Source organism: Pistacia vera, unplaced genomic scaffold, assembly GCF_008641045.1.
Source record: "Pistacia vera cultivar Batoury unplaced genomic scaffold, PisVer_v2 Contig144, whole genome shotgun sequence".
NCBI lineage: Eukaryota > Viridiplantae > Streptophyta > Magnoliopsida > Sapindales > Anacardiaceae > Pistacia > Pistacia vera.
Window position 1 is genome coordinate 18875 of NW_022195510.1, and position 124039 is coordinate 142913.

At 35.7% G+C, this 124039-nt stretch overlaps 8 protein-coding genes and 2 pseudogenes across 12 annotated transcripts; 5 read left to right on the forward strand and 5 right to left on the reverse strand.

The window, feature by feature from the left end:
* Nucleotides 1-2049: 2049 nt before the first annotated feature.
* LOC116123655 lies at nt 2050-5012 on the reverse strand (annotated as a pseudogene).
* Nucleotides 5013-22272: 17260 nt separating this feature from the next.
* Nucleotides 22273-24682, reverse strand: LOC116123649 (protein DETOXIFICATION 14-like). Its single transcript, XM_031409400.1, has 7 exons — nt 24365-24682; nt 23575-24119; nt 23389-23475; nt 23138-23194; nt 22816-23054; nt 22503-22708; nt 22273-22403 (listed from the first exon to the last, which is right to left on the reverse strand). Exons 1-7 carry the CDS (start codon nt 24617-24619, stop codon nt 22332-22334), a joined length of 1461 nt encoding a protein of 486 aa, XP_031265260.1. The 5' UTR covers nt 24620-24682; the 3' UTR covers nt 22273-22331.
* Nucleotides 24683-34228: 9546 nt separating this feature from the next.
* On the reverse strand, nt 34229-48661 carry LOC116123656 (protein DETOXIFICATION 14-like). The gene is made up of 9 exons (XM_031409411.1): nt 48392-48661; nt 48090-48146; nt 46613-46639; nt 35551-36008; nt 35365-35451; nt 35114-35170; nt 34792-35030; nt 34479-34684; nt 34229-34394 (listed from the first exon to the last, which is right to left on the reverse strand). The coding sequence occupies exons 1-9, from the start codon at nt 48659-48661 to the stop codon at nt 34323-34325; spliced, it is 1473 nt and encodes a 490-aa protein (XP_031265271.1). The 3' UTR covers nt 34229-34322.
* Nucleotides 48662-51871: 3210 nt separating this feature from the next.
* On the forward strand, nt 51872-53154 carry LOC116123630 (annotated as a pseudogene).
* A 3986-nt stretch (nt 53155-57140) lies between these two features.
* LOC116123657 (zinc finger BED domain-containing protein RICESLEEPER 3-like) lies at nt 57141-59478 on the forward strand. The gene is made up of 6 exons (XM_031409412.1): nt 57141-57144; nt 57304-57389; nt 58366-58694; nt 58830-59079; nt 59182-59299; nt 59420-59478. Exons 1-6 carry the CDS (start codon nt 57141-57143, stop codon nt 59476-59478), a joined length of 846 nt encoding a protein of 281 aa, XP_031265272.1.
* Nucleotides 59479-66429: 6951 nt separating this feature from the next.
* LOC116123658 lies at nt 66430-67888 on the forward strand. Its single transcript, XM_031409413.1, has 5 exons — nt 66430-66579; nt 66778-67106; nt 67242-67491; nt 67594-67708; nt 67830-67888. The coding sequence occupies exons 1-5, from the start codon at nt 66430-66432 to the stop codon at nt 67886-67888; spliced, it is 903 nt and encodes a 300-aa protein (XP_031265273.1).
* A 5629-nt stretch (nt 67889-73517) lies between these two features.
* LOC116123695 (protein DETOXIFICATION 12-like) lies at nt 73518-76923 on the reverse strand. Of its 2 annotated transcripts, none has more exons than XM_031409438.1 (7): nt 76547-76923; nt 75277-75791; nt 75055-75141; nt 74795-74851; nt 74460-74698; nt 73872-74077; nt 73518-73793 (listed from the first exon to the last, which is right to left on the reverse strand). In XM_031409438.1, exons 1-7 carry the CDS (start codon nt 76781-76783, stop codon nt 73725-73727), a joined length of 1410 nt encoding a protein of 469 aa, XP_031265298.1. In that variant the 5' UTR covers nt 76784-76923; the 3' UTR covers nt 73518-73724. The 2 variants fall into 2 exon arrangements, with proteins under 2 accessions (XP_031265298.1, XP_031265297.1); XM_031409437.1 differs by having other exon boundaries at nt 75247-75791; nt 76547-76922.
* Nucleotides 76924-90461: 13538 nt separating this feature from the next.
* LOC116123708 (protein DETOXIFICATION 16-like) lies at nt 90462-93422 on the forward strand. Of its 4 annotated transcripts, none has more exons than XM_031409459.1 (8): nt 90462-90771; nt 91519-92063; nt 92139-92225; nt 92297-92353; nt 92451-92689; nt 92798-92916; nt 93036-93122; nt 93200-93422. In XM_031409459.1, exons 1-8 carry the CDS (start codon nt 90478-90480, stop codon nt 93302-93304), a joined length of 1533 nt encoding a protein of 510 aa, XP_031265319.1. In that variant the 5' UTR covers nt 90462-90477; the 3' UTR covers nt 93305-93422. The 4 variants fall into 4 exon arrangements, with proteins under 4 accessions (XP_031265319.1, XP_031265321.1, XP_031265320.1 ...); XM_031409461.1 differs by having other exon boundaries at nt 92511-92689; XM_031409460.1 differs by having other exon boundaries at nt 93196-93352.
* Nucleotides 93423-97713: 4291 nt separating this feature from the next.
* Nucleotides 97714-100217, forward strand: LOC116123659 (protein DETOXIFICATION 16-like). The gene is made up of 8 exons (XM_031409414.1): nt 97714-98007; nt 98489-99033; nt 99111-99197; nt 99269-99325; nt 99418-99656; nt 99765-99883; nt 99973-100059; nt 100158-100217. The coding sequence occupies exons 1-8, from the start codon at nt 97714-97716 to the stop codon at nt 100215-100217; spliced, it is 1488 nt and encodes a 495-aa protein (XP_031265274.1).
* Nucleotides 100218-100758: 541 nt separating this feature from the next.
* LOC116123660 (histone chaperone ASF1B-like) lies at nt 100759-103947 on the reverse strand. Its single transcript, XM_031409415.1, has 3 exons — nt 103830-103947; nt 101241-101356; nt 100759-101148 (listed from the first exon to the last, which is right to left on the reverse strand). Exons 1-3 carry the CDS (start codon nt 103936-103938, stop codon nt 100759-100761), a joined length of 615 nt encoding a protein of 204 aa, XP_031265275.1. The 5' UTR covers nt 103939-103947.
* Between the last annotated feature and the right edge of the window lie 20092 nt (nt 103948-124039).

The following is a 124039-nucleotide window of genomic DNA, read 5'->3' on the forward strand; positions in this document are numbered from 1 at the left end:
GCTTAGAAGGAACGTATCCAAAAGGCCAGAACCTCAAATTTTGTTTGATAAGCGACTACAGAATCTGCTTGAGTAAGTTTCGCCAACTGCCCTTGGTAATCCACAAACTCTGAAGGCCCAAAACGAACATCTAAATCCTGCAAGAAAGAATGCAAGGAATGGATTTGCCCATTGGAATGCATCTAGCGATACTAGGAAAGAGCTGGCCCATCCATGTGGAAGGAAGAGATTGTCAACCGTTGCTCGGTAGGGGTACTATGGTAATCAAAGAATTGCTCAGCTTTAAACCTCCAACCATGCATATCCGTACCATCAAAGTGGGGCACCTCCAATCGAAAAGGCTTAAAAGGTGGCGCAGACCCAGAAGAACACGAACTCAAGTCGGGCAGGGGAGTGCCATTGTCACTCGCATCATTGTCTACCAGGGGCTCCTTTAGTCATCGTCCTTATTCTAGCTTGGTGTCAATGTCAATCAGTTTTAGTGTAATAGCCTTCAAAAGACCCTATAAGGAGTCAAGTTTGGCCTCTTGAGCATCCAGTTTGGCCCCTTGAGCGTCTAGTTTGGCCCCATGTTGAGAGACAAGTTCTTCTAGAGCCTTTAGGCGAGAAGGGTCAGCCATGGAAAGGGAACGAGAGCACCAATGATAGGGTTTGAGATAAGATCTGTTTATATGAGGAACAGAGACCTCCAAGAACAAGAGATAGAAAGATTAATTGACAAAATTCTTTATTGATAACCATAATCTAAATTTAGGCTATATATTATATAGTCTTACACTTGACTTCAAATGACTCCCAAAAGGACTCTAATGCCTAATTCAAATATTCTATCATAATTATAAAAGGACAATAAGATAATCCTAATTCTATCCTAATACACAATTATAAAAGATAACTATAAAAGACTTAACATAATTATAAAAGATAATAATAAAAGACTTAACATAATTATAAAAGATAATAATAAAAGACTTAACATAATTATTCTAATTCTAAAATAATCCTAACATGTACAAATACAAATTACTGATTTTTAGGAGTGATCTATGTGATTGCCAATTAATGTTTTGATTTGTTTGATTGAGGAGAGCTTGAACTTGGCTGTGAATAAGTTTCTTGCTTAATAGGTTTGAGATTGTATTATGAGAAGTAGTTTATAATAACAGAAATACAAGCGTAGTTATAATATTCAGTTGTTTGCTTAGTTGCCTTTCTCTCCCAAGCTTCTAGTTCTTTCTTTCTCTGATCTCTATTTTGCTTCCACTGCATATTCATTTATTGAATCAACCTATTTTTATGGCCTGATAGAGGTTAATACTAAACTGGAGAATCATTGCACTCTATAATATTTGGGAAGTTGCAAGCATTAATGAGAGGATTCAAACCTCATACCTTGTAGGTGTTGGAGTTGTCGACTACTTCAGCATTAGGGCAAGGGCCTCGCTCCCCAGCGAACTGAAGGGACTGCTGAGGCAGCGCCTCCAAGTCCATAGACAGTTTGGACTTTTTCCTTGTATAACCGTTGAAAGATTTTTTTAAATTATTAATTCCTTATTGGATTTGAGTTTAAGAATATGAATCCTTGTAATACTAGATTTTAGTCTCTTAAACTTAGTATATAAGCACAATTTTTTCTCTTGTAACGAGTGATATCAATCATAGGGCAAATTACTTTATTGTAAACAAGAGAAGTGAGACAATATTGCAATAATATTGATTTTATTGGATGTAACCTGTTAATTGAGTAAACCAAGATAAAATCGCACTACTTCTTCTTTCTTTTACTGTTTGTAAGGTTTTGTATCATATCCCTGTTTCATTCAATAGGAACAAACACAGGTCTAACTATTCCATTAACCCCCCATAAGTCGTAAATCTGAATTAAACCAATATTTTTTCTCGAAAGAGACGGTCTTGCTGCAGGGGCCAGGGAGAACTCTTGTGAAAGTTGTAAGTAGATTTGAAGAATGGATTCATATTCTTCTGGTATTTTCATGAAGTTTCATGCTTTTCTTTGCTAGATAGAAATTATATTACAAAATAAGGATTCTAATCATTATCAGCAGAAGATCTTCCCTCAAATATCCTCTCTCTTGCTTTAACGGCCTGCATGATCAAACGCCAATAAAAATATAATATTCTAAAATCAGAATAATGTCAAAGGATTAGAGAAGAACTGAACATTGGAGCGGCTGACCTGTTTCTCCCAATTTTGACAGCTTGTTAAGATAGCGAGTAAAATACTTTGCACAAAAGCTCCAACTTGAATGCCAATCCAGAGTCCTTGCCCTCTCAATTGTAACCAGAAGCCTAAAATTGCAGCAACTGGGATCCCACAAAGATAGTATGCAATGAGGTTGACATAAGCCCCCAAGTCCTGCCACCCGCAGCCCCAAGCAATGCCTGAACATTTGAACAACCGTGCCATCAAGTTACTGAAGGAGTCGGATATAATTCAAGAATCTGCACGTGAATGGTAGCAGAAGGGAAATCAAGAGCAAGAACTGACCGGAAAGAACTGCTTGGAAGCCGTTTAACATAACACAGAGACATATCAGAGGAGCCATTGTTGTGACATAATCCACAACTTCCTTCTCATTGCTGAAAAGGTAACCAAAAGCATGCCGACTAGCATACAGAATCGAGCTCACTATGACTGTCTCTAAGACAGTAAGAAATACCGCGGCGCTCACAGCAACGCGAGCTGCTTGTGGATTTCCAGCTCCTAATGCATTTGAAACTCTAGTGCTGCACAAGAACAAGAAGTTCATCTTCAGAATTATGAAGATTTGTATAGTGCTGATATGCACAATGTACATGTTAAACCTGACCTTCCTTCGATACCGAGTCCATCTGGTATTGTAAAAAGTGTTGTGATTGTTGCTAAACTGTTTAAGAAGGGAAAAAGAAAATCTCATCAATGCACATAAATAGAAATTCAGACTTTGAAATTGCGAATGGCCCGTTAAATCAGTTATGGTTTGTTTGACGGTACTGCTACTCATTTTAATCTTAGTAATCCTAGAACTAATACCTGTACCAAATCCCAACTTCTGGAAGGGATGCATTTATTAGATAAAAGGTCAACTCAGGCTTTGCGAGTTACTCCGATGATTCATGATAACTCAACAGATTCGTGACGCATCATTCAAATTTTTTAAATTCAAATTTTCTTTTGATGAACAAAATTGTTCTGAATATAGTACACTGACAGAGAACATACCACACTGATAATACTGAAGTTTCAAGCTTTGGATTTGGTAAAAGTCCAGACAGCAAGGTGAGAAACTTAAAAGACCACCATTCAAGGCTGCAGAAACCAGCATTACAATAGAAGGAATCAAATCAAAATATAGATTTGCATCTGGAAATTACACTACAAATTATGAAAATGGGCAAGGAGAAGTTACCAAACCATAAAAGCAGAAGGAATGGCGAGGCGAAAGAACTCTTCTACTCCTCGGAATAGCTCCATCGATACCGGCACACGGGTTTTCTCACAGCTTGAAGAGTACATCATGTACAATCCAAGTTACAGCACATTCAACCAATATGACATACCAATTGCTAGAGCTGCCCCAATATTGTTCAGCTCAAACTCTAAAATCAGAGCCCAAGAGATAAAAATGTGGAAGCAAATGGTGACACAAGAGCTCATGAGCAAGGGAGTGATCAAACTTCGCACTTGAAAATATCTAACAAGTGGCTGAAGAGCTGTATATCCAAAAAGTGCAGACACAAGCCACACTGTGAATTTACCCGATTCAGTTGAAATTAAAGGGTCTTGCCCATCAAAATCAGAAGTTTCCCCATGTTAATCCACAATAAAGACAGAGGAAAACAAACCAGAATTAAAGAAAACATTGCAGTGTGCGTTTGTATTTCTAGTTTTCTATATTGCTGAGCTCCAAAACCTTGCCCACATAGAGTTTCCATTGCGGTTGACATTCCAAACTGTTTGCCATTTCCACACATCACGAAATTCCATTAATTTTCAGACTCCATTACATAGTACAAATAAACTGTAAGATCCCAAACTCACTTTCTCTGGTGGGGCTCAGAGCGCGTCTCCTTGATTCGAATACAGGACTTCATCCTTAAAAATGAATCAAGCATACCAATTGAGCTAGTCCAGAGGAAGTGGGTAATGGGATATCACATCATTCTCAGGAAAGGTAAATTAAAGAGACTAGACTTACAAGGAGGCTGAAGCCGGTGACAGCACAGAAGGAGATGGCTACGGCGGTGCTGGAGAGAGAGAGCTCACCGAGGTGCCCCACCATCATCACTGAAATGACCTGCAGAAAGTGCTGTGACAAGTTCACGGCCACCATGGGTCCAGCTATGCAGCTAAGCCTCTTCACTTCCTCTACGTATTCGCCAGCTCCAATATTTCTGCCATTTCCAACACTTGAAATTTCTTCTCCCTTTTTATCCAACAAAGTCATATTTTTTCTGCACAAGGTTTGGCTAAGGAGAAACTCTATTTATACAAGAGTTTTCTTAGAAATTTTATGAAACATATCATATTTTTATCGGCCATTAGGACATGTTAGGGACAACACGTCAGCATAATTATTTGGAAATTAAGCACATATCAATATGGATACGATTCTCCCTCTCTTTGGACAAGTTCTTCGAAAACTATCCGATTTGACAAATGGTTTATGATTGATGTGATAAAGGATATGATTTGTTCGTATAAAATATGTTATAACAAAGGTTACTGTATTCTTAATTAATTATTTGAATATTGATAATCGGACGAGAAAACCATGAAACACGACTTTGCAGGTGTAATATTATTGAAATCTTTACCATTTAGAAATTTTTATGGTTCAGATCAAGAGTCTTTTAACTGTGGTCAGGGAGGAACAATCACTCATTCTTAAAACTAACAATTTTGAGTTCTGCGTTCCCCTGTAACTGAATCCTCTTAAATCACATAAATCCTTACTTAAAACAGGGTTCCAACTCAACACCCTATGAGATTTTGAGAGAGTTGGTGAAAGTTATAAGTTATGTAGGAGAGTTATTGTAGGACCGTACCAATGGATTGTTGCATTAGTCTCTGATACGATTTAAAGAGTAATACGAAATCAAACAAGTAAACACAAACAAATATCAAACTAGTAAAGAAAAAGAAAACACACGCGATTTAACCTAATTCACCAAATTAATAGGTTATATCTAGTAGAATCAATATATTTTTATATATCTCCTCGCCTCTCTCGTAACAATGAACATATTTATTCTATGATTTGTTATCACACTCATACAAGAGAAAAATAAGTTTATATACATAGTAGGTTTACAAAGGAAAACATAATATTACAAAGATCTTTTTCCTAAGTCAAAACCCAATTAGGAATTTAATTACTTAGAGAAATCCTACATCAGCTTTTTATGGAATAGGCCCAAACCGCCTACGAGCCCTGGGGCACTGCCCCCTCGACCCTCCCCTATGGGACCCCCAAATGCATTTGCCTCACCCCTTATTGTTGAAGTGGTCAACAACTCTTACATTCTCCTCCGAGAATTAGTTGAGATACGTGTAAGCTGATCTGGATACCTTGGTTAATAAAAAAAAGAAAAAAAAAAGGAGTTATTGTTGACAAAATACAAGACTCTCTTGATAAAATATTTCAAAAAGCGTTTGTTTCCCTGTTTTTGCCCTATCGTATTCTATTATTTTCAAAATATACATTTGTTTCCCCATTCTGAAAATATTATTATATTTTATTTAATTATTTTTAAACCCCCTAAGTTTGTTAATTTAACTAAACACCACCCAAAAAAAGTTTAGAAATTGAAAAAAATGCCCTCATCGACCCACATTTGCCAAATTTCGACCACCACTGCCAGAAGGTGGCTGGAATTTGGTATAATGGTACACTACCGGCTGGATCTAGTCGGTAGTGCATTGATCTAACCTTTTTCGGCTAGATCCACTGTGAATTTGGCCGTTGATGACCAGATCTTTGACCAAGATATGACAGTCATTGACAACCAAACGCAGCCAGATATGGCCGGATCTAGCCGTAGATCTGGCATTTTTCGACCAAATTCACGGTGGATCTGACTGGAAAAGGTCATATCCACAGCTAGATCCAATCGGTCTTGTGTCGATACGGTGACTCTGGCCACCCTCCGGCGGTGGTAGCCGGTATTTAATGGGTGGTTGGGGGTGTTTTTGTTAATTTTTAATATTTTATTACATGGTGTTTAGTAAATTAACAAACCTAGGGGGTGTTTTTGTTAATTTTTTAAATCCTACCTCGTAATAACCATCTAACTTTTACTTTTTCAAAAATACTATCTAAAATACTAAAACAAACGCACCCATATTATTGGCTCTTGATCAATACATTAAACACCAATGACTCTTGATAAATATATTGAAAATTTAATAACGTCTATACTAAGAAAGTTGGCGAAAATCTCCAAGTTATCTTTCTACAGCATTAATCTTATTATGCTAACGTGTTCTTAACATGAATCTTGATCCTTGAAGGCACATGTGCTGAGCAAATTTAGTTTCTGCATGTGGCAACACATTTGAGAAGAAACTAGTAGCGATTTGTTCTCAAGGAAAAGGATAAAAATCTGTGACAGATTTCCACAATCAGTGGTACAAAAAAAGAGATTTCTTTATTCAGGAAAGTCCAAAGTAATGTCCACAATTCTATAATGGGAGTTGTCATTCAGCATTGAAAGAGAGAGTCTCATTTTCCTCTTTTTTCTTCTTGAAAACAATCTCTCAACCTCAAATTCCTCAAACGTTAATTTCGATACACTTTATTTACAAGATAACGAAAAAAACGTTTTCTTTAATTCTTTGTTATTATTGTGTTTTTATTTTTTTTATATAATGACATTAGAGCACACGTTAAGAACTTAAGATAACCCAGAATTTGATTTATTAATAGATTTTTTAATCACCTTAATTTTAAGATATTTCTCTTTCACAACTTGAAGAGAATACAAATAATTTATATTTATTGTTCTTGTTTGTTTTTATAATAATACAATAACAACTCTTTACAGTCATAATGGTTGGATAAATTTATTTTGATTACTATGACGAGGTTATAACTTAATAGATGTGTAATTACAAAAATTATTATTTTGATTTAATTATTTTATAATTCAGGTTTTAGTGGTATGTATTAGGATTTCAATTAATTGTTTTAGTAGACATTGCTACAATTAGACAATAAAAGAAAGGAAATAATCCTGAGGATGATAATACGGATTCGTGCCAAGAAACTCTAAAAACATGTATGAAAAATTATAAATATTTTGGCTTCAACAAGAAGGTATTTATACTAACGAGTTATTATGCTGCAAGTTAAAAGATGTGTTAACAACTTAGATAAATATCATCTTAACCCTTTACAGTAACATATCATATATTTTTTTTGCAATATACATATAATTATTACTATGAGATAAGAATTAGAAAAATTATAATACAGTATCACTATAGAAAGGTTTTTTTGTATTTGTTAATTTAATAAGAAATCTTTTGTTTGAATTTATTTTGGAGATTTTTATTTATTTATTTTTTATTATTTTCTTTTGGTAATTGAGGTGTCTGGATTAGCTTACACACGCTTCGACTAATCTTCAAGGAAAGCTATTTCACAACAATCCATTATGGTGTTTTTGAGATTCATAAATAGGTTTGCAAAATCCTAATTAAGGATCATGATAAGAACAATTTGATGGAGATAAAGTCAAGCAACATCCAAATAATAACCAATAATATTATACTTATAAATAAACCTTACAAAGATTTCTATATAAAGTGAGGTGACAAAAAATGAATGAAAGAGTGAAACAAAAAGTCAAACTCATTAAATTCACTTTTTTATTCATATTTTGTCACACCACTTTACATAAAATCTTTATAAAATTTCTTTATAAGTATAGTATTACTCAATAATAACAAATAGATATTTATTTTGTATTTTTAAATTAAAACTCCACTTTCATAAATTTATTATAATCCTATTTGCAAATTAAATAAATAACTATTAAATTGAATCAGTATGAAATGGGCCGCAAACTCCAAGGCCAATGAGCCCAGGTCCAATTCATAGTTTCTTTAAAACCTCACGGTCCTCACCCACCCAAACCCTAGCATTTCCTTATTTATCTTTTTAATATTAATTTGGTGCTTGACTTGTTCACTTTTATACTTCGGTTTCAGAGCTTGCTTGCAGTTATGTTTGCCTGATCCTCCATGATGATCACTGTATCCTTACTCCACATTTCATGTGGTGTGTTTTCGATTTAATATTTCAATATTTGTTTTCTTCCATTAAGGTTCTGTGGTTCTTAAGTTTCTAATTAAGACGCAAGTCGGCATATGTTAAGACCATAAAAAATATATATACATATATTTTAGAATATATTCTATTGTTAGGGTTTCAACTTTCTCATATGATTTTTGTTAATAATAAAAGACAAAATTTTGATTCCATTAAGATCATACAAATTTAATATTCTAAATGTATCTTATAATAAGGGTTTTGTTTTTTCGAGTTTTTGTCACATTCTCTAAGATCAAACAAACCTATAATTAAGGTTATGTGAATTTTATATTTTGAAATGTATTCATTATATATATATATATATATATAGTCGTAATGTTGAGACCAACTAAATTTATTACTATGAGGAGGTTATAACTTAATAGAGGTGTAGTTACAATAATTATTATTTTTTATTCAAAAAAATTTCTTATTTTATAATTTATGTTTTAGTAGTATTAGGATTTTTATTCATGTTTTATATTAGGATTTCAATTCATTGTTTTAGTAGCATTAGGATAGTACAAAAATAAATATCAAAGAGTTATTATAGAATTGAGCGATCAGATTCGACAACTTCACTAAACTAATCAAATAGATGTTAATGTGTTTCTCAATCATCCAACTGAATAACAAGTCATGTATACTTTAACTGAAGAAAAAAACATTACTAGAATTAGACAAGAAGTGGAAGGAGATAATCTTGAGGATGATAGTACGGAAATATCAAAAGATTATGTTAATAAACTCTAAACATTTTATTTTATTTTTTATTATTTTTTTTTTTTTATAACAGAAGCTCTAAACATATTTGAGAAGCTAGAAATATTTTGGCTTCAATAAGAAGGTGTTTATGTTAGCAACTTATATGAACCCGTAGGATAAAAGATGTGATAACAACTCTATAGTATAAAACATTGTCAAACAACTTTAGATAAATATTTTATTTCATCTTAAACCTTTAATATAATATAACATATATTTTTTGTAATATACATATAATTATTACTATGTAGAGGCAAATTCCTTAAGATGAGACCTAAAAAACTTATAACTTATTATAATATGAAATTTATTCTTATTTATAACTGACCCAAGTTGGGACTATAATTTTTTATGACTATATAGAGGTTATTCCTATATAGAGTATCACTATAGAGAGGTTCTATTGTATATTTTATTTTATTAATATATAAAAAAACATGTTGATTTTTGTTTTTGTTTTGGTTTTTCTTAATATATAGTTTTCAACAGTAGAGAAAAAGCAGCCAGGGTTGAATCATACTGGCCTCCTTGTTTGCTTCACTAGCTGGGAAGCGAAACCTCAATGACATTATTTTGAATGTGGGAGCTGGTGGTGGTGGTGTGGATCACTGCTGTTTCTACCCCGGTTGCAGGTGCCAATGCTACAGTCGATACCCCTCCAGCCGAGGAGAAAAAGAAGGTAATGAAATCAAACACCTTTAGTCATATTCTTATACGTATAAAGATTAGCACCACGATAAAAATAAACTTGTCATTCTGAAAGTCCTCCCAAAGTTGTGGTTTTTTTTTCTGATTTCTCTTCTATTTAATTTTTCATTTTTCATTTGGTTTTTGATCTTATTAAATGCTTTTTATTTTTGATAACGTTGATGTTGGATTTTGACACCAACAACTCACACATGCAAAATGCTAAACGAGTTTAGAAGTTACATGTGATATGGAAATATGTAGCAGGAGAGTAAATAAAATATAGTTTTAAAGTGGTTCGGATGCTCAAAAGCGATTTATATGTCCACTGTAGTTGTATTAATATGTGGTTATAGTCAAGTCGCATGTAACGGGTTGAGTTACAATCTACAAAGAATATATATATATATATATATATATAGAGAGAGAGAGAGAGAGAGAGAGAGAGAGAGAGAGATGTATGCTGTTAAGACTAAAGATAAGCCAATATCGTAAATGAGAGAGGAGCCCTCTATTTATAGTGGGAGGATTCAAGGTAATAATCATGAATCTGCAGCCAAGCAGGTCTGGTACAATTCCTAACCTGCTTCCTATTAGTTGTCTGCACGAGAGATATCCTTAAATTGCATAGGGCTTGGGCAGGTGGATGATTCCTAGCCACTTGCAAGCCTGACACTTACCTACTGCATTGACGAAAACCATACCTCTTCCATCATTGCGTGACGTGGCAGCTTCTAGACAGCACAAAGCCTCCCTGAATTCTGATTGGCTCTTGCTGATGAGAGTCTACTTCAGTCCTGACTTTTTAGGCATAACAGAAGCCCCCCAATTTTTAAGGTTTAAGGATTGAACCTTAAGAACTTCATGATTATGCTACGACTTGACTTGTCCCGAATGGCGCTTGATCGAGCTGTAAGGAGGTCGCATCATAAGACTCTAAGAATAGCACAAGCGACTTGAGGCGACCATCTCCCACAAGTTCAACGACCTGGGTCAGACCCTACTTAGTGTCATACCAACATGCTTTGAATCTTATCCACAGCTCGCGACTTGAGAATGCTTAGCACATTTTTACCGAAAGCAAGGAATCACATCGTCTCGAAACCGATACATGGCGAAGAGTGTTTTATTCGAACGACCTCTTTAGATGTTATCCGTTGTGCTTGACAGCTAGTCTAATCAATAAAATAATCTTTATTCTAACAGCCGTGTCTATTGCGTAATAAATGCCAGCCATGCGCATTAAATGCAAGCCATGCTAAAAATACATTTCCTTTCAGAGCACTAAATGTGGATGAGGGCGCATTTAATGTGGAGAAGATAACCGCGTTGACGCTTGGTTGCTCCAATGGAGGGAAGCATCAATGGCATTCAGGAAGTGTGGAGGTTACTTTTTCTCATGGATTAATGACACATGGTCGCAATCAATGGCGAGAAATATATCCCGCCTAAGCGTCGCTCACCTAGGGAAACCAATTGTCGTTTTTCCCCCTATAAAACCTCGGGCTCATTTCAAGTTTTGTCACAGAACTCATGTTTTCAGAGAAGAAACATAACTCTCACGAAATTAGCAAGCCCTTTTTCTAGTTGATGCGCACTCTCTGTTATGACAGGAAGTTCATTCCCAACAGCCAAGAGGTAATGAGGATTTCTCCTTTGTCTTCTTTTATTATTTTGCTGATTGCTTGACTTTTGCAATAATGGTGGGTACGAACTATCTGACAATCTTTTATGGTACGTATTTCAAGACAGTGGTGAGAAAAGGACTTTTTCCTTCATAAAGAGTGAGAACTTAAGGCACAAAAACTTGGGGATTCATCCCTAAGGGTTTTTAGGGTTTTTCTAAGGGTTAAAGAAGACACATTAGGGTTTCTTTTGGTCTTCCACATCATCGTATAGAACACTATACGGAGACTGAATTATCTTTGCATGTCGCTCATTTTTCAGACTTTAGGAGCAATGGATACCTCTATGACCAGGGTAGCCGAGGGGACCAGCTCATAGGCGCCAGACGCCCCAGCAAATCCTGTGCAAGAGACCTTATCATTGGCCACCCGGGATGAGATACAAAAGCAGTGGACTAGTACGCACTTAGTGTGGATATCTACCAGCATAGGACATATACAGCTTAGAATCCCCCAGAGGGAATGGCCATGATCTCTGAGGTGATCTTTAAATGTGGCGCATTCATACCTTTTCACCCCTTCATTATATCGATCCTCGACCACTTTGAGGTTATGCCATTGCAATTGGCACCTAATGCGTATATGATAGTTGTTGCTATGTATATCGCATGTGGCGAAAATGGCATTAACGAGGTGACAACGCTGGAGCCATGGCTATTAGTATCTTACGATACGCGATAAGTATCATACGATATGATTCGATACGGGTCACCAAAGATACGTATCAGAGAGTGTATCTTAAACTTTCAATATAATGATATGAATCCTGCAATACGATATGTATACTTAAAAATATCGATACAAATTGATATGACTTTATTAATTTGGGCCAAAGGCCTAAACAAATTTTGGGTCGAATTCAGGTCACCCAACCTGGTTCACTAAAACTTGCCCAAATTTACCAATTTTGTAAGGAGAAAGTGAAAAGGAACATGTGTTGCCCATTTTGCATGATAATAATAATATAAGTGGAGATATAAATATTGACATTGATCTTGGAAATGATATGAATGGTTGAGAGGAAATGATATAGATTCTTATTTTTGTGATTAATTTTGATTACGTAATACGATAATTTAAAACCATTAATATCACAAAATTCTTTAATTAATCTTTGGAATGATATTAATTTTTAGAAAATTTTTATTATTATTATTTTTTAAAAAAGGCGTATCCTACGATATAATACGATACACAATTCAAAAAAAATGAGATTTTCGATACACGATACGATACGTGATTTGACAACCATGGCTGGAGCTCACATGCGCTTACTATTTGAAGAAGAGCAAGGATAAAGATTCTTTTTACCTTTTGAAACTATCTACGATCGAGGGATGAATATTTGGTTAACGCAGTAACGTCGGGACTTATGAAACCAAATTTTTCTTTTTTGAGTATGATGGCGTCTGCCAGTTTAGGGAACCGAGTAGGTTTTCCTTTCCTTCAGTTTGTGAATTGTTCCTTTTTTCTTCAGTTCTTGTTTTTAACGAACTTTTTTGTCTCTTTGCAGGAAATAAGATGACCAGATTGATGGCTCTAATAGATTTTAACCGAATTATAGCATTTGGTAATCTACCCAAGCAAAATCGCGACGCGAGACTACTTGTGACTACTGCCAACTTAAGAAAATACGGTTTTTTCAATCCTGAAGCATCTCTGGAACCATCCTTAGTCTGTAAGTATCCTCACACTTAGAACCTCTTTCTTCTGTTTGTAATGACCTTTTCGCTAACATACTTTCATGGCATGTAGCGACAATGCCACCCAGGGTTCCAAGGCTGACAACGAGGACCAGGGGGTTCGTATTTCCCCGGGTCACCCCGACTGAGCCAGCCAAGGCGATCCCTAGTGATATCCCTATAGGAGGGATACAGATTGGTATGCGAATACCCACAGAGCAACATGGGGAAGCTTCTTGGACCGCGGCTACTTGCGCCGCTAAGCAAAAAACCATGGATCAGAAAACTAAGAAAGGAAAGCAGCTGCAAGTTAAGGAAGAATCGGAGTCCAAGCCAGAGGGCTTAGGGGTGCAGCCTAGGGGATCGCAGCCTTACCAGGCTTTCCACTTGGGGGTGCCCCTAAGGCATGCACATGACATTTTGGTGGTACTCGAGAGCTCACGTAGAGGAGAGGGGGAGGTCGCGGTTGCTCGAAGGAAAGCGGGCAAACAACGGGTTGACGAGATGCTAGTTCCTCCGAGGGCAGACACACCTATGCTAGATTCCACGGGGCAACTCCCAAAACACCTGCAGCCGGTGGTGTATACCTTGATGGAGTGCCAACTGGCTATGGCCTTCGATCCTGTTCGTGGCTTCCCGACCCACGGACCTAATGGCTACTGCGCTACAGTTGCAAAGCAGGGTAAAATAGCTCGTTCTTGTCGAAGATTTCCCATATCAGTTGGTTTTCTAACCTTTTATGATTTTTAGGAAAATGGAGGTTAACTCTTGTTTCTTTTCTCATGCAGTCCTTGCTCGTTTTGCATATGGCCTAATAGAAGATCAACTTGGACTTTGCTGGAGGGCTCCACGAGGTGAAGGAGGAGAATGCCAAGATGAAATAGGATTTTGCGGCTTTGGATGTAGAGGCAAAAGCGTTTCATATCCAGGTGAATCAGTACTTGATAGAGAGAAATTCTACCTTTCGCACAGTGGAATTCCAGAAGGCTAAGCTCGAGAAGAGAGGTGAGAAGAACAAAGAGCTCCGAAGGGCAGCGGTTAGACTCACCAAAGAGTGTGGAGAGAAAGAGAAAGAGTTGAAGGTAAACTCTGAGTGTGCCATGAAAGTGGAGGAAGACAGAGTTCGATTGTGGGAAAATTCTGAGAAGCAGAAAAGGGCTCTAGAAATGGACCTCGAGTTGTCCCAAGGGAAAGTTGCTTCATTAACTGATCAGATGAAGTAGCAAAATCTTGAACTCAAGAGGAAGGTCGCTGACTGGGCAATATATGCCATCTACAGCTTATGACCAAGGAATCTGGGGATGGACCCCTTCAACCACCTAAATGAATATGAGGACATCACTGCTTCCATGGCCCAAGCTGATGATACCAAGGAGGAAGAAGAGCCTCCTCCAGAGGATTACCAGCCTGAGGCCTACGTCTCTGAGGACCCAACAGTTGATCGGATGGTCGGCGACAAATCGGGGGATATAGAGATTGCACCCGCAGAGCCTGGAGGTGGAGACCAGTGATTGTTTCTTTTGCTTCTGCACAACTTTTCTTTTAACTCTTTCTTTTTTATTACTTATCTCTTTTTTGGCTGCCCACTGTACTTATTCGAATTACATATATATAAAAGAAGTATTTTTAGCCATTTGTGATAGCATTTCTATAATTCGAGCACTTCACAAGACTAATGTTACATATCCGAACAGGAAACTTGTAAAATGTTGTAACGACCTAGATCATACAAGATAAATTTGTTCAAGACAAAGAAGAACGATCTTATTCATAAAGGTTACAAGGAAAAGAAATGGAAAATTAAGAGCGATTTCGGAATTATTGGTAATAGGGGTAAAAATGCTCAACATTCCAAGCTCGAGGTACTTCGGAACCATTAAACCTCTTGAGGTGATACGTTATATGTCGTATTACCTTAGCGATGCGATATGGACATTCCTAGTTAGGTCCCAGTACCCCTGCACTCGGTTCCTTTGTACTGAGAAGGACTTCTTTCAAAACCAAGTCGCCAACCTGAAAGTCTCTTCTCCTGACCTTAGAGTCGAAGAACCTTTTTACACGTTGCTGGTAGGATGATATCCTTAACCAAGCCTTGTCGCGGTGTTCTTCAACTAGGTCCAGACTTGCACATAGAAGTGCTTCATTATCTGTTTCATTGAATAGGTCTCTCCTGAGCGAACAGTCCTTACTTCCACTAGGATCATAGCCTGGCAGCCATATGCTAGTGAGAATAGCGTTTTTGAAGTAGAGGTTCTCGGAGTTGTTCTATATGCCCATAGAACTTCTAGGAGGTCATCGACCCAATTACCCTTGGCAGTGCCAAGCTTGGCCTTCAGAGTGTGCTTGATAGTTTTGTTGACAGCTTCAACCTGACCATTGGCTTGTGGTCTTGCGATTGAGGTGAACTTTTTATGGATCTCCAGCTTATCACAAAACTACTTGAATTCCTTATTGTTGAACAGCTTCCCATTATCAAAGATGAGTATATGAGGAATCCCGTAACGACACACTATATTCTTGAAGACAAAGTCTTTGAGCTTCTTGGTAGTAATCGTGGCCAAGGGATCAGCCTTAGCTCATTTGGTGAAGTAATCTACTACAACCATAGCATGTTTGATGCCCCCCTTTCCGGCTGGCCTGGGCCCAATAAGATCAATTCCCCACATGGAGAATGGCCAAGGGCTAGTCATTGTCATTAGCTAGTGGGAAGGAGCTCGCGGGATGTTTGTGAACCGTTGAAACTGGTCACACTTTTTCACAAAATTGAAAGTGTCTTCTTGAAGTAGAGGCCAATAGTATCTTTGGTGGACAATTTTATTGGCGAGGGATCGTGCGGCATTGTGATTACCGCAAATCCCTTCATGTATCTCCCTCATAATATAGTCTTCTTCTTCGTCGGTTACACATCAAAAGAGAGGGGCGCTAAACCCTCGCTTGTATAATTGATCTTCGATGAACGTGTAACGAGCAACTCTAGTGCATAGGAATTTTGCCTCGGTCTTGTCACTGGGCAGAGTCCCATCTTAGAGATACTAAATGATTGGAGTCATCCAGGAAATTGATTTTGTTGTAGCTACGATCTGCTCAGGTGAGCTGATACTAGAAATCTCTATGTATCGAACTGGAATACTTTCTAGCACATCTGAGTCTAGCGACGAGGTTATTCTTGCCAAGGCGTCCATGACAGAGTTACTGTCTCTTGTAATTTGCTTGATTGTGAAGTGCTTGAAAGACTCGAGTATGGTCGTAGCCTTCTTTAGATAGCTGATCATGTTATCTTCCTTGGCTTGATATTCTCCCAAGATCTGATTAACAACCAGTTGGGAGTCGTTGTGAATACTGATCATGCTTGATCCCATTTCTCTCGTTAATCGCAGACTAGCGAGCAACACTTCGTATTCGACCTCGTTGTTCGTCGCTTGGAACCTAAATAAAAAAATTCCATGGATGTGAGTCCTCTTGGGACTAAGGAGAAGATCTGTCGCGACTTTTTTCCTGTTTGAGAAACCATCGACATAGAGGCTCCAAGTGATAAGTTCTGAATGGTTTTCTGGATGACTTCGCTAGCTTGCTGCTTAGATTCCTGATTCGACTAGTACGAAATTCCGAAATGAAATCGGCAACAGCCTACCCTTTGATGGTTGCTTTTGATCTGTAATGCAGATCGAACTGAGTCTGACTCAGTTCCATTGCCTATTTGAGTAACTTACCCGAAGCTTCTGGCTTCTGAAGAACTTGCCTGAGTGGATAGTTGGTCAGAACATGGATTGTGTGGGCATGAAAATAGGGTTGTAGCTTCCTAGAGCCGATCAGCAGGGCATAAGCTAATCACTCCATTTGTGGATATCACATCTCAGAGTCCAGCAGTCGCTTGCTTGTGTAATACACTAGCTATTGAACTCTGCCCTCTTCCCGAATGAGAGCTGTATGACCACATGCTGAGAAAAGGACAGGTACAGGAGTAGAATTTCCTTAGGAAGAGGCTTGGACAGGAGAGGTGGCTTTCCAAGGTGTTCTTTTATACTGCTCGCACTCTAGAGTCCACTTGAACTTCTTTTTGGCTCTGAGTATATTAAAAAACGGCAAGTAATGATCTATAGCTCTTGATATGAAGCCACTGAGAGCCAATATTCTCCCATTTAGGCTCTAAACCTGTTTTCGGTTGGTCGGGCTTTTCATATCAATGAGAGTCTGGATCTTCTTGGGGTTGATTTCGATTCCCCTCTGGTTAACCATATACCTCATAAACTTTCCTAAAGATACTCCGAATGAGCATTTAAGAGGATTGAGCTTCATTCTATACCCTCAAAGTATGTCGAACATCTCAGCGAGATATGTTATGTGATCTGAAAGGACATGCGACTTGACCAGCATGTCATCACCATAAACTTTCATCGACTTTTTGATCTATTTAGAAAACATACGGTTAACCAACCGCTGATAAGTTTCCTGAACATTTTTTAGGCCGAAGGGCATGACCTTGTAACAATATAGTCCCCGATCTATAACGAACGAGGTATGCTCTTCATCCGATGTGTATATCAGGATCTGATTATATCCTGAGTAGGCATCCATAAAACTAAGCAGCTCATGCTCGGAGTTGGCATCGACTAGCTAATCGATCCTTGGCAAGTGAAAACTGTCATTCGGACATGCTTTGTTAAGGCCGGTGAAGTCGACACAGGTTTTCCACTTGCCATTGGGCTTCTTTACCAAGACCGGATCGGCAACCCATCTTGGGTAAAGAGCATCTTGGATGGACCCATTCAAAAGGAGCTTATCTACCTTAGTTTTCAAGGCAACATAGCATTTAGGGTCCATAGCTCTTATCTACTGGTGAACCGGCTTGATTGCATATCAATGTTGAGGGCATGACATATGACATTCGGGCTGATCTCGATCATGTCAACATGAGTCCATACAAAAACATCGGCATTCTCTTTGAGGAAGCTTGTCAGGTTTTTGGCGAGCTAAGGTTTGAGATTACTCCCAATTCTCAACACTCGGGTCGACTCATTTTGATTGACTGACACCTCAGATAAGTCCTCAACTAGCCCACTGTGAGGGCACTCTTGGATGCGAGGATCCATGTTGTCCTCTACTAGGTTGGGCTATGGCTCGATGTTGTTGATCGCTATAGCCTACTCGAGGATGCTTATTAGCCTTCCTTTTCCCTTGCACGCCATCTGTACTACTCTTATGTAGTAGTTGTGAGATTCGGATTGAGATCTTTATACTTCCTTGATCCTCGTTGGGGTTGGGAACTTCATTTTCAAATAGGAAATGGAGGTGATTGCCTTGAAATTTTGCAATAGAGGTCATCCCAGAATGCCATTGAAGGCGGACAGACTGTCCATCACAAAAAAAATCCATCATTTTGGTCATTTCGTTGGTTTCACCCAACGTGACCGAGAGCGAAATCGTTCCTCTAGGAATCAAATAATCCCCAGTAAAACCATAAAGAAGGATAGAGGCAGGCTTCAGGTCTACCTCGTCCAATTGCATTTTCTCGAAAGCTCACTAAAACAGGATATTCATAGGACTTCCATTGTCCACCAACATTCTGTGGACTTTGCACCGACCTATTTCAGGCGCAATGATGAGTGCATCCTTATAGGGATGATGCAATCTCACCATGTCTTTCTTAGAGAAAGTGTCTCCTCTTCCTTACGAACCTTAGCGGGTCACGATACCGTGCTCATTACACTCACAGGGTCATGACGAGCTTCTCGAGCATACCTCTCCTAGGCACCTCGAGAATTCCTTGCGAGGTGCGATCCTTCAAAGATGATCCTTACACAGTAGAGACCCTTGCGACCACGACGCTTCTTTCCTTGTTCCTCTTGATCTTTTTCCCGAACAGGAGTTTGACTATTAACATACTCTTTGAAGTTGCCCTGCTTGATAAGGTCTTTGATTACTTGCTTGAGAGCCCGACACTCATTGGTGTGATGTCCATTATCCTGATGATAGCGGCAGTACTTTTTGTTGTTCCTAGTTGAGAGGGGATTCTTCATAGGCTCTGGCTTTCTGAGTAGGCTGGTCTCCTCTGACTTATCTAGAATAGCCGACATTGAGGCATTCAAAGGAGTGTATTGACTTTTGTTGCAATCATGACGAGGAACTACGGCATAAGATTTTTGGGCTCAAATCGCTGCTTCTTTCCTTTTCGTTAATCGTCATTAGCCCATCTGCGATCAGCCCTTCTACTATTCTCCCCCCGGTCAGGAGCATTAGTCGAGGGATCGGGGTCTCCGCAGTTAAGAGCGGCCCCAAAGTTTTTGATTCGGAGATATTTCTCAGTGAGGTTATAAAAGCGAGTGAGGGAAACATCGTCCTCGGATTGCAGTTCCTTCCACAAGTCAGTCTGTGGGTGAACCCCTACGATAATGAGAGTTCAAATGGATTCCTTGGAAGTATGAGCCACTTTGTGGAGTTTCCTGTGGAATTTGTCTTTGTAAGATTAGAGGGTTTCATCCCTCTCCTACCGTATGTTGCTCAGGTAGCTCAACGGCATCAAGAACTTCCTGTTTGTTTGGAAGTGTCTTAGGAATGATGAGCTCATTTGATGCCATGAGCTAATTGATCTCGCGGGAAGCGACCTGAACCAGCGTTTGGCATGGGCAGATAGGGTTACTACTAAGCAGCGACATTTGGCCAAGTTGGAGACTTGGTGGAGTTTCATGAGGTCATTGAACTCATAAAGGTGATCCTGCAGATCTGAATTCCTATCGAATGCCCGCATGTCGGGTATTTTGAATCTCGATGGGAGAGGAACAACTAAAACTGTTGGAGAAAATGGAGATGCCTCTGTGACCGTCCTATACTCATTCTGCTGAGCCTTAAGCTAATCCAAAGCTCGCTATAGTTCCTCAATCTGAGGTAACGGAGCTGCCTGGGGATCACTTTGTGCAATGTGGGTTCGACCCTCATGGTTGCGGTTGAGGAAAGACCTCAAATTAAGCTCTTCCTCAACTCGGCTGGAAGCTTCGATGAACCTTGACACATGTTGGCTAGGGCCATGTGAAGGCATTGAATGGCTTGGGGAGTTTTCCCGATCTCCGCGGTGGTTCGAACCTACTTGCGGACAATGGGGGTTTCCTGCATGATGACGGTCAAGGTCATCATTTCGACATTGGGAATCTTCCTGGCTTGCACTTTTGTGGGAGTGCCTATGCGATGTGGCGTGGGACGGCTCATGCCGCGACATGTCATTGGGTCGCAATGCCACGGGTGTTCTGCCCGTTCCACGACTGATGTTCGTTAGTCCCCCGGAGCCTTTCGGTCCACTACTCGCCACTTGCTTTCCCTTAATTTTGCACACTGCAGTGCACACAGTACGAGCTTTTTCCCTTTTCCGAGCTTTCGTGTGACCTCTAGGCATCTTTGGCAGTGACACCACTTCATTGGTCTCTAGCGGCACGACCCAATCCAAACGGTCTAGCCTTTGGCTAATCATTTGGAGAGTATTATTGAACCTCTCCAAATAACTCATCATGGCTGGGTTGAGTTGTGAGCTTGAAGGAATATCTGCCATGATACTCTGTTGGACTAGAGACACTTAAGGAGAAGTGTCATCTTGTACCCGGGGGATTTCCTCATTGTCAAAGTCGGTTCACTCAGTTTTGAAACCGCAAACCATCTGCTGATGGGTAGGACCGATTGGTTAGAGGTTTTTGATGAAGAGCATATACTAAATCAGGCCCTCCTTCTAGCGCCAAACTGTTGATGCTGGATTTTGACACCAATGACTCACACGTGCAAAATGCTAAGTCAGCTTAGAACTTACATGTGATATGGAAATATGAAGCAGGAGAGTAAATAAAAGACGGTTTTTAAAGTGGTTCGGATGCTCAAAAGCAATTCCTACGTCCACTGTAGTTGCATTAATAAGTGGTTATAGTCAGGTCGCATGGTAACGAGCTCAGTTACAACCAAGAGAGAGAGAGAGAGAGAGAGAGAGAGAGAGAGAGAGTGTGTGTATGTTGTTTAAGACTAAAGATAAGCCAATCCCTTGAATAAGAGAGGATCCCTCTATTTATAGTGGGAGGATTCAAGGGATTCAAGGTAATAATCATGAATCTGCAACCAAGTAGGTGTGGTACGATTCCTAACCCACTTCCCATTAGTTGTCTGCACAAGAGATATCCTTAAATTGCATAGGGCTTGGGCAGGTGGACGATTCCTAGCCACTCGCAAGCCTGGCACCTCACCTACTGCACTGACGAGAACCATATCTCTTCCGTCATTGCGTGACGTGACAAAGCCTTCCTAAATTCTGATTAGCTCTTGCTGACGAGACTCCACGTCAGCCCTGACTTTTTAGGCATAATAGCTAAAATGCAGGAAGAGCCCCAAGAAGAGAGCAATGATAATATGGGGTTTAGCTTATATGATTAGGAAGTTGTTTTCAGTATGCTTCCTACTTAGTTTATTACCTAATAAGGGTAGTTCACTTTTGCAACATCAATGTAATTTTCAATAAGTTCTCTTTTCTTAATTTTCAATTTTGTAATTATGTGAATAATGAATACAAATCTTCCTAATTTCTTCAATATGTATAATAGAAATAGAACACAGAGAGGAATTTAAAACCTTGATCTCCTACTTCAAAATTATCAATTTTTACTACTTTTTTCTTCTTGTTTGGGTGAGAAGAAAATGAATTATAGAAAATATGAATAAAGTAATTTAATTCTTTTATATGAAGGTGTATATATGTGGTTGGGTTTTTTGGGATAGTGTAGAGAGTTTGCAATTTTTCTCTTCTAAAAATTGCACATTTGTAAACTTTTACTTAATGGATTGTTTTAGTAGACAGTGAACGTAGACTAAATTGATTGGGCTGAACCACTTTAAAATTCTTGTGTTTTGGTTTTCTTTATTTTTAGTTGTTTGTTTTAATTTTGCATTTGAGTTGTCAAGATTTTTTTCCCAACAAAATCAACCAATTTTTATGGCTTGATAGGGGTTAATACTGAACTGGAGAATCATTGCACTCTATAATATTTGGGAAGTTGCAGGCATTAACGAGAGGATTCAAACCTCATACGCTGTAGTAACAAACCACAAGTCTGACCATTCCATTAACCCCTCAGGAGTCGTAAATCTGAATTAAACCAATAATTTTTCAGTAAGGATTCTAATCTTATTACTTAAGTAACTTTCTCTTGCAAATCAATGTTAATTTTCTGCTAATTCACAGAAAATTGTTCATTATCAGCTGAAGATCTTCCCTCAAATATCCTCTCTCTTGCTTTAACGGCCTGCATGATCAAACGCCAATAAAACAATAAAAATTTATTATTCTAAAATCAGAATACTATCAAAGGATTAGAGAAGAATTGAACATTGGAGCGGCTGACCTGTTTCTCCCAATTTTGACAGCTCGTTAAGATAGCGAGTAAAACACTTTGCACAAAAGCTCCAACTTGAATGCCAATCCAGAGTCCTTGCCCTCTCAATTGTAACCAGAAGCCTAAAATTGCAGCAACTGGGATCCCACAAAGATAGTATGCAACGAGGTTGACATAAGCCCCCAAGTCCTGCCACCCGCAGGCCCGAGCAATGCCTGAACATTTGAACAACCGTGCCATCAAATTACCGAAGGATTCGGATATAATTCAAGAATATGTATGTGAATGGGTAGCAGAAGGGGAATCAAGAGCCAGAACTGACCGGAAAGAACTGCTTGGAAGCCGTTTAACATAACACAGAGACATATCAGAGGAGCCATCTTTGTGACATAATCCACAACTTCCTTGTCATTGCTGAAAAGGTAAACAAAAACATGCCGGCTAGCATACAGAATTGAGCTTACTATGACTGTCTCTAAAACAGTAAGAAATACCGCGGTGCGGACAGCTACGCGAGCTGCTTGTGGATTTCCAGCTCCTAATGCATTTGAAACTCTAGTGCTGCACAAGAACAAGAAAATCTTTTTCAGAATTATGAAGATTTGTACAGTGCTGTTATGCACGATGTACACGTTAAACCAAACCTTCCTGCGATACCGAACCCGTCTGATACTGTAAAAAGTGTTGTGATTGTTGTTAAACTGTTTAAGAAGGGAAAAAGAAAATCTCATCAATGTACATAAATAGAAATTCAGACCTTGAAATTGGGAATGGCTCGTTAAATCAGTTATGGTTTTTTGACGGAACTGCTTCTCATTTTAATCGTAGTAATCCTAGAGCTAATACGTGTACCAAATCCCAACTTCTAAATATAGTACACTGACAGAGAACATACCACACTGATAAAACTGAAGTTTCAAGCTTCGGATTTGGTAAAAGTCCAGACAGCAAGGTGAGAAACTCAAAAGCCCACCATTCAAGGCTGCAGTCATCAGCATTACAATAAAAGGAATCAAATCAAAATACAAATTGCATCTTGAAATTACACTACAAATTATGAAAATGGGCAAGGAGAAGTTACCAAACCATAAAAGCAGAAGGAATGGCGAGGCGAAAGAACTCTCCTATTCCTCGGAATAGCTCCATCGATACCGGCACTCGGGTTTTCTCACAGCTTGAAGAGTACATCATGTACAATCCAAGTAACAGCACATTCAACCAATATGACATACCAATTGCTAGAGCTGCTCCAATATTGTTCAGCTCAAACTCTAAAATCAGAGCCCAAGAGATAAAAATGTGGAAGCAAATGGTGACACAAGAGCTCATGAGCAAGGGAGTGATCAAACTTTGCACTTGAAAATATCTAACAAGTGGCTGAAGAGCTGCATATCCAAAAAGTGCAGGCACAAGCCACACTGTGAATTTACCAGATTCAGTTGAAATTAAAGGGTCTTGCCCCATCAAAATCAGAAGTTTCCCCATGTTAATCCACAATATAGACACAGGGAAACAAACCAGAATTAGAGAAAACATAGCAGTGTGTGTTTGTATTCCTAGTTTTCTATATTGCTGAGCTCCAGAACCTTGCCCACATAGAGTTTCCATTGCAGTTGACATTCCAAACTGTTTGCCATTTCCACACATCACAAGATTCCATTAATTTTCAGACTCCACTACATAGTAAAAATAATCTGTAACATCCCAAACTCACTTTCTCTTGTGGGGCTCAGAGCGCGTCTCCTTGATTCGAATCCAGGACTTCATCCTTAAAAATGAATCAAGAATACCTATTGAGCTAGTCCAGAGGAAGTAGGTAATGGGATATCACATCATTCTCAGGAAAGGTAAATGGAAGAGACTAGACTTACAAGGAGGCTGAAGCCAGTGACAGCACAGAAGGAGATGGCTACGGCGGTGCTGGAGAGAGAGAGCTCACCGAGATGCCCAACCATCATCACTGAAATGACCTGCAGAAAGTACTGTGACAAGTTCACAGCCACCATGGGTCCAGCTATGCAGCTAAGCCTCTTCACTTCTTCTACATATTCGCCAGCTCCAATATGTCTTCCATTTCCAACACTTGAAACTTCTTCTCCCTTTTTATCCAACAAACCCTTGTCCATATTTTTTCTGTACAAGGTTTGGCCATGGAGAAACTCTATTTATAGAAGAGTTCTCTTAGAAATTTTATGAAACATATCGTATTTTTATTGGCCATTAGGACATGTTAGAGACAGCACATCAACTTTATTTTTTTGTCTGTCATACATAATAATTTGGAAATTGAGCGCATATTAATGTCGGATACGACTCTCCCTCTCCGAAGACTAGTTCTTCGAAAACTATCTGCTTTGACAAATGGTTTATAAAATATGTTATCACGAAAGGTTACTTTATTCTTAATTAATTATTTGAAAATTAATAGTCGGACCAGAAAACCTGGTTATATGAATCGTAGGTGTAATATTATTGAAATCATTACCATTTAGAAATTTTTATCGTACAGATAAAGAGTCTTTTAACCATGGTCGGATAGGAACGATCACTCATTCGTAAAATATTTGAGTTCTGCGTCCCATATAACTGAATCCTCTGAAATCACAAAAATCTTTACTTAAAATAGGATTCCAACTAAACACCCTCTGAGATTTTGAGAAAAGTTAGTGAAAGTTATAAGCTATGTAGAAGAGTTATTCTGGGCCATGACCCATGACAATAGATTATTGTGCTAATTTCTTTCAAAAAAATAATTAAAATACGTGTAAATTAGTCTAAATATTTTAATTAAAAAAAAAAGAATTATTGTTGACAAAATACAAAACTCCCCTGGTCAAATATTTCAAAAAATCTATATTACTAGCTCTTGATAAATATATTGTAAATTTTATGACGTCTATACTAAGAAAGTTGGTGAAGATCTCCGAGTTATCTTTCTCCAGCATTAATCTTATTATGTTAACGTGTTCTTAACATGAATCTTGATCCGTGAAGGCATGTGGCAGCACTTTTGAGAAGAAACTAGTTGCAATTTGTTCTTAAGGAAAAGGATAAAAGTCTGTGTCAGATTTCCACAATGAGTGGTACAAAAAAAGGGATTTCATTATTGAGGAAGTCCAAAGTAATGTCCACAATTCTAAGGCTACGTTTGTTATACTTTTGAGAACGATTAGTATTAGTATAATTGATTTATTCTCAAAATATTATCCTATGTTATTTAATTTTTTTAAATTCTTTTAAATTTATTAATTTAATCAAATATTTTTAAATATTTTTTTAAAAAATTACAAAAATACCCTAACAACCCTCTGACTATGGTGGCCGATTGTCTATATTTAATGAATAGGTTGAGGGTGTTTTTATTAATTTTTAATATTTTATTATAAGGGTGTTTAGTAAATAAATAAACATAAGAGATATTTTTATTAATTTTCAAATCATATATTGTAATATTTGCCTAATTTAATTTTTTTTAAATATTATTTTAAAAAGTATCAAAATAATGAACCAAATGAATCCTAAATATTTTGTTGTCAATATATAATGGGAGTTGTCCTTCAGCATAAAAAGAGAGAGTCCCATTTTCCTTTTTTTTCTTTTGACTTTTTTCTTCTTGAAAACAATAAAAAAAACCAACCTATTCGTTAATTTCGGTACACTTTATTTATTAGATAACGAAAAAAACGTTTTCTTTAATACATTGTTATTATCGTATTTTTATTTTTTTATATAATGACATTAGAGCACACGTTAAGAACTTAAGATAACCCAAAATTTGATTTATTAGTCGATTTTTTAATCACCTTAATTTTAAGATATTTCTCTTTCACAACTTGAAGAAAATACAAAGAAAATACAAATAATTTATATTTCTTGTTCTTGCTTGTTTTTATCATAATACAATAAAATCTCTTTATACTCATAATGGTGGGACAAATTAATTTTATTACTATGAGGAGTTTATAACTTAATAGAGGTGTAATTACAAAAATTATTGTTTTGATTTAATTATTTTATAATTCACGTTTTAGTAGTATGTATTAGAATTTCAATTAATTATTTTAGTAGACATTGCTACAATTACACAAGAAAAGAAAGGAAATAATCCTGAGGATGATAGTACGGAAATATAAAATGTTTCATGCCAAGAAGCTCTAAAAACATGTTTGAAAAATAATAGGGTGCGTTTGGTTTATTATTTTGTATAGGATTTTGGGAATCATATTGGGTAGTTGAATAGGGGAGTATTACGAGGTAAAATTTAAAAATTTCTAAAAAATCCCTTAGGTTTGCTAATTTAATTAAACACCCCAATATATAAAAATTGTGTAAAATGATAAAAACATCCCCATCACCCGCAATGCCAGATTTTGGCCACCATCGCCGAAATCTGGTTGGAAAATTGCTTTACAACACAGACCAGACGGATCTGTGTTGTAACGCATCGATATGGCCTTTTTCGGTCAGATCCACCACGGATCTGGTCGGAAAAGGCCAGATCTACGGCTAGATGTGGTCATCGACTACCGCAAAGATCCATCTTTGGCCGTCATTGTCGGTTAACGATGACCAAGATTTAGCCGTCAGATTGATGAATAACCGGCCATTTTCGGTCTTGGTGTAAGCCGTTGTGACAAATTCTGGTTACCACCGACGGTGGTTGCCGGAATCTGGAAAATATGGGTGGGTGGGGGTGTTTTTGCTAATTTTTAAACTTTTTTTAGGGGTATTTAATGAAATTAACAAACTTAAGGAGTCTAAAAGTAATTAAAAAATACACTAATATTTCTCAAATAATGTGCCAAACAATATTTGGGGAATAGAATTGGGAATATGGGTAGAAATATTGAATCAAATGCACCCATAAATTTTTTGGTTTCAACAGAAAGGTGTTCATACTAATGAGTTATTGTGCCACAAGTTAAAAAGATGTAGTAATAACTCTAAAGTATAAATTATTATTTCAAACAACTTTAGATAAATATCATCCTAAACCTTTACAGTAACATAGATGTTTTTTTTTTTTTTTTTTTTGCAATATACAGATAATTATTACTATGAGACGAAAATTAGAAAATTATAATAGAGTATCACTATATAGAGGTTATTGTATTTGTTAATAATAAGAAATCTTTTGTTTGAATTTATTTTGGAGATTTTTTTTTTTTTTTTTGGTTAACTAAGGTGTTTAGATCAGCTTACACACACTTTGACTAAATCTTAAGGAAAGCTATCCCACGACAATCCACTATGGTGTTTTTGAGATTTTTAATATAAATAAGTTCTCTTTCTTAATTTTCAATTTTGTAATTATGTGAATAATGAATGCAAATCTCCTAATTTCTTCAATGTGTATAATCGGTGTTATAACCTAAGCCTAAAACCAATTCGCAACACAAACAAACATAAACAAGATTCAAGATCAAAGAACCAAACACACACAAAATCAAGGCACGAATTTACTGTGGTTCGTCTATCCAATCTTGGATAGACTACATCCACGTTGAGCTCCGAAATACGGATACTCACAGCACTAAAAGAATATCCAACGATTACAAGAAGACAACCATACAAATCTGCCAAAACGGATCAACCCTCAACCTAGGCCTATTTGCTCAAGAATCTCTCAAGAATCTGCAAGAAACAGAGGACAAAAACCAGCCTCAAGAAGGAAACGCAACCCTCTTCAAATCTACCCAGATTATACCCAGAAAGACCCAGCAAATACTCAACCCTAGTTTCTCTCTATTTTTCCCCTCTCACAAACCCTAATTTCTGATTAACAAAAAATGCGTTCATCATTCACATCACTGTTGCTTTCTTTATATATGCCCATATCAGTAAATATCAGCCCTTGGATCTATCTTGATCTGACGGCTAGAATTCCACCAATGAACTTAAATGAAATGACCCCATTTTGGCTTCACATTATTTTCAGTCTCCACCTTGAAGCCAACTTTCTTCCTTCCATTTATTTCCTTTCTTCTTTTCAATTTCTGGACTCCTTTTTAGTGCAGTAAGCTATCACATATTTCTTCTCAGCTCTAAAGGAAAGTGTTTATCTGATGTGAAGCAAGTTCAAGCAGTGCTTGAACTTGGCTGTGGTCACCACTTTGGTTCCCATGTCCGTTGGATCATCTTTAGTAGGCATCTTCAAAAGATTAATTTCTCCCTTTGCAATCAGGTCTCTGACGAAGTGATGCCTGACAACCACATGTTTTGTTCGTTCGTGATACACTGGGTTCTTACTCAAATGAATGGCACTTTGACTGTCAGAGTAAACTGTTGCTATGCCATTCAATAGATCAGCTTCTTTTAGAATCCCTTGAAACCATGTTGCTTCCTTGAATGCATCTGAAACTGCTACGTACTCTGCTTTAGTAGTGGATAGTGTAACCAGAGGTTGCAACTGTGCTTTCCAACTAACACAGTTACCTCCCAATGTAAAGTAATAAGCAGTTGTGGACTTCCTAGAGTCTCCATCACCTATAAAATTTGCATCTACATACCCAACCAGATCAAGTGATGCATATCTTTTACAGAAAATTAAACCAATTTTAACAGCGCCATTAATGTATCTTGTCAACCATTTTAAAGCATTCCAATGTTTATTTCCAGGATTTGACATGAACCTGCTTAATAGTGATATTGCATATGCTAAATCAGGTCTGGTGGATATCATGGAATACATTACAAAACCTATGCCATTAGAATAAGGGACATTCTCCATTTTCAGTCTATCTGAGTTTGTTTTTGGGGATTGTGACTTACTAAGTATGAAATGGTTTGCTAAGGGCATTGTCACTGCTTTGGATTCATTCATACCAAATTTTAAGACCAGTTTCTGTAAGTATGAGGATTGATGGAGTTTAAGAGTATTTGCACTTCTATCTCTATCAATCATCATTCCTAGTATTTTCTTTGCCTTCCCTAAGTCCTTCATATCAAATTCAGTACTCAATTTGGCCTTTAAAGCATTAATTTGAGACATGGACTTGCTAGTTATTAACATGTCATCTACATATAGCAAGAGATAGATTGGCATGTTATTCATACAGGCAAAATAGAAACAGTTATCATACATGCTTCTTGTGAATCCATTTCCTATTGTGAATGCATCAAACCCCTTGTACCATTGTCTAGGGGACTGTTTAAGTCCATACAGGGATTTATTCAGTAAGCATATATAATCAGGCAATTTTTTATCCTTAAAACCTATAGGTTGACTCATGAATATTTTCTCATCCAATTCACCATGCAAGAAAGCAGTTTTAACATCCAATTGTTCTATCTCTAAGTCATATTGAACAACAATTGCTAGCATGATTCTAATAGTTTTAAACTTAACTACTGGAAAAAATATTTCAGTGAAATCAATACTTGCCCTTTGAGTGTAGCCCTTAGCCACTAACCTTGCTTTGAATCTTGGTGGGTCAGATTCATTTATCCCTTCTTTCAGTTTGTACAACCATCTTCATTCCTCCAACTTCTGATTCTTTGGCTTTGGAACTAGTGTCCAGGTTTTGTTTGAGTGCAATGACTCCATCTCTTCCTCCATAGCAGCCACCCATTCTTTTCTATCCCTTGAACTCATTGCCTCATCATAAGTATTGGGTTTCTAATCGATGTATGTCTGAGCCAGTTAGGAGTGCTGTATAGATCAGGTCAGCATAGATGTACCTTGCAAGAGGTCTGATCTCCCTCCTGACTCTGTCCCTGGCTAACTGATATTGGGCCAGATTACCATGCTGATCCACTTCAGCATTGTCAGTAGGGTGATCTTTACCCTCCTGCTCTTGATTATGTTGTGGTTGATCTTCAAATGGATCAGTCTCATCTGTTTGGATGTATTGATCAGGGTTAGTTTCAGGCTCCACCTTAAACTAAGTTGTCCCAGTTTGTCTAGAAGTTTCAGACTCTTCTTGTGAGCCACCTGCATTATTAGTACTGGATTTGCAAGGAAAAACTGTTTCATTGAAAATCACATCCCTACTAACAATTATCCTAACTCATGGGGTAGCCCTCTCCTACAGCCTATAACCCTTAGTTCCCTCTTGATATCCTAAAAAAACACACTTAAGAGATCTTGGCTCTAACTTTCCATCTCTAGTATGTGCATATGCAGCACATCCAAAGACTCTTAGGTGTTCAAGAGATGGCCTCCTTTCATACCACTTTTCTTTAGGGCACTTAAAGTCTATTGAGCTAGAAAGGCTCCTATTTATAAGATAGGTTGTTGTACCTAGTGCTTCCCCCCAAAATGTTTTTGGTAGACTAGCTGTGAATAAGAGACATCTAACCCTCTCTATAAGGGTTCTATTCATTCTCTCAGCAACCCCATTCTACTGAGGGATTCCCTTAACTGTCCTACGCCTCAAAATTCTCTCTTCTACACAGTAAGAGTCAAACTCCTGATTACAGAATTCCAAGCCATTGTCTGTCCTAAAGGTTTTCACCTTCCTGTTAACTTGGTTTTCAACCAGGTTTTTCCAACCTTTAAACTTGGTTAAGGCTTCATCTTTGGACCTAAGCAGGTACACCCATACCTTTCTGCTATAATCATCCACAATGGAGAGGAAATAGCAATTCCCTCCATGTATTCTAACCCTTTTAGGACCCCAAAGATCTGCATGTACATAATCCAACCCTTTTTCAACCAGATGAGTTCCCTTTTGGAAACTCATTATGTGCTGTTTTCCCAACACACACACTTCACAGAAAGTTAATTCAGATATGGATTCCATACCAAAATAGCCTTGTTGGCTTAACACTGTAATACCTTTTTGGCCTATGTGGCCAAGTCTCAAATGCCATTTCTCTACAGCAGTCAGATTAGTAGGTGATAAAGCAGAATTTATAGTGAATGCGCAATGTTGACCACACAGAATGTACAGCCCATTTTGTTCGACCCCTTCAAGCAAAATTTCATTATTCTTATACACAACTATAGACCCTTTTTCTACCTTATAACTACATCCAGTTTCATCCAAAGTTTCTAAGGAAATCAGGTTTCTTTTAAGGTCAGGTATATACCTTACTCTGGTTAACATTATGACTTTACCATTATTTAACCTAATGGTTATGTTTCTTATGCCTTGAACCTTACAAGAGTGATTATTGCCCATAAAGACAGTTTCTAACTCTCCCTTCCTAAAGTTCTGGAACCATTGGATGTTTGGACTCATATGGAAAGTGCATCCCGAATCTAGAACCCATTCCTTACTGCTAGCTTGGTTTGAGACAGTGAGGGCTTCTGAAATTTCAATGCCAGTACTAGTGCTAGCTAAATTACTCTCTGTATTGTGCTATTTTTATTTCTTTATCCAATCATAGCAGTTCTTCTTAAGGTGGTCTGGTTTATTACAGTGAAAACACTTCCTAGTTTCTCCCTTAGACTTGTTATTCTTCCCTTTTTTCTTAGTCTTAGGGTTCATATGTTGCTGGAAATTCTTATTACTATCCCTTCCTAATTGTCCAAGATCTACCCTACTTTTGACAAACAAATTATTCCCATTCATTTTCTGTATTTTCAACTCCAATTCCCTAGATTTCAGGCCAGCTATAATCAGGTCAACACTGGAAACTGTCCCAGTGTATTGTAAAGCATTTTTCACCACTAAGAACTCATCAGGCAATGAATTTAACAGTATCATCGCCAAACTAGAATCTCCTAACTCCTGATCTGTACCTTTCAACACTAATGTCATCTTAAGAATCTCATCAAGGTTTTCTTCTACAGACTTAGTAACATCCATTTTATAAGAGAATAAAGCTCCTTTAAGAAATGATAAGTTTGGTGTAGACTGTAAGGAATAAAGGGATTCGAGTTTACCCCAAAGTGTGAGCGGTGTTTCCATGCTATCTACCTTTCGCAGGACTGCATCGGACAGATTCATTATGATTAGATTGTAGGCTTCGTCATCCACTTCAGCCTTTTTTTTCAGTTTCTCTTCAGACCACTTGGTGGTATCTTTTTCCAGAGCAAGCCCTACCTTATTATGTGAAAGAAGGGCTTTCATCTTCTTTTTCCATGTATTAAAATCGATCTTCCCATCGTATTGGGAGATCTCCATACGAGTAGTGCTCATTGTATTGTAATAACTGGGCAGAACAATCTAAGGAGTACATGGCGTTGTTATACCAGAAGTTGTCAAGTATTGCCAGGAAGATTTTAAAGTAGTTACTGGTGTTCTAGCCTAAATACCCTTAAATTGTATTAGACAAGGCTAGACACAAACAAAACGAAAGTGACAAGACTACTATAGCCCTTAGACAATACCAAGATTTCTCCCCTGACTCATGTTTATGACTCAGACTAACCAATTCGACCAGATTCAAGGACGATTCGAAACCCTAAAGCTCTATAAGCCTTTAATCCGAAAAACCCCCAAATCCTAACAAAACCCTAATTTTGATTTTGCACGAATTTCGTTGATCCCTCGTGTTTGTAACCTAATCTCACGAATTAATCCCAAGACTCAGCAAGATCCGAAGTCCTAATGATCTAGGAACCTTGAAATCGAAAAAACCCCCAAACTGACAAACCCAAATTTTCGAATTCGTAAAAAACAAACGATTTTTAAACCTAAATCCCCCCCTAGAACTTTAGCTCTGATACCACTGTTATAACCTAAGCCTAATAAACTAATTCGCAACACAAACAAACATAAACAAGATTCAAGATCAAAGAACCATATACACACAAAATCAAGGCACGAATTTACCGTGGTTCGTCTATCCAATCTTGGATAGACTACATCCACGTTGAGCTCCGAAATACGGATACTCACAGCACTAAAAGAATATCCAACGATTACAAGAAGACAACCATACAAATATGCCAAAACAGATCAACCCTCAACCTAGGCCTATTTGCTCAAGAATCTCTCAAGAATCTGCAAGAAACAGAGGACAAAAACCAACCTCAAGAAGGAAACGCAACCCTATTCAAATCTACCCAGATTATACCCAGAAAGACCCAGAAAATACTCAACCCTAGTTTCTCTCTATTTTTCCCCTCTCACGAACCCTAATTTCTGATTAACAAAAAACGCGTTCATCATTCACTTCACTGTTGCTTTCTTTATATATGTCCATATCAGTAAATATCAGCCCTTGGATCTGTCTTGATCTGACGGCTAGAATTCCACCAATGAACTTAAATGAAACAACCCCGTTTTGGCTTCACATTATTTTCAATCGGAATAGAACACAAAGAGGAATTTAAAACCTTGATCTCTTACTTCAAAATTATCAGTTTTTACTACATTTTTCTTCTTGTTTGGGTGAGAAGAAAATGAATGATAGAAAATATGAATAAAGTAATTTAATTCTTTTATATGAAAGTGTATATATGTGGTTGGGTTTTTTGGGATAGTATAAAGAGTTTGTAATTTTTCTCTTCTAAAAATTGCACAGTTATAAACTTTTATTTAATGGATTATTTCAATGGACAGTGAACGTAGATTAAATTGATTGGGCTGAATCACTTTAAAATTCTTACGTTTTTGTTTTCTTTATTTTTAATTACTTGCTTTAATTTTGCATGAGTTGTCGGGATTTTTTTTTCCCGACAAAATCAACCAATTTTTATGGCTTGATAGAGGTTAATACTGAACTGGAGAATCATTGCACTCTATAATATCTGGGAAGTTGCAGGCATTAACGAGAGGATTCAAACCTCATAGGTTGTAGCAATAAACCACAAGTCTGACCATTCCATTAACCCCTCAGGAGTCGTAAATCTGAATTAAACCAATAATTTTTCAGTAAGGATTCTAATCTTATTACTTAAGTAACTTTCTCTTGCAAATCAATGTTAATTTTCTGCTAATTCACAGAAAATTGTTCATTATCAGCTGAAGATCTTCCCTCAAATATCCTCTCTCTTGCTTTAACGGCCTGCATGATCAAACGCCAATAAAACTATAAAAAAAACTTAATATTCTAAAATCAGAATAATGTCAAAGGATTAGAGAGACTGACCTGTTTCTCCCAATTTTGACAGCTCGTTAAGATAGCGAGTAAAACACTTTGCACAAAAGCTCCAACTTGAATGCCAATCCAGAGTCTTTGCCCTCTCAATTGTAACCAGAAGCCTAAAATTGCAGCAACTGGGATCCCACAAAGATAGTATGCAACGAGGTTGACATAAGCCCCCAAGTCCTGCCACCCGCAGGCCCGAGCAATGCCTGAACATTTGAACAACCGTGCCATCAAATTACCGAAGGATTCGGATATAATTCAAGAATATGTATGTGAATGGGTAGCAGAAGGGGAATCAAGAGCCAGAACTGACCGGAAAGAACTGCTTGGAAGCCGTTTAACATAACACAGAGACATATCAGAGGAGCCATTTTTGTGACATAATCCACAACTTCCTTGTCATTGCTGAAAAGGTAACCAAAAACATGCCTGCTAGCATACAGAATTGAGCTTACTATGACTGTCTCTAAGACAGTAAGAAATACCGCGGTGCGGACAGCTACGCGAGCTGCTTGTGGATTTCCAGCTCCTAATGCATTTGAAACTCTAGTGCTGCACAAGAACAAGAAGTTCTTTTTCAGAATTATGAAGATTTGTACAGTGCTGATATGCACGATGTACACGTTAAACCAAACCTTCCTGCGATACCGAACCCGTCTGATACTGTAAAAAGTGTTGTGATTGTTGTTAAACTGTTTAAGAAGGGAAAAGGAAAATCTCATCAATGTACATAAATAGAAATTCAGACCTTCAAATTGGAAATGGCTCGTTAAATCAGTTATGGTTTTTTGACAGCACTGCTACTCATTTTAATCGTAGCAATTCTAGAGCTAATACGTGTACCAAATCCTAACTTCTAAACATAGTACACTGACAGAGAACATACCACACTGATAAAACTGAAGTTTCAAGCTTCGGATTTGGTAAAAGTCCAGACAGCAAGGTGAGAAACTCAAAAGCCCACCATTCAAGGCTGCAGTCATCAGCATTACAATAGAAGGAATCAAATCAAAATACAAATTGCATCTTGAAATTACACTATAAATTATGAAAATGGGCAAGGAGAAGTTACCAAACCATAAAAGCAGAAGGAATGGCGAGGCGAAAGAACTCTCCTAATCCTCGGAATAGCTCCATCGATACCGGCACACGGGTTTTCTCACAGCTTGAAGAGTACATCATGTACAATCCAAGTAACAACACATTCAACCAAAATGACATACCAATTGCTAGAGCTGCCCCAATGTTGTTCAGCTCAAACTCTAAAATCAGAGCCCAAGAGATAAAAATGTGGAAGCAAATGGTGACACAAGAGCTCATGAGCAAGGGAGTGATCAAACTTTGCACTTGAAAATATCTAACCAGTGGCTGAAGAGCTGCATATCCAAAAAGTGCAGGCACAAGCCACACTGTGAATTTACCAGATTCAGTTGAAATTAAAGGGTCTTGCCCCATCAAAATCAGAAGTTTCCCCATGTTAATCCACAATAAAGACACAGGGAAACAAACCAGAATTAAAGAAAACATATCGTATTTTTATCGGCCATTAGAACATGTTAGAGACAACACATCAACTTTATTTTTTGTCTATCATACATAAAAATTTGGAAATTAAGCATATATCAATGTTGGATACGACTCTCCCTCTCTTTGGACAAGTTCTTCGAAAACTATTTGTTTTGACAAATGGTTTATAACTGATGTGATAATCTCCTCCGAAAATTAGTCAAGATGTGCAGGACCAGGGGCAGAGGGAGGGGGGTCAAGGATGGTCAGTCGACCCTCATTGACTTTGCAAAATGATTATTTATATGAGATTAACTTTTAAATTCATCAAATATATCAAATTAAATTCTTAGTTTTTACCAAAAAAAAAATCTCACAAATACATTTAATAAATTATATAATGAATTATATAAATATATTATTTAATTGTACAAAGAACAAGATGAAAAAAGTTTGTATATCTTTTCATATATTTTATCAAATAAGTATCATTTCTAAAAAAAAATTTGTCAAATTAAACTACTATCAATTGTTTTGTGTTGCAATATATATAAGGGCTAGCTTACAACCCACCATCATAGCCCTTCACTTAAATTATGGATGCTCAGATGGAGAATTGAACCTGAAACTGTATGTTTATCCACACTATCCTCAATTCGTTATAACCATTTAGACTACCTGCAAGTTGGTCATATCAAAATATTGAAGTTAGGAAAAAAAGATAAATATAAAAAATATGTATTTTGATGCCTTATTTTAAGGGGTCTAAACATAAAAGTGAAATTAAAATAAAAGTTATAATATTTTATTATAAAAGCTAGATAAATCTTTGAATATTTTATTAGTATAAATTTTTATTGTAGTTTAATGTGGAGGTGTTGTTATTTGTGTTGGCTTAGTAACTTGTTCATAGTAAATTTTCTTGGTTTTGTTTTATATTCATTAAAGTATTATAAAAACACAATCATAAATATATTAATTATGAAGAGCATATAGATAAATACTCATATTTTTGTATAATTTATACTCAATATATTATTTATCATAAGTTTATTTACAATTGTATTATTAAGTTTAACTAACATCTTGACCCCTCTAGAATGAGTCTCTGGTTACGCCCATGGTAGGGTCGTGGGTAAAAATGAAATATAAGGAAAAGTTGGAAAAATAATACAGTTTTAATTTAAAATAAGCATAAGTTTTGTATTTATAAGATTCTTATTAACCAATACATTAAAAATTGTCCTTGACGAGATTTCATCTTTGAAAGTATTATATAATAACTTCATTATCAATACTATCAAATACATCTTTCTTTATATACACAACTAAACTATCATTCAGACATTGATCACTCATTCTATTTCGCAAATGATTCTTTACAAAATTTATCGTTGAAAATGCTCTCTCTACATCCAAAACAAAAATAATAAGAAAAATGGTATGATTGATAATAAGATATACAATAAGAAAGAATAATAAAAAAAAAAAATAATAAGTGATGGAATAAGCAAAGCCTGTATAAAGAAATAGAATCATAAAATTGGACCTCTGAAATGTAGAAAAAATTTAGGAGTGGTACTTATGCTAATAAAAACATGAAATTCACGAGGAGCAAGAGAGTCTGGGGTCGAAATTTATACGTCAAATCAATGGTTCATAAATGTTGCCATCGTCATTTTCATAATCCTATAAATAAATAAACATAACATCAAATCAAAATCAAATAACAAGTGGTTGGAATGTTAAATTTGAACGGTAATGATTAAAAATTGATATCCAAATCAACGGCCAACTTGGGGATGAGAAATAACCAGGTGTCTTAGAAGCACAAATACTATAGAATATAGATTCTAAAAATGGGGTTTTCCTTGCCTTCAATCTCATTCTTATGTAAGACTAAACGTAGGATAAGCATATCTAATATGTTATCACGAAAGGTTACTTTATTCTTAATTAATTTTTGAATAATTATGTCGGACCGAAAACCTGGTTATATGGATCGTAGGTGTAATATTATGAAATCATTACCATTTAGAAATTTTTATCGTACAGATAAAGAGTCTTTAACCATGGTCGGATAGGAACGATCACTCATTCGTAAAATATTTGAGTTCTGCGTCCCATTAACTGAATCCTCGAAATCACAAAAATCTTTACTTAAAATAGGATTCCAACTAAACACCTCTGAGATTTTGAGAAAAGTTAGTGAAAGTTATAAGCTATGTAGAAGAGTTATTCTGGGCCATGACCATGACAATAGATTATTGTGTAATTTCTTTCAAAAAAATAATTAAAATACGTGTAAATAGCTAAATATTTTAATTAAAAAAAAAAGATTATTGTTGACAAAATACAAAACTCCCCTGGTCAAATATTTCAAAAAATCTATATTACTAGCTCTTGATAATATATTGTAATTTATGACGTCTATATATAGAAAGTTGGTGAAGATCTCCGAGTTATCTTCTCCAGCATTAATCTTATTATGTTAACGTTCTTAACATGAATCTTGATCCGTGAAGGCATGGGAGCACTTTTGAGAAGAAACTAGTTGCAATTTGTTCTTAGAAAAGGATAAAAGTCTGTGTCAGATTTCCACAATGAGTGGTACAAAAAAAAGATTCATTATTGAGGAAGTCCAAAGTAATGTCCACAATTCTAAGGCTACGTTGTTATACTTTTGAGAACGATTAGTATTAGTATAATTGATTTATTCTCAAAAATATATCCTATGTTATTTAATTTTTTTAAATTCTTTTAAATTTATTAATTTAATCAAATATTTTTAAATATTTTTTAAAAAATTACAAAAAACCCTAACAACCCTTGACTATGGTGGCCGATTGTCTATATTTAATGAATAGGTTGAGGGTTTTTATTAATTTTAATATTATTATAAGGGTGGTTTAGTAAATAAATAAACATAAGAGATATTTTATAAATTTCAAATCATATATTGTAATATTGCCTAATTTAATTTTTTTAAATATTATTTTAAAAAGTATCAATAATGAACAAATGAATCCTAAATATTTTGTTGTCAATATATAATGGGAGTGTGCCTTCAGCATAAAAAGAGAGAGTCCCATTTTCCTTTTTTTTTTGACTTTTTTCTTCTTGAAAACAATAAAAAAAACCAAACTATTCGTTAATTTCGGTACACTTATTATTAGATAACGAAAAAAACGTTTTCTTTAATACATTGTATTATCGTATTTTTATTTTTTTTATAATGACATTAGAGCACAGTTAAGAACTTAAGATAACCCAAAATTGATTTATTAGTCGATTTTTTAATCACCTTAATTTAAGATATTCTCTTTCACAACTTGAAGAAAATACAAAGAAAATACAAATAATTTATATTTCTTGTTCTTGCTTGTTTATCATAATACAATAAAATCTCTTTATACTCATAATGGTGGGACAAATTAATTTTATTACTATGAGGAGTTATAACTTATAGAGGTGAATTACAAAAAAATATTGTTTGATTTAATTATTTTATATTCACGTTTTAGTAAGTATTAGATTTCAATTAATTATTTTAGTAGACATTGTACAATTACACACAGAAAAGAAAGGAAATAATCCTGAGGAGATAGTACGGAAATATAAAATGTTTCTGCCAAAAAGCTCTAAAAACATGTTTGAAAAATATAGGGTGCGTTTGGTTTATTATTTTGTATAGGATTTGGGAATCATATTGGGTAGTTGAATAGGGGAGTTATACGAGTAAAATTTAAAAATTTCTAAAAAATCCCTTAGGTTTGCTAATTTAATTAAACACCCCAATATATAAAAATTGTGTAAAATGATAAAAAATCATCAACCGCAATGCCAGATTTTGGCCACCATCGCCGAAATCTGGTTGGAAAATTGCTTTAAACACAGACCGACGGATCTGTGTTGTAACGCATGATATGGCCTTTTCGGTCAGATCCACCACGGATCTGGTCGGAAAAGGCCAGATCTACGGCTAGATGTGGTCATCGACTACCGCAAAGATCCATCTTTGGCCGTCATTGTCGGTTAACGATGACCAAGATTAGCCGTCAGATTGATGAATAACCGGCCATTTCGGTCTTGGTGTAAGCCGTTGTGACAAATTCTGGTTACCAACGACGGTGGTTGCGGAATCTGGAAAATATGGGGGGTGGGGGTGTTTTTGCTAATTTTTAAACTTTTTTTAGGGGTATTTAATGAAATTAACAAACTTAAGGAGTCTAAAAGTAATTAAAAAATACACTAATATTTCTCAAATAATGTGCCAAACAATATTTGGGGAATAGAATTGGGATATGGGTAGAAATATTGAATCAAATGCACCCAATTTTTTGGTTTCAACAGAAAGGTGTTCATACTAATGAGTTATTGTGCCACAAGTTAAAAAGATGTAGTAATAACCTAAAGTATAATTATTATTTCAAACAACTTAGATAAATATCATCCTAAACCTTTACAGTAACATAGGATTTTTTTTTTTTTTTTTTGCAATATACAGATAATTATTACTATGAGACGAAAATTAGAAAAATATAATAGAGTATCACTATATAGAGGTTTTATTGTTTGTGATTTAATAAGAAATCTTTTGTTGAATTTATTTTGGAGATTTTTTTTTTTTTTTGGTTAACTAAGGTGTTTAGATCAGCTTACACACACTTGACTAAATCTTAAGGAAAGCTATCCCACGACAATCCACTATGGTGTTTTGAGATTTTTAATATAATAAGTTCTCTTTCTTAATTTTCAATTTGTAATTATGTGAATAATGAATGCAAATCTTCCTAATTTCTTCCATGTGTATAATCGGTGTTATAACCTAAGCCTAATAAAACCAATTCGCAACACAAACAAACATAAACAAGATTCAAGATCAAAGAACCAAACACACAAAATCAAGGCACGAATTACTGTGGTTGTCTACCAATCTTGGATAGACTACATCCACGTTGAGCTCCGAAATACGGATACTCACAGCACTAAAAGATACCACGATTACAAGAAGACAACCATACAAATCTGCCAAACGGATAACCCTCAACCTAGGCCTATTTGCTCAAGAATCTCTCAGAATCTGCAAGAAACAGAGGACAAAAACCAGCCTCAAGAAGGAAACGCACACCCTCTTCAAATCTACCCAGATTATACCCAGAAAGACACAGCAAATACTCAACCCTAGTTTTCTCTATTTTTCCCTCTCACAAACCCTAATTTCTGATTAACAAAAAATGCGTTCATCATTCACATCACTGTTGCTTTCTTTATATGCCCATATCACGTAAATATCAGCCCTGGATCTATCTTGATCTGACGGCTAGAATTCCCCAATGAACTAAATGAAATGACCCCATTTTGGCTTCACATTATTTTCAGTCTCCACCTTGAAGGCAACTTTCTTCCTTCCATTTATTTCTTTCTTCTTTTCAATTTCTGGACATCCTTTTTAGTGCAGTAAGCTATCACATATTCTTCTCAGCTCTAAAGGAAAGTGTTTATCTGATGTGAAGCAAGTTAAGCAGTGCTTGAACTTGGCTGTGGTCACCACTTTGGTTCATGTCCGTTGGATCATCTTTAGTAGGCATCTTCAAAAGATTAATTTCTCCCTTTGCAATCAGGTCTCTGACGAAGTGATGCTGACAACCACATGTTTTGTTCGTTCGTGATACACTGGGTTCTTACTCAAATGAATGGCACTTTGACTGTCAGAGTAAACTGTTGCTATGCCATTCAATAGATCAGCTTCTTTTAGAATCCCTTGAAACCATGTTGCTTCCTTGAATGCATCTGAAACTGCTACGTACTCTGCTTAGTGTGGATAGTGTAACCAGAGGTTGCAACTGTGCTTTCCAACTAACACAGTTACCTCCCAATGTAAGTAATAAGCAGTTGTGGACTTCCTAGAGTTCACACACTATAAAAAATTGCATCTACATACCCAAACAGATCAAGTGATGCATATCTTTTACAGAAAATTAAAACACATTTAACAGCGCCATTAATGTATCTTGTCAACCATTTTAAAGCATTCCAATGTTTATTTCCAGGATTTGACATGAACCTGCTTAATAGTGATATTGCATATGCTAAATCAGGTCTGGTGGATATCATGGAATACATTACAAAAACTATGCCATGAATAAGGGACATTCTCATTTCAGTCTATCTGAGTTTGTTTTTGGGGATGTGACTTACTAAGTATGAAATGGTTTGCTAAGGGCATTGTCACTGCTTGGTGTCATTCATACCAAATTTTAAGACCAGTTTCTGTAAGTATGAGGATTGATGGAGTTTAAGAGTATTTGCACTTCTATCTCTATCATCATCATTCCTAGTATTTCTTTGCCTTCCCTAAGTCCTTCATATCAAATTCAGTACTCAATTTGGCCTTAAAGCATTAATTTGAGACATGGACTTGCTAGTTATAAAATGTCATCTACATATAGCAAGAGATAGATGGCATGTATTCATACAGGCAAAATAGAAACAGTTATCATACATGCTTCTTGTGAATCCTTTCCTATTGTGAATGCATCAAACCCTGTACCATTGTCTAGGGGACTGTTTAAGTCCCTACAGGGATATCAGTAGCATATATAATCAGGCAATTTTTTATCCTTAAAACCTATAGGTTGACTCATGAATATTTTCTCATCCAATTCACCATGCAAGAAGCAGTTTTAACATCCAATTGTTCTATCTCTAAGTCATATTGAACAACAATTGCTAGCATGATTCTAATAGGTTAAACTTAACTACTGGAAAAAATTTCAGTGAAATCAATACTTGCCCTTTGAGTGTAGCCTTAGCCACTACCTTGCTTTGAATCTTGGTGGGTCAGATTCATTTATCCCTTCTTTCAGTTGTACAACCATCTACACTCCGCCAACTTCTGATTCTTGGCTTTGGAACTAGTGTCCGTTTTTTTGAGTGCATGACTCCATCTCTTCCTCCATAGCAGCCACCATTTTTTATCCTTGAACTCATTGCCTCATCATAAGTATTGGGTTTCTAATCGATGTATGTCTGAGCCAGTTAGGAGTGTGTATAGATCAGGTCAGCATAGATTACCTTGCAAGAGGTCTGATCCCCTCCTGACTCTGCCTGGCTAACTGATATGGGCCAGATTACCATGCTGTCCACTTCCGCATTGTCAGTAGGGTGATCTTTACCCTCTGCTCTTGATTATGTTGTGGTTGATTTCAAATGGATCAGTCTCATCTGTTTGGATGTATTGATCAGGGTTAGTTTCAGGCTCCACTTAAACTAAGTTGTCCCAGGTTGTCTAGAAGTTCGACTCTTCTTGTGAGCCACCTGCATTATTAGTACTGGATTGCAAGGAAAACTGTTTCATTGAAATCACATCCCTACTAACAATTATCTAACTCATGGGGTAGCCTCTCTACAGCTATAACCCTAGTTCTCCTTGATATCCTAAAAAAACACACTTAAGAGATCTTGGCTAACTTTCCATCTCTGTATGTGCATATGCAGCACATCCAAAGACTCTTAGGTGTTCAAGGATGGCCTCCTTTCATACCACTTTTCTTTAGGGCACTTAAAGTTTGAGCTAGAAAGTCCTTTATAAGATAGGTTGTTGTACCTAGTGCTTCCCCCCAAAATGTTTTGGTAGACATAGCTGGATGAAGAGACATCTAACCCTCTCTATAAGGGTCTATCATTCTCTCAGCAACCCCATTCTACTGAGGGATCCCTTAACTGTCCTACGCCTCAAAATTCTCTCTTCTACACAGTAAGAGTCAAACTCCTGATTACAGAATTCCAAGCCATTGTGTCCTAAAGGTTTCACCTTCCTGTTAACTTGGTTTTCAACCAGGTTTTTCCAACCTTTAAACTTGGTTAAGGCTTCATCTTGGACCTAAGCAGGTACACCATACCTTTCTGCTATATCATCCACAATGGAGAGGAAATAGCAATTCCCTCCATGTATTCTAACCCTTTGGACCCCAAAGATCGCATGTACATAATCCAACCCTTTTTCAACCAGATGAGTTCCCTTTTGGAAACTCATTATGTGCTGTTTTCCCAACACACACACTTCACGAAAGTTAATTCAGATATGGATTCCATACCAAAATAGCCTTGTTGGCTAACACTGTAATCCTTTTTGGCCTATGTGGCCAAGTCTCAAGCATTTCTCTACAGCAGTCAGATTAGTAGGTGAAAAGCAGAATTTATAGTGAATGCGCAATGTTGACACACAGAATGTACAGCCCATTTTGTTCGAACCCTTCAAGCAAAATTTCATTATTCTTATACAACTATGACCCTTTTTCTACCATAACACATCCAGTTTCATCCAAAGTTTCTAAGGAAATCAGGTTTCTTTTAAGGTAGGTATATACCTACTCTGGTTAACATTATGACTTTACCATTATTTAACCTAATGGTTATGTTTCTTAGCCTTGAACCTCAAGAGTGATATTGCCCATAAAGACAGTTTCTAACTCTCCCTTCCTAAAGTTCTGGAACCATGGATGTTTGGACTCATATGGAAAGTGCATCCCGAATCTAGAACCCATTCCTTACTGCTAGCTTGGTTTGAGACAGTGAGGGCTTCTGAAATTTCAATGCCAGTACTAGTGCTAGCTAAATTACTCTTGTATTGTGCTATTTTATTCTTTATCCAACATAGCAGTTCTTCTTAAGGTGGTCTGGTTATTACAGTGAAAACACTTCCTAGTTTTCCCTTAGACTTGTTATTTCCCTTTTTTCTTAGTCTTAGGGTTCATATGTTGCTGGAAATCTTTATTACTATCCCTTCCTAATGTCCAAGATTACCCTACTTTTGACAAACAAATTATTCCCATTCATTTTCTGTATTTTCAAACTCCAATTCAGATTTCAGGCCAGCTATAATCAGGTCAACACTGGAAACTGTCCCAGTGTTGTAAAGCATTTTTCACCACTAAGAACTCATCAGGCAATGAATTAACAGTATCATCGCCAAACTAGAATTTCCTAACTCCTGATCTGTACCTTTCAACACTAATGTCATCTTAAGAATCTATCAAGGTTTTCTTACACGACTAGTAAACATCCCTTTATAAGAGAATAAGCTCCTTTAAGAAATGATAAGTTTGGTGGAGACTGTAAGGAATAAAGGGATTCGAGTTTACCCCAAAGTGTGAGCGGTGTTTCCATGCTATTACCTTTCGCAGGACTGCATCGGACGATTCATATGATAGATTGTAGGCGTCATCCTTCAGCCTTTTTTCAGTTTCTTTCAGACCACGGTGGTATCTTTTTCCAGAGCAAGCCCTACCTTATTAGTGAAAGAAGGGCTTTCATTTCTTTTCCATGTATTAAAATCGATCTTTCCATCGTATTGGGAGATCTCCATACGAGTAGTGCTCATTGTATTGTATAACTGGGCAGAACAATCTAAGGAGTACATGGCGTTGTATTACCAGAAGTGTCAAGTATTGCCAGGAAGATTAGTAGTTACTGGTGTCTAGCCTAAATACCCTTAAATTGTATTAGACAAGGCTAGACACAAACAAAACGAAAGTGACAAGACTACTATAGCCCTTAGACAATACCAAGATTTCTCCCCTGACTCAGTTTATGACTCAGACTAACCAATTCGACCAGATTCAAGGACGATTCGAAACCTAAAGCTCTATAAGCCTTTAATCCGAAAAACCCCCCAATCCTAACAAAACCCTAATTTGATTTTGCACGAATTTCGTTGATCCCTCGTGTTTGTAACCAATCTCACGAATTAATCCCAAGACTCAGCAAGATCCGAAGTCCTAAGATCTAGGAACCTTGAAATCAAACCCCCAACTGACAAACCCAAATTTCGAATTGTAAAAAACAAACGTTTTTAAACCTAAATCCCCCCCTAGAACTTTAGCTCTGATTCCACTGTTATAACCTAAGCCTAATAAACTAATTCGCAACACAAACAAACATAAACAAGATTCAAGATCAAAGAACCATATACACACAAAATCAAGGCACGAATTTACCGTGGTTCGTCTATCCAATCTGGATAGACTACATCACGTTGAGCTCCGAAATACGGATAATCACAGCACTAAAAGAATATCCCACGATTACAAGAAGACAACCATACAATATGCCAAAAACAGATCACCTCAACTAGGCCTATTTGCTCAAGAATCTCTCAAGAATCTGCAAGAAACAGGGACAAAAACCAACCTCAAGAAGGAAACGCAACCCTATTCAATCTACCAGATATATACCAGAAAGACCCAAAATACTCAACACTAGTTTCTTCTATTTTTCCCCTCTCACGAACCTAATTTCTGATTAACAAAAAACGCGTTCATCATTCACTCACTGTTGCTTCTTTATTATGTCCATCAGTAAATATCAGCCCTTGGATCTGTCTTGATCTGACGGCTAGATTCCACCAATGAACTTAAATGAAACAACCCGTTTTGGCTTCACATATTTTTCATCGGAATAGACACACAAGAGGATTTAAAACCTTGATCTCTTACTTCAAAATTATCAGTTTTTACTACATTTTCTTCTTGTTTGGGTGAGAAGAAAATGAATGATAGAAAATATGAATAAAGTAATTTAATTCTTTATATGAAAGTGTATATATGTGGTTGGGTTTTTGGGATAGTATAAAGAGTTTGTATTTTTCTCTTCTAAAAATTGCACAGTTATAAACTTTTATTTAATGGATTATTTCAAGGACAGTGAACGTAGATAAATTGATTGGGCTGAATCACTTTAAAATTCTTACGTTTTGTTTTCTTATTTTTAATTACTGCTTTAATTTTGCATGAGTTGTCGGGATTTTTTTTTCCCGACAAAATCAACCAATTTTTATGGCTTGTAGAGGTTAATACTGACTGGAGAATCATTGCACTCTATAATATCTGGGAAGTTGCAGGCATTAACGAGAGGATTCAAACCTCATAGGTTGTAGCAAAACACAAGTCTGACCATTCATTAACCCCTCAGGAGTCGTAAATTGAATTAACCCTAATTTTCAGTAAGGATTCTAATCTTATTACTTAAGTAACTTTCTCTTGCAAATCAATGTTAATTTTCTGTAATTCACAGAAAATTGTTCATTATCAGCTGAAGATCTTCCCTCAAATATCCTCTCTCTTGCTTTAACGGCCTGCATGATCAAACGCCAATAAAACTATAAAAAAAACTTAATATTCTAAAATCAGAATAATGTCAAAGGATTAGAGAGACTGACCTGTTTCTCCCAATTTTGACAGCTCGTTAAGATAGTGAGTAAAACACTTTGCACAAAAGCTCCAACTTGAATGCCAATCCAGAGTCTTTGCCCTCTCAATTGTAACCAGAAGCCTAAAATTGCAGCAACTGGGATCCCACAAGATATATTGCAACGAGGTTGACATAAGCCCCCAAGTCCTGCCACCCGCAGGCCCGAGCAATGCCTGAACATTTGAACAACCGTGCCATCAAATTACCGAAGGATTCGGAATAATTCAAGTATGTATGTGAATGGGTAGCAGAAGGGGATCAAGAGCCAGAACTGACCGGAAAGAACTGCTGGAAGCTGTTAACAACACAGGACATATCAGGGAGCACTTTGTGACATAATCCACAACTTCGTTCATTGCTGAAAAGGTAAACAAAAAAAATGCCGGCTAGCAACAGAATTGAGCTTACTATGACGTCCTAAACAGTAAGAAATACCGCGGTGCGGACAGCTACGCGAGCTGCTTGTGGATTTCCAGCTCCTAATGCATTTGAAACTCTAGTGCTGCACAAGAACAAGAAGTTCTTCAGAATTATGAAGATTTGTACAGTGCTGATATGCACGATGTACACGTTAAACCAAACTCCTGCGATACCGAACCCGTCTGATACTGTAAAAAGTGTTGTGATTGTGTTAAACTGTTTAAGAAGGGAAAAGGAAAATCTCATCAATGTACATAAATAGAAATTCAGACCTTCAAATTGGAAATGGCTCGTTAAATCAGTTATGGTTTTTTGACAGCACTGCTACTCATTTTAATGTAGCAATTCTAGAGCTAATACGTGTTCCAAATCCTACTTCTAAACAAGTACACTGACAGAGAACATACCACATGATAAAACTGAGTTTCAAGCTTCGGATTGGTTAAAAAGTTGCCCACATAGAGTTTCCATTGCAGTTGACATTCCAAACTGTTTGCCATTTCCACACATCACAAGATTCCATTAATTTTCAGACTCCACTACATAGTACAAATAAACTGTAAGATCCCAAACTCACTTTCTCTGGTGGGGCTCAGAGCGCGTTTCCTTGATTCGAATCCAGGACTTCATCCTTAAAAATGAATCAAGCATACCAATTGAGCTAGTCCAGAGGAAGTGAGTAATGGGATATCACATCATTCTCAGGAAAGGTAAATTAAAGAGACTAGACTTACAAGGAGGCTGAAGCCAGTGACAGCACAGAAGGAGATGGCTACGGCGGTGCTGGAGAGAGAGAGCTTACCGAGATGCCCCACCATCACCACTGAAATGACTTGCAGAAAGTCCTGTGACAAGTACACAGCCACCATGGGTCCAGCTATGCAGCTAAGCCTCTTCACTTCTTCTACATATTCACCAGCTCCCATATTTCTTCCATTTCCAACACTTGAAACTTCTTCTCTTCTCTCTTCTTCTCCCTTTTCATCCAACAAACCCTTGTCCATATTTTTTCTGTACAGGGTTTGGCTATGGAGAAACTCTATTTATACAAGAGTTTTCTTAGAAATTTTATGAAAAATATCGTATTTTTATCGGCCATTAGGACATGTTAGAGACAACACATCAACTTTATTTTTTGTCTATCATACATAATAATTTGGAAATTAAGCACATATCAATGTTGGATACGACTCTCCCTCTTTTTGGACAAGTTCTTCGAAAACTATTTGTTTTGACAAATGGTTTATAATTGATGTGATAATCTCCTCCGAAAATTAGTCGAGATGTGCAGGACCAAGGGCAGAGGGAGGGGGAGGGGGGTCAAAGATGGTCAGTCGACCCTCCTTGACTTTGCAAAATGATTAGTTATATGAAATTAACTTTTAAATTCATCAAATATATCAAATTAAATTCTTAGTTTTTACAAAAAAAAATCTCACAAATACATTTAATAAATTATATAATGAATTATATAAATATATTATTTAATTGTACAAAGAACAAGATGAAAAAAGTTTGTAAATCTTTTCATATATTTTATAAAATAAGTATCATTTCTAAAAAAAAATTTTGTCAAATTAAACTACTATCAATTGTTTTGTGTTTCAATATATATAAGGGCTAGCTTACAACCCACCGCCATAGCCCTTCACTTAAATTGCGGATGCTCAGATGAAGAATTGAACCTGAAACTGTATGTTTATCCACACTATCCTCAATTCGTTATAACCATCTAGACTACCTGCAAGTTGGTCATGTCAAAATATTGAAGTTAGGAAAAAAAGATAAATATAAAAAATATGTATTTTGATGCCTTATTTTAAGGGGTCGAAACATAAAAGTGAAATTACAATAAAAGTTATAATATTTTATTATAAAAGCTAGATAAATCTTTGAATATTTTATTAGTATAAATTTTTATTGTAGTTTAATTTGGAGGTATTGTTATTTGTATTGGCTTAGTAACTTGTTCATAGTAAATTTTCTTGGTTTTGTTTTATATTCATTAAAGTATTATAAAAACACAATCATAAATATATTAATTATGAAGAGCATTATAGATAAATACTCATATTTTTGTATAATTTATACTCAATATATTTTTTATTAGAAGTTTATTTAAAATTGTATTGTTAAGTTTAACTAACATCTTGACCCCCCTAGAACGAGTCTCTGGTTACGCCCATGGTAAGGACGTGGGCAGAAATGAAATATAAGGAAAAGTTGGAAAAATAATACAATTTTAATTTAAAATAAGCACAAGTTTTGTATTTATAAGATTTTTATTAACCAATACATTAAAAATTATCCTCGATGAGATTGCATCTTTGAAAGTATTGTATAATGACTTCATTATCAGTACTATCAAATACATCTTTTTTTATATACACAATTAAGCTATCATTCAGACATTGATTACTCATTCTATTTCGCAAATGATTCTTTACAAAATTCATCGTTGAAATGCTCTCTCTACATCCAAAACAAAAATAATAAGAAAAATGGTATGATTGATAATAAGATATACAATAAGAAAGAATAATAAAAAAAAAAAAAAAAGTGATGGAATAAGCAAAGCCTGTATAAAGAAATTGGTTCATAAATGTTGTCATCGCCATTTTCATAATCCTATAAATAAATAAACATAACATCAAATCAAAATCAAATAACAAGTGGTTGGAATGTTAAATTTGAACGGTAATGATTAAAAATTGATATCCAAATCAACGGCCAACTTGGGGATGAGAAATAACCAGGTGTCTTAAAAGCACAAATACTATAGAATATAGATTCTAAAAATGGGGTTTTCCTTGCCTTCAATCTCATTCTTATGTAAGACTAAACGTAGGATAAGCATATCTACAACCTGTCATTCAACTTATAACTACGCGGAAGATATTTGTTACAAAATGACAAAATATGCTTTCGATTTTGATTTTTTTTTTTTTAAAAAAGAAGTTATTGTGGACAAAATACAAAACTCCCTTGGTAAAATATTTCAAAAAATCTATATTACTGGCTCTTGATGAATACATTAAACACCAATGACTCTCGATAAATTTATGGAAAATTTTATAACATCTATACTAAGAAAGTTGGTGAAAATCTCCAAGTTATCTTTCTCCAGCATTCTTATTATGTTCATGTGTTCTTAACATGAATCTTGATCCTTGAAGGCATGCTTGAGCAAATTTAGTTTCTGCATGTGGCAACACATTTGAGAAGAAACTAGTTGCCATTTTTTCTTAAGGAAAAGGATAAAAATCTGTGACAGATTTCCACAAAGAGTGGTTAAAAAAGAGATTTCATCGAGGAAAGTCCAAAGTAATGTCCACAATTCTAAATATTTTGTTGCCAATATATAATGGGAGCTGTCCTTCAGCATTGAAAGAGAGAGTCCATTTTCCTTTTTTCCTTTTGATTTTTTTCTTCTTGAAAACAATCTCTCAACCTCAAATTCCTCAAACATGTACCTTAAACCATTTCGTTAATTTCATACACTTTACTTAAAATATAACGAAGAAACATTTTCTTTAATACATTGTTATCATCGTATTTTTGTTTTTTTATATAATGACATTAGAGGACACGTTAAGATAACCCAAAATTGATTTATTAATCGATTTTTTTCATCACCTTAATTTAAGATATTTTTCTTTCACAACTTGAAGAAAATACAAATAATTTCTATTTATAGTTCTTGTTTGTTTCTATGATAATATTTGTTAATTTAATAAAAAATCTTTCATTGAATTTTTTTTGAAGAATTTTTTTTTTGGTTAATTGAGGTGTCCGGACCAGCTTATGCGCACCTCTACTAATCCTCAAGAGAAATGATCCCACAACAATCCATTATGGTGTTTTTGAGATTCATAAATAGGTTTGCAAAATCCTAATTAAGGATCATGATAAGAACAATTTGATGAAGATAAAAGTCAGGCAACAGCCAAATAGTAACAATTAGATATTTATTTTGTATTTTTAAATTAAAACTCCTCTTTCATAAAATTATTATAGTCCTATTTCCAAAAATAAATATATAATTTATTAAATTGAATTATTATGAAATGGGCCGAAAACTCTTATCCCAATGAGCGCATGCCCAATTCATAGTTTCTTTAAAACCTCACTCACCTAAACCCTAGGATTCCCTTATTTATCATATTAATATTAGTTTGGTGCTTGTTCACTCTTATACCATTATTGCCAAAACAATGTCGGTTTCAGAGCTTGCTTGCAGTTATGCTTGCCTGATCCTCCGTGACGATGGCATCCCCATCACTGTATCCTTACTCCACATTTCATGTGGTGTTTTTTCGATTTAACATTTCTTGTGGTGTGTTTTCGATTTAATATTTCAATATTTGTTTTCTTCCATTAGGGTTCTGTGTTTCTCGAGTTTCTAATTAAGACGCAAGTCTGCATATGTTAAGATCACAAAAAAATTTAATATTCTAGGATGTATTCTATTGTTAGGGTTTTGAGTTTCTCACACGATTTTTGTTAATAATAAAAAACAAAATTTCAATTCTGTTAAGATCATACAAATTTAATACTCTAAATGTATCTTATAATAAGGGTTTTGTTTTTTCGAGTTTTTTTCACATATTCTAAGATCAAACAAACCTATAGATAGGGTTATGTTTTTTGTTACATCAAGTATATATATGTTAGTACCATAAGAATTTTATATTTTGAAATGTGTTCATAATATACTTTAAAATATATGTATGTATTATTTTATATTATATTATATTATATTAATATATAGAAAAACGTGTTGTAAATTTTTTATATATTAATATATAGAAAAACGTGTTATAAATTTTGTTTTGGTTTTTTCTTAACAGTTTTCAAAGCTAGAAAATATTGCACAACTGGTGAAAGTAGCCAACGTTGAGGTTGAATAACACTGGCCTTCTCTGTTTGCTTCACTAGCTGGGAAGCGAAACCTCAATGACATTATTTTGAAAGTGGGAGCTGGTGGTGGTGGTGGTGGTGCTGCGGCCGCTGCTGTTTGTGCCCCGGCTGCAGGTGCCAGTACTGCGGCCGACGCCCCTCCAGCCGAAGAGAAGAGGAAGGTAATGAAATCAAACACACCATCTAGTCATATTCTTATTATCCAAACGAATGTTATGGCTGTCGAGTGTGTAAAGTGTAGTCAAAATTTGTGTTACTGAACTTTCTTTTATAGATGTTTGATAGATAGTCATTCTTAATCAATCTTCGTTACGAGCATTTGGATAAACAAGCAGAACCCTCACTGGTCCCTTCGTAGGTTCCCTCCATGTAGATAAATACGTATAAACATTAGCAGCACGATAAAAAAACCTGTAATTTCGAAAGTCCTCCCAAAGTTGTGGTTATTTTTTCTGATTTCTCTTCTATTTAGTTTTGAATATTTCATTTGGTTTTTGATCTTATTAAATGCTTTTGATTTTTGATAAAATTGCAGGAAGAGAGCGATGATGATATGGGATTTAGCTTATTTGATTAGGAAGCAGTTTTCAGTATGTTTCCTGCCTTAATTTATTACCTAATAAGGGTAGTTTAATTTTGCGTCACCAATGTATTTATTTTGGTTTTCCAATATTTAATTTGTTCTTGAGATTCTGAATATAAATAGGTTCTCTTTTCTTAATTCTGAATTTTGTAATTATGTGAATAATGAATGCAAATCTTCCTAATTTCTTCAATATGTATTATCGAAATAGAACAAAGAGAAAGGAATTTAAAACCTTCATCTCTTATTTCAAAATTATCAGTTTTTACTACTGGTTTCTTCTTGTTTGGGAGACACGAAAATGAATGACAGAAAATATGAATAAACTAAATTAATTCTTTTATATAAATGTTATATAATTAAAGAACTCTAGCCAACAACACACACACACACACACAATCAAGCAAGAATAGAAAGAACATGGCAATATACTGTGGTTCACTTATCCTTTATAGGATAAGCTAAATCCACGTTGAGCTCCGGAAAGGGAAGAGCTCACTGCACTAGTTATTAACCCAAGAATCACAGTTACAGACTCACAATGATTTCAAGCTAAAGAACAACCCCTTGATACAAGATATCCCCCAACCAACCCTTAGAGAATCTCACAAAGATACTCTAAACTGAGAGAACTAACCCTCCCAAGAATGATTACAACCTTAATCACTCAAGTCTACCCAATTGCAGCAACATTGATCAAGACTTTCTCACAAACCCTATATGAGAATTCTATCGCTCAATTGAATGAAGGAGAAGGAAAAAGTGTTCTTTGAATTGGGGAAAAAACTTAGTTTATATACCATTGACTTGGAGGCTGAATGTTGGCCGTTGGATCAGATGAAGATTGATGGTCAGGATTCACACAACACTTCCTTAAAATGACGTCGTCCAACTTAACCCAATACTACACCATTTTCAAGCTTCCACTTCAACAATCTCCACCTTGGAAGCATTGAAAATAGTCCATTAGTGCAGTTTGCACAGTCCTGTTCCCTTATAGCTCTAGTCACTCCAACTTATTTTATGAATAGCAAATTCAAGTAGTGCTTGAATTTTGCTGGATTAACTATTTTGGTGCCCATGTCTGCTAGGTTCTCTTCTGTAGCAATCTTCCTCAGCTTAATAACTCCTCTGGTGATCAGGTCTCTCATAGAGTGATAGCGGACATCCACGTGTTTAGTTCTTTTGTGGTACACGGGGTTCTTACTCAGATGTATAGCACTCTGGCTATCTAAGTAAATTGTTACCTTCCCACTGATTATGTTGGCTTCAGTCAGAATTCCCTTTAGCCACAGAGCCTCTTTAAACACATCAACCACTGCAATATAATTGGATTCTGTTGAGGAAAGGGCCACAAATATTGACTGCAATTGAGACTTCCAACTTATGCAGTTTCCACCGAATGTGAAAAAGTATGTTGTGGTTGATCTTTGTCCCCTACAGAGTTAGCATCTACAAAACCAACAAGATCAAGTGAAGAAGTTCTTTTACAGTATTCAAGACCAACACACAGTGAACTGTTTATGTATTTTAACACCCATTTAAAGGTTGTCCAGTGTTCCATACCTGAGTTAGACATGAACCTACTCAACATGGAAATGGCAAATGCTAAATTTGACCTAGTACTAATCATTGCATACATCAAGGACCCAACAACATTTGCATAAGGGACATATTCCATTTTTAATAAATTTGCTTCAGTCTTGGGGCTTTGGGATTTATTGAGTACACAGTAATTGGCCAGGGGAATTGAGACCAGTTTGGCACCAGCCATGCCAAACTTTGTAACTAACTTGAGTAAGTATGATTGTTGGTGCAACCTTAGCTTACACTTCTTTCTATCCCTATTTATCACCATACCTAGGATTTTCTTGGCACACCTTAAGTTTTTCATGCTAAACTCAAAACTGAGTTTCTTCTTTCGGTCACTAATTAGGGATTTAGACTTACTTATTAGCAACATATCATCAATGTATAACAGTAAGTATATAGGCATGTCATTACTCATTGTGAAGTAGAAGCAACTATCATATCTACTTCTAGTGAACTCTATACTCACTATGAAGGTGTCAAACCTCTTGTACCACTGCTTAGGGGACTGCTTTAAGCCATATAGAGATTTTTTAAGGAGGCAGACATGGTTAGAAGCATTAGGGTCTATAAAACCCATTAGCTGGCTCATATAAATTTGTTCCTCTAAGTTTTCATGCAAAAAAAAAAAAAAAAAAAAAACAAAAAAAAAAAAAAAAAAAAAAACAGTGGTAACACTAACGTTCAATGTCAGTTCCAGATCTGGTGGGCCACTATTGAAACATCATTCTAATTGTCTTATATTTAACCAAGGGAGAAGACTTCATTGAAGTCTATACCCCTCCTTTGGTATACCTTTTGCAACAAGTCTGCTTTATACCTAGGTGGATTAGCTATGAGATGCCATCTTTTTTTTAAAAGCCACTTACATTGAATCAGCTTATGGCCTCTTGGTTTGGAACCAAGGACCAGGTGTTATTTACCTTTAGAGCATTCATTCCTCCCATGGCTGCTCTTCATTTGTCCCTATCTTTGGACTCATGGCTTCTTGGTAAGTCTCAGTTCAGACCTCACATCTGTACCTGCAAGTAAAGCAGTATAATCAATTCAACATATGAATATCTTAAGGTGGTCTTACCCTTTCCTTGTTCTTTCTGGCCAGTTGATAATCTATCAGTTCATCCTGTTGTGGTTCCAGGAACTCTTCAGCTTCATCATCTACTACTGTCAGTCAGGTTCTCCTTTCTTCCAGGTGGCTGTGTGCTCCCATTGAGGTGGATTAGGTTGTTGAGTGTAGGGTCCACCTCAATTGAGTAACACAGGTTGAATAGCTTGTATTTTGTACTCTTAGATGTACCTGCATCAAAGTTAGTTTCTTTGCATGCCTGCTCACTATGATCCTAACTACCTAGGACTCTCTATCCATAACTTATACCCTTTTGTGCCTTCTTGATATCCTAAGAACACACACTTAGTGGATCTAGGTTCTAGCTTGCCTCCCTGTGTATGTCTATAGGCTGCACACCCAAACCCTCAGTGACCTAACCGGACTTATCGGGTACCTGGTAGTTCCATGTTCGACTGGTTGTCCGTTCTACCGAAACTGGTTGCCACATGGTCGGTTCCAGTTCCAAAAAATGGAATCGACATTGTGCGGTTCGGTTCTGTAAGGAGGAACGGGAACCGGTACTTAATGAAATTGTGTTAAAATGTGGGGAATTTTATGATTTTATGTTAATAAAAAAACAAAAAAATGTGATTATTGATTTAGGGTTGTCATAGTTAACAAAACTTAAAAATTGAGCAGCCCGCCTCATTGATTTTCTTCGGCTAATAATGACTTCTAGGAATCTAATCTCCATCTTCCATCCTCTGCATCTCTAAGCTTTTTCCTTATCACTTTGTAGATCGACTTCACAAAGACCTTCCCTGCCCCAAAAAAGCCACATGTAAGTGTAAATTATATTACATGTCAGTTTTTTCTTTCATGAAGCAAATATTTTGGATTATTGTGTTGTACTGGTATATTATTTGATTTGATTTGTATATATATATATATATCTAACTCATCAGTTCTAATTTGTCTTGCTTGATTGAGGCTTTGATTCTTGGAAAGTTTTATGAAGATTAAATTTAGTGTTCAGAGGTGGGTTTTGTTTTGTTTTGGTATCGGTTGATTATCATGAATTGAAAGTACTGGGTTATTATAAGTTTTTTTATTGGTATCTTGATCCTTTATGGTGATTTTTTTGCTTGGTATCTTTTTTATGCTGAATTGGAGCTATTAGATTCTCATATTTACATTTATCACTATTTTTTATGCATAAGAGTTAATTAATTTTATTGAATAATAACAATCTGTTAAACAAGTTAGGTGTGGTTAAATTTAGGTAGTTTTATCAAGCTATTGCTAAGGTTCCAAAGAACTGATCCCATGTCTGACCTATAAAATGGGTACGTGGATTCTTGAAGTAGGTTTGATTTGTTCTTGGACTAGTAATTGGTTAAATTATATATATTCATTGTTCATACATATTTTCATTGTAGACATTTTATTTAGTTAATGTTAATTATACATATTTTCATTGTATGATTGTGCTTGAATGTTTGTAGGAACAATGTCATCAATTAGAGAAAACATTGAAATTGAGGATACGCCTATATGGAGAGTCAATATCAATAGAAATACACATGGACAAGTAACAATCGAGTGGGACCATTTTGAGAAGATTTATAATGAGAGAACCAACAAAGTAGACCAGACAAAGTGTTTCTATTGTGAGAAGTTGTTGGCTACAATGTGAGTAATGAATTGACTCTCTTATGCGTAAGCATTTATCAAGTTGTAAGAAATACCCCCACATGTAGATAAAGCCAAACAATTCTCTCATCTTTTAGAAGCACAAAAAAGAAGATAAGTACAGTTACCACTTGAGATTTAATCAAGAGGTCTCTAGACAATTTCTGCTGAGATGATAATTGTTGATGAAGAACCTTTACAAAAGTGGAGCGGCCAAGTTTAGGAAATAGTAAGTTCATTTCAACCTTTATGGAAGACATTTCACGTTATACACGTGGCTAGGGATTGTTTGAAGATTTACAATTTAGAGAATATTTCATTAAAAAACATTTGGGTTCTCTGAAGTCTATGATTGCTCTAACGACTGATATATGGACTTCCATTCAGAAGTAGTCTATTTATGCTCACTGCTCATTATTGATCAGAACTAGGAGTTACATAAGATGATTTGAGTTTTGTGACCATTAAGTCACAAGGGTAGGAGATAGGGAAAATGGTAGAGAAATGCATTCTTGATGGGGTATTGTCCACTTATTGGATATGCTAGTGCTAATGATGTGGCAATCAATTACTTGAAGGATAGATTGGTGGATAGGAATGCCTTAATTATGGATAGTCATTATTTCAATGAGATGCATTGCTCATAGTTATGATTTGATTTGAGGGATGGTCTTAGTGAGGTAAAGGATAGTATTAGCCTAGCCGTATCGTAGTTTAGTTAAGTATGTAGGGAGTTCTCCTGGTAGCCTTAGCATTGAAAGATGTGGAAGAGGAAAGAATAACTTATAAATGGTGTGTTGTCAATGTGGCCACTAGATGGAACTCCACTTTATCTCAGGCTATATACCGCAATTAAATTCAGGAAAGCTTTTTAGAGTTTGGAAGATGAGGACCCCAACTTTGCTATTGATTTGTCACATGAAACTCCTTCAGCTGATGATTGGGAAAAAGCAATTGTGTTTGCCAAATTCTTGGAAACGTTTTACGAAGCTACTAAAAGGATGTCAGGGATGAAATATGTGGCTTTTAACAATTATTTTGATGAGATAGTTTCCATTGTCTTTACTTTGAAAGATTGGGAAAACGACCCTAATCCTTGTCTTCACAACATATCTAAGAAAATGAGAGAGAAGTTTGACAAGTATTATGGGAGTCTTGACAAAACCAATGTGATGGTGTTGATTGCAACAGTATTAGATCATCAGTATAAGATGATATATGTGAACTAGTGCTATAGAAAGATTTATGCCAATGACTTGGCAAAAGTTGAAATGATGACTGCAAACTTGAGAGATGTATTATAACTACTATTTGGAGTTTATGACCTACTTGTCTCAAGTGTGGAACAAGGTCAAACTTCTAGTTCCTTTCCACCAAAGGGAACTAATCAATCTTCAAATGGTGTTGTTACTTCTAATGCTACTATCAAGTATCACCCATTCAAGGACGCATTTTTGGAGGAGATGGATGTAGGGCTAGTTGATGTTAACAAATCAGAGTTAGAGCAGTACCTTAAGGAGAAACATGAACCCATGAAGTGTGAGTTGAGTATCTTGGATTGGTGGAAAGCAAATAAAGGGAAGTATAAGGTTCTCTAGCCTATGGCAAGAAATGTCTTTGCAATTCTGGTGTCAACAGTTGCTTCTGAGTCAGCTTTCAGTACATCAGATCATGTACTTGATCAATTTCAGAGTTCTTTATCTCTGAGTGTTGTACAAGCGTTAGTTTGTTCACAAGATTGGTTAAGATGTGCACCCTCACCTACTCCTTCTAAAGATTATTTTGTGGATGCAGAGACTTATGATTTAGGTAACTTATTAATATGAATGTCTTATATTTTCATTTAGTTAATGTAGTTTTATTCAATTTTTTAATGTACTAAATTACTAATTGATTGATTGACTTCCTTTTTTGTTTTCTTTTTTGTAGTACTGAAAGCAATTGATGAAGAAAGTATTACCACTGCAGATTTTGGGGATGAAACTTGATATGTTATCATTTTGTTGTGCTTGTGTTATTTAAAATGTTATTTAACTTTAATGTTGGGAGTTTGAACATTGATATGTTATTCACTTATTATGAGATGTCATCGAATGTCCTGCATCAAGTTAGTTTCTTTGCATGCCTGCTCACTATGATCCTAACTCCTAGGAACTCTCTATCCAATAACTTATACCCTTTTGTGCCTTCTTGATATCCTAAGAACACACACTTGTGGATCTAGGTTCTAGCTTGCCTCCCTGTGTATGTCTATAGGCTGCACACCACAAACCCCCAGGTGACCTAACCATTGGGTACCCTAGTTTGGTTCCGGTTCCTACCCGAAACTGGTTGCCACATGGTCGGTTCCAGTTCCAAAAAATTGGAATCGACATTGTGCGGTTCTGGTTCCTGTAAGGAGGAACTGGAACGGTACTTAATGAAATTGTGTTAAAATGTGGGGAATTTTCTGATATTTTTTATGTAATATAAAAAACAAAAAAATGTGATTATTGATTTAGGGTTCGTATAGTTAACAAAACTTAAAAATTGAGCAGCCCCTCATTGATTTCTTCGGCTAAGTAGACTTCATAGGAATCTATCTCCAATCTTCCATCCTCTACGCATCTCTTAAGCTTTTTCCTTATCACTTTGGTAGATCTGACTTCACAAATGACCTTCCCTGCCCCAAAAAAGCCACATGTAAGTGTAAATTATAATTACATGTCAGTTTATTCTTTCATGAAGCAAATTATTTTGGATTATTGTGTTGTACTGTGGTAATTTGATTTGATTTGTAATATATATATATATACACAGTTGTCAATAATTTTCTTGGCTTGATTGAGGCTTTGATTCTTGGAAAGTTTTATGAAGATTAATTTAGTGTTTCAGAGTGGGTTTTGTTTTGTTTTGGTATCGGTTGATTATCATGAATTGAAAGTACTGGGTTATTATAGTTTTTTTTGGTATCTTGATCCTTTATGGTGATTTTTTTGCTTGGTATCATCTTTTTATGCTGAATTGGAGCTATTAGTTCTCATATTTACATTTATTCACATATTTTTTATGCATAAGAGTTAATTAATTTTATTGAATAACTTAATCTGTTAAACAAGTTAAGGTGAATGGTTAAATTTAGGTAGTTTTATCCAAAGCTATTGCTAAGGTTCCAAAGAACTAGATCCCAGTGTGCTAACAATGACCTATAAAATGGGTACGTGGATTCTTGAAGTAGGTTTGATTTGTTCTTGGACTAGTAATTGGTTAAATTATAAATATATTCATTGTTCATACATATTTTCATTGTAGACATTTTTATTTAGTTAAATGTTAATTATACATATTTTCATTGTATGTTGATTGCTTGAAGTTTTGTAGGAACAATGTCATCAATTAGAGAAAAACATTGAAATTGAGGATACGCCTAATATGGGAGAGTCAATTCAAATAGAAATACACATGGACAGGTAAGCAATCCGGAGTGTGGGACCATTTTGAGAAGATTTATAATGAGAAACCAACAAAGTAACCAGACAAAGTGTTTCTATTGTGAGAAGTTGTTGCGTACAATGTGAGTAATGGAACTTCCTCTATGCGTAAGCATTTATCAAGTTGTAAGAAATACCCCCACATGTAGATAAAAGCCAAACAATTCTCTCATCTTTAGAAAGCACAAACAAAGAAGATAAGTACAGTTACCACTTGGAGATTTCACAGGGTCTCTAGACAATTGCTTGCTGAGATGATAATTGTTGATGAAGAACCATTTACAAAAGTGGAGCGGCCAAGTTTTAGGAAATAGTAAGTTCATTTCAACCTTTTGGAAGCACATTTCACGTTATACAGTGGCTAGGGATGTTTGAAGATTTACAATTGTTAGAAGATTTCATTGAAAACATTTGAGTTCTCTGAAGTCTATGATTGCTCTAACGACTGATATATGGACTTCATTCAGAATTGTAGCTATTTATGGCTCACTGCTAACTTTATTGATCAGAACTAGGAGTTACATAAGATGATTAGAGTTTTGTGACCATTACTAGTCACAAGGGTAGGGAGATAGGGAAAATGGTAGAAATGCATTCTTGAATGGGGTATTGTCCACTTTATAATGGATAATGCTAGTGCTAATGATGTGCAATCAATTACTTGAAGGATAGATTGGTGGATAGGAATGCCTAATTATGGATAGTCAGTATTTTCATATGAGATGCATTGCTCTAGTATGAATTTGATTATGAGGGATGGTCTTAGTGAGGTAAAGGATAGTATTAGCCGTATCCGTAGTTTAGTTAAGTATTGAGGAGTTCTCCTGTAGAGCCTTAGCATTTGAAAGATGTGTGAAAGAGGAAAGAATAACTTATAAAGGTGTGTGTGTCCAAATGTGGCCACTAGATGAAACCTCCAGTTATATTTTTCCTTCATGGTAAGTATGATGAGAATAAGAGAGAACCATGATTGTTCTTCATGGTAATTAAGAATAAGAGAAAGAAAGAAATAAGAGTAGAACAGAGTTAAAGGAGAAGAACAGTATTAGAAAGAAATATGAACAGGGAGAAATAGAAATAGAAGAATAGTAGAGTAAGGAGAGAACCAAAGAGTGAGTTGCAGGGACAGGTAGTAGAGGATTTACTTACTGAGCATTGTTGTGCTCACCCCGTTATTCTTCTCTATTTTGCAGGATTCAGGAGTAGCGATCGGATGGACGTTGAGGAGCGAAGAGTATTGGCACTACTGTCCACCAGCTATGATATTTTGTATTAATTAGAAAGTTTTTAATACATGGTATTTTGTATTTGTAAAGAAGTATATTTTTATGAGTAAAGAAAAATTTGAGCCCACTATCTTTCATATTATATACATATCTATATTTTACATAGTACGTATTATAAGAATAGTACTAAAGAGGAGTTGTTACAATACTACACCATTTTCAAGCTTCCACATCAACAATCTCCACCTTGGAAGCATTGAAAATAGTCCATTAGTGCAGTTTGCACAGTCCATTCCCCTATAGCTCTAGTCACTCCAACTTATTTTATGAATAGCAAATTCAAGTAGTGCTTGAATTTTGCTGGAGTAACTATTTTGGTGCCCATGTCTGCTAGGTTCTCTTCTGTAGCAATCTTCCTCAGCTCAATAACTCCTCTGGTGATTAGTCTCTCACAGAGTGATAGCGGACATCCACGTGTTTAGTTCTTTCGTGGTATACAGGGTTCTTACTCAGATGTATAGCACTCTGGCTATCTAAGTAAATTGTTACCTCCCACTTATTATGTTGGCTTCAGTCAGAATTCCCTTTAGCCACAGAGCCTTTTTAAACACATCAACCACTGCAATACATTGGATTCTGTTGAGGAAAGGGCCACAAATATTGACTGTAATTGAGACTTCCAACTTATGTAGTTTCCACCGAATGTGAAGAAGTATGTTGTGGTTGATTTTCTAGTGTCTTTGTCCCCTACAAAGTTAGCATCTACAAAACCAACAAGATCAAGTGAAGAAGTTCTTTTACAGTATTCAAGACCAACACACAATGAACTGTGTATGTATTTTAACACCCATTTAAAGGTTGTCCAATGTTCCATACCTGAGTTAGACATGAACCTACTCAACATGGAAATGGCAAATGCTAAATTTGACCTAGTACTAATCATTGCATACATCAAGGACCCAACAACATTTGCATAAGGGACATATTCCATTTTTAATAAATCTGCTTCAGTCTTGGGGCTTTGGGATTTACTGAGTACAAAGTAATTGGTCAGGGGCATTGAGACCAGTTTGGCACCAACCATGCCAAACTTTGTAACTAACTTGAGTAAGTATGATTGTTGGTGCAACCTTAGCTTATACTTCTTTCTATCCCTATTTATCACCATACCTAGGATTTTCTTGGCACACCCTAAGTTTTTCATGCTAAACTCAAAACTGAGTTTCTTCTTTCGGTCACTAATTAGGGATTTAGATTTACTTATTAGCAACATATCATTAATGTATAACAGTAAGTATATAGGCATGTCATTACTCATTGTGAAGTAGAAGCAACTATCATATATACTTCTAGTGAACTCTATACTCACTACGAAGGTGTCAAACCTCTTGTACCACTATCTAGGGGACTGCTTTAAGCCATATAAAGATTTTTTAAGGAGGCAGACATGGTTAGAAGCATTAGGGTCTATAAAACCCATTAGCTAGCTCATATAAATTTGTTCCTCTAAGTTTCCATGCAAAAAAAAAAAAAAAAAAAAAACAGTGGTAACATCTAACTGTTCAAGTTCCAGATCGTGGTGGGCCACTATTGATAACATCATTCTAATTGTCTTATATTTAACCACAGGGGAGAAGACTTCATTGAAGTCTATACCCTCCCTTTGGATATACCCTTTTGCAACAAGTCTCGCTTTATACCTAGGTGGATTAGCTATAGAGATGCCATCTTTTATTTTAAATAGCCACTTACATTGAATCAGCTTATGGCCTCTTGGTTTTGGAACCAAGGACCATGTGTTATTTACCTTTAGAGACTGCATTTCCTCCTCCATGGCTGCTCTTCATTTGTCCCTATCTTTGGACTCTATGGCTTCTTGGTAAGTCTCAAGTTCAGACCTCAACACATCTGTACCTGCAAGTAAAGCAGTATAAATCAATTCAACATATGAATATCTTAAAGGTGGTCTTACTCCTTTCCTTGTTCTGTCTCTGGCCAGTTGATAATCTACTAGTTCATCCTGTTGTGGTTCCAGGAACTCTTCAGCTTCATCATCTACTACTTGATCAGGTTCACCGGGTTCTGTTTCTTCTCCAGGTGGCTGGTGTGCTCCCATTTGAGGTGGATTAGGTTGTTGAGTTGTAGGGTCCACCTTAATTTGAGTAACACTAGGTTGAATAGCTGTTGATTTTGTACTCTTAGATGTACCTGTATCAAAGTTAGTTTCTTTGCATGCCTGCTCACTATGATCCTAACTCCTAGGAACTCTCTATCCAATAACTTATACCCTTTTGTGCCTTCTTGATATCCTAAGAACACACACTTAGTGGATCTAGGTTCTAGCTTGCCTCCCTGTGTATGTCTATAGGCTGCACACCCAAACCCCTCAGGTGACCTAACCATTGGGTACCCTAGTTTTGGTTCCGGTTCCTACCCGAAACTGGTTGCCACATGGTCGGTTCCAGTTCCAAAAAATTGGAATCGACATTGTGCGGTTCTGGTTCCTGTAAGGAGGAACTGGGAACCGGTACTTAAATGAAATTGTGTTAAAATGTGGGGAATTTTCTGATATTTTATGTTTAATATAAAAAACAAAAAAATGCTATTATTGATTTAGGGTTCGTATAGTTAACAAAACTTAAAAATTGAGCAGCCGCCTCATTGATTTTCTTCGGCTATATATGACTTCATAGGAATCTAATCTCCAATCTTCCATCCTCTACGCATCTCTTAAGCTTTTTCCTTATCACTTTGGTAGATCTGACTTCACAAATGACCTTCCCTGCCCCAAAAAAGCCACATGTAAGTGTAAATTATAATTACATGTCAGTTTATTCTTTCATGAAGCAAATTATTTTGGATTATTGTGTTGTACTGTGGTAATTTGATTTGATTTGTAATATATATATATATATACCACAGTTGTCAATAATTTTCTTGGCTTGATTGAGGCTTTGATTCTTGGAAAGTTTTATGAAGATTAAATTTAGTGTTTCAGAGGTGGGTTTTGTTTTGTTTTGGTATCGGTTGATTATCATGAATTGAAAGTACTGGGTTATTATAAGTTTTTTTATTGGTATCTTGATCCTTTATGGTGATTTTTTTGCTTGGTATCATCTTTTTTATGCTGAATTGGAGCTATTAGATTCTCATATTTACATTTATTCACGTATTTTTTATGCATAAGAGTTAATTAATTTTATTGAATAACTTAATCTGTTAAACAAGTTAAGGTGAATGGTTAAATTTAGGTAGTTTTATCTGAAGCTATTGCTAAGGTTCCAAAGAACTAGATCCCATGTGTGCTAACAAATGACCTATAAAATGGGTACGTGGATTCTTGAAGTAGGTTTGATTTGTTCTTGGACTAGTAATTGGTTAAATTATAAATATATTCATTGTTCATACATATTTTCATTGTAGACATTTTTATTTAGTTAAATGTTAATTATACATATTTTCATTGTATGTTGATTGCTTGAATGTTTGTAGGAACAATGTCATCAATTAGAGAAAACATTGAAATTGAGGATACGCCTAATATGGGAGAGTCAATATCAAATAGAAATACACATGGACAAGGTAAGCAATCTGGAGTGTGGGACCATTTTGAGAAGATTTATAATGAGAGAACCAACAAAGTAGACCAGACAAAGTGTTTCTATTGTGAGAAGTTGTTGGCGTACAATGTGAGTAATGGAACTTCCTCTATGCGTAAGCATTTATCAAGTTGTAAGAAATACCCCCACAATGTAGATAAAAGCCAAACAATTCTCTCATCTTTTAGAAGCACAAACAAAGAAGATAAGTACAGTTACCACTTGGAGATTTAATCAAGAGGTCTCTAGACAATTGCTTGCTGAGATGATAATTGTTGATGAAGAACCATTTACAAAAGTGGAGCGGCCAAGTTTTAGGAAATATGTAAGTTCATTTCAACCTTTATGGAAGCACATTTCACGTTATACAGTGGCTAGGGATTGTTTGAAGATTTACAATTGTTAGAAGATTTCATTGAAAAAACATTTGAGTTCTCTGAAGTCTATGATTGCTCTAACGACTGATATATGGACTTCCATTCAGAATTGTAGCTATTTATGGCTCACTGCTAACTTTATTGATCAGAACTAGGAGTTACATAAGATGATTATGAGTTTTGTGACCATTACTAGTCACAAGGGTAGGGAGATAGGGAAAATGGTAGAGAAATGCATTCTTGAATGGGGTATTGTCCACTTTAATAATGGATAATGCTAGTGCTAATGATGTGGCAATCAATTACTTGAAGGATAGATTGGTGGATAGGAATGCCTTAATTATGGATAGTCAGTATTTTCATATGAGATGCATTGCTCATAGTATGAATTTGATTATGAGGGATGGTCTTAGTGAGGTAAAGGATAGTATTAGCCGTATCCGTAGTTTAGTTAAGTATGTGAGGAGTTCTCCTGGTAGAGCCTTAGCATTTGAAAGATGTGTGAAAGAGGAAAGAATAACTTATAAAGGTGGTGTGTGTCCAAATGTGGCCACTAGATGGAACTCCATTTATCCCATGCTAGATACTGCAATTAAATTCAGGAAATCTTTTTAGAGTTTGGAAGATGAGGACCCCAACTTTGCTATTGATTTGTCACATGAAACTCCTTTAACTGATGATTGGGAAAAAGCAATTGTGTTTGCCAAATTCTTGGAAACGTTTTACGAAGCTACTAAAAGGATGTCAGGGATGAAATATGTGGCTTTTAACAATTATTTTGATGAGATAGTTTCCATTGTCTTTACTTTGAAAGATTGGGAAAACGACCCTTATCCTTGTCTTCACAGCATATCTAAGAAAATGAGAGAGAAGTTTGACAAGTATTATGGGAGTCTTGACAAAGCCAATGTGATGGTGTTGATTGCAACGGTATTAGATCATCAGTATAAGATGATATATGTGAACTAGTGCTATAAAAAGATTTATGCCAATGACTTGGCAAAAGTTGAAATGATGACTACAAACTTGAGAGATGTATTATAACTACTGTTTGGAGTTTATGACCTACTTGTCTCAAGTGTGGAACAAGGTCCAACTTCTAGTTCCTTTCCACCAAAGGGAACTAATCAATCTTCAAATGGTGTTGTTACTTCTAATGCTACTATCAAGTATCACCCATTCAAGGACGCATTTTTGGAGGAGATGGATGTAGGGGTAGTTGATGTTAACAAATCAGAGTTAGAGCAGTACCTTAAGGAGAAACATGAACCCGTGAAGTGTGAGTTGGGTATCTTGGATTGGTGGAAAGCAAATAAAGGGAAGTATAAGGTTCTCTAGCATATGGCAAGAAATGTCTTTGCAATTCTGGTGTCAACAGTTGCTTCCGAGTCAGCTTTCAGTACATCAGGTTGTGTACTTGATCAATTTCAGAGTTCTTTATCTCCGAGTGTTGTACAATCGTTAATTTGTACACAAGATTGGTTAAGATGTGCACCCTCACCTACTCCTGAAGATTACTTGGTGGATGCAGAGACATATGATTTAGGTAACTTATTAATATGAATGTGTTATATTTTCATTTAGTTAATGTAGTTTTATTCAATTTTTTTAACATACTAAATTACTAATTGATTAATTGACTTCCTTTTTTGTTTTCTTTTTTGTAGTACTAAAAGCAATTGATGAAGAAACTATTACCACTGCAGATTTTAGGGATGAAACTTGATACGTTATCATTTTTTTGTACTTGTGTTATTTAAAATGTTATTTAACTTTAATGTTAGGAGTTTGAACATTGATATGTTATTCACTTATTATGTGATGTCATTGTGTTCTTTAATGTGTTATGTAATTTTAATTTTGGGAGGAAGAAACTTGATGGTTGATATGTTATTATGTTGTACTTGTGTTATTTAAGTTATAAAGTGCTATGTAATTTTAATTTTGTGAGGTTGAAATGGATATTGAAATAGTGTTAATTTTTGTAAAGTCTGCAGGATGTATTTGTCATTTCAGAAAGCTAATAGGGGTGTAATTATAATTTTTAAGGGTTTATTTGTTTTTTTTTTTAATTAGGGGGGTAACGGATATTTGATAGGGTACCCAGAACCGTCGGTTCTGGTTTTCGTTCCAAATTAAAGGAACCGGTTGGTTCCGGTTCCTTCAAAAAAGGGCGAGTACTTGGACCCGCCCACCCTCACCTACGGCTGTAGAGGGGCTCCTATTTACTTGGTAAGCAGCTATAGTGAGGGCTTCTCCCAAAAGGTTTTTGGAAAGTTTGAGGTAATCAACAAGCACCTAACCTTTTCTAATAGTGTCCTATTCATTCTCTTAGCAACCCTATTTTGCTGAGGGGTGTTTCTTACTATTCTATGCCTCAAGATCCCTTATTCACTATAGAAACTATCATACTCCAGGTTAGAAAACTCAAGCCCATTGTCAGTCCTCAAAGCTTTAACCCTTCTACCTACCTGATTTTCTACTAACACTTTCCAATCTTTAAACCTAGCAAAGGCTTGATCCTTTGACTTTAGTAGGTAAACCCACACTTTCCTACTGTAATCATCTACAATAGAGAGGAAATAAATGTTTTCTCCATGTGATTTTACCTTTTCAGGCCCCTATAAATTAGAGTGTAAGTAATCAAGCCAATTTGTAGTTAAGTGGGTTCCCTTAGAGAAGCTATTTCTATGCTGTTTACCTAGAACACAATTCTCACAAAATTCTAAGGTAGTAACAGAGTCTTTCCCAAACTGCCCTTAACTATTCAGAACATCCATCCCCTTTTGACTCATATGACCCAACTTCAAATGCTACTTTTCAGTCACAAATAAATTTGAAGAAATAAGAGCAGTATTATTGCAATCATAATAGAAACATCCATAGAGAATAAAAAGACCCTTTTTCTGTTCTCCTGTTAAGACTAACTTTCCATTCCTATAGACATTAACCAGCCATTGTCAGCCCTATAGCAGCATCCTGCTTCATCTAGAGTCCCTAAGGAAATGAGGTTTCTTTTAAAATCAGGGATGTATCTAACTTTGATTAGTTTGATTAGTTTCCCCCCCACTTAGCCTTAGTGTTATGATGCCTATTCCCTTAACTCTACAAGCATGATTATTTCCCATGAATACTGTGTCATGATCAGAGGTTTCAAATTCTTGAAACAAGCTCCTATTTGGGCTCATATGAAAAGTACAACCTGAGTCTAACGCCTATTCCTTAGCAATGTCAGATGTTGACACTGTAAGTACTTTTGGTTCATCTATCAGGTTCTTAGTGGTGGCCAAATTATTCCAAGTGTTTCCTAGTTTCTGTTTCTTAATCCAGTCAAAGCAGTTTTTCTTCAAGTGACCTGTTTTATTACAGTAGAAGCACTTTCTTGTTTCTGCCTTAGCCTTATTATTCCCTTTTCATTTCTTCTTATTCTTAGCCCCATGATTAGATTGGTTTCCTTTACTAAATTGACCAGATTCAACCCTACCCTTTACAAACAAATTACTATTGTTTCTCTTAAGGGTTTTAAGCTCTAACACTCTAGCCATAAGTCCAGCAATGATCAGGTCTAAACGAGGTACAATACTCAAGTATTGTAGGACAATCTTGACTACTTGGTAGTCTTCAGTCAGTGAGTTCAACAAGATCATGGCAAAGCTAGTATCCCCCAACTCTTCATTTGTGCCTTTCAAGATCAAAGTCATTTTTAAAAACTCATCCAAATTATCCTCAATTGATTTAGAGTTATCCATTTTGTAAGAAAATAATGCACCCTTCAAAAATGCAAGATTCAATGCAGATTGTAAAGCATATAATGAGTCAAGCTTACCCCACAATCCAAGAGGAGTTTCGAGTCCATCTACCTTTTGAAGTACACTGTCCGAGAGGTTCATCACTATTAGGTTGTAGGCCTCTTCGTCGATCTCCTCCTTCTTCCTTAATTTCTCCTCTAGCCACTTCTTATGATCCTTTCCAGTGCAATTGTGACCTTGTTGTGTGAAAGAAGGGTCTTCATCTTCTTCTTCCAGATTTTAAGTGATCTTCCCATCATATTGGGTGATCTCCAATCGAATGGTGGTTGTAGTGGTCATTGTAATGGTGTTTTAGAGTTAATTTTGGAAAGCCCCAATCTGAAACCCTAGATCTTTTGCCCTAAATATTCTCACAATTCTGGAACCGTAGATTTTCCTCAAGATTTTGTCAAGATTGACAAATTCCACTCAAATCCTAAATCCCTAACCCTATAGGAAGACTCAGAACATTTGAATTTGAGAAACCCCTAAATTTTTGAAACCCTAGATTTCAAGAATCGACTTCAATCGAGACTTAGGAATGCAAGATTCTAATCTAGACTCCAAATATAGCTCTGATAACACTGTTATGTAATTAAAGAACTCTATCCAACACCACACACACACAAAAGCAAGCAAGAACAAAAAGAACATGGCGATATACCGTGGTTCACTTATCCTTTATAGGATAAGCTACATCCACATTGAGCTCCGGAAAGGGAGGAGTTCACTACACTAATTATTAACCCAAGAATCACAGTTACAAACTCACAATGATTTCAAGCTAAAGAACAAACCCTTGATATAAGATATCTTGTAACCAACCCTTAAAGAATCTCACAAAGACACTTTAAATTGAGAGAACTAACCCTCCCAAGAATGATTACAACCCTAATCACTCAAGTCTACCCGATTACAACAACCTTGATCAAGACTTTCTGACAAACCCTAAATGAGAATTTTGTTGCTCAATCGAATGAAAAAGAAGCAAAAAGTGTTCTTCGAATTGGGGAAAAAACAGAGTTTATATACCGTTGACCTATAGGTTGAATGTTGGCCGTTGGATCAGATGAAGATTGATGGTCAGGATTCACACAACACTTCCTTAAAACGAAGCTATCCAACTTAACCCAATACTACACCGTTTTCAAGCTTCCACTTCAACAATAAATGTGTTAGAAATTGTATTTGTCCTACATCTACCAATTTGGTAAACTCTCCTCCCTGATGTTGGTGAGAGTGAATTCTACTCAAGCTCGTTTATCAAAAAGAAAAAGAAAAGAAAGTAAANAGCAAAACGTTCGTCGACAAATTTGGAGGAGCCTTCAACGTGCGTTTGTTTCTCTTAACTCATGTTGTATATTTATGCAGATTTTATTTAATATAAATTGTAAAATCATACCCTTGATCTTGGCTCATGTAAACGATCCTGATATTATAATTTTTGTTTCCGCTGCGTATACGGGACCGTTTACTAACACCCTTAACTCTACAGGCATGATTATTTCCCATGAATACTATCTCATGATCAGCGGTTTCAAATTCTTGAAACGAGCTCCTATTTGGGCTCATATGAAAAGTGCAACCTAAGTCTAACACTCATTCCTTAGCAGTGTCAGATGTTGACACTATAAGTACTTCTGGTTCATCTATCAGGTTCTTAGTGGTGGCCCAATTATTCTCAGTGTTTCCTAGTTTTTGTTTCTTAATCCAGTCAAAGCAGTTTTTCTTCAAGTGACCTATTTTATCATAGTAGAAGCACTTTCTTGTTTTTGCCTTAGCCTTATTATTCCCTTTCCATTTCTTCTTATTCTTAGCCCCGTGATTAGATTGGTTCCCTTTACTAGATTGACCAGATTCGACCCTACCCTTTACAAACAAATTACTATTGTTTCTCTTAAGGGTTTTAAGCTCTAACTCTCTTGTTATAAGTCCAAAAATGATGAGGTCTAAACTAGGTACAGTACCCGAGTACTGTAGGGCATTCTTGACTACTTGATAGTCTTCAGTCAGTGAGTTCAACAGGATCATGGCAAGGCTCGTATCTCCTAACTTTTGATCTGTGCCTTTCAAGATTAGAGTCATTTTTAAAAACTCATCCAAATTATCCTCAATTGATTTAGAGTTATCCATTTTATAAGAAAATAATGCACCCTTAAAAAATGCAAGATTCGGTGCAAATTGTAAATCATATAATGATTCAAGCTTACCCCACAATCCAAGAGGAGTTTCGAGTCCATCTACCTTTTGAAGTACACTATCCGAGAGGTTCATCACAATCAGGTTATAGGCCTCTTTGTCGATCTCCTCTTTCTTCTTTAATTTCTCCTCTGGCCACTTCTTAGGATCCTTTTCCAGTGCAATCACGACCTTGTTGTGTGAAAGAAGAGCCGTCATCTTCTTCTTCCAACTTCCAAAGTCGATCTTCCCATCATATTAAGTGATCTCCAACTGAGTGGTGGTTGTAGTGGTCATTGTAATGGTGTTTTAGAGTTAATTTTGGAAAGCCCCAATCTGAAACCCTAGATCGTTTGCCCTAAAGATTCTCACAATTCTGGAACCCTAGATTTTGTCAAGATTGACAAATTCCACTCAAATATTGAATCCCTAACCCTATAGGAAGACTCAGAACATTCAAATTTGAGAAACCCCCAAATTTTCGAAACCGGCCTAGATTTCAAGAATCGACTTCAGCCGGGACTTAGGAACGCAAGATTCAAATCTAGACTCCAAATATAGCTCTAATACCACTGTTATGTAATTAAAGAACTCTATCCAACACCACACACACACACAATCAAGCAAAAACAGAAAGAACACGGCGATATACCGTGGTTCACTTATCCTTTATAAGATAAGCTACATCCACATTGAGCTCCAGAAAGGGAGGAGCTCACTGCACTAATTATTAAACCAAGAATCACAGTTACAAACTCACAATGATTTAAGCTAAAGAACAACCCCTTGATACAAGATATCCTGTAACCAACCCTTAGAGAATCTCACCAAGACACTCTAAACCGAGAGAACTAACCCTCATAAGAATGATTACAACCCTAATCAGTCAAGTCTACCCGATTACAACAACCTTGATCAAGACTTTCTCACAAACCCTAGATGAGAATTTTGTCACTCAATCGAATGAAGGAGAAGCAAAAAGTGTTCTTCGAGTTGGGGAAAAAATTGAGTTTATATACCGTCGACCTGGAGGTTGAATGTTGGCCGTTGGATCAGATGAAGATTGATGGTCAAGATTCATACAACACTTCCTTAAAACGAAGCTATCCAACTTAACCCAATACTACACCGTTTTCAAGCTTCCACTTCAACAATAAATGTGTTAGAAGTTGTATTTGTCCTACATCTACCAATTGGTAAACCCTCCTCCCTTATGCTGGTGAGATTGAATTCTACCCAAGCTCGTTTATCAAAAAGAAAAAAGAAAAGAAAGTAAAGGAGCAAGCTCGTTTATCAGAACGAGAAAAAGAAAAAAGAAAAGAAAGTAAAGGAGAAAGCTAGTTTATCATAATAAAAGAAGAAAAAGGAAAGTAAAGGAGCTGGTGTGAATTCTACCCAAACTCATTTATCAGAACGAAAAAAGAAAAGAAAGTAAACAATGTAAAGAGCAGAAAATTAAATTTGGAAACTGAAAAAAAAAAAAAAAATCAATCTCCAGTCTATTATCATCATCATATACTTGTTTACACTTCGATATATTCGTAGAATAATGCCATGATTTAAAAGCAATATTTCTCTTCTTCTTAATTTGCATACTCAGATTGCTCCATCCCCATTATCTACCAAAGATCTTCCCTCAAACACTCTTTCCCTGGCTTTACTTGCCTGCAAATATATCATTGTAGAATATATTAAGGTTTAATTTAAAGGGCGTAATTAATAAAGAGGGTTAATTAAACAAACCTGTTTTTCCCAATTTGTATAACTTGTTATGATAAAAAGCAGAACTGTTTGAGTAAAGGCACCAGCTTGCACTCCAATCCACAGTCCCACTCCTCTGAATTTCAACCAGAAACCCAATGTGGCAGCCATTGGAATTCCACACAAATAAAAAGCTCCAAGGTTTACAAAAGCTCCTATATGCTGCCACCCACATCCTCTTGCAACACCTAAAACAAACATTTAAAAAAAAAAAAAAAATCATAAATATGTAACAGGATAGTTCGTCTCTTTTACAAACGTCCTGATTTTTCTAAAATTTTGACTTAAACTCTCTCAAACAAAAGTAAATTTTTTTATGCATACGAGAGTTTTTTTCTACGGCAATTAATGAACTCTTGACCATGTGTTACAAAAGGAAAGGAGGCTGAATCATGAGAGGATTTGATTGAAATCCGTATCTGTGAATTTTTGTTCAAAAAAATCTCTTGGTTGAAACATCCATGAGAAAGATTCAGAATGAAAATCAGATACAAGGTAGTCCAATATGAATCAAAACACCAAAACTCAAACATGTATAAAGGGAAGAAGGAGAAGAAGTTAATTACTAACCTGAAAGGACTCCTTGTAAGGAGTCCATGATGACAGATAAGCAAACCAGAGGAGCCATGGTGGTGACATAATCCGCAACTTCTTTCTCATTGCTGAAAACATATCCGAAAACATGGCGACTTGCAAAGAGAATTGCACTCACTATAATCGTCTCTGTGACTGCTAAAAATACTACTGCATATACAGCTACTCGAGCCTTTTGTGGGTTCCCAGCTCCCAATTCATTCGAAACTCTGGTGCTGTACAAACAAGATTCACCGTAAATTTGTCTTTTTGTGTCTACTGGTAAAATCTGACAATAGTTTCAAAGTTTAAGAGTGATTTTCAAAACAAACCTTACTGCAGCACTAAGTCCATAGGGAATCGTGTAGAGTGTTGAAATTGTGTTGAGACTGCTCAGAGAAGTTGAAAATTAATAGTTAAATTTTGTTTCGAGAATAAAATAATTTTTTTATATGAAAAATCCTGATTTTTGTATCTTCGAAAATGAAAGTCTTGGATACAACTGATGTACCATATTGAACATCATTTAAGTATATTGATGTGATATGATTTGCCTTACTAAAGACTTTCTCTTCCCAAATCGCATACTTACCATACAGATAGGACAGAAGTTTCAAGCTCAGGATTTGGTAAAAGTCCTGACATCAAAATAAGGAGTTCAAATGACCACCATTCCAGGCTGCAGTTATAAACACAGAAACACTCATCAGAAAGAGGCTTGAACCCTCATCAGCAGGAAACTTGGTTTTTTCACAAAATGAAAAAAGGAAGAAAAGAAAATTACCAAATCATGACTGCAGAAGGAATAGCAAACCGGAAGAACTCTCCGATTCCCCTGAAAACATCCATGGAAATGGGAGCTCGAGTTTTCGCACAAGCAGAAGAGAACTTCATGTAAATTCCCAGGAAAATCACATTCAACCAATACGAAATACCGATGGCCAATGCTCCCCCAAGGTTTCCAAGTCCAGACTTGAACACCAATACCCAACAAAGAGGAATGTGGAAACAAAGACTGGCCAAAGAGCTCAAGAACATCGGAAATGTCAAGCTCTGCGTCTGAAAGTATCGTACGAGCGGCTGCAGAGCTGCATATGCAAAGAGAGCAGGAAGGAGCCACACTATGAATTTGCCGGCTTCATGAGAAATCCGGGGGTCTTGGCCGATGAAAACCAGAAGCCTTCCCATGAAAATCCATAGCAAAGAGAGAGGAAGACAAACTAAAAATAAAGAGAATATTGCAGTGTAAGTTTGAGTTCCAATTCTTCCATAATGCTTTGCCCCAAATGCTTGTCCACATAAAGTTTCTAGTCCACTCGCCATTCCCATCTGTTAATTTTACAATTGGGTTAGTCAATCTCTCCTGCAGACCTCTACATGGGTTTTCATGTTGCTAATCGAAAATTTCAGTCAAATTTTTGTTCATAAAAAAAGTACATCTTTTAATAACCATTCAATTGTCATAAGAATTTTTTTTTTTTTCCATCAAAAATTGACCCAAGAGAATGAGTGAATTAGCCTTGAAGAGATTGCACTTTGCAAAACTGGTGGGTTATTGAACCAAACAAAAGGGAAGAAAAATGCTTCGAACGGTAAAACAGTTGGCATTAATCAAACTCCATTACAGTGACAGATGCGAGGACCACTAATGTGTCACTTAGTCAAGTTGCAATAATACGAAGATGTATTAATTTGATTCCTACATATAATTCCAGAACAGAGTCCAAGAAATATTTCTAACTAAACTATTACCAAACAAAATAACCCACTTCCCAAAATCTCATATCTTATGATAAGGATTCATCCATTTCATATGATTTTTATATAATATCATGGATATTTAAATATAAATTCCTTCTTATGGAATGCATTTTTAGTTTCCAGCTGGATGGACCTAAATTGTTGCCTAAGATAGTTGAATATAAACATAAAAACACCATCCAGCATCTATCCGATAAAGAGTATTCAACTAATAATTTCAAACATATTAAAATATTAAAATACTGTATTAGGTCAGAAACCAAACCGTATTACATGTACGGTGTACCTATGTATGTATGTATATCTGTAAGTAGAAGACTTACAAGAAGACTGAACCCGGTGACGCCGGCGAGGGATATGGCGATGGCGGTACTAGAGAGAGCGAGTTCACCGAGATGACCGACCATCATGACAGAAATAACCTGCAACAAGTTCTGAGAAAGAATCACGGACACCATAGGAGCCGCTAAATAACCTAGAGTTTTAACTTCTGTAATGAACACATCAGAACTTGTTGCAGTTGAACTCTTCAATGGCGGCAACAACAAACTCTTCTCCATATTTTTGTTCTTCTCCGAGTCTCCCGTGGCACAAACCTCAAACTCCTACTACACTCCACAGCCTCCTCTGGCTAATTTAATTTCCAGCCGCCTCTTCTCTCTAATAATTATGTATAGAGAGAGAGAGAGGGAGAAGAGTTGTATGACTTCAGCTTTCTCTTCAATATATCTATATTTATTGAAAAAATATTTTGAAAATTTTAACGCAAGGAATGTTAAGAAGAATGTGTATAATGGGATCTTTCTGCAATCTTTACAAGTTACAGTTTAGTAATTACTAATTAGGCGCACTTTGTAATCTTTACAAGTAATGATGTAACTTCTTCAATTTGTAAAAGAGCTGCTAATCCGCTGCGTTTTGTAATAAGGGCAATATAAATTAGCCCGCCTGGTTTCTGTTTTGGCAGTTAGTGAAATATCAAGGCTTCGTTTGGTTCAAAATTTGGGGGTTTTGGGAAAGGTTTTTTGAAAAAAGTTAAAAAAAAGTTGAATTAGGCGGGTGTTACGATGTAGGATTTATAAATTATTAAAATACCCTATATGTTTGTTTTTTTACAAAATACCCCCTATAATAAAACATTAAAAGTTAACAAAAATACCCCTAACCCACCCTCAAACACCTCCAGTCGGTCACCACCACCGGAGGTGGCTGGAGTCACTTTATGGGCGCATGACCGGCTGGATCTTACCGATCATGCGCCGATATGGCCTTTTCCGGCCAGATCCACGGTAGATCTGGCTGGCAAAGGTCAGATCTACGGCCAGATCTGGCCGTCAACAGCCAGATCTGGCCGTATTTGCTCTCAACGACGGCCAACAAACGGTCGTCGTTGATGGTCAACGACGACCGTTTGTTGGCCGTCGTGATCGAGTGTTACGGCCAGATCTTTGGCCTTAGATCTGGCCTTTTCCGGCCAGATCTACGGTGGATCTGGCCGAAAAAGGCTAGATCGGCGCACTACCGGCCAGATTCAGCCGGTAGTGCGTCATTCTACCAGATTCCGGCCATTTTCCGATAGTGGTGGTCAGAATCTGGTAAATGTGGATTGTTGGGGTATTTTTGTAATTTTAAAAAAATATTTAGGGGTATTTAATTAAATTAACAAATTTAGAGGGTTTAAAAAAAAATTAAATAATATTGAAAATAGTATTCCCAAAAATGAGAGATTTTGGGTATTTTACTGTTTAACTTTTTTGGGAATACCAAGAGTAGTATTCCCAATCTTGAATCAAACGAAGCCCAAGTTTCCAGATCTCTTTCTACTTTACTCTTTTGCTTTTCGTGTTTTTCGTTTCTTTTTCTTCCTTTGGTGATCCTGAAATTTATCAAGGAATAAGATATTTAATATGAATCAAACTTATATAATATTTCATGTGTTTTATAATGAGATTGATACTATCTACTTTTTTGTAATAGGGTAATTTCTAGGGATGGGCACGGGCTGGGCCTTGGGCTTCCCTGTCTCCGGTCCGTAGCCCGTTCGGAGAATTCGAGGAATCTCTGAATAAAGCCCGTTCCCCAAACAGGAAATTCGAGGATTCCCCAAATTCCCCGTTTGGGGGTTTTGTGTCTTTTTATGTCCTTATTACCATTTTCTCCAAATTATAATATATTATCCAAAAAGAAATTAAATCTATAATGTACATATTAAACATAAAGACCATCATACTAAATTGATAATATATTACAATATGTGATAGATCTATAATCAAAAGATTCAAGACATGAGCTGCCAAACTATTAAAAAGACCCCCACAATCCACATAAATAGATTCAATACATCACACTATCAAGATTTAACAACCAGCAGACAACACCTAACATTCCATTTCCATGTGCAACCCACAAACAATCTGTAGACAAATTTTAGATTATTACAAACCTAAAAAAAATCTAAACCCCATTAAATTGCATACAATTAAAATATAGAGAAATAAACCTGTCACATATGAAATCCAAAACTTTTCACAAAAAGTATCCATATCATCAAAATTATACCACTTCAATTTTCTTATAAACAAGTGAAAAAAATAAATTAGATGATATTTAAGTATTATGTACACAAATTTTAACTATCATACAAATGACTAAAGAAGATGAAAGAAAAAGAATATATTACAAACTACACAATAGATGCAAAAGCAAACTGCAGTGCAGTTTGCTTGTGCGAACTGCAGTGTAGTTTGCTTATCAATCTGCAGTGCACTTTGCACGTTGCACAGGCAAACTACAATACAGGTGTAAACATAAACTGCACTGCAGTTTGTTGTTTGCGCAATTGCACTTTACACAATGCACAGGAGATGCAAACATAAACTGCAAATACAAAATTTTCAAGCATATAAAATCTTTCATCACACGAACCAATCTAAACCCTTAAACCCCACATAAAATCTTCAAGCATAACTGTAGTGCATAACTCAATCAATCAATCTAAATGGCACATAAAATCTTCACTCATAGTCTCATACGAACCAAAACTGATGAAAGCCTGAAACTTTAAAGGAAAACAAAACCTATTTTTCTTGAATCTTGACGAAAAGGGCATGAAGAAAGAAGAGGCGAAGAGCCACCGATGAAATGTGGAGGCCAAAATCAGCGAATAAAGGATGATATTTCGGTGAAGGTTTGATAATGAAGAGGCACACCAGGCGGCAACGTTTTTACTAGATAATGGATTTAGGGTTTCAACTTTCAAACTTTGATTACATTATTCCATCGTGAGTTGAGTTGAGTTGTGGATTTGGACATAATTTGTGTTTATAAATGAAGGGCAAAACTGTTATTATGAAAACATAACAAGGGAAAATGGTAATTATGTAATGGAAATATGGAATTGAAAATTTGAAATAATGATTAAATCGTTTAAAATGAAGGACAAGGTCCACACTCCACAATGTATCAAGGACTTTATTTATAATGATTAAAAAATATATATAATGATTTATGCATTTATTACAATCAATAGCGGATCTAGAAATTTCTGTTAGGGTAGATCAAAATAAAAACTAATTACGTATTAATATTTTTTTTCCAATTAATAATTCTGTTAGCATAGGTCAAAATCCAGAAATTGTACATATTAGTATTTTTTTATTAAAATGCCCACCCTCAACAAGTGTTGGATCCACCCCTGGTTAATGATTATAATGAATCCAAATATCAAAATAATAATTATGATACATATATATACAAATACATTATATATTAACAGTATAATATTATGTATTATTGTATTAAGTAATAAGTATTAACATATGACATTATGATTACGGATAATAGCATATTATGTATAATGTATAATTTTTGTTTTATAACATATTTTGTATAATATATAATATATAATGTATTATAATAAATTCTATATAAAGATTACCATATATATTATAATGTCTCATTAATATTCTAAATAACACATAACATAATATGTGTGTGTGTGTGTGTGTGTGTAATTATCAAATATTTATAATGATTTATTATATTTAATCTAGTTTTATTTATTACCTATTTGTATATGGTTTCATAAAATATTTACACAATTATAATTTATTATTGTATAATATACAATTGATTTTCAAATGTTAAAATTAATATAGATATATATGATTGATTTTTAATTATTAAAATTAATATAGGTATAGGTATATATAATATATATGATTAAAAGTTGATTAGGCGGGGGTGTTACGATGTAGTTTTAAATTATTAAAATACCCTATATTTTGTTTTTTTACAAAATACCCCCTATAATAAACTTAAAAGTTAACAAAATACCCCTAACCCACCCTCAAACCCTCCATTCCCCACCACACCGGAGGTGGCCGGAGTCACTTTATGGGCGCATGACCGGCTGGATCTTGCCGGTCATGCGCCGATATGGCCTTTTCCGGCCAGATCCACGGTGGATCTGGCCGGCAAAGGCCGATCTATGGCCAGATCTGGGTCAACAGCCAGATCTGGCCGTATTTGCTCTCAACGACGGCCAACAAACGGTCGTCGTTGATGGTCACGACGACCGTTTGTTGCCGCTCGTGATCGAGTGTTACGGCCAGATCTTTGGCCTTAGATCTGGCCTTTTCCGGCCAGATCTACGGTGGATCTGGCCGAAAAAGGCTAGATCGGCGCACTAACCCGGCCAGATTCAGCCGGTAGTGCTCATTCTACCAGATTCCGGCCATTTTCCGATAGTGGTGGTCAGAATCTGGTAATGTGGATTGTTGGGTGTTTTTTTATAATTTAAAAAAAAATATTTAGGGGTATTTAATTAAATTACAAATTTAGAGGGTTTAAAAAAAAATTAATAATATTGAAAATAGTATTCCCAAAAATGAGAGATGTTGGCGGTACTAGAGAGAGCGAGTTCACCGAGATGACCGACCATCATGACAGAAATAACCTGCAACAAGTACTGAGAAAGAATCACGGACACCATAGGAGCCGCTAAGTAACCTAGAGTTTTAACTTCTGTAATGAACACATCAGAACTTGTTGCAGTTGAACTCTTCAATGGCGGCAACAACAAACTCTCCTCCATATTTTTGTTCTTCTCCGAGTCTCCCGTGGCACAAACCTCAAACTCCTACTACACTCCACAGCCTCCTCAGGCTAATTTAATTTCGAGCCGCCTCTTCTCTCTAATAATTATGTATAGAGAGAGAGAGGGAGAAGAGTTGTTTGACTTCAGCTTTCTCTTCAATATATATATATATTGAAAAAATATTTTGAAAATTTCAATGTAAGGAATGTTAAGAAGAATGTGTATAATGGGATCTGTCTGCAATCTTTACAAGTTTCAGTTTAGTAATTAGGTGCACTTTGTAATCTTTACAAGTAATAATGTAACTCTGCAATTTGTAATACGCTACGTTTTGTAATAAGGGCAATATAAATTGAGTAATGATACAGTCACCGACGGTAGTACACCGAATTTGTGCACCGAATAACGTGACAAAATTCTAAACGTTGATTAATATTAAGTTAAAATTAATCAACGGTCAGGATTTTGTCACGTCATTCGGTGTACTACCATCGGTGGTTGTATTATTTTCCATAAAAATTAGCCCGCCTGGTTTCTGTTTTAGCAGTCAGTGAAATATAACTCTTTCTACTTTACTCTTTTGCTTTTCGTGTTTTTCGTTTCTTTTTCTTCCTTCGGTGATCCTGAAATTAATCAAGGAATAAGATATTTAATATGAATCAAACTTATATAGTATTTCATGTGTTTTATAATGAGATTGATACTATTTACTTTTTTCTAATGGGGTAATCTCTAGGGATGGGCACGGGCCCCTGTCTCCAGCCCCGGCCCGAAAGCCCAAGGAGATTTCTCGATCTCGGCCCGTAGCCCATTCAGAAAATTCGGAGAATCCTCGAATAAAGGTCGTTCCCCAAACAGGGAATTTGGGGATTCCCCGAATTCTCCATTTGGGGCTTTTGTGTCGTTTTGTGTCCTTATTACTATTTTCTCCAAATTATAATATATTATCCAAAAAGAAATTAAATCTATAATGTACATATTAAACATAAAGATCATCATACTAAATTGATAATATATTACAATATGTGACAGAGCTATAATCAAAAGATTCAAGACATGACTTGCCAAACTACCAAAAAGACCCCCATAATCCACATAAGTAGATTCAATACATCACAGTATCAAGATTCAACAACCAGCAGACAGCACCTAACATTCCATTTCCATGTGTAGCCCACGAACAACCTATAGACAAATTTTAGTTTATTACAAACCTAAAAAAAACCTAAACCATATTAAATTGCGTACAATTAAAATATGGAGAAATAAACCTGTCACATATGAAATCCAAAACTTTTCACCAAAAGTATCCATATCATCAAAATTATACCACTTCAATTTCCTCATAAACAAGTGACAAATATAAATTAGATGATATTTAAATAACATGTACACAAATTTTAACTATCATACAAATGACTAAAGGAGAGGAAAGAAAAAGAATATATGACAAACTGCACTGCACTTTGCAGTTTGGACATGCAAAGTGCAGTGCAGTTTGCATGTGCAAAGTGTAGTGCAGTTTGCACGTGCAAAGTGCAGTGCAGTTTGCATGTGCAAAGCGTGCAAACTGCATAGTAGATGCAAAAGCAAACTACAATGCAGTTTGTTTGTGCGAACTGCAGTGCAGTTTGCTTATGAATCTGCAGTGCAGTTTGCACTTTGCACAGGCAAACTGCCATGCAAGTGCAAACATAAATTGCACTGCAATTTGCTTGTGTGAACTGCACTTTACACAATGCACAGCAGGTGCAAACATAAACTGCAAATACAAAATTTTCAAGCACATAAAATCGTCAATCACACGAACCAATCTAAACCCTTAAACCCCACATAAAATCTTCAAGCATAACAGCAATGCATAACTCAATCAATCAATCTAAATGACACATAAAATCTTGACTCATACGAACCAAAACTGATGAAAGCCTGAAACTTTAAAGGAAAACAAACCTATTTCTCTTGAATCTTGACGCAAAGGGCACGGAGAAAAAAGAGGCGAAGAGTAACTGATTGGTGGGTGTCGAATCCAACAAATAATAAAATTCTCACTCTCAAATAAATACAAATTGTAATAGTGATGAGCAAGGTCGTATCCACAGAGATTGTGTAGATTTATTTTAATGAAAATTAAAGCAAAGAAAAAGGGGGTTTTGAAATTTCGAAGTGAAATAAAAGAAAAAAATTATAATCAACTAAAAATTAAGGAAAAATCAATATCAGGCAAATCTCCAACCAAAGGTATAATTTCAGAATTGGTTCAGAGAATTGATCACAGATACAAGGATAAAATCTTCTATTCTTCACTAAATTGGTTATGATTATTAACAAGCTCTAACAACCTATCTCTCCTTATTTTCTCGATAACCAAAACAAGCTCTTTGATTACTTCCCTTGTCAATAAACAACCCTAAACAAGCTCTTAGGATTTAATCTATCAACAGCATTAATAATTAGAGAGACTACCAATTCTAGCCAACAAATACACAAGCTCGATTCATTTAGACTATATTATACATCTTCATAACATAAATCGAAAATCCCTTTATAATCAACTATGTTATTTCACCACTAATATTAGAACACTTAAACAATTACGGATTTAAAGTTCTAAATGGCAATTTATCAACCTGATAATTGAACAACGGGCCCTTTGCATTAATCAATCAAGACAATAATTGTTAATAAACATAGAAGATATATAAATAGTAAAGAATTAAAAGAACACTAAAAATTATTTAGATCTCACAATCCTTGAAGAACCAAAACTTCAATTATCCTTCAGTTGGAAGAAAAGTATTTAGCTACACATAATTAAAAGAAAGCCTAAAGAAAAGAAAAGAAAAAGAGGTAGAGATCGATGTCCTTTTCTTGTGAATAATCTCCCCATTTATAACCCATCTAATAATAGTTATCCTATCTAGATCAGGAAACTAATTAAAAGCAAATCCTACCAAAATAGGGAGTCTTGGCAAATCCTAGAGATTAAGAAAGGGTAAATAAATCTTTCGAGCTGTCATACATATCTTTTTCTCCAACAAATTCGTAACTCTAGGTCAAAAATCTCAGATCTAGTAAGGCGCGCCCACGCTTTATCTGCTGACTGCTTTTGTGAACATTATGAGAAAACAGGACGTGCCCACGCTTTAAGCAAAATCTGCTTCTCGAATGTATCTCTTTTTGAGCTCCGATTTTTTTCTCTCCAAATCTCTAGATTTTGAACTCAATTTGATTTAACTCCTTAATCTACTCCACAAAATACGAAACATAATCAAAATCCAAGATTTAAGCATTTATAACCATTAAAACATGAGGAAATATAACAAATATATAGATATTATGAATGTTTATCACTGATGAAATGTGGAGGCCGAAATCAGCGAAGAGACGATGATATTTCGGTGAAGGTTTGAAAATGAAGAGGCACACCAGGCGGCAACGTTTTTACTAGATAAGGGATTTAGGGTTTCAACTTTCAAACTTTGATTACATTATTCCATCATGAGTTGAGTTGAGTTGTGGATTTGGGCACAATTTGTGTTTATAAATGAAGGGCAAAACTGTTATTATGAAAACATAACAAGGGAAAATGGTAATTACGTAATGGAAATATGGAATTGAAAATTTGAAATAATGATTAAATCATTTAAAATTAAGGACAAGGTCCACACTCCACAAGGTATCAAGCACTTTATTTGTAATGATTAAAAAAAAAATTATAATGATTTATGCATTTATTATAATCAATAGCGGATCCAGAAATTTCTGTTAGGGTAAGTCAAAATAAAAACTACTTAAACATTAATACTTTTTTTCCAATTAATAATTCTGTTAGGATAGGTCAAAATCCAGGAATTGTACATATTAGTATTTTTTTGTTAAAATGCCCACTCTCAACAAGTGTTGGATCCACCCCTGGTTAATGATTATAATGAATCCAAATATCAAAATAATAATTATGATACATTATACATATATACAAATATATTATATATTAACAGTATAATATTATGTATTATTGTATTAAGTAATAAATATTAACATATGACATTATGATTACGGATCATAACATATTATTTATAATATATAATTTTTGTTTTATAACATATTATGTATAATGTATAATTATTGTTTTATAACATATTTTGTATAATGTATAATATATAATGTATTATAATAAATTCTATATAAAGATTAACATCATTATATAATGTATCATTAATATTCTAAATAATATATAATAATATAATATATTATATATATATATATATAGATATATCATATATATATATATATATATATATATATATATATATATATATTAAATACATAATATATAATGTTTATAATAAATCTAAATAAATTATACCATATTTATTATAATGTCTATTTAATATATAATTATACATATGAACATTATACATATATATTATAATAAATTCTAAATAAATAACACCATATATATTATAACAAATTCTAAATAAATAGCTATATACTATAACAAGGGCAATTAGGTAATAGAATTGAAATAATGATTCAATGAGGGACAAAAAAAATTATAATGATCTATTGATTTATTATAATTAATCAATACACCAAATGATATATTACACATATAAACATATATTGATATATATTGTATTATAACATATGATTATAGATAATAACATATTAGTATAATGTATAATATATATATGTTATATATTATAATTATATACCTATATAGTATAATGTATAATGTACAATGTATAATGTATAATGTCGAATGTATAACTTGTTTTATATCATTAACATATTATGTATAGTATAACAAACACCACACACCACACACACACACACATATATATTATAATGATTTATTATATTAATCTAGTTTTATTTATTACCTATTTGTATATGGTTTCATAAATACTTACACAATTATAATTTGTTATTGTATAATATACGATTGATTTTCAAATTTTAAAATTAATAGATATATATGATTCATTTTTAATTATTAAAATTATATGGGTATATACACACACACACCACACACACACACACACACACACACACACACACACACACAAACACCATATATATATATATATATACGGGCCGGGGCGAGGATTTTGGGATGGGGACAAAATGGGGGCGGGGCGAGGCGAGGCAAGACCTATCCCGACCCCAACCTGTCCCTGAATTTCAAGACTAATTTTAGGCCCGATCTCGGCCCAAATCCTGAATGATTCGGGGCGAGTCCTTGCGGGGCCGGGTTTTATGCCTATCCCTAGTAATTTCAATGGATATTAAAGCCGATAAAATTTACTTGGAATATTTATAATTAATTACTAGAATTATAATATTCAATGGGGTTGAAGATCTATGTCAAAAATTTAGTTTATCAATTATAATATTGATTCATTTTCTATGTGAACCTCACATATAACAAGAGTAAATGACATGTTCTCACCCAAGGTTTAGCAAAATATCAAGTTCTTACCCTGGATTCATAAATTCCAAATCCTCACCCATAAAGTAACACTATTAGTGACTGTTGAGTTCTGACACAAATGCAGAGGGTGACACAAATTCCCACTCTTAAATGAGTGTGAGTTTTGTTTCATAGCCATTCGAATCACATTTCATTTTCAATTGTAGTAATGGTAAGCTTAATTTCTCAGTGCTTCAGTTGGAGGGTGTGGTGGCTAGGTGGTGGCATTGTTGTTGGCTTGCCATGAACAAGAGGATACAGTGGCATCGGTTAGGCGATGGGTGAGAGAGATGTTTTTGCATAAATGAAAATATTAAAATATAATAAATGATCATTTCAGCCTTTAACTATTAAAAGAAACAAACTGATATTAATTTAAGGGTGAGAATATGAAATTTAAGAATCCAAAGGTGGAAACTTGCCGTTTCGTTAAACCTTTGGTGGAAACATGTCGTTTTACTCCGTAAAACAACCTTATTTGAGATTAAAAAATGATGATTGAAGTTTGAAGGATTATGATTATTCAGTTTATTAATTTAAAAATCATATTTGAAGTATCTCATCTCAACTACAATAATATTGAGCAGGATTTGAAATGCATCGTAAAGGACAAATATATTAATCTTAAAAACATTGAAATCTCTTTATAGACAAAACTCCAAAAGGGTAGATGTCTAGATGAGATGTTGTCTAATGAAAACAAAGATTAGAGTACACAAATAAATTAAAGATGAGCTCAGCCATGTTGTCACTTGTCATTATGAATCTATGATGCATGTTCTTGGAGTCATGTTGTTTGCCTCTATTTACTTTTATTAATCTCATCTGTCGACAATATGATATCTTCAAGGAAATTTGTGTTCTGGTCTACAGTCTTACTATTTAATCCTAATAATCTTTTTTCTAATTTGTTTGGACAAAGAGAAAAGTGAATGAAATAAAAGAAAAGAAAGACATAAGAGGAAGTAAAAGGATAAAAGTAAATTGGGGAGCTGTTTTCATGTCATCCTATTTAATATTATTTACCCTTTTTGAAACGCTATATTATATACAATTTGTATGTGTAATCTTACTCTTATAATTATCATCACGAGTTATTCGGTGATTAATTGTAAGGATAAAGAAATCTTGAATGAGAGACAATTGTGGATTTAATTGTTATATGCTTGAGGAAACATATAATCCTTTTCGATTTTTCTTTTTCATTGATTCCCCACTAATGCTATCAACTCATAACTTCTTTTAATATTCCATTGATTGGAATCTTGAAAGCATACACAGCCTCAATGATAACCTATAGGAAAGTATAGTTGGTTTAAGAGTTTATTTCTCCATAATTATGATACAGAAAGGCCTCAACTAGATCATAGAAAAATACGGCCTAAGAGAACTCAATACTCTTACATTACAAAGCCACGAGGTGTTCCCACACTCAAAGGTATGGGATTAATCCCCGTTTCGGAGTTCATGGGATACCCTTGGCCACAAGTTGCTTCCAGTAAGATTCGAACTCCTGACATTACAGGTAAAGTCTATCCAATTGAGAGTTCATTTATCATCTAGACCACACCCTCGAGGTTAGATTTGTATTTACTTGTACAGCATAGAATCATATAAAGGTAATAATAAGAAAGAAAAAATTCTCTCCTGATGATTGTTATCTTAATTTATTTGCTTCCACTTGATCATGATACTTCATAGGACAAATTTTCAACCTAGTGCTACAATCTTTTGCTTAGATATGAAGTTATGCTTAGTCTCCACTAGTTTGCATGTGACAAAGACTTTGACTTAAAAAGAGATATCAAATCGGATATTTGGAGCCATAAAGGCCAATGAACTTGCTAGCTACTTTCTAACACAAAGTTGTCGCCATGTCTCAATCTGAAATGATAGATAAACTGTACACTCTAAAATGGAAAATCATGAAATGTGAACAGAGCTTTAATGAGTAGATATTTGAATCCACTCGCTGGGGAGAAAGTCTCATGTGAGTCTTTGTAGCAACCCACATGGTTGAAAATTAACCTATTGATGTTTCAAGTGAAATCAAATATCGTTCATTGGTTTAGTACGCATTTTGATAAGTTACTAGCCATGGCCTGGATCACTCACTTTCATGATAACTGTCAGGCAGGGCCGGCTCAAGGGTAGGCAGGTGAGGCCCGTGCCTAGGGCCCCCCAAAATAGGGAAAAAGTGGTCCAATTTTTTTATAAATTTTTTTTTAAATATATTATAAAAATAAAAATAGTACATAATTTTTTTTTCAGGTTAGCCCAAGACGTCAAAAATGCCCAAATTTATTATAAACTTTTTACAATATTCCTACCCAAAGTTTGACAAAATAGTGAGTTTGTACTTCTAGTTTCATATATTTCAATTTACATCCCTAAATTAACACATTGAATTTCTTGTAACAATAAAAGGCTAAAATTATCATTTAGATGTCTCAAATTACTCATCCTCAATTCAATCACAAAATTCGACATTCACATAAATTATCTCCACCCCTTTTTCGCCGCCGATCGTTTGGAGCTGATTCTGGTTGATTTTCTCACCAAATCGACCAGAATCATCATTTTATCTTTTCCCAAGTGTTTTCCGAACCTTCATAGCCCTCGATTTGGCCAATTTTTTACGAATCTCCCAACCTAACCCCACCACGTGCGACAATCATTTTTGACCTTTTCGACATGTACCCAGCGTTATTGGCCTTCCCCGACACCACCATCTTCCTCCCCTCCGCCCTCTCACCAAAACCCTTATCATACCTCATCCGTTTACTCCGCCAATCGCTGGCTACCAATACCATTTGGGCTACAACTTCTCAAGCCTTTTCGGTCAATCATGGCATTGGAAATCACTCATTTCACCACCCATCGCTTCTCTAGCATCTGCTCTCCAAAACTCCCCACCAACCTAACCCCATTAGCCTGTCGGTCGTTGTCCACCTCTCCTAGTGATTTTGCATCTCAAAAGTCAAGAATAATAAAGTTGATATAATTTTTTTAATATATGTTTATATTATTAGAAGGTCCCAAAGTAAGTACTCTTGCCTAGTGTCACAAATGTTCTTGAGACGGTCCTACTGTCAAGAGAGGTAGGTAGGAGGAGACTCAATAACTAGAGGGTCTTGTGATTCGGAGATGTACAAAATAGTATAGTTTGTTAAGTATGAATCGAAGCAGATAAATAGTCAAGTAGATATATGAGAGAAAAGAACTATCAGAAAGTGAAACGAGAGGATCTTGTGATGAAGTAATTAAAGTAAAATATCATATTAAAGGAATTATCTTTTGAGTGGTTGACAAATGTTTAAACCATATTAAAAATATGTAATATCTAAAGCCAATATTTAAACTGCTGTTTTAGAATTGCCCTTCACCTGAACTTCTAACTCTTATAGATTCTTAAGCTGCAGATTGAGGGATGAAACTCGGAGTGCAATTTCCTTTTTTAACTTACAAAAAAAAGGGAGCAAACAAGACAAGTATGTGGGAACCGCTATTCTAAATAATTTAATTTAATATGAAGATATCTGTCATATTTTTGTCATGTTGTAGGTTGAAAATCATATACATTTATGCAGAAAAAAACAAATGAAGAACCTAACATGTTATGTCGTGTACAAACTACAGATTCTTAGTTTCAATATTGCTAAATTAATCAAGTAGCTAGGATGGAGAGAGGAGAAATATCAAGTCTTGAGTCACCTTTAATTGGTAATCAAGAAAGACCAGACTGTGGATTTGATGGGGAAAATTCTCAGCAGCAAGGTGTTAGTACTTGTGAAAATTTTGTTGAAGAGGCAAAGAAGCAACTATGGCTAGCGGGGCCACTTATTACAGTCAGCTTATTGCAGTACTGCCTACAAGTGATAGCAATTATGTTTGTTGGTCATCTTGGGGAGTTGGCTCTATCCAGTGCTTCCTTGGCCTCTTCCTTTGCTTCAGTCACTGGTTTCAGTGTTTTGGTAAGTCGGGTTTTCTGATTTATCTTCATTACATGTTGCTATTGATTGGTTGATTTTGCTAGTTGTGAGTCCATTTGCAAATGGAATTGAATGAAATCTAGGGTTAGTTTAGTTGTGGGACAAATAACCAGTTAATTACCCTGTTTTAGCGAATGTTTTAATGCCTATGCAAATGTGAATTGGACTTGAGAATTGCCTCTTCAATCTGAATTCTGCAAAACTTTGTTGCGAAGTGAAACTCAATTTGTTTGTTACACTACAAAGAAGAACCATAAATATGTTGATCCACATTAGATAGACATGAGTCGGGTCTTGAACTTATAAGGACAGATAGATAGCATCACCTAATATAGACATGGGTTAGCTCTTGAACTTATATGGATAGATAGACAGCATCACCTGATAGGCTAATTTTTTGGATAGGTTGCAAGTGTCCGGCCCATGACAACATACAGAAGAGACCAACTAAAGGCATGTATAGAACTGTTTATATGGAAAGCAATTTTGTCGCATCGCACTTTCTTTAAAACAACCTAACAAACAACCTAACAAGCAACCTAATATGTACTCCAAATGAAGCTTTAGTTTATGTATGATGCTTATAGTTTTTTTTTCAATATGATGCTTTATTTAGTTTCTGTATTAAATGAGTCTCCACACATTATAATCCTTTTACAATATGCTGTAGAATTTAATTTGCTTCACTAAAATCATATTGGAAGCAATGCTAAAACTTTGATCTTGTAGTTAGGAATGGGAAGTGCATTGGAGACACTATGTGGACAAGCCTATGGAGCCAAGCAGTACCATATGCTTGGTATTCACACACAACGAGCAATGGTGACTCTTCTAGCAATAAGCATTCCCCTCGCAGTTATATGGTTCTATACCAGCAACATTCTTATAGCTTTAGGCCAAAATCATGAGATATCAATTGCAGCCGGAATCTTCAATCGTTGGATGATTCCTAGCCTTTTCGCGTATGGCGTCCTCCAGTGTCTAAACAGATTCCTACAAACTCAGAACAACGTTCTTCCTATGCTGATATGCTCTGCAATCACAGCTTTTCTCCACATTCTAGTTTGTTGGGGTCTTGTTTTCAAGTCTGGCCTTGAGAGCAAAGGAGCTGCCTTAGCGATAACCATTTCGAATTGGGTTAATGTGTTTTTGTTGGCAATGTACATAAAGTTCTCTCAGGCTTTTATGAAAACATGGACAGGATTTTCGAGAGAAGCGCTGCACGATATTGTGAGCTTTTTAAGGCTTGCTGTCCCTTCTGCAATTATGATATGGTAATGCCATCTCCTTAAAGGCTAGCTATATATAACATTATAATTTATCTAACTCTTAACTATTTTGAAAGGCAGCTTTGAATACTGGTCATTCGAGATGGTTGTTCTACTTTCTGGTCTTCTTCCAAATCCAAAGCTAGAGACATCTGTGTTATCCATAAGGTATCCTTTTGTAGTCGCATCACATTAACATTGATCGAGTATTATTCGTTAACAATGGTTCAATTTCACAGCCTTAACACATGCTGGATGGTCTATATGATCTCTGTTGGTCTTGGTGGTGCTATAAGGTCAATTAAAATTTCTTAATTCTTTCTTCTTCTTTTTTTTTTTTTTCTTTTCAATCTCCTCTTTCTTCAAGCAACCATCTTAAGTCTGTTGTTACAGTACACGAGTATCAAATGAGCTTGGTGCTGGGAACTCACAAGGCGCCCGCTTAGCTCTCAGGGTGATGATCATAATAGCAATCACAGAGGGTGCAACAGTTGGGATCACGACAATTTTGGTACGCCATGTTTGGGGAAAGGTCTACAGCAATGAAGCAGAAGTGATCAAATACGTTGCTAAAATGATGCCACTTCTAGCATTATCCGACTTCCTGGATGGATTCCAATGTGTGCTTTCAGGTCCTAGTTGATCTCAAATAACAATTAAGAAACTAAACTAAATTCATTTCTATCGTGATTAATATGTTCAATTTAAAATTAATCCAAATCAGTCCATTTAATATGTAGGAGCTGCAAGAGGATGTGGATGGCAAAATCTCTGTGCATTAATCAACCTTGGAGCTTATTATGTTGTAGGAATTCCTTCTGCAGTGCTCTTTGCATTTTACTTTCATATTGGAGGCATGGTAAGTCTCTCTCTTTCCTTTCCTCTCTTTCATTCGCGAAAATGCTTCGAGTACATTCTTTGTACAGTATGCAAGCAAGTGCTTACTGCTGCAATTTCGTTGTTATAATAAATCTGCAGGGGCTTTGGATGGGAATCATTTGTGGACTTTCTGTACAAGTTTTAGCACTTGTTACAGTAAATGCATGTACTAATTGGGATCAAGAGGTAAGCCAATTCTGTTAAGCTAGATTTGAAATTTTTGGTATGACCTCTCCTAACACTTTTTATTTTTATTTAGGCAGCAAAAGCCCTGCACAGAGTTCAGAAAACCGGCCTTCTTATTGAAACTGCACCATAGAGTTGCATTTTGCATCAAATCAAGACAACCAGTTGAAGCTAGATTGTAATCTTCATTGAGGAAAACAAAAGCTTCTGTATAAATGATAAAGCAATTATGTGCATTTAAAATCAATACCAAAGAAGCTATTCATTGTTGTATCTATTATGCTAGCTTATAACATAGGGAAGCCCAATATAATATCCAAACAAGTTTAAGGGAAAAAGCATTTTAGGTTGAAACTTGAGATCCTGGAAACAAAATTGTGCAAGCATCTACTTTGATCATATAAGCAGCTCAGCAATTAAAAGGCAAAAGATGCTACTAACATTTCAATAAAGACTTTACAAAAGTTGCTCTCAGGAACTAAGTCAGTACTGGACTTTGCATATGTTTGGCATTTTGAAAACTAATTCACCAGTAATGGCCACCATGCAAAAGTCGTAAAAAAATTGAGGCTTGAGGTGTAGAAACTTTGACTCCGCAAACTACTGCTCGTGAGGCGGATGATCAGGTGATTGCAGAGCTTATCAACATAGGAGGAACATTGTTCTGTGTTTGTAGGAATCTGTTTCAAACCTTAGTTTATCACTTATAATATTGATTCATTTTTATGTGAACGTCACATGAAACAATATGATATCTTATTTTAATTATTATAAAGAAAGATGATTATTCAGTTAATTAATTTAAAAATAATGTTTGTCATATGTCTTATTTTAAGTACCTCATCTCAAATACAATAATATTAATGAGTAGAACTTGAAATGCATAGTGACAAAGACTTCACTTCAAAAGAGATATCAAATTGGACATTCGGAGCCATGAAGGCCAGTGAACTTGCTAGCTACTTTCCAACACAAGTTCGTTGCCATGTCTCTATCTGAAATGACAGATGTGGTGGGATATTATGACTCGTTTTCCTATTTGTTTTTCACATGAAATTATATGTCTTTAGGAAAACTATATAATAAAAAATACAATTGTAAATAAAAATAAAATTTAAGAGTCCTATTAGGAATTGAAATATGAATCTTATTGAAATTAGAATATCTCATATAATACCTATAAATATAGAGGTGGAAAGTGAGAACCAATTCAAAGTTGTAAAAGAATATGAGAACACATAGTATTTGATGTAAGGGTTATTAAACACTATGGGGAAAGTGTCTTAGAAACTGAGATTGTTTTCACTCTAGGTATTGGGTTGAGCGTGGTTAGAAAATATGATGTTTTTACTCTGTTTTATGTACCGAGTTTATGATGTTATGTACTATTGTATATCATGTTTATGAAACTATAAATTTCTCCCATCCGTAGATGTACGCGGATTATGCTGAACCACGTAAATATCGTATCTATTTGTGAGGTATGATTTTTTTCTTATGTTATTTATCTCGAATGTTTGTTCTCCGCTGCGCGATCTCCTAACAAGATGAACTGTATACTCTAAAATAGAGAATCATCTAATTTGAAATGTTAAAAGAGAGCTTTGATGAGTAGATATTTGAATCCACTCGTTGGGGAGAAAGTCTTTTGTGTAAAAGATGCACATACAATCAGTTTGAAAGGAAAAATCAACTAATTTGTGAAGTCAAGAGAGACTTGATGAGTAGATACCTGAATCCACTCGTTGGAGAGACAAATCTTTTTGTGCAATAGATACACATACAACCATTCAGTGAGGATGTGTTAGGAGAAAGAATTTTATGCAATAGATACGCTTAAAACTAGATAATAAAGACTTATTATGTCAACATTATAATTTGCATGTGTTCTCATTGGTGAAAACCATGAAGAGGTGGCGGAAAAATGATGGAAAGCATGTAAACAAGACATGCAAGCTAAGATATAGATTATAAGATTCAAAACTTTAAATAAAGCATAAATTAATATTATACCTTCTTTTTAAAGCTTAGGTTTGACGAAGACAAGATTCAAAGCTATGAACCCTCTACACTTTAACACCACCTTGAGAGAAAGAGAGGGTGGCCGAACCTAAGAGAGAGCTTGTGTTTTTCTTTTGAGTGAATAATGAACAACTTGACCTAAAATGCAACCATTTGCATTTATATATACATGGGTCATTTTGTAATTCATTCTTTTCACTTGTATGCCTTAATGAGATCTTATTCTAAAAAGAGTCCAAGCCTTTATTAATTTGACTTTTGAATAATATTATTCAAGAGCCCATGTGAACTACACTACTTTACATTAACAATCCATAAGTTTACCCTTTTGCCTTTTAACTATTAAAATGATTATTTTAGTTCATCTCATTTATCTTTACGCTTTAAGATATAATAATTAAATACAATTAATTATTGCTTAACCATTTTAACCTTTAAAATGTCACAAATAATTTTCTATGTAACAATTACCATAGAAATTTTGTCATTATCCTCGAAATGTGCTAGCTCTCTTCAGATAATCATTTCTCTCTCTTATCCTTCTCTAACTTCTCAATGCTATTAGTGTGACCATATAAGTCTACTGTGGATTAGTCGTGAGCCGATTTCGAATGAATCCGGAAACATGTCTGGAGGTTGAACGACTATGGTAAACATCTAGCAATGTACCATAATCCCTAAACCACAATGAAGAAATACTTCATCGAACCCTTTTTAGATCATATGTACCATGCAGGTAAAGTCCCTCCATTGATATATCCTGATCAAGTATGGATTCATAGAACGTCAAAATCCTAATGTCCGAAATTTGTCATCACGAACTTACTTTCGTATAACTAATAATAGACTCTGATCAGAGATTTTGATTTCTGACATTTATCGACGTTCGTCTAGGAACCCAAATTTGGATGGAGTCAGTGGTACTTCTGATCCTATATTTTCGAGTCAATGGATCCCGTCTTGATCATCGTTCGTTTCCACATATGAACAACGCATGACCAAATAGACTTTATCATACGAAACATGACTAGTCTCGTACTTATACACCGTATGAACCATATGCATCCGTATCGGATTCGATCACAATGTCTCAAGTTAAAGGACTACATCGTGCACTGATATAACCAACGATAAATCATTAACTATATGTTTTTCCAAGTGATTTGTTATTATTTGGTCACGTTCAAAAAACAGTTCACCAACCGCTAATCCATACTAATGCTCCGATGACATGACTATCATCATCATCCGTACTTATATCAACTCATGATATCTTTCAGAAGCATCTAGTATGCCTACTCTGCAATATAGTTGCCCAAATTATATTGCTTCTGTAGGAAACCTTTTGATAAATTCATTTACCGATTAAATGAATCATCTGGACAATTCATATATATATTTTATTTTAAATGCATGACTGAATAAAGGAAGTAATAATTTATATATATGAATTGAAGAACTATTTCTTCTATTATTTATGATACATTGATATAAGACAAAATATTTTGAAACCGATAACACGAATGGTTTCTAGGGCATACACTAACATTTACTAACAATTGGTTGGTTGTATGTTTCACGTAAGATTTCTTCCTCGTCGAAAGGAAAAATCAAATTATTCATTATTTAATGGAATATCTACCTAAAAGGAAAAATCAAATTATTCATTAGTTAACGGAGTCTCTAGTTCTCTACCATCTGATAAGTATGCAAATGGGCCACCTGAAACAAGAGGTGTATCTGCTGTACTGCTGCCAAAATGAATTGAGTCATTTTATGTCATTTAGGGTAGACAACCTTAAAGGAGGCACATTGACTTTAAGTTAAACAATGAAAGTGAAGCCTAGGGCTCCATGTGAGTCTGTGTGACAACCCACATGGTAGACATTTAACCTATTGATGTTTCAAGTGAAATCAAATATTGTTCATTGGTTTAGTACACATTTTGATAAGTTATTAACCATGGCCTGGATCACTCACTTTCATGCTAAGTGTCAGCATAGGTTGGTAGGAGGAGACTCGATAACTAGAGTGTTTTTGGGAGATGTACAATATCGTGCAGATAATTTTCATGTTAAGTATGAAACGAAGAAGATAAATAGTCAAGTAGATATAGGATCTCGTGATGAAGTAATTAAAGTAGAATATCATACGAGGTTAATTATATTAAAAGAATTATCTTTTGAGTGGTGACAAATGTTTAAACCAAATTAAAAGTATGTAATATCTAAAGCCAATATTTAAACTGCTGTTTTAGAATTGCCCTTCACCTTAACTTCTAACTCCTATAGATTCTTAAGCTGCAGATTGAGGGATGAAAACCAGAGTCCAATTTCCGTTTTTAACTTATAAAATAAGGGAGCAAACAAGACAAGGATGTGGCAACCGCTATTCTAAATAATTTAATTTAATATGAAGACATTTGTCAAATTTTTGTCATGTTGTGAGCTGAAAATCATATACATATATGCAAAAACAAAAAAAAAATTAAGGGGTCTAACATGTTATATGGTGTGTACAAACTACAAAGTCTTAGCTTCAATATTGGTAAATTAATCAAGTAGCTAGGATGGAGAGAGGAGAAATATCAAGTATTGAGTCACCTCTAATTGGTAATCAAGAAAGATCAGGCTGTGGATTTGATGGGGAAACTTCTCAGCAGCAAGGTGTTAGTATTTGTGAAAATATTGTTGAAGAGGCAAAGAAGCAACTATGGCTAGCAGGGCCACTTATTACAGTCAGCTTATTGCAGTACTGCCTACAAGATATAGCAATTATATTTGTTGGTCATCTTGGAGAGTTGGCTCTATCCAGTGCTTCCTTGGCCTCTTCCTTTGCTTCATTCACTGGTTTCAGTGTTTTGGTAAGTGGGGTTTTCTGATTTATCTTCAATACTTGTTGCTATTGATTAGTTGATTTTGCTAGTTGTGAGTCCATTTGCAAATGGAATTGAATGAAATCTAGGGTTAGTTTAGTTGTGGGACAAATAACCAGTTAATTACCATGTTCTAGTGACTGTTTTAATGCCTATGCAAATGTGAATGACCCTTGAGAATTGCCTCTTCAATCTGAATTCTACAAACATTTGTTGCGAAGTGAAACTCAATTTCTTTGTTACACTACAAAGAACAACTATAAATATGTTGTTCCACATCAGATAGACATAGGTCGGGTCTTGAACTTATAAGGACGGATAGACAGCATCACCTAATAGGCTAATTTTTCGGATAGTTTTTGTATTTGATGAGTCTCCACACATTATATTTCTTTTACAATATGCTGTAGAATTTAATTTGCTGCACTAAAATCATATTTGAAGCAATGCTAAAACTGTGATCTTGTAGTTAGGAATGGGCAGTGCATTGGAGACACTCTGTGGACAAGCCTATGGAGCCAAGCAGTACCATATGCTTGGTATTCACACACAACGAGCAATGGTGACTCTTCTAGCAATAAGCATTCCCCTCGCAGTTATATGGTTCTATACCAGCAACATTCTTATAGCTTTAGGCCAAAATCATGAGATATCAATTGCAGCCGGAATCTTCAATCGTTGGATGATTCCTAGCCTTTTCGCGTATGGCCTCCTCCAGTGTCTAAACAGATTCCTACAAACTCAGAACAACGTTCTTCCTATGTTGATATGCTCTGCAATCACAGCTTTTCTCCACATTCTAGTTTGTTGGGGTCTTGTTTTCAAGTCTGGCCTTGAGAGCAAAGGAGCTGCCTTAGCGATAACCATTTCGAATTGGTTTAATGTGTTTTTGTTGGCAATGTACATAAAGTTCTCTCAGGCTTGTATGAAAACATGGACAGGATTTTCAAGAGAAGCACTGCACGATATTGTGAGCTTTTTAAGGCTTGCTCTCCCTTCTGCAATTATGATATGGTAATCCCATTTCCTGTAAGGCTAGCTATATATAACATTATAATTTATCTAAACTCTTTACTATTTTTGAAACGCAGCTTTGAATATTGGTCATTCGATATGGTTGTTCTACTTTCTGGTCTTCTTCCAAATCCAAAGCTAGAGACATCTGTATTATCTATAAGGTATCCATTTGTAGTCACATCACGTGAACATTGATCGAGTATTATTCATTAACAATGGCTCAATTTCACAGCCTTAACACATGCTGGATGGTCTATATGATCTCTGTTGGTCTTGGTGGTGCTATAAGGTCAATTAACATTTCTCAGTTCTTTCTTTTTTTTTTTTTTTTTTTTCAATCTCCTCTTTCTTCAAGCAACCATCTTAATTCTGTTGTTACAGTACACGAGTATCAAATGAGCTTGGTGCTGGGAACTCACAAGGCGCCCGCTTAGCTCTCAGGGTGATGATCATAATAGCAATCACAGAGGGTGCAACAGTTGGGATCACGACAATTTTGGTACGCCATGTTTGGGGAAAGGTCTACAGCAATGAAGCAGAAGTGATCAAATATGTTGCTAAAATGATGCCACTTCTAGCATTATCCGACTTCTTGGATGGATTCCAATGTGTGCTTTCAGGTCCTAGTTGATCTCAAATCGCAATTAAGAAACTAAACTAAATTCATTTCTATCGTGATTAATATGTTAAATTTAAAACTAATCCAAATCAGTCCATTTAATATGTAGGAGCTGCAAGAGGATGCGGATGGCAAAATCTCTGTGCATTAATCAACCTTGGAGCTTATTATCTTGTAGGAATTCCTTCTGCAGTGCTCTTTGCATTTTACTTTCATATTGGAGGCATGGTAAGTCTCTCTTTTTCCTTTCCTCTCTTTCATTCGCGAAAATGCTTACTGCTTACTGTTGCAATTTCGATGTTATAATAAACCTGCAGGGGCTTTGGATGGGAATCATTTGTGGACTTTCTGTACAAGTTTTGGCACTTGTTACAGTAAATGCACATACTAACTGGGATCAAGAGGTAAGCCAATTCTGTCAAGCTAGATTTGAAACCTAACACTTCTTTTATTTTTATTTTCTTACAGATAATGTCTTTTATGTGTTTTTTTACCCTTACAGGCAGCTACAGCCCTGCGCAGAGTTCAGAAAACCGGCCTTCTTATTGACACTGCACCATAGAGTTGCATTTTGCATCAAATCAGGACAACCAGTTGAAGCTAGATTGATATCTTCATTGAGGAAAGCGAAAGCTTCTGTATAAATGATAAAGCAATTATGTGCATAAAATCAATTTGCAGTCATGAAAATCACTGGATTTACATAAATTACTCTCCTTACCAAAGAAGCTATTCATTGTTGTATCTATTATGCTACCTAATAACATAGGGAAGCCCAATACAATATCCAAACAAGTTTAAGGCAAAAAGCATTTTAGGTTGAAACCTTGAGAGCCTGAAAACAAAATTGTGCAAGCATCTACTTTGATCATATTTGAATTCAGTAAGTAACAAAATTTTTTAAGTATAAGCAGCTCAGCAATCAAAAGGCAAAAGATGCTACAAACATTTCACTTAAGACTTTACAAAAGCTGCTCTCAGGAACCAAGTCACTGGAATTGCATATGTTTGACATTTTCAAAAGTAATTCACCAGTAATAGCCACCATGCAAAAGTCGTAAAAAAGATGGAGGCTTGTTGTGTAGAAAATTTGACACTGCAAACTACTGCTCATGAGGCGGATGATCAGGAGAGGGGGGTACTTCTCCGTTCCCATGCAGATGATCAGGTGAGGGGGGCAGTTCTCCATTCCCATTTGTTTCGATAGCATGATCAGGTGAAGGAGGATTTCCTTCTGCAGGCTCATTGTTCTCTGGATGAAAATTGATTGGAAATTTTGTGACTCTAGGCTTGTCAGCTAATATATTTCTTTGAACTTTATCAATCAAAACCTTTGGGGGAGGTTCCTCTCTTAGCTGCTCATCATCGTAATCATTGTTTACATAGTATCCCACTCGGATAAATTCCTGTCCCATGTAAGAGCACGTCAATAGCAGCACTGTGACGCCAATTATATCCTCTTCACGAATTTTTGAGGGGTCTGGAGGGTCTGCCTGTCAAGAGTCCAATAATGTAATTCATAAGGTGTAAAAGTAAATGCTTAGAAACTAGTTTAAGAGCATGCAAAGGTGTGATCAAGAATTACCTGCAAGACAAAACGATAGTTCCCAACATTTACAGGGCCAACAAGCACACTTTCTAAGAGTTGGTCGTAAGTTTCATCCTCAGCAGATCCCACGTAAATGAGTTTCCATTCCAAATCTGTAACAAATTGAGTGTTAAATGGGAATTCACCAAGTAAACTAAAGTGACTTCAGATATACGTTTTAAATTGAGAAGAAAGATGTCAAGACAGTTTAAAGAATCAAGATAAAAAATGCACATCCAGCAAAATGAGATTGTCACACATTGATAGACATTTAGTCACGAAAATAGTACAACACCGAAGGTAAAATTCATTATAAGCAATATTTAATTGGATAGATATACATAATACTCAAAAGCAAACGAATATAGCAGATTCTTCTTTTTCTTTTTCAGATAAAAGTAGACAGAAATATACTTCAAAAATTAAAACAAATGCATCCACCTTTACAGCCTAAAATACATACAGTTGAAATTTACATCGAAATTCAAATCATTTTTTCGATTGGTATGAATTTTTAACAAATTCAACCTTTTCAGTCAGTACAGCATATTTCGGAATAGTTATAGCATCCTTTTTATATAAGCCCTTTTATTCATCTTTACAAAATTGGAACATACTTAATTTAGTTTCTAAAAGAGGCCCTAATAGAATTCTTTTGCTGTATCCAAATTAATACCAATCCAACCCATTTCATGAATAAAATGTGACCAATTAACCAACCAACAAAACCGCTTGTTACAAATAACATTTTGTTGTTGCATCGAAACATAGAAATGTTGAATAATCTGACTAACATTGAACTTGGTAAAATGAAATGATTGAATAATTGAAAAATGAGATTATTCAAGAATACACATTGAATGCTAAGATTACCCATTGAATTTTTTATAGTAGATCTATAATCAAAAAAGTTTTTGTGATTGTTCCAAAAGAGATGAAACAAAAGATAAGATAGAGCGAGGATAGTTATTGTATGAGGTCTACCCAATGCTAGATGCAAAAGTGCATAACAGATCGATATGAACATCATGAGCTATCCCGCAATAAAACCAGTTATTGTTGATACCTTCTTCTCGGTTCCTTCTTCTCCTTCTTCCATAATCCGAGCTCGAAGAAGGAAGAGATAAGAGGGCACTATGGAGAATGTGGTTAGAAATCCATAATAGAGTCCGACTACAACGACTGAATTGATTATCTTCATGCATAAGGATACTAGATTACCTAGTATAAAAGATTGAAAAATCATCACAAACCTCCCCTTTTTCTTTTCTATTTCAATTTCTGGATTATTATATAATGATTTTTCAACTTCTCATATATAGAAATAGAAACAAATAGACTAGAAACGACATCCCTTATGTCAATTCTTATGTCAATGACACCAAAGGGATATTAAATGAATGGAATTGGGATATGGATGGAATATAATGAAATAAAGCCACTCTAAGGTTCCCTATGAAACGAGGCATGGAATGGAGCCACTATGAAGAAGTTCCAAGAGTTACAAAAGAAACTTCGAGTTCATATTGGTCATGGGTTGAGAACGGGAATTGAACTCTATGAGATAGAATCTCCCACTGTTCCTCAGTAGCTCAATGGTAGAGCGGTCAACTGTTAACTGACTGGTCGTACGTTCGAATCCTACTTGGGGAGATTTGATTCATTCCGAATTAAAGCATTCAAAATGTTAGAATAAACGGGTTCACTTTGACCATTCAAAATAGGTAACTCGTTCCCTGTGTCTTTCTTTCTATTGCATTCTATCTCATCGTATCACATTCTGTTCTGCGATATTTGAGAATCACTATCAATACCTCGGTTTCATAAATTTAAGAACACACATTTGAAAGCATATTGCAATGATACAAATAATGAGAGAACTTGGTGGTTCAATCCCAAAAGCAAGTCTCTACATCAAGCTTTAAGAATAGGCTGTCGAGTAGGATAAAACAGATTAACAGTCACCCCCGAAAGTAAATAACTTGAACATTCATACTTGTGGATTAACATTTACTGACACAAACTACTTCCGTCAAAGTCTATCATCGTTGTTCATCATTCAACACCATAATAGAAGTTAAAACATAAGAAAAAATACTCAATGATTAAGATTAAAGATCTAGAACTTGAGAGAAAATACTCTATCTCACCTATATAGAACCAACAAATTTCAAGGAAATGAATAAAAAGTCTCCCTAACCGGCTTAACAAACTTAAAACTAAAAACTGGGATCACGGTGAACCCTACAAGCTTCAAAAGCATGAAACTCATAGCCCTTTCGCGAAGTAAATGGCCCTGAGGAATTGGATCACAAACCATACCACTCTTCTAACCCCTCAGCAATAATTATACCTCACTATTTATTTCAGCTCTACATTTCAACACATTACTTCCAATATATTGAATTTTAATGGGTTAAAATTAATCAAACCCCGGTTGATAAAATTACACAAAAATGCTTCATAACGCATAAAAACAACACAATTTTCGCAAATAAATCAGCTAATTATACAATTACATCAAACCCTATCTCAACTTAAATTACAGTAATTCAAATAAAAAAATTAGGGGTTTTGTCAAGTTACCGTCTTTAAGAGGAGTCAAGCACTCGTATGAGATTTCGAACTGAAAGGGGTTTAGGAAGGCGGCGGGGTTGTCCAAAACGGTGACGTTCGTGATGTTGACGGCGCTCATAGTAAAGAACCGCAGTGAANAAGGCTTCTAATTCCAACAACTTGCCTGTCAAAGTGAGAGAAAGATCGTGGGTGCTTATCTGGAGTAATATAGTTCAATATTGATGTAATTTCCAGGTTAAATCAATTAATATGTAGAAGGAATTGTTTCAAAATAATTAATAAACGTAATATAACATCACTAGTCACTATTTTTGGGTGAAATGATGTACTGGAAAGGTACACAAATTAAAGTTTTTGACATATAATTCTTACAACCAAAAGTCAAATTTAAATAATCTTCCAGGGCTTTGAAGCTGACCGGTATGAGAAATTTGGGTGATATCCATCCCTTGGATAGATAGATAGATAGAGAGGGCAGAGCTTTTGGTTTTTCTTTCTTGTGAAAGAGTTGAACAATGGTTTTTTGTGTTGTCAAAGAGTTGAACAATGAAAATAGATAGTGAATGCCTGATCGAATTGATCGAGTCATGTAGGAATAAGGTTCAAGTCTATCGATCTGTTAGGATGCCTCAGCTACATACATCACTACAATTTCACTCGACACCTATCGTAATGATAAACATCTTGTCTCGTCGTGACCTTCTCAGGAATTCTCAAAACTTTTGTCGCTCCATTGCCGTAGGGACAAAAAACCCATCGCTTTCTTGGCTGTGCTAGCGGAGGCTCTCGGCAAGAATAGTCCCACTGAAATCTCAAAGCTATTGAAACTTGATTTTATAATATACATGTTCTGGTTTGGGTTTTAAATATATAGAGAATTGCACTCTCAGTATACAACTGTACTCAATGCGTACTTTGAACCGATCCACAACCATAGGATCCAGTGTCCACAAAAACTGAAGTTAAATTGATTGGTGAGTAGGGCTTTTACGTAGCAGATATTCCAGGATGAAGTGAAATACATATTTGAAAAATTCCAAGAATTGGACTCCAGACATTTCCAGCACTTTCGAGGACAAAAATAATTGAGGGTTGTAGATGAAAAAAATCTACCGTCATGAAAATAGGTCTGATCCTGTGAGGTTGAGGCCATTGATTATCCGCTAGACCTACACACATGAAAGGGCAAGCGTGAAGCTTCCGGAAAACACCGGGGTGGTATTTGCCATAGGCACTTCGACGCTCAAGTCAGCGAGGCTGAAAAAGATTATTTGATAAGAATTAAGGAGATGAATAATTACCAGGAGTTTTGTCGGAGGCTAGGTCTATGGCGGAGGCGTTGGGTTCTTAGGAGCAAATAGATGGTTTTGAGTGGTGTAGATTGACTATGAGAGATTACATGCTTAATGAGAGGGCAAGCCTCTGTTTTTATAATGAACCCAAGGGGTTGGAATCCTAGTAGGACATTGAGTCCTCTTTTTTGGGAGATAATCCCTATCAGGTTAAGTTTAATAGTTTGATTTCTTCACCTTATTAGATTAAGTTTAATAGTTTAAATAAGATTTGTAATCTTAGTAGGACACTAAGTCCTATTTTGAGAGATAATCCCTATCATGAAAGAGACATGATTTCTTGATCTTATCAAATTAAGTTTAATAGTTTAAATAAGATTTGGAATCTTAATATAATACTAAGAACTATTTTGGGAGATAATCCCTATCGTGAAAGAGATATGATTTATTAACCTTATCAGATCAAGTTTGATAGTTTGAGTAAGATTTGAAATCTTAGTAGAAGAGGAAATAGAATGGGATTCTGATTTCCTATTTATAGACTGTTGTAGGCTAATGGGCTGAAACCCAGTTTAGCTTAACTTATAGGATAGTCCAACTCATAAAGTGTGTAGTTTACAAAATGATTTTAAGCGTAGACCCAATCGGAATTGGGTTAAGGCCTTGGGCCGTGACATGTTTATTTTGTTATTGGGCCTCATCAAGCCCAAGACAATTTTTGGCCGGGTCAACAAGAAATTCAGAATATATACAACACTGATTGAAATATGGAAATTAAACTGAAAAATGGTTTTATTAACTGTGATCACATGAACTGCAGCTGATCATTAAAACAAATGAAAATGCAGGATATAGTCAGTCCAAGAATAAACCATCTCACCTAAATAAAAAATGCCTTCAAAGCTAAAATCATACATACTTCTACAAGCCTTTTTTTTTCTGAAGTTATTTGATGATCTTATTTCATAGAGACCAAATTCTCTTTTTTTTTTCTTTTTTTTTTTTTTTTTGTTCTCGATCATTGGAGGATACATCAAGGTCTCCCAATGATCTCCAGCGTGATCATGTATAACTTATTGGTAAGTTATTCTCAACGGGAATCATTCATCATTGATTCTTGTATTTCTTCTAACGCTCGACCCTTGGTTTCTGGCACCAGCTTTGCGATGAATAGAACACCAAGAGCACATACGCCACCATATATGAAGAATATTCCTGAAATAATGTATAGATAAATAACTCAGCAACTTCAACTCAAAATAATACTAGTACTTGTACCCTTTCCTAAAACAAGTGATTTCCCATGTAGTTTAGAGATTCATCAAAATCTTTCCTTTCCAAATTATTCGAACGCGGTTTCAGATGAATTTCAAAACCACTAGGATCTGTTTATTCTAGTGAGAATGAGAGAGAAATAAGTTGGCAATGAGGGAGGCATCACCTGATTGGCTCCAATCAAATAAATAGACGAATGTGTAGGAAACAAGCCAAGATCCAATCCAACTGAAAAGGACAACAAGGCTTCCAGCTGGACCCTTAATGTTTATAGGAAAAATCTGGAACAACAATCCATCATTTAGTACAACCAATTAAAGCTTTGTTTGTCTCAGAAGCTGAGAAAATATTATGCATTACCTCTGACATTATAATCCAGGGTATTCCTCCTAGACCAAGTTGAAGAAGTCCCAAATACACCTGATNGACGTCTTCGGGCCTACTCTAGTTGAATCTATTGGTAAATCCAGGCATTATGTATCTTTTATAGATGTTTTTTCTAGATACTATTGGGTTTATTTCATGCGCAGCAAGTATGAAGCTTTTGAGAAATTCCAAGAATTTAAAGCATTAGTTGAGAATTAGTTCGATAGGAAGATTAAGGCTTTGTAAACTGATAATGGTGGTGAGTTTTGCTTTAGTAAGTTCAAGCAATTTTGTGCGACACGTGGAATTGCAAGGCAGAAAACTACACCTTACACGCCTCAATAGAATATAGTGGTTGAACGTCTCAATTAGTCACTGTTAGAGAAGGCTAGGTGTATGCTGAATATAACATATTTAGGGTCTGAATTTTGGGCAAAGCTATTGCAATGGCATGTTATTTGAAGAATCTATCTCCCACTTCTTTTGTTAAAGATATGATGCCTTATGAAGCTCTGGATGGTAAGAAGCCTTATATGTCCTTTATTCGGGTTTTCGATTGTGATGCATATGTGTATGTGCCAAAGGATAAGAGAAGCAAGCTTGACAGTAAATCTGAGAAATGCAAGTTTGTGGGGTTCAAGAAACCAATCGTGTTGTCGGTTTCAGGGCATTATATCTTGTAAATATTCTTTTAAGAATATAAGAAAGAGTTCTGATTTCACATATTGTTTACTGCTTCATTTATACTATTTATAATGCATGTGAAATGTCCGGATGAAACGAATCTTTAGAAGATTAAATCATCAAAGCATTCCCTACGTAAGTGATGTTAATTGGGCAATAACATTGCATAGTAGGTATGCTAAATGCCTCAATTGAATATCATGTGATGGTATTAGTGTGGGTGATTATAAGAGTTATGTCACTAGGGCATTAGCATGGACAAAAAGTTGGTGAATAGTTTATCGAATATGACCAATTATGATGAATCACATGGACATTTAGAATGTGGTCAATGATACATCGTAGGATCGTACTATTGTACCACTGATCCTTAGACCTAAGATGCAACAGTCTTGTAGGAATGATCATCTTCTTTGAGATGCAACTGACAATTAACAAAGAAAGGTTGGCCCAAATCTAACAAATCTAAGAATTCTACAACCGTTCAGAAAGCCAAACCGGTAAATTTATAATGGAATGAGCCTGGTGGTAGTCTTATATAATGACTAGTGTTTTGAAAGCTAAACCACTCTAGAATTTCACTTCATGGGAAACTCATACAATCTTTTGGATTCACACAGTTCATGTCCAATAAGAAAATCTAGTATTGTTAGTTTAACATCAATTTTTTTATTCAACAAAAAATAAAAGTAAGAATTGACTTTGTATGATAGGCGAGAAACCTCTTCAATTTCTGAGCATAAAATTTTATTTTGCTNAAGCAGGAAAAAAAAAGGTGTTCTGCATTCCTTTCATTTAAGAATAAATAGCAACAAGTGGAACATTTATCTCCACAAAAATAGGAATGACTAAACCCAACGTTCAAGTTGGTTTTTTCTAGAACTAACAACCCAATAAACTAGGCTAGACTTATTCAAATACTAGACTAATTCAAAGTTTATTCAACCAAAACAATGTATAAATAATTCCATAAAATAATACTCGTATCAACTCCCTTCCCCTTAAATTTCAGCCTAGTCCACAAGGCAAATATTCGAAAATTGTTTCTAAATTATTTCACGATCCTCCCAAGTTGCTTCAGCTGGGGATAAACCTTGCCAATGGACCAAAACCTGCTGTCGGTTACCCTTCATTCGTCTGTCCAGAATAGCTTGCAGCAAGGGAAACAATTTCTTTCCATCTTGACCCATGACAGGAAGCTGTGATTGAACAGAGTGATCACCAATTTTCTTTTTTAATAAAGAAACATGGAACATTGGATTTATTCTTGAGGATTCTGGTAATTCCAACTTATAAGCCACCTTACCAATCCGCTACAGCACCTTGAAAGGCACATAGAACTTAGCAGATAGCTTCATATTTTGTCTCCTAGCTAATGACAATTGTCTATAAGGCTGTAGTTTAAGAAATACCCAATCACCTTCTGAGAATTCTCTCTCTTGATGCTTTTAGTCATACATCTTCTTCATTCTAGCTTGCGCCTTTTTGATGTTATCCCAGGCAACCTGATAGCTTGATCACGACTCTTAAGTTCTTCTTCCACTGCTGCTACTCTTGTTGTACCAGGAACATAAGTCAAAAGAGAGGGAGGAGGTCTTCCATATACCACTTCAAAGGGGGTGGTTTTGATAGATGGGTGCCAACTGGTGTTGTACCAAAATTCTGCCTGTTGGATGATGGCTTGAAATGCTGTCGTATTTGCACTTAAATGGAACGACGTCGCTTTGATCTAAACGACAAAAACAATCCTGAGCGTTGATGAAAAGAAGATCCAACGGCTGAAATTCAACCCTAATGTCAACCATATAAAAGCAGAATTATTTTGGCAGTTTATGCATTCGATTCATTTTCATTTTACAAGTCTCTCTCTTCTTCGTTAAACACCATCTTTGAGCCTTTAGGGTTTTCAATTTGGGTTGAGTGGATCCTGTAACTTGTTGATTGAGTGACTGGGTCAGGTCATTATGGGTGTATTGTATACGCTGTATTTAGGGATTCGAATGGTGTAATCTCTAGGGTAAGTTACGGGTTGAAGAAGGGGGTTTTGAGGGATTTGTGTTGCTGTGTGTGTAAACTGTAATCTTGACAGTATTAGTGCAGCGAGCTCATGTGATTCTCGAGTTCAACATGGACGTAGCTTGCTCAAATATAGAGCAAGTGAACCACAATAAATCTGGTTGTTCTTGTGTGTGTTTGGTGTGATTCTTGTTCTTGATCTATTGCTATTTTTGGTTGATTCTTTCTGTGAGTACTTATAACACTGCCCGTGTAAGCCATTTAGTCCAATGCTTGCGTTGTGAGCTCGTGAAACATCTTAAATACATCTCTAATGTTCTATTCACCACTTCAGTTTGGCCATCAATTTGAGGGTGGTAACTAGAACTGAAATTGAAATTGGTTCCTTGGAGATGAAACAACTCTTGCCAAAATAAACTTGTGAATAATGAATCCCTATCACAAACAATTGAACGGGGCATACCATGCAACTTGAAAACATGGTCAAAAAATATTCTAGCAACCCCAACAGCCGTATATGGATGGGAAAGGGCAATAAGGTGGGCATATTTCGATAAACGATCAACTACAACAAAAATAGTCGATTTACCATTAGATGTTGGAAGTCCATGGAGATGTCTTCTCAAACTTGCTCTGGAACAGGAAGAGGTTGAAGAAGTCCAACTGGTGCCAAATGCTCCACTCTATTTCTTTGGTAGGTGTCACAATTTTTGATGAAGTCTTTAATTCTTCGACTTATGCCAACCCAATAAAATTTCGAATGGATTCTTTGTAAGGTCTTGACAAATCCTTCATGTGTATTGCCATGAAATTAATCAAGTATGGTAGGAATTAAAGAGAAATCGGCTGCCAGGTACATTCGATCCTTTAAGAACAGGATGTCATCTTGAAATCTCCATGATCTTATAGCTTCTCCAATCTGGACTCACTTCACCAAAGCTTGCAAATCTATATTTGACCGGGTTTCTTCCTTGATGGTGTCTAGCCAATCTGGTACAACTTGTGAAATTACAGAGTGTTTCTTTAGTTCCTCCTCATATTTCCTTGAAAGAGCACCCACAACCACATTTTCTCTCCCACTTTTGTATTCCACCTTGAAATCAAATCCCATCAGCTTGTATAACCACCTTTGTCGAGCTATGGTTGTAATCTTTTGAGTCCATAAGTGCTTCAAACTCTGATGATCGGTTCACACAATGAATCGTCTTCCTAGCAAGTAAGATCTCCACTTTTATACTGCTAACACCAAAGCTAGAATTTATTTTTCATAAGTGGATAACAGAAGATGTTTACCTTGAAGGGCATGGCCAAAGAAGGCTATCAGTCGAGCTTGTGTAAGCACTGCTCCAACTCCAAACCCTATAGCATCGTATTCCACAATGAAAGTTTCACTGAAATCTGGCAGGGCCCAAACTGGTGCACGGATCATAGCTTCCTTGAGTTTGGAAAATGCCTCCAAAGAAACTTCAGTCCATCTTAAGCATTCGAGTGAGACCACCAGCAATTTTCTGTAATTTTTGTATGAATTTACAGTAGTAACCGGTCAATCCTAGAAATCCTCAAGGGCCGTTAGATGTTTGCGGCTTGGGCCAAGTGAGCGTGGTCTCCATTTTCTCTGGATCTACAACAACCGCTTCAGTAGTGATTAAATGACCTAGGTACTTAACTTCCCTTTGGCCAAATTTGACATTTTTCTAATTTTAAATTTAACTCATGAGCTCGTAAAGTTGAAAATACAATATTTAAATGATTAACATGCTCATCCCAAGACTTACTATAAATCGGTATATCATCAAAGAAAACTAAAACAAACTTCCTCAAATACTTATGGAATACCTCATTCATGAGAAATTGGAAAGTCGATGGAGCATTAGTGAGTCTGAAAGGCATTATTAGAAACTCATAGTGCTCTTTAATAGACAACTTAAATGACCAATTAAATCGATTGGGTCAACTCCATAAATTGTGCCTTCTATTTATTAGTATCTCTGCTATTAGTATATAAGAATCAAGACCACATGTTTTGCTTGTAATTATGAACTTATATTTCTCCTTGTATTTTGTAACTACTGGTGTATATATACTCGTGTAATTCATGAATGAAAACTGTGAGAGTTTTATCATAGAATTGTTGTCTTTATATGGTATCAAAGCAACCCTAAAACTCCAACAAGTTTTATACCTCCATTTTTTTTTTTTTCTTTTTCTCCTTCTTTTTCTCTCTTTTCTTGTTAGTTCTCAAAATGGCCGATAATGACTCTGGTGATACCTCACTTGTTAACCCCACCATTGTTATGGCGGGTGGAAACACATCCCAAAACACTTTCATCACACTGAATACAGCCTCCCAATTACCTCTCAAATTAACTGGCAGCAACAATTACCCCACATGGAAGGCATAAATCACCACACTTCTTTATGGCTATGATCTGATGGGCTACATCGATGGCTCATACCCTTGCCCACCTATGATGTAGCAACAAGACAAAGACAAAGCCATCCTCAATCCTGAGTACAAGCTCTGGACACGTCAAGACAGCCTCTTGAGAAATGCTATTATGGCTTCTGTTGATGCTACCATTGCTCCTACAGTAGCTTCAGCCACATCTGCTAAACAAGCTTGGGATAGACTGGCACCACCTATGCAAATAGCTCGCAGACTCGCATCTATGGTCTTCAACAATCTCTTGCAAAAATTGTCAAGGAAAATAAAACAGTCGCTGAGTACATGAGGGCCATCAAATCGGTTGCCGACGAACTTGCCGTTGTTGGCTTACCTCTCAACAATGGTGAACTTATTGTCAAGGTCATGAGCAAATTGGGACCTGACTACAAAGAAATCAACACTGCAATACGAGCACGAGACACACCCATCTCATTTGAAGAATTATTTGACAAGCTTGCTAACCATGAGGTTTTCCTAAAGGATGAAAAAGGTAAAAAAGAAAGCACGACAATCACAACTCAACTTAATCAAAAAGGAAGCAACAACAATAAAGCAAAGGGCAACCACTCCAATTACAAGAGAGGGCAAGCATCTAATTATGGTACTCATTTTCAAGGCCACCATTATCCAATCAATCCGAATACATAAGGTAATTACTTTTCTCATCAAGGCAATAGAAATTTCAATCATAACCAGAATTGGCGTCCCTCAATCAATGGCAACAATCAAAGGCACATCCAATGTCAACTCTGTGATAAATTTGGACATGTGGCAAAGGTATGCAGATCACAACCTCCTCCCTACTTGGAACCACATGCTAACTTCATGGCTCGAGGATCACCAAACTTCAACAACAATTGAGTGATGGATACTAGTGCTTCTCACCATATCACATCTAATCTGCAAAATCTGTCTGTGCACTCTAAATATGGTGGTAATGACGACATAATAATTGGCGATGGTAACGGTATCCCTATAACTCATACTGGCTCTTCTAAATTAATTACTGAAAATTTCAGTTTTATGCTTAACAATGTTTTGTGTGCTCCATCTATTCATAAAAATTTACTTTTTGTCTCACAATTTTGTAAGCATAATCACACCTCTATTGAATTTTTCCCTACTTTCTTTGTGGTGAAGGATCTGAGCAAGGGGACACCACTCGTCCAAGGGCGGAGTAAGGGAAATCTGTACGAGTGGCCAACTTCCTCATCTATCTCTCAGCCTCTCTCCACTTCCACACATCACGCCTATGTCACAACCACCACCAATAAAGCATCCTTAAATCAATGGCATTGTCGCCTCAGTCACCCTAGTCAACGCATTCTCAATTATGTAGTCTCAAGTGAGTCCCTTCCAGTATCTAAGTCATCTTTGGAAAGTTGTAACTCTTGTTTATGTAATAAAAGCCATCAACTTCCGTTTGGTGTTTCATCTGTTACGAGTTCTAAACCACTTGAACTCCTTTACACTGATGTTTGGGGACCTGCTCCCATTACATCATTTGATAAATTTCGATATTATGTGATATTTGTTGACCACTTTACTAAATATATTTGGCTCTATCCTCTCAAAAAAAAAACAGATATCACATTGATCTTTGAAAATTTTAAGTCATTAGTAGAAAAATATTTTCAAACACCAATCATCATAGCTTATTCCGATGGTGGTGGAGAATATGAAGGACTCCATCCTATTCTTTCCAAACACGGAATTCAACACCTATATTCACCTCCATACACTCCACAAATCATGGGTACTGCAAAATAATGACATAGGCACATAGTTGAGACTGCGTTGACTCTCCTCCATCAAGCCTTTATGCCTCTCAAATTTTGGTATGTTGCATGTCAAACAACTGTTTACCTAATTAATAGGATGCCCACCCCAAATTTAGGTAATCAATCTCCATTTGAGAGTCTGTTTCACACACATCCTAATTACACCAAATTAAAAAAATTTGGATGTCTATGCAACCCTTGGCTCAAACCATACACACACCACAAATTAGAACCCAAATCTCATCCGTGTGTGTTCCTTGGCTATTCCCTCTCCCATAATTCCTATATATGTTATGATTCATCAATATCAAAAAATTTCACATCACAAAATGTCATTTTTGTGGAAAATGTATTTCCTTTTCAAACCATTCAATCACAAGAATGACGTGTCCATAATGATATTTTTCATAATTGGCCTACTTTACACCCATCCCCCCCACCCACTCATATTCCTAATTTCACTCAAACACATACTACACCCAATCCCATTTCCCTTGATATTGTCAACTCTCAAAATTCACCAGCTCATTATTCCATTCCAATCCCCACACATAATATAAAGACAATTAATACTCCACATGATTCCCATTCTTCCACATCTAACAATATTCTTCATGATAATAATCCTATCATTTCCCCTTCACACTCAAGTGCTTCTTCCTCAGACTCCCATGCTACGACCTTGGCAAGTGATCCCAGTGCATCCTCACCTACAAAGGTAAGTTCTTCTTCCACTATTCCACTTAGTACACCTCCTTCTCCAAAGCCTCAAAACCAAATTGTTACTCACTCCAAAAATCATATTTATAAACCAAAAAAAGAATTTGATTGTAGTGCTACATCTCAACCCAAACTTGAAACATTTGAACCCACTTCTTTCACCCAAGCTCAGAAACATTCTCATTGGCGCTCTGCCATGAGTGATGAATTTGATGCTCTTGTACGCAATCAAACCTGGGATTTAGTTCCCCATTCTAACACACAAAATATAGTTGGGAGTAAATGGATTTTCAGGATTAAAATAAAGTCGGATGGGTCTATTGATCGCTATAAAGCTTGACTTGTTACTAAGGGATTCCACCAACAACCCGGTGTTGACTTTCATGCCACGTTTAGTCTTGTCGTAAAGCCAACAACAGTCCGTCTTATTCTATCACTTGCAGTTCAGTTCGGCTAGTCTCTTCGACAGCTCGACATAAATAATGCCTTCCTCCAAGGCTGTCTCTCTGATGATGTGTATATGCAGCAACCACCTAGCTTTGTCAACAATCAATTTCCTCATCATCTCTGCAAGTTACGAAAAGCCATTTGTGGCCTTTGGCAAGCACCAAGGGCCTGGTATCAAGAATTAAAAAGTTTTCTTCTGGCCTATGGGTTTGTGAACTCTCACTCTGATACATCTTTATTTATCCTTCATCAAGGGCAGCTAACCACTTTTTTGCTTGTCTACGTTGACGATATAATTGTCACTGGCAATAACAAAGCAACTATACAGCAGGTCATTGATGCTCTCTCTAACAGATTTTCTTTAAAAGATCTCAGCTCCTTAACTTATTTTTTTGGTGTAGAAGTGCTTCGTACTAGCCATGGCTTGCTACTCTCTCAACACAAATACATCAAAGACATCCTTAAGAAAACTAATATGACTGAAGCTAAAGAGGTCCACAGCCCATTATCCACCTCAGAAAGTCTGCAAATTGCTGATGGCGCTCCTCCTGCAGACACAACACAATATCGAAAAGTTGTTAGAGCACTTCAATATCTTGCTCTTACTCGACCCGACATCTCTTTTACGGTAAACAAGTTGTCTCAATTTATGCATCATCCTTCTAATACACATTGGTCTGCTGTCAAATGAGTCTTACGATACCTCAAACATACTATTTGTCATGGGCTTCATCTTCGTCGTTCCTCGAATTTTGCTCTCCACGCCTTTTCCGACGCTGATTGGGCTGGGAATGCAGATGACATAACTTCCACTTCAGCATATGTGGTGTTTCTTAGCGCTAACCCAATCAGCTAGTCCTCTAAAAAGCAACGGACGGTGGCGCGATCCTCAACCGAGGTTGAGTATAGAGCTGTGACATCCACTGCTACTGAAGTGCTTTGGGTCTCTAACTTTCTTCGTGAACTTCATATTTCACACTTCCAGCCACCAACCATTTATTGTGACAACGTTAGAGCAACTTATCTTTGTGCCAATCCCGTGTTTCATTCCCGAATGAAACACATTGCCATTGACTTTCATTTCGTGCGAGACCATGTGAACAAGAATTTGCTTCGTATTCAACATGTTAATTCGGCTGATCAACTTGCAGACTCACTCACTAAACCCCTCTCCCGCCAACAGCTTCAACGACATCGTCACAAGCCAGGTGTTCTTGATGGAACGCTATCTTGCGGGGGCATAATAGACAACTTAAATGACCAATTAAATCGATTGGGTCAACTCCATAAATTGTGCCTTCTATTTATTAGTATCTCTGCTATTAGTATATAAGAATCAAGACCACATGTTTTGCCTATAATTATGAGCTTATATTTCTCCTTGTATTATGTAACCATTGGTGTATATATACCCGTGTAATTCATGAATGAAAAGTGTGAGAGTTTTATCATATAATTGTTGTCTTTATACTCTTGATGAGTTCTGAATGCAGTATTTTCTACATCTACAAGATTCATTCGGATCTAGTGATACCCCCATCATAAGTCAAGCTTGGAAAATACTTGTGCCCCGTGTCATTCATCTAAGGGCTCATCAATTATAGGGATTGGATACTTATCTTTGATGGTAAGCTAATTCAAGGCCTAGTAATCTACACACATCATGGACGAACTATCTTATTTCTTTACAAATATGACTGGTGAAGCATAGGGGTTGTTGCTATGTCGAATTATGCCCGTGGAAAGCATCTCTGAAACAATTTTCTCAATTTTAGTCTTCTGGAAGTGAGGATAATGGTATGGTTTCCCATCAATTGGTACATGCCTAGGTTGTAAGGTTATTTAGCAGTCACATGCTCGCTTAGGAGGTAACCTTCTTGGTTCAGCAAGCACCATACTAAATTTTTGCAAAATCTGTTGCACTTGTGGATGAAATTCTTACTGGACTTGGCTGTTCTTATCCACCAGTACCAACTTGAGCAAAATTCCTTTCATCTGCGTCAACTTGTGAATTTCTTGGTCACTAACCACCTTGTCCTCACTGTCTTTCAGTCCATGTAAACTAATGATCTTGCCATACAAGTCAAACTTCATTTGTAACTTAGAAAAATCCAATTCAATTTTTCCAAGTGTATATAACCATTGTGCTCCTAAGACAACATCACAACCTTCCAACGGAAGTAAATAAAACTCAACCTGAATAGGATGGCCTTGTAAAATTAATTGAGTATTTTTGCACACACCCTAGCTTGATAATCTCTCTCCAAAAGCCATCATTACCTCCTGATTACCATCTGAATTGGAAAGAAGGCAAACTTTCATTGCTATATGTTCATTGATGAAGTTATGAGTGCTACCTGAATCGATCAATACTGTGACTGGTTGGTAAGAAAGATGACCTTTGATTCTCATGGTCTTAGGATCTCAAAATCCAACAATTGCATGAAGTGAGATTTCTAGTTTGTCATCAAATTGCTCCTTGGATGGCCCATCTGCTTCCATCTCAATATGTTCATCGCTGTCTTCCAAGGTTGCTTGGATAAAAAATAGCTTTTTTGCACACATGACCAGGGCCAAATGTTTCGTTGCATTTGAAACACAAGCCCTTGCACCTCCTTTCATTTAAATCTTCGGTGGTCATTCTCTTGATAGGAGTTGTTGTTGGAGTTTGGATGCATGGTGATGGTGCTGGTGTGATACGAATGATAGGTTGCAGGTTCTTTTGTTGGCTGAAATCTCTGATACCACTTTAGTATATATGAACTTGTAGCCCTGGCTTTTCCTCTACCTATTTTGAGTAAAGTATTAAAACAATAATTTGTACTAGCTCGTTCGAGGGACCAAGAACCTCCAAATAGATAACTAAGTGAAGCAAGAAAAAAAAGGCGCTATGCATTCCTTTCATTTAAGAATAAATAGCTACAAGTACAATCTTATCTCCACAAAAATAGGAATGACTAAACCCAACGTTCAAGTAGGGCTGCAAACGAACCAAACAGCTGATTCGATAACTGTTCGACTCAACTCAATAACAAACTGTTCATGAACAGCTTGATGTTCGTTTGGTAATATGTTCGATTCGAGTTCGAACATGGGTTGTTCGTTTGATTATGTTTGCGAACATTATACGTTCGACTGATCCATCCNGTTGTATGGGATTGAATCAAGTATATTGATACATGATTACTTTTTTAAGTGTAGCCATATTTAAAATTAGTCTATTATTACTTCTTTTGTAGGTTCACACTATATACTATATAATGGCATGTTCACTCCTGTTGGAATCCTTTTAGTTGTATGGGATTGAATCAAGTATATTGATACATGATTACTTTTTTAAGTGTAGCCATATTTAAAATTAGTCTATTATTACTTCTTTTGTAGGTTCACACTATATACTATATAATGGCATGTTCACTCCTGTTGGAATCCTTTTAGTTGTATGGGATTGAATCAAGTATATTGATACATGATTACTTTTTTAAGTGTAGCCATATTTAAAATTAGTCTATTATTACTTCTTTTGTAGGTTCACACTATATACTATATAATGGCATGTTCACTCCTGTTGGAATCCTTTTAGTTGTATGGGATTGAATCAAGTATATTGATACATGATTACTTTTTTAAGTGTAGCCATATTTAAAATTAGTCTATTATTACTTCTTTTGTAGGTTCACACTATATACTATATAATGGCATGTTCACTCCTGTTGGAATCCTTTTAGTTGTATGGGATTGAATCAAGTATATTGATACATGATTACTTTTTTAAGTGTAGCCATATTTAAAATTAGTCTATTATTACTTCTTTTGTAGGTTCACACTATATACTATATAATGGCATGTTCACTCCTGTTGGAATCCTTTTAGTTGTATGGGATTGAATCAAGTATATTGATACATGATTACTTTTTTAAGTGTAGCCATATTTAAAATTAGTCTATTATTACTTCTTTTGTAGGTTCACACTATATACTATATAATGGCATGTTCACTCCTGTTGGAATCCTTTTAGTTGTGCCGTAATGTCTATGCAAAATTCAAATTCCTTTTGTTTGTGTCATGTTTAATATGGAACCAAATTTATTTTGAACGATTTATTATTCTGTTAAATTTATTTTGAAGTTTTATTATTTATGATGGCTAGTTATTTTAATTTATTGAGTTTTTGTTGATTTATTTAATATATAAATATAGATAGAGAGTTGGTTTATTTTCAAATGATAAATTAAATGGGTATGAATTATAAATTGTTGTATATTTGTTTTTTTAGAGCATGAATTGGAAAGTTGGTGTATATTTTTTATTCGAACGAGTTATTCGAATAGGTATTTACAAGTTATCGAACGAGTTATTCGAACAGGTATTTACGAGTTAGTCGAACGATCACAAACTGATCGTTTTGTTAATCAAACGAACTCGAACAGTCATCCTGTGTTCATTCGAACTCTAATACGAATTCGAACACTCCTTCATGCTTATCGAACGAGTTTCGAACAAGGGTGTTCGTTCGTGTTCGGTTCGATTGTAGGCCTAGTTCAAGTTGGTTTTTTCCAAAACTAAAACAACCCAATAAACTAGGTTGGACTTATTCAGATACTGGACTAATTCAAAGTTTATTCAACCAAAACAATAAATAAATAATTCCATAAAATAATACTCGTATCACTTGAAAAGAAAGAAATGCTTATACTTTTGAAGAAAATTGGGATGAAAAGTTAGTGATTTAAGAATAGGATTCAATTCTTAGCATCATTTTAGGCCATGGTCTTTAAGGATTTTCAAAATTCCTCGTTTTTGTTTTTTCATCTCAACTAGGATAGTGATGCAACAGAAATTGGATAGGCACTGGATACGCTTTAGCATAGTGGTTGGAATCCATGAACATGTTCAAATCCAAGAACAATGAATCTCAAATCCACGAGAAGATGTTGAATCAATGACAAAACAATTCACAAATGAACCACTTGAGAAATTATATTATGAATTCATTGATTCTTGTTTGTAGGATAACAAGCTTATTTATATTAAACTAATCCTCATGCTACTAGAACAAGAAATAAGAAAATTCTAACATTATTAGAATGAGGAATTATAAAATAAAAAAGGTAAAGTTTAACTAAATTAAAACTTCCTAAATCAACTAAACTCCTAATTAAAATAGAAAGCTACTTAAATTCCTATATGAAACCCTAAATACATAAGAAAATCAAATAAAGAAAGGGAAACAAAATTAAATCCTAGTTTAACAATTTTTTTTTCTATGTCATACTCCCCCTTATAAAAATGAACTGTCCTCGAGTTTTGTAATCCGGTGGGTGACACTTGAAATAGAGTAGTGAATCGTTTGGTAGAGCAAGCAAAACTGCTTCATCATCAATCTTCAAGTTGATGTTAAATGTCGTCGATGTTTCATCCTCTTGATCCTCAACTTGAATGTTTTCTTTTTGTTGAATATACTTTTCATGCTCAATCTTCTCTTCTTGCTCAACCTTCTCTTCTTGGACAACTTGCTTAGCTTCCATGTCGGCTTCCTTCTCAATCTCTTTTGATGTGTGATATTCAATTAGTACCATCTCATGATCTTTGTTGGCTTTAATAATTTCTTCAGGAAATGCCTTAGGCGTCTTGTTTTCCTCCATAATTGGTGAGGCGTGTGTTTTCTAAAGATGAATTCTTATTTTCTTTATTTGTGATTCAACCTAAAAAGCTAGTTTGAGGACATCAAGCAATGTATGGTCAGGTTGAAAATCAATTTGAGCTCGAATGTTTGCATTAACACCCATCAGAGAATCTCAAAACTACTATATATGGACGTTCATTATAGTCAATGTGGAGTAACAACCGATGATAGTATCTATTACCTTCACAAGAACTCACATATTGACAGATAAAACAGCCCCAACAACAAAAGTTTATATTTTAACAAAATACCCCCAACCACTACAGACGCCAGCCAGTCGTTGGCCACCACTATCGACCGTTGCCGATAATCATCGTAACAGCGCACGACCAGCCAAATCTGGCTAGCCGTTTCCAGCCAGAGCAAAGGTCGAAAACGACCAAATGGTCATGAATCTGGCTGAAAATAGTCAAATCTATTATGGCCGTTAACGGCTAAATTGTGGCCATTAACGACCATGGATCTGGCCGGAAACAACCAGAATAGATCTAGTCGGGCCATCTAGCCGTTTCTAGCCTTCGATCTGATCGAAAACGGTCGACCAGATCCAACCGGTCACACGCCATTTCGATGACTACCAATGGTGGCCCACAACCGGCAATCGACTATAGTGGCTAGGGTTTTTAGGTGGTATTCATATAAATAGTGAGGGGCATTTCTGTCCAAAAAAATAATTTATGAGGTTATAGACGTCATTTTACACAGTTGGGCTAATTGTTATTTAGTAGACATATGAGGGTATTTGTATCCTAAACGTTTTTTAATTAAGGGTAAAATTAGTATGAGTAGTGGATTACCCCAATAATCTTTTATTAACACCCCCTGAGATGGTAATCTGATTACCCCCTATATCACTTATAGTAAACACTATTGGCTTTGCAATATTACCGAAATATTTTATTACTTGATAGCCAAACATGGGAATGTCATGAAGAAAAGATAGATTGCCAATGTTATCTTCCTATAGCCCTAACCAAACGCACCTATAGTAATTACTGTTGGTTATATAGGTGATAATCTGATTATCTCCATTTTCTTAGGTATTTCAAGATTACTTGGTAATCTTAATTTTGTTACAATTTTACTCTTAACTATTAAAAACATGAGATCCATGGCTGTTAAAAACCAGATCTATTATGGTCATAGATCTAGCCGTTAACAGCCATTGATCTGGCCAAAAACAACCATATTAGTGCACGGTCTACCAAATCCAGCCGGTCGTGTGCCATTATGGCGACTGTCGGCGGTTGATAGTGGCTTAGGGTGGATGATGATGATTTTGTTACAAACTAAACTTTTATATGGCTTTGGTGTTTTAGCAAAATCTCAAATGTAGGGGGTTAAAAGAAATTATTCAAAAAATAATATTATATTAATATTTAAAAATGAGGGCAATTTAGTAATCTATATGACATACCAATCAATTTATTCGTTCCAACCAAACATATAAATATAACATACTGACCAATTTATTCCAATCAACCAAACACATTTCCCTAAACATTCCCAACAATCTTCAAGATAATTTATTTTTCCATTAATATAACATTTCCAGTAATACGACATTCCCTGAACCAAACGCACCCTATTATTAAAGTTAATATATGTTATGCGAAATGATTGGTTATACACCATAAATGTCGAGTGTGTTTAATCAACCCTTTTACATACCTTTCTTAATTTTGCTATTGTAACACTGGGTTCTTTTATTGTAACTCTCTTTTATTATCAATAACATATTTTTGTTTTCTATAACGAAAAAAAAAAATTAGCTTATGAATATTGTTATGATCCTATGATGTAAAGTGACAAAATGTTATAAGATGATGTTCGTTTTATAACCATTTAAAAATCTGAAAAACCTGAGTGGGCTTTAAGTTTTTGACCAAGCCTCATAATAAGCCCATCATAATTTGAGGGATCTAGGCTCAAATGGTCGGTGGGATAAGGTGGATGAAGAGACTTATATCCAAGCCCAAATCATTTGCGAAATGAGAGCTGTTCAATATCCAACTTCATCACTGTTTGCTAATAAATAGTGTTGGTGTCCCCCATCATAGAGAAAGAACTATATGTTTACCCGCCTGCAAATAACGATTTGAGAGCTTGAAATGTTAATCAAGAAAAAACTTAACCTTTTCTTTTGAATATTGATTTTAGATAGGTTGCTTGATAATTGAGATACAATTCTCGTATCCTGGAATATTATAAGGATGAGTCTGGAATAATTTATGAGCATTGATAACTCAATTGGATAGACAATTTTCGGAGTAAGAATGCAATACAATTGATGAAGTTAAAATTTTGGTTTTGTGCAGTCTTATAAGAAATTAACATCCAATTGCAGCATACATCAAGAATGTTCCTTAAATTACTGTAGCCAAAACAATCATCCTTCTGAATTTATTGTAAGATCACCAATCTAGGTGCATTTATTCTTCAAAATTAATTCTTGTGGATGATGTGCCCATAAGTTCCCCACCGCCGCCGCCGCCCCGCCCCCCCCAGGTTAAAGAGTAAAAGGTTTGCCTTTATGACATCTTTCCACCCAAAAAGTTTCAAAATACCACTTTTCCATCCAAAGTTTATATTTTGTTTACTATCCAGAATGCACTTTCCGATTCGGCAGACAACGGAGAGAAAACTTGGTCCAAGTTGTTGGGGTTTTTGAAGAGGGGATATCGGTGAGTCTTTTGGAGGTGGCAGGCTAGATTTTGTTGGTCGAGATTGATCAAAATCTAACTTGGGAGGGACAGATGCACATTACACAAAACACTCGATTGGCGGGAGCAAGGTTTGAGGGGTTTTGGCGAGTGATGATCAGAGAAGAGAATGGTGGTGGCTTAGAGTTGCAATGATGCTAGAATCAGCCAACGATTGGTCAGAATATAAGCTTTAGGTGAAAAAGTGGTATTTTTAAACTTTTTTTGTGGGAACAAGTCATTTACTCTCCATTAAAATGGATAACTGACTGAGTCTAAATTAATTAACGGCCTGTCAAAGAGAGAGAAAAGATAGTGGGTGCTTCTCTAGAGTAATATAGTTCCATATTGATGTAATTTCCAGGATAAATTAATTAATATGTAGTAGGAATTAGTTCAAAATAATTAATAAACGTAAAATAACATCACTAGTCACTATTTTTGGGTGAAATGATGTACTGCAAAGGTACACAGATTGAAGTTTTTGACATAGAAGTCTTACAACCAGAAGTCAAATTTAAATAATCTTCCAGGGCTTTGAAGCTGACTGGTAGGAGAGAATTTGGTAATATCTTATGGGGAACATTTCTCCAGATTACAGTCCCACTGAAATCTCAAAGCTATTTGTTATGCCCGGGAAATAAAGGGTTGACGTGGAGTCACGTGACGAAACGTGGCCTGCTCCCGTCAGAATGGTAAGCGCACGTCAGGCCTGCCAAGCACCCTGGAACTTCCACGTGTCCGCTTACCTGCTCCAAATCGTGTAAAATCAGCTTGGGAAATGGGTAATGGGACGTAAAGCCT

Excerpts from the sequence above, each read along its gene's own strand:
- LOC116123649 (XM_031409400.1), bottom strand. The coding sequence starts at position 24,619 with ATGGACAAGGGTTTGTTGGATAAAAAGGGAGAAGAAGTTTCAAGTGTT. Across the intron at positions 24,120-24,364 it reads TCACTGGCTTCAGCCTCCTT|TTTGGAATGTCAACTGCAAT; the intron begins GTAAGTCTAGTC and ends AATGGCAAACAG. Across the intron at positions 23,476-23,574 it reads CCTTCTGCTTTTATGGTTTG|CCTTGAATGGTGGGCTTTTG; the intron begins GTAACTTCTCCT and ends TGATGACTGCAG.
- LOC116123708 (XM_031409459.1), top strand. The coding sequence starts at position 90,478 with ATGGAGAGAGGAGAAATATCAAGTCTTGAGTCACCTTTAATTGGTAAT. Across the intron at positions 90,772-91,518 it reads TCACTGGTTTCAGTGTTTTG|TTAGGAATGGGAAGTGCATT; the intron begins GTAAGTCGGGTT and ends TTGATCTTGTAG. Across the intron at positions 92,226-92,296 it reads ACATCTGTGTTATCCATAAG|CCTTAACACATGCTGGATGG; the intron begins GTATCCTTTTGT and ends TCAATTTCACAG.
- LOC116123656 (XM_031409411.1), bottom strand. The coding sequence starts at position 48,661 with ATGGACAAGGGTTTGTTGGATGAAAAGGGAGAAGAAGAGAGAAGAGAA. Across the intron at positions 35,452-35,550 it reads CCTTCTGCTTTTATGGTTTG|CCTTGAATGGTGGGCTTTTG; the intron begins GTAACTTCTCCT and ends TGATGACTGCAG. Across the intron at positions 34,685-34,791 it reads CTTCCAAGCAGTTCTTTCCG|GCATTGCTCGGGCCTGCGGG; the intron begins GTCAGTTCTGGC and ends TCAAATGTTCAG.
- LOC116123657 (XM_031409412.1), top strand. Across the intron at positions 59,080-59,181 it reads CAAATAAAGGGAAGTATAAG|AGTTCTTTATCTCTGAGTGT; the intron begins GTTCTCTAGCCT and ends GATCAATTTCAG. Across the intron at positions 59,300-59,419 it reads TGCAGAGACTTATGATTTAG|TACTGAAAGCAATTGATGAA; the intron begins GTAACTTATTAA and ends TCTTTTTTGTAG.
- LOC116123659 (XM_031409414.1), top strand. The coding sequence starts at position 97,714 with ATGGAGAGAGGAGAAATATCAAGTATTGAGTCACCTCTAATTGGTAAT. Across the intron at positions 98,008-98,488 it reads TCACTGGTTTCAGTGTTTTG|TTAGGAATGGGCAGTGCATT; the intron begins GTAAGTGGGGTT and ends GTGATCTTGTAG. Across the intron at positions 100,060-100,157 it reads ATACTAACTGGGATCAAGAG|GCAGCTACAGCCCTGCGCAG; the intron begins GTAAGCCAATTC and ends TTACCCTTACAG.
- LOC116123695 (XM_031409437.1), bottom strand. The coding sequence starts at position 76,783 with ATGGAGAAGAGTTTGTTGTTGCCGCCATTGAAGAGTTCAACTGCAACA. Across the intron at positions 75,142-75,246 it reads CCTTCTGCAGTCATGATTTG|CCTGGAATGGTGGTCATTTG; the intron begins GTAATTTTCTTT and ends TTATAACTGCAG. Across the intron at positions 74,078-74,459 it reads CTTACAAGGAGTCCTTTCAG|GTGTTGCAAGAGGATGTGGG; the intron begins GTTAGTAATTAA and ends TGTTTGTTTTAG.
- LOC116123660 (XM_031409415.1), bottom strand. The coding sequence starts at position 103,938 with ATGAGCGCCGTCAACATCACGAACGTCACCGTTTTGGACAACCCCGCC. Across the intron at positions 101,357-103,829 it reads CTTGACTCCTCTTAAAGACG|ATTTGGAATGGAAACTCATT; the intron begins GTAACTTGACAA and ends AATTTGTTACAG. Across the intron at positions 101,149-101,240 it reads ACTATCGTTTTGTCTTGCAG|GCAGACCCTCCAGACCCCTC; the intron begins GTAATTCTTGAT and ends GACTCTTGACAG.
- LOC116123658 (XM_031409413.1), top strand. The coding sequence starts at position 66,430 with ATGGATAATGCTAGTGCTAATGATGTGGCAATCAATTACTTGAAGGAT. Across the intron at positions 67,107-67,241 it reads GCAACGGTATTAGATCATCA|TGTGGAACAAGGTCCAACTT; the intron begins GTATAAGATGAT and ends ACTTGTCTCAAG. Across the intron at positions 67,709-67,829 it reads TGCAGAGACATATGATTTAG|TACTAAAAGCAATTGATGAA; the intron begins GTAACTTATTAA and ends TCTTTTTTGTAG.